A 144,179-nucleotide genomic window follows, 5' to 3' on the forward strand; every position below is an offset into this window, starting at 1 on the left:
CAGACAGAAGATGACCAAAGTGATTATGAAGATGGAAGTGTACCGAAAGAAGGAATTAAGAGATGTCGACCAAAGAAAAAGGCTATCGCATTGTCGGGATGCTCAGCGAAAATGAAACAACGAACCACCGGAAAACCAGCTGTCATTCGTTATCCTCGAGTATCAATTCATAGGGATAAAGAGCGTTACCATATGAACATGCTACGCCTATATCTGCCACACAGAAGAAAGCAAATCAAACCTGAATCATATGAAACGTATGAAAGTTATCACTTACAAGGTCGCGTAACCATTAATGGGGAAATCGTTTCAGTTCAAGAAATAGTGCAACACAACATGAAAGAATTCGAACCAGATAACGGTGCCCTAGATAATGCATGGGATGCACTCCAAGAAATACCCGACCTTCAAGATGCATGGAATGCTTTAAATCCACAAGGAGAACAACAACAGCAGGATGATAGATTGGAGCGTAATTTGTACGAGGATTCAGATGACGAGCTTGCTGAAATCGAAATTCCTGAATTACAGCAGCCGCAACAACAACGTCAAGATTTACCGAGGTGTGCAATAGAAACATGCCGTCCTGAAATTACAGAAGAACAAGCAGAATCTATGATGCGACAGTTGAACGACAAACAACGTCAACTATTTAACTATGTTACCAAGTGGTGCAATGACAAGGCCAGTGACCATACCATATCACCATTCCACATTTTTCTTACTGGAGGAGCTGGAACTGGGAAATCACATCTGATCAAGTGCATAACATATTATGCTAGAAAAACCTTTCTTCCAATGACAGAAAATGCTGAGGAAGTGACTGTTTTACTACTTGCCCACATGGGAACTGCCGCCTTTAATATATATGGCCAAACAATCTGCACTGGCTTAAAGATACCTCCCAGAGGATCACATCATTACACGCCTCTTGCAGAAGAATCTGTAAACACGTTGCGAATGAAGTATCGACACCTACAACTTGTTATCATTGATGAAATATCTATGGTGAGTGTACCACAGTTTGACTATATAAATGGTCGATTGCAACAGATCAAAGGTTGTTCAGACACCACTTACTTTGGCAATGTGTCAATTCTTGCAGTTGGAGATTTTTATCAATTACCGCCTATTTCTCCAAGAACACCATTGTGTCTTCCACGTGATGATATATTAATGGACCTCTGGAACCTATTCAATGTTGTTGAACTGACAGAAATTATGCGTCAAAAGATGATGTCGTCTTTGCTCAAATGCTGAACAGACTTCGCACAAGGAAACGAAATGAACCAATAAGCGATACTGATATGAAGTTACTTCAGTCACGTACAGTTTCCGGTAACCACGATAACGGACTATCCGCTCCCGATGACGCAATGCATCTATTTTATCGCAACGATGATGTCGATGACCATAATGAGAAAATGCTAGCTACCTTGAGTACACATATACATACGATACAAGCCATTGACATTGATCAAACAGGTGGGCGAATCATAAGAAGAAATGAGCAACCACATAAGACAACACGCAAAGATCGCAACACAACTTTGGCAGATGAACTGAAATTAGCAGTGGGTGCCCGAGTTATGCTGATATCGAACGTTGATGTGACTGACGGTCTGTGCAATGGAGTTTCTGGCGTATTTAAAGGTATCGAATTCTGCAACTCGACAAATATGCCAACTGTCGTATATGTCAAATTTGATAGTTCTCGTATTGGTGCCAAGGCAAGAACAACAGAATTCATCCCACCACACTATCAAGAATGTACTCCCATAAAGCCACGCAAGGAATCGTTTCAGTTGAAAGGAAAGACGTTTACCACAACCAGAGAACAGATACCGTTAAAACTTTCCTGGGCTGTAACCATTCACAAGATCCAAGGACAAACTACGGACAAAGCAGTAATATCAATGAAATACTTGCAGCAGGCAATGGCATACGTAGCACTTAGTCGAGTCACTCATCTTGATGGAATGTATCTGATGAATTTTGATGCCAGGAGAATCTATTGTGATGACACTGTTGCAACCAATATTGCCAAGATGTCGCAATGTGATCTTTCCGTAGCTAACCCTTTATTAGAAATAGACCACAACAACTATTTCATTATTGCACATCATAACATACAGAGCCTAAATCGCCATTTCGAAGATATGAAAAACAATAGCGAGTTCAGAAAAGCTCACGTCATTTGCTTATCTGAAACCTGGTTGACAAGTAGCAATAACCCTGAAACAATTGCAATTGATGGTTATTCATTGAATCAATCAATTCTGGTAGTGGAAGAGGGGTTGCCATCTATGTTCAAAACAGTGTGAAATACAATATATTACCATTGATAACTGAGCACTCCGATGTATTAGCGATAAGAACATCAGGAAGAACCAACTTGCTGATTGCAGCTATATACAAACCTGTTGCAACAAGCTCAAGAGTATTCAATGATGAAATGAATGAGATAACAGCCCAGATTGAAAATCTAGAAACAGATTTTAAAGTCCTTGTGGGAGACTTTAATCGAAACTTGATAAAAGAGCAAGTCCTGCCTGCATTCAGACAATACAATCAATTGATTGAAGACCCAACTACTACCAAAGGAACTCTTCTGGATCATATATATATCAAACCAACACCGCAGAACTACAGTGCTTCAGTATTGACTTCCTACTACAGTTACCATCATCCAACATTTGTTGCCATAAAGTATTAGGAACTTCACAGTCTTGATATTGAAGGATCCACATTGATTTCAGTCAACTCTAGTAACGGTAAATGAATAATTGAAATAATCATTTAGTGACACTCCAAATTGTATTATTTGCAATTCTATAGAAGACAATGAACACGTTCTCGTGGTACAAAATCAATCATTTTGGTTGAAATTCTCCAATTATATGTATCAATTCATGAAAACGCCTTTAATGTTGATGTATCACTGCATACAATTATTTTTGGATGGAATATCAATGATAAACTTAATATTTTAACCAATATTTCGATTGAATTTGCATCTTTTTCTATATACAAGTCAAAAATTAAAACAAAGAGACCAACAAGTTCCTATTGACAATTTACTTGTTACAGAATCAAATAAACTCAATGATATTATGAAGAACTCGACCAGAAAACTTAAGATATAATGATAAATGAAGTAGGCCTACAATAAAACGAATGTCAAACATGTTCGAATGTTATGTAATATACAAAGTGTAACTCCATCGTGGGTATATTTAATGGTATTGTTTAAAACTGAAAGTGTTTGTTACAATATATTTGAATTTATATTTGACCATTGTGATCAAAAACACTGAAAAGAGAAAAAATAATTACAATAATTAATGTGCAATATACTGTATACTAGTAATAATCAATATCTACATGTGCAATAATAGTGTAATGAACACTACAGCAAAAATCTTATATGCGAAATATAATCGACATTAATGTATTACATAATAAAATGTGACGTATTTTCATTTACAATGCTGTCCAATTTGTTATTTGTATTGAATTATTTTGCAATTATAAATTTGCCATCTTTTTATTATCATAGAGCTCAAAATAGGCTCGTCTGGTCCAGGAGAGCAGGTTTTACTGCTCTTACCGAAACGAGTCTTAAAACTACCGATCCTCAAAAAATTGAGGATCTGTGGTTAAAACCAGAATGCGGCAATCTGGATCACTGACGAGGAGCCACATTCGCATTCCCTGATTTGGCCCCCAAGTTCGGCACATTAAACAGGAACAGAATTTGTACAAGACATGGTACTTTTGATCCCATTAACGTCATTTCTTGCCTGGCGGCTGTACTCAGCGTCTGTTGGGTCACTTCCTGTTTTTAGCTAAATAACTTTAAGAATTTTTATCTCGACAACAAAACATAGTAGAATTTTTTAATTAAAATTGAAACAATGCATTTTGTCGGTGTACATAAGGGTTTTTTCCCATTGAGGTCAAAGGTCATTAAGGGGGTCAAAAGGTCAATCAAAAATTTAAAAAAATCAAAATCCATGTATAAGTTCCGATTAAGCTGAAATTCACCAGGAATATTTCTTATGACATCCTAAGCACAATGCAAGAGCAGTTGACCCCATCCGTAACCCAGGGGTCAAGTTATAGGGGTCAAATTGCGGCTTGTATTCAGCGTCTGTTGACTCTAGTTTTAATATGTCTTTTAGTATTACCAACAAAACACGGTATTGACATATTTATGACGTGGTAGGCCTATATCAAAAAGAGACACTTTGGGGCAGGTTATCAATTTTGAGTGTTTTACATACTTAGTATCTTAAATATAGAGATATTTTGCTCCACAACGCCGTTTTCCCCAATGAAATCGGACATTCCTAAGCGAAGATATTGAGGTATTGAAAAATGTCTGAAAAAAATACAAGATGCCAGTTATATTACAGTCTGAAACTATCAGACAATATTTTAAACATTAATAACATCACAAATTCGCAACAAACCCCAATTGTGAAAAAATTACCTCCGTGCAGAGTTGTGGCTATTTCTCCATTTACGATCCTGCCTAAAAAATGTCTCCTTTCGATATACCACATCACATTTATTCTTAATCTAAATTGGGTGTGAAATTCAACACCCTAGCAACTATTTTAGGTATACTGCATTTGACTTGAACTTCGTCACCCTCATAACCTATAATTGCCTAAGTCATTTTTTACAGTTTTGAGAAAAAAGCAAAAAAACTGAAAAATGACTTAGGCAATTTGGTGTAGGGTGACGACTTGGTTTTCAAATATGATACTTGTAGGTAATCGTTTGACTCACTCTTCCACGTCACGGGGGGTTGTCTGGGTGTAAATAGGCATACGGTATTATAATAAACGAACATTAAATGTGCTCCTAACAAAAATACCAACGCAGAGACTATTATGTCTAAAGGGGTATAGAAACCGAAGTTTAGTATGGAAAAATAAGCACTTTTGAAATAACATGGAAGAAAAAGGCATATTTTTGCCCTTTCAAAAACATGTGATATCATGGAAATGTAAACATTTCTTAAACTTTAAGGTAAATGGAAAAAATAAGCCCTTCTGAAAAATATATACCCCTGTTACTCTTAAGGGACCGTTCACAAACACTTGTATGATGCAAAAAAATTTTATCGCGAAAATTTTTCGGGGTCCCCCTTTACAGACCTCGAACATTTCAGGGCCCCCCTTTTTGACATGAAAATTATGGGTCAACCCCATATAGAAAAGCATATAAACTCAATTTTTCCAGGAAAATTTGTGGTCATTTTTTTCAGGCCCCCCCCCCCTTAGGAGGGTCACAAATGTTCAGGGCCCACCCCTTTTGCATCAGCCCCCCCCCTAACAAGTGTTTGTGAACGGTCCCTAACCATGCAGTCCTAACGCGAGTCCTATATAGCCAACCAACCAGTGAGCTTGCTATTTCACATTAATGCTCAAAAAGTCAAGCGCTTGAGTTTCAGCCCAACTTCGACATCTGAGGTCAATGAAACGCTAAAAGAACCGGAGTAAGTCGTGAGAACTTTGTTAAACTTTTTCGATAACCGGAGTAAAGTGATACATTTTGAGCCAGGCCTATATATTTCTGAGAAGCAACGATGCTTCGTAAAATAGCGTTGTTTATAGCAGTTTTTGGCCTTGTCCGATGCCAAGATTCGGATCGGTGCGGTCCTGGTGGTTGGTCAGAATTTGATGGTGGATGTTATCTTCATATTCGAGATCCAAAGTCCTGGAGGTCAGCGAGAAAGTTTTGCCAATCGTACGGATCAGATTTGACTAGTATTTCATCTCAAGAGGAGAACGATTTTGTGGCTGATTTAGCAAATGAAGAAGAAGCGTGGATCGGTATGAGTGATACGTGGCCGCAGGCTGGTACGATCATGGAAATAGGAGGTGAACCCCTTAAACTTACGGCAACATGGGCATGGTCTGATGGTACACCTTATGGCTACACGAACTGGGCACCGGAACAACCGAGTGGAGTGCAGGATTGCATACAGATAAATTACGATGGTAAAGGTTTGTGGGATGACCAAGACTTCTGGACCAAATTGAATTTTGTTTGCGAAAAACCAGTCCGAGTCCAGGACTTTAGGAGAGGCGCGAGGAGAGGAAACCGCGGAAACCGGATTTAAACTCATCTCAGTATTTATTGCAACGGAAATGTCCTTCCATTTACAGACTGAGGAAAAGGACCATGCAATATTCAAGAACTCACAATTGTACACTTAGTAAGCCTACAACATCTTTTCCCGAATCGATGCTCACCTGGTGTCGAAACATTTCAGTGTCGGACGCGTTTAACATGATGCCCATGGCAAAACAATGTTTGCTGCAAGACGTCGCGACGCGTCGTAAACCAGATGCGTCGTAGATAAAAGCTCCTTTTCTGAGCCGTATATCTTGATAGCATCCAGCAAAACTTTTACTCCAGAGGCATCTTGCATTATCACGTCCATGAACATTCTGCTGTCAATATAGAGAAGCAAACCATGAATAAATTGATTCTTTTGGATAGGGTGCAACTCTACTAGTCTTATTACAAGACTGCCCTACCCCAATCCTAAACCCTAACCATAAACTCCGTAAACGAGGACTGGGCTCAAGTCATTATTATTAACATTTTACACTAAAAATAGTTATTTATTTATTATTATTGTATACTAGCACACTAATTATTGTACATTGTAGGCATCCGCGGTGCATGTCCGGATCAACTTTCATAAGTCGTTTTAATTGCTCATTAGGCCTTAAAATAGTGGAATTTTTATTGTATTCTTTATTGTCATTTTGCCAAGCTTTGTTTTTGTAGTAATGTATGGAGAATTGTTACTTTAGTTCAAGTCCATTATAATTGCTATTTAAATCGGTGCATTAAAACATAGACCCTGATTAAAATGTCTCGGTTTATAATGCAGTATCAAAGAATGTGACTGTAAATGTAACACCCCAGCTAGCAACCCCGCTGATTGTTTTGGTAATTTAATATACCGTATTAGTTGAGGTTTGTCAAGTTTTGAGTTGCTACATACAATTCCTCAGATTTTTCTGTAATTCTGTAGTAATAAATTCAGTACTTTTCTATCAACCGATACCTGTAGTGCAGACTGCCGTTGGTTATCCTATTTCGGGCTAAAGAGGATGCAGAGGGCAATTTGGGGCAAAACAAATTCGAGGGCCCTGGGCCCGAGCCCATCTGGCCCAATGATAAATCAGGCCCTGTAATAACTTTCGTATAAACTTTTTAAGTTTGAACGTCACTAATTGAAACAATTTAAACAAAAATAGCGTCACACATTTATATCCTGCAAATGTGTGGTCGGGCGCTTTTACCTCCTCAAAATTCGTAAATCCAGATCCCGTTGGCTTAAAAAGTTGTATAGTATGTAAAAGAGTGCATCACTCAAGGTCCATATGCAGTGGCGGCAATAGAAACAAACGGGGGGGTAAGATGACAAAGTGAATTTCGGGGAGTGAAATCAACCAATTTTGCCCAAAATTACCACAAAAAGTTCTAATTTTCGTAATTGGTGGGTTTTTAATGGGTATGGGGGCATATTGGAAATAGTTCTGACTGGTGCATGGTTCCCCCGGCACCACCACTGTCCATCAGAGTGACCAATCTTTTCAGAGTGAAGTTGCACCTTGAAAAGAGAGTAGCCTAGTTTAGGGACGGTTCAATATTTACGCCAGGGGAGAGTGGACCCGGATTTTTAGGGTAACCCAAATTTTTGGGTGTCTTGAGAGGGAATCTTTTTTTTTACTTGAGCCATGAGGGGGAATGTTAAGTTTTAAATGGAGAAAATGGGGAAAAGGGGGAGGGGCCGAAAAATTTGAGACGGACCCGTAAGGGGAAATAAAACGCGAGTTTTGTTGTCGATTTTTTTGGTCAAAACCATCCTTCGTGGCGTAAATACTGAACGGTCCCTTATTTTGATACGAGTGAATTTCATTGTTCACTCCAAAAGGATTGGTCACTCATAATTAATAGCTCTTATAAGAAAGTATTCATACATTTGGGCCTGGACGATTAATTTGGGCCTATGACGTAATTTCTTATTAGGTTCATTTGCGTATTTGTATAATTGTTGTATTTACAATAAATTATAAAATAATAAACTTGTTCTTCTAGATTATTTTGAATATTTATTGTCTTATAATGTACAAGTTGATCAAAGTGTTCTTACTTAAAAAAAGATTAATAAAGCATATATAATATGAGTGTAGTCAATAACTGTTTATTATCACCATGATCGTGCACTTCTGGATAAAAGGTATAAGGAATTGAGCATAAACCTTCCTTGGGGTGTGTGTATAACAATTTTAAAAGGTGCGCTCAAACGCTCAGAGTTGTTAATGTTAATGACATCATAGGCCACGCCTCTTTTAGGGATAAAGAATCAAATTGCTGCGATCAAGTAGTAATGTAAGTATTATGTAACTCAAATTCTTCCTCAGGGTTTAAGAAATAAAACGGTCAATCATCAGATGTGTCTAGGCCTAATATGCTTCCGGGTGAGTTGCTCATCCGGACGATCGTAAAAATCATCAAAAATTAAGTTTTTGGTACCTTTGAATTTGTCATTGTCATAGATGTACTAATAAACATAGCCTGCTAGTGGTTCAGCCAAAAGCTGTGTATTTTTAAAGACAAAATAAGGCATTTAGGCCTAGGCCTACATGAATCTGTAATTTATATATTAACAGTAGGCCTAAATAAGCTACATGTATTTGAATGGGACATCAACTTCGCCAGTATAGTACCGTGCTGTTTCGTTTTTTGCCAAAGTTTTCATTACAAAAATACCAAGTGACAATTTAAACGACCTATCCTTCACTTTATAAACAATTTTATTGTATTTACACTTGCGCTGGGATCACTGAATGGGACTTTATCTTCTGGGTATTGATAAATTACCTGCTATCAGCAGTAGATAGTGGCATTGATAAACTACCGACCCACTTGTCGCCCACTGTCAGTGTTGCCAGACCTATGCTGTATTACGCATATTTGAGATTTCGTCAATACCGTATGCTCCGGGAGACGGGAGTATTATGAGCTTTAGGACTACTATATCACATCAGACCAGGGAGTGCAGTCAGTTCGTATAAGAGCCTGATGTGCGATAAGTAGGAGACAAACCATTACGATATGCTAAGGTCAGGAGTTACGGGGGTTAGGGTTAGGAGTTAGGGTTACTGGTTAAGGTTAGAGTTAGGGTTAGTGTAATGGTTATATAGGATTACTATATTCCCCTGAACCTAATTAGATTCGCGCCAGGGGTACAGTTAGTTTTCTTCTTCTTTTTTTTTTTTTTGGCGGGGGGGGCAAAATAAAATCTCTTCCTGGTCATGTGGGGGTGGGCAAAGACCAACAAAATATCCTGGCTTTGCTATCAATTTGGCTCATGATCGGGTTTTAGGGGAACTTTTCTCTTTCAGTTTTTGTCGGGAGAACTCTTCTTCATGTCCCTATGCTACCGACAGTCCCCCTTCTTACCATGTAGTTTAGCAATGCCATATCTATGGCGCAGGTAGTTTATTAATGCTCACATCTAGTACATGCTGGCATGATGCATCAAATAGTTTATCAATGCTCACATCTACTGATGCCATCAGGTAGATTATCAATACCCACATCTACTGCTAGAATCAGGTAGTTTCAGATCTACTGCTCATATCTACTGCTGGCATCAGGTATATCAATGATCCTTTGTCTATATACTGCTGACATCAGGTAGTTTTTCAATGCTCATATCAACTGCTGGCATTAGGTAGTTTTTCAATGCTCATATCAACTGCTGACATCAGGTAGTTTTTCAATGCTCATATCAACTGCTGACATCAGGTAGTTTTTCAATGCTCATATCAACTGCTGGCATTAGGTAGTTTATCAATGCCATATCTACTGCTGGCATCAGGTAGTTTTTCAATGCTCATATCAACTGCTGGCATTAGGTAGTTTTTCAATGCTCATATCAACTGCTGACATCAGGTAGTTTTTCAATGCTCATATCAACTGCTGGCATTAGGTAGTTTATCAATGCCATATCTACTGCTGGCATCAGGTAGTTTTTCAATGCTCATATCAAGGTAGTTTTTCAATGCTCATATCAACTGCTGACATCAGGTAGTTTTTCAATGCTCATATCAACTGCTGGCATTAGGTAGTTTATCAATGCCATATCTATATCTACTGCTCATATCAACTGCTGACATCAGGTAGTTTTTCAATGCTCATATCAACTGCTGGCATTAGGTAGTTTATCAATGCCATATCTACTGCTGGCATCAGGTAGTTTTTCAATGCTCATATCTACTGCTGGCATTAGGTAGTTAATCAGCTTTTATCAATGCTCGTATCTACTGATGGCATCAGGTATAGTTTATCAATGCCATATCTACTGCTGCTGGCATCAGGTAGTTTATCAATACTCCTAACTGCTGTTGGCATCAGGTAGTTTATCAGTAGGCCTACTCTTATCTACTGCTGGCATCAGCATGAGCAGGTACAAGGTAGTTTATCAATGCCACATCTGGCTACTGCTAGCAGGTAGTTTATCAATGCTCCTATCTACTGCTGGCATCAGGTAGTTTATCAATGCCACATCTACTGCTGGCATCAGGTAGTTTTTCAATGCTCATATCAACTGCTGGCATCAGGTAGTTTTTCAATGCTCATATCAACTGCTGGCATCAGGTATTTTAGTTTATCAATGCTCATATATTCTACTCTGCTAGCATCAGTCAGGTATGGATTATCAATAGCTATCAATGATCGGGTATTAGTTTATCAATGCTCATATCTACTGCTATCATTTTCTTCGGGGGGGGGGGGGGCGGGGAGTCCCAAATATAGGCCTACTGAGGGTCAATAAATGGGTCATACATTTTTGGAAAGAAACATAGGGGGGCTCATGAAATTTTTGATGACCAAAATGTAGGGAGTAACAAGATGACCACAGATAGTGTGTTTATTTGATTCAAAAAGACTGATTTCAATACCATGACTTTTACACTGTTTAGGGCGGGGTAGGCCTAAGGTGCCAGCTAGGGGCCTATCGGTGGGGTGGGGTTGGTGGTGGTGGTTGAGGGGGTAATACAAATTTTGTTGCCGACATAGGGGGTGTGGTCGCAATTTTATTAACGCCGACTTTTTGTAAATTTGGGACCCGGCCCCCTGGCCATCCTCCCCTTCCGAAGAAAACGATAGCCCCTAAATGCTCCCAGAACATTTTGATGTGACGAAATCTCATTCGGAACACTGCAAAACAGATCTGGCAACACTGACAGCTGGCGACAAGTGGAAAATGGACAAGCGGCTAGGGGACGCAGGGGTAACCTTGTCAATCAAATACTTCATCTATTGTGTTCAATACTTAATCCGATAAGTGATCGATGTATATCGATAAAAGTAGGATCAAGATCATGGAATTAAGCTACGGTGGCGCACTTTCATACTTTACGAGGTGATTCGGCCAGGTACCTGGATTCACTCAACAACAAGTTAAAATTTATTCTTTATGATTACGATTTAAAAAAACAATCATAAAAATATAAACAAAATAATGATAATATTATAAGAATATAATGTAAATAAGAAATATGAATTCGTAACGTTATACATTATAAATATCCGCACGAACAGCATGACTATAACTTGTCATAAAATGTAGGCCTAACTTGAATACAAATACCAATTCAATTTAGCAGAAAAATGTTATATTAAAATGCGCTTAATTGTGATTTTTTTATTTGGTTAAAACTAAGCACTTTAATAATTCTCAAATTGTTAATACAAATAGGAATGCGTCTTTTGAAAACTTTTAAAAAATATTTTAAAATTTTTTATGACCTTTATTTAACCCGACATTTAAAACGTTTTTACCAAAACCGAAACCCAATATAGGCCTAACCTGTTTAAAACGTTTTTGTGTTCTTATTTATTTGTATGTTTTTTAATGTTTGAGTGTTTTAATTATAAATGTATGTATTTTTCATAATGCTATTTTTAATGTAAATGTCATGCAATTCAGCCGTTGGCTGCTATGTGATTTCTAATAAAATTATAAAATATACAATATACAAAAACGTTTTGTGTTTGCCGGGATGGCCTTTCAGACCTTCACATTAAAATGTAAATTACTCGGCAGCTTTATGTTAATAAATGGTAAATGATTTAACATAAAAGTTATTATTATTATCATTATTTATAACTTGATTGTGATGATTTTTCATTATTGTTATTAATTTTTATTTCATTTCAAATTGTAATATTTTATAATTAGGCTATTTAACTTTTATTCCATGCAGATTTATGCGCACACGTTAAACTTAGTCATTTCGCACAGTGGTCCTCTGGGGATAATTGCCTATCGATTGGATTGATCGTGGATATAAACGTATTGGTGATGTCCTAAGCTTAACTTTGGTGGACAATAGAATAACGATTGATTGACAAGGTTACCCCTGCGTCCCCTAGTCGCTTGTGAAAATGGCACAGGTTTCATCTCCCGAAGACCATGAAGAAGAGATTATGCAGTATTATGTGGTGGATGGGGTTCGTTTGCCACCATTCTGTAGAGGAAAGATGGAAGAAATCATCAACTTTCCCGTGAGAGAAGATGATGTGTGGATTCTGTCCTATCCACGAGCAGGTAAATGAATCACTGGTTGAAATGGTGCAAAATTCGGAAGCTTTGTCAACATTTTCACATACCGTCTATAACCTCATTTAATTATTTTTTTCTCGTGTAAAGTCGTGTTCTATACTTCTGTGATTATGAAATGTATACAAGCAAGATACTTTTACATCGTTTACAATAGAATGATTATCATGCACTTGACGCGTATTTATATCATTTATCATAATATCGTTGATACCTTTTCGAATACCGATCGTCAGACAGTAAGACAGTCTAAAAGTCAGTTTCAGAGAAGAACAGCAGTCCCTTGCTCAGATTGACGCAAGCGTCCTGTTAATGAGCGACCTACGCAGAGCTATGTGTTCCCTTCAAGAGCGCTAAACTGCGCCGACCAACGTTTTGACGCGTAATCGGCCAATCAAATTATCGTTCTGTTATTATGATTTTCAGACCATTGAATCGGCCAATCAGAACCCCTCTTCCGTGTTTGCGCTCTGCACGCTCTCAAAATGTAAACAACTGCCGTTCTTCTCTGAAAAAAATTGTAAACTTGAAATTTGATCAGGCAAATTTGACACATATGCTAGTAATATGCAGGGGCGGATCCAGGAATTTTGAATAGAGGGGGCGCCGAGCCACCGCTGCTGCCATGGTGGCTCGGCGCCCACACAAAATCAGGCGCCGCTCTGCAAAAATACACAAAATCAGGCGCCGCTCTGCAAAAATACACAAAGTCAGTCGCCGCTCTGCAAAAATTAGAGGGGGTGAAAATGAAACTCAAAATTCCTATTTGATTTCAAGTTTTCAATAAGTTTTCAACACAGAAGAATGATTTTGTACATGTATGTAGCAGTGACTTTATTTGTGTACTATCAGGGTTCGATTTAGAAAATAAAATTTACATGCACAACTCTGGTTTTTTCCTCAAAATGGGCTGAATAACACAAAATTTTGCATGCACAGGCAAAATTCTACATGCACAGAGCCAAAGTTACATGCATTTGTGCATGTAAAACCCCTCTAAATCAAACCCTGTGTACTATTCCAACATTTGCAACAGGCATTGGATACGGTACGGACCGTACGGTACACAAAATGCTTGTGCCAAAGCCTGTCATACTGATACATGTACTGTACATAAAAAAAACATTCAACAAAAAAAAAATCATTCCGCATTAGGTTTTCAATTTCTCACAAGCTTTGAGACTCAGGATTTAATTAAAAGGTAGCCTTACCAAATTGTTAAAGGTCGCATGTCACAAATAGGTCACCCCAAAATGGAGGAGCCGTAACATGAAAATGCTTTCTTCCCACTTCAAGTTTAGTTTATTCTGAAAGTATGATACCTATTTTAGAAAGTTCGGTGTCATTTTGTAGATAATTATGTTCTTTGTCAAATGCAAAAAAACCCAAGTCAATTAGACAACTACTTTCAGATTTATACTTCAATATGTAAGATGTGTCAATGGAGGAGCTGGGGCGGGTGAGCCGGGGCGGGTGAGCCCCATACATGTAGGGTTGTACACAAAATTGTGAAAATATGGCAAACTTCAAACCTTTGTATCTTAAAAAGTACAACTAGCATGAACACCAAATTACACATATATCATCCTGGATTGTTAATCTACCTCATAGTAGATCAACTGCAACAAAAGATGTAACTAATTAATTGCCTAATTAAATACTAATTAAGACAGCTTTCCCTATATCTTACTGTACAAAGTGTGTACGTAATGCGCCGACATTTCTAAATGGCCTATCTCTTGCCCGAGTCACCCTGCTTATTCAAAAGTACACATTGTTTTAAGGAAATTTGATGAGGAATTCAATTATGCTATTAGTTTTAGTGCCAGACATGGAGGAAAAAAGTTTTGATTGATAATGTCATACAAATTGTAAAATTATTTTTTCAATTTTTTACCACCCTGTATGTGTAACGCAAGGGATACCAAACTCTTTCTTCCTAATTTGTTGGAAGGGCCCATACAATGTCTTTCTGAATCCATATTTATTTTGAGCTACATAGCTTTCAGAAAAAGAAAATATGGGGTTTACCATGACATGAAAGATGCTAATTTTGTTGATGTTCCACCCTGTATATTTCTTACCCACCCTGTATTATGATATTATACTTTGTTGATTTGGCATCCTTGTAATATAAGCTTTCCAGAAATGTATACTTTTAATGGTCTAAAGTGTATTCATTATAAGTTGTGTTGAAGTGAATCAAGATTGGTGATATTTTTATCATAAAACATTATGTTACACAAAAGATGACCAATTCATGACATGCGACCTAAAGCGCAAAAAAGCAAACTAAAACAGTACCAACTGACCAGCAGGGAAACTTTGAATGGATCTTAAAAAGATTCAAGTAGTGTACATAACCAACCAAGGAAAATAAATGTTAAAACTGTTTAATATGTACAACAACATCCAAAATTTAGTGTTAAAAAGACAAAACAACTGGCGTTTGGGAGCATTAAACATCCCTTTACAAGGTAAAAGCAAGTAGCACTAGTAGCTAGCACTGCAAGAGATTAAAAAAAATTTTACCTTGTAAAAGGGATGTTTTTATGCTCCCGAAACGTCGGTTGTTTTGTCTTTTTAACCCTAAATTTTGGATGTTGTTGTACATATTAAACAGTTTTTAACAAATTGTTAAAGCCAATTAAGCCATAATGTGTGATTTTCGTCAACTGAATTGAAAATACCCCTGGTGGGCGCTTATTGGGGCGTGGGCGCTTATTGGAACGAATACAATATTTAAAGTATTTCAGGCAAAAATCTGATCATGCAAAAAGTAACCCCCCAACCCCCCCCCCCAAAAAAAAACTGATTGAGTCCAGCCGTGAGCAAATCACACCTTGTTGCTTTTAAGTTTTGCATGACTCCTTGATATACCTTAAATTCATGTGAATGTAATTTTGTTTGAAACATTTCATAATTTGATTTTTCTAATTTGATATTTTCTCTGGCAGCTATTTATCAGATATGTTGACATGCATGCTTGTTCAATGTGACCATAGTGCTAGTGATCAGTATTGATGTTGTGTATGCCTATAGCTGCCGTGTGTACACCTGTTCCCGACTTGAAGATAGCATGTCCACTTAATTATGTTTAGCACCCAAGCAAAGAATTGATGAGTATGATGATGGTAACGACGTCTATAAGGTTTGTATGCTGTTTTGTTATTAGTAGTATAGCATGACTATTTGTGAATTTTGTCAGTATTTGCGTATTCCCTGACAATGACACGATCCGGTCCATAGAGTCCTAAAAAGGAGGCATTAAAATTGAGTTATTATAACCTTTACAAACTTTCACACTTAAAATCAGGCGCGTCAAATCGCTTGTCCAATAGCCGGGGCAATCAAATTTTTTTTGTCGGGCAACTAAAACTCTGAAGAGCTGTGCCCGATCGGGCAAGACTAAATTAAAACCAATTAAAGCTTGATGATGCAAAACAGAGTATTTCTGTCAAACCTGGCGTGTTCCAGAAGTAAAAAACAGTCAAAACCAAGTAGAATACTTCTTAAAACGGCCCTCAAATTTTTCCGATGCTACATGTAGCACTCATATCCATACCAGACATATATATGCTAATGAAATGACGTTACGTGACGTATTGGTAGTATACTATAGTTTAGCCAATTATAGAAACTGTTTCATGCACATATAATGAGTTTTTATGACATCAATGATGTCAGCTGGCCATGTATAATGCATGTACATCGAGATTGAGACGTGTTAGTGGTTGGCAAAATACTTAAATCGTCGTGACTTTACTGACAAAATTTCACATAAAATGCAAATTTTTTCCACAAGAAACAAACAGTATTGAATGCATATGAAATGTTTATTTTTATAGTGGTTTCATGAATACTCATTTATTTATCAACTTAACCGAGAAAGTATTGGCTTTCCGCAAGAATGAAACTGCCAAATTTGACGTACTTACAACTACAAGTTACATGCATGATGTGACTTTGCTGACAATTGTTGCTGGGAATATGGGTAATTTTTGGGCAACCAATTTTTGACTATTGCCTGCCTGATCAGGCAAGCTAAAAAATATAATTTGTCGCGGCCTGCTTAAAATACCAAAAGTCTAGCATACTTAGTTCTGATGTAATGAAGTTTTGGGATATCTAAAGACTGCACAAAAAGTAGCGCAGCTCATCCTTCTTTCTATGCAGAAATATTGTGGAAAAAGTTATTAGTTCTGAAGATAGGCATATTTATAACAGCTGCGTTACTTTTTGTGCAGACTTCATGTTCTTATGTAATTTAGGGCTCTTTCTGCCATCCTGCAGCTTTCCTGTGCTAGCCTTCTTTTGTTAAAATCCTGTGTGATTATAACACTGCAATTAGCCACTTCACTGACTTAAATTAGGAGCGTGCTTTCCTGACCGAGCTTTCCTAAGGCGCGTGCTTAGCGAGGGAATCCTGCCTTCTTTCTGTGTGAAAACGTGGTAGGGTATTTCAATATGAGCCCTTATTGTTTTTTACTCCAAATTTTTGCCTTTATCCATAGATTTAAAATCTATGCTTTATCTCAATTTCAAATTTGCTGCCTTTGGCCTCCATGGACCAGATCATGTCACAAATAAAACAAAACAAAACATGATTCTCTCTAAAAACAACTTTTTACTGCAGCTCATGCTCACCTCAAAAGTGCTGTTTGTTGACAATATTAACAATTTCATTGAAAATTCATGATATCTTGAATAAAAACAAGTAGAGTCAGCTAAGGCTGGCATTTTCGGTCGGGTAAACGGGTACCCGCCCGAGATTACATTACCCGGGTAGGAAATACCCTCCCCGGGTACCCGAAATTAAAAATATAAAAAAATTAGGTCTAGGTCCAGAGACACTACAAAACCGAAAAAATAAAAACTTAAATTTTTTTTTTTTTTCCAATTTAAGTACCAGTTACCCGCCTTGAAAATTGCTTGGCGGGTACCCGGTACAAAATTACCGAAAATGCCAGGCCTAGAGTCAGCGCTTGCATTCAGTACTCATCCAGCTGTTCTGTACAAACGCTTCAGACAAGCTCTTGGGCAAGTGTGCACAACATGGTCCAAGTGTAGGGTCCTTGGGCTATTCTATTTCAAATTCACACTACCCCTGAATCCCCTGTGGAATATGTATGTTCCACATGGGAGTATGAATTTCAAATTGAATTATGGCAATAGGCGGCTCGATTTGAATTTCATATCTCTGAGAATGATTCAACCTGAATCTCCCACAGAGGGAGGGTGAGTTTCAAATAAAGTTGGTTAATGTGCTAATAGTTTTAATTCTATTTGAAATTCATACACCCCATGAGGAAGATATTTTCAAAATCTCCCACAGGGACCCAAAGAAATGTGTACATGAGTTAATTCTTCATCTTGTACTTTTTTTTTTGTTAGTTTTTTTATTTCAATGTTCTGGTAAATGCTATTTGACAACAGAAAAACTATAGCATTTGAAACTGTAGCTCCTTCTTGTTTTTACACATGGTTTAACTTGAAATTCAGGGGTGTCAACATAAAAAACAGTCCACAACATAAAATCAACTTTTTGAAGGGATGTTAAATCAAACTCAGACAACATGGCTGTTAAATTTGGTAAATGTGCATGTACGCTATATTTGGTTGTTGAAATATTAGCTTTAAAGCAGCAAAATTGCCCAAGACAGCCTTTTTCTAAAGGGGCATATTGAGAATATGACTTGAATTTCATGTGAACTGCCTGTGTCTGGCAATCTGTACCAATCTGATTTTTGCATTGGATTTGCTATTTATAGCAATGAACTATTTTTCATCACAATTGGTAACAAATATTCGGAAATCTATCCAATATCATTGCAGTATAATGCTCTTGATCATACGGAAACCCAGTAGGTGTTTGCAGATTAGTTTCACTGAGTGGAAGATGACAGAAAGTTGCACAACATGGGTTATACTGCAACTTAAGGGGGTACTACACCCCTCGAAAAATTTGTGTCTATTTTTGCATTTTTCTCAAAAACTGATAACACACTGGTAACAAAAGTTATGTATTATAGGGGCAAGGAATCCAATTACTACACTGTAATTTCAGTGACCCAAGACAAGCGGTTCGTTATTTATGATAAGAAATAAGGTACTACTAGGATGTACCTCATTTCCTATCATATATACTGAACCGCTTGTCTTGAGTCACTGAAATTTCAGTGAAGTAATTGGATTCCTTGCCCCAATAATATACATAACTTTTATTACCAGTGTGTTATCATTTTTTGAGAAAAATGCAATAATGGTCACAAATTTACCACAGGGGTGTAGTACCCCCTTAATACATGTATTATCTTGATGGTACTCCCTGAAGGGAACCAATCTTGTTTTGTTTTATGCTTCAAATATTGTATTTACTCTAACGCCCCCTCTCTAATAAACGCCCACATAATTTTGTCCAACATGGTGACCAAAATGCAGACATTTTCATGCCATAGTATTTAACTTAAGCTTAATATAACTGACATTTGCTGGATGTCTGAATCACACAATTTTATGGACAAAACCTATTGTACATATTATCCTGTTTATTAACAAATTATAGTAAAATTTTCATCTGAAGAACTATTTTTGCATGAAAAACACACACAATTATGCAATTTCAGAGTGATAATGTTCTGTATTCTGATAAATCACTGTGAATAAACACTATTACATCAGCCAACATTTTCAAAATGGCCGACCTGGAAATTGTATTTCCCCCCATGGATGGATGGTTAAACAAATACCGATTTTTGCATTAAAATTTTTCACCCACCTCATCTGGAAAATGCAACACCCCAGGCATTCACAGGGTTCCTGTGGTCCTTGAAAGTCCTTGAAATTGAAAATTCCTTTTCAAGGCCTTGAAAGTCCTGGAAATTTGCACAAGGTCCTTGAAAATTTGAATTTTACCTAAAGTATAATTTTGACAAAATTTGGGGGAGTGGAGAGGAGCTGCTACTCTTGTTAATATGTGCTGCATGGAGAGCCGCATCATGATTTTTGTGTTGTGGTAAGTCCTTGAAAATCATGCTTTTGGACCTTGAAAGTCCTTGAAAAGTCCATGAATTTTAAAGGCTTCAAGGTGCAGGAACCCTGCATTCAATATAGAATAAAATACAGTATGCACTGAAACTCACTGCTGTCATACCCAAAAATGTGTGACAGATTCATAGCTTGCTTGAATGAGTGATGAGAGAGATCCTTGGCACAGATCCCACCACACTGTTTCTGAGTGAATGCACATTTTGCATCATTGCATGTACTTCAGAAAAAAAAAAAAAAAAAATACAGTGCTGATTTTGATTAATTTAAAATGGATTTTGTTTTGCATGGTGAAACAATCTCATTCTTTTAACATCCTTTTGATCTGACTAAGAATGAACAGTTTAATAATTAAATATTCAATTTTTTTTTTGAAAAGGTCCAAAAATATGCATATTTAGCGTGTCTTTTATGCTAGTACACAGTCACCCCCAAAGACAAGTGCAAAGACTTCTTATTTCAGTTTTTGTACATTTTTGTATACTTTATGATTTTTGATAAAGGTGAGCAATATCCGTTTAAAACTATTAAATAAAGACAAAGGGATGATAAGTGTTTCGACCCTAATGCTGAAATTTAACATTTATTCCCAGATAGGTAGAAGAGAAGTTTTTTTCATCTTGCAAAACCTAATAATATTTATAGTGCTGTATTTTTCTGACATGGGGAGTCTAGCTTAAACATTGGCATAGATTTTTCAGCTGATGATAAAAGCATTTTCATGTACTGGAGTCATTGACTCGTCATAAGGCAAAAAAAAAAATTGTTGTGTTGCCCTCAACCGTCCGGTCCTAAATCCTGAAAAATCAGGGTCGTAATTTCTTTTTTTTTTTTTGGAATGATGATTTTTACAGATTTGTTCAAAAAATCAATGTTTTTCACTTAAAATTAATATTATATTGAAAGACTAGTCTTTAATTGATGTCTAACAGGTATCCAGAAGTCAAAATTGACAAATGTCCCCTAATTGAAGAAGCATTATTTAATATTTGAGGGATTTTTAAAATCTGAAGGTTAAAAAAAAAGAAGAAAAAGAAAAGAAAAGAAATCCGACCGCCCGACCCAACTTTCCCATTTTTCCACTTGAGGACAACACAACAATATTTTTTTTTTGGCCTAAGGAATTGTGGGGGTTGGAAATGCTTCTCTTTCAGAGTTACTGACAATTTCTATTTATTTTCCCCAGTTATTTATTCAGTCTTTTTGTATGTCATAGTAGTTGCATTGAAAATGTACAAAAGTGTTTTTTTTGTATGGGAGTATAATAAACAGACAGAGTGAATGATGTGTCAATTAAGGAAGAGACACAGAGACTCAAATGTTGCTTATTGAGGGATCTGCTAAAATGGTTCAATTTTAAAACTAAACTTGCTCTATACTTGCCTCTTCCTGGTTAGTATAATAGCCCTGCACCCATTTTGTATTCCCATCTAGGAATTGGGTATATAATATGATATGTCCTCTGTATCCGATTTATTACGCCATCTGAACAATAATCGGTAGAGGAAGCAATGTGTCATGTGTTCAATGAACTACATTCCACAGAATGCGCTAATGTGTATCAGCTGAACTTGTTCATGTATATGCATACAGATATAGTGATGGTACTGTAGAGGTGGTATTTTCATAACAAATTTCATGAATAGAGGTTATATCGGGAATTTAACAACCCACAAATATGGAATTTTGTCATATGATATTAACATTGACAACTTGACATGGAATAAATTTTGCGAAAATATCAACATGCCAGAAGTCTTATCTGTTGGAAATTGTGAAAATGTATGTACGCGAAAAATAACCACTTATACAGTAACTAGTATGTAGGGCAGGCTTTCTCAATTTGATTCTGTGAAGTGCCACATTAAAAAATGAAATGACTTAAAGTACCACTGACCAATTTGAGCGTAGCGTTTCATGGGTGGGGTCCAGGGGCCCGCATTAGAGCCCCCTGGAAGCTTGAGGGTTTGGGCCATTGAAAGTGGTATCTCCTGGCATGTTTGTGTTCATGTAGCCGGGCTAAATGGTCCATAAAAAAGGTGTTAGTTTGATCTGGGTTTTGAGTACATTCCATTTTTTTCCCAGTTTTTTTCTTCAAATGTTTTTTTTTTTTTTGACTTTTTTTAAAAATCAAAGTGTGCCGCGCGTCACTCTGGAATCCGCGTGGTGTGCACCCCGCTATCTGTGGATGCCTGATGTAGGGATACAGAAGTATGTATAGGGAGAGTGTACAAACCAATATATAGATGAAGCCCCTTCCAGGATCATTATAGATAGCAAGGAAGGGGTTAGCTTTGTAACAAAAAGAAAAAGAATAGCATATTTATTGGGCTTCATCAATATTTTGTTTTTTCCCCTCAAGATGTCCAAATACATGTATCATATGAAATTTAGGAATTAAAGAAAAAGCCCTGCCAGTGCAGTTCTTCCGGGGCGAACCAAACCTGCCTGGTTCAGAGATGCCAATCTTCCGATTTAAATCGAATTCCGATTTTTTTGTATTTTTCCAAAAAAAATCAGATTTTCTAAAAATAAAAATAAAATTTTTTGTTTTTGTTTTTGTTTTGTTTTTTAATTTTCAAAAAATATTTGTGGCCAAAAAGCATGTTATAGGCCCTAAATTACTTGTTATTCAAGGTAGGAAACCATAGAAATACTGCTATTTAAAAAAAAAATTGCCAATTTTATTTTACAAAGTTGGATAAAGTTGTACATTTTGATTACTTTTGCTTCTATTGAACAGTCAGGAACACATTGAATTAGTATACATTGCTAGCTGTTCAGTAGAAGTAAAAGTAATTAAAATGTACAACTTTATCCAACTTTGTAAACATAAATTGGCAATTTTTTTTTAAGTAGCAGTATTTCTATGGTTTCCAACATTAAATAACAAGTAATTTAGGGCACATAAGTTGCTTTTTTGGCCAAAAATATTTTTTGAAAATTTAACAAAAAAATAGGGGGGCGGGTCAAAAATTTTATGAATCATCGTTTTTATATTGCGCATTATATATATCCATTTCAGCCATGTAGGCCATGTTATTAGGACAAAAAAATACTTTGGAGAATGTCTCTCATGTACAAAAGTATAGGAAACTGAACATTTAAAACCACTTTTTTGGGATGAAGGAAGCATTTTTTCAAAAAAGTCTAAAACAGGTTATGTTAAAAATGGCCTTTTGGGGTGCTAATTCTGCTAAAATTGCCTGGGCTTAGGTACCTAATTTGCATATTTTATGGTATAATTTTGAGAAAACAAGCCTTGAAGAATATTACATGTATAATAGATAGTCTTCAAGGCTGTTATCTAGGCTTGTTTTCTCAAAATAACCTTATTTTTTAATCCATTTGAATGTAATTTTACCCTCAGAAATGGTGTCTCCTGCAGTTTAAAATGTGTAGAAACCCTCTGGCTCGACCCCCACCGGGGCTTTGCCCCTGGACCGCACCAGGGGCCCTTAAGCGGGCACCTGGACCCCCGGCCGTGGGGGCGAGACTCCGGTCGCTTCGCTCCCGACGTTCGCAACTTTCAGTGTTTTTTTCAACACCCATTGGCATCTCTGCTGGTTATCAAATTAATCAGTGACAAGGTTATCTCTGAATTTGACAGATGCTAATTGATGCAATAACATTAAAACATCAGTTGATATCAACCATATTATGTTGTGTAAGATTACAAATAAACCTGCACTTTGTCAATTAATCTTTTCTGACATGCATCTTACTGCAGGTGTGTGGGTCACAGATCTGATCTTCCTGATCTTGGAAGGTGGAGATGTCAGCAAGGCGGATCTGAGCCTGGAGACTGTAGAAGACAATGTACCATTCCTGGAGGCACCAAGTCCTGGCCTGGAGACACTCAAGCATCTTCCATCTCCTAGATATATCAAGTCACATCTTCCTTATAATCTTCTACCAATCGAAGTACGAGAGAAGATGTGCAAGGTGAGTGTGCACACACCCCTACATACACACACCCCCTACCCACCCACCCCCACCCCCACACCCCTGTTTGTAAATACCTGCAAACGAGGACCTCATTCTGCATATGATTCTGCAATCCTATCTAACCGAGGACACACATACACAATTTCAATTGACACACCATAGTCCTACCCCACACACACTTCCTATCCAAGCATCCTGAACCCCCCCCCCCAAATGTGGACCACTTTTCAATGCATTTTTACGTTATTTGCGTTGTCCTGGTTATAACCAGCTCATCTTTACAAGTATGTGTTTTCAAAGTAAACCTTGAATGCCATCATTTATGCAAAACATGTTGTGGGTAAAACATTAATTAATAACTATCTACTGAAATAGCAAGTCCCAGTTGCATACATTAACATACTTTTTAACATTAGTGCGACGGTAATGTCAAACTTAAGTGGTAATAATTGAAAATGGTACCGGTTACTATCAACTTGATGTGTCTGTCTACATTGTACCTTACCTGTACCAGCATACTAATTACTAAAGCATTTTTCACCCTGATGTGGCAGTGGCAGCATCTTTAAGCGGTTGCGTGTGTACGCCAACGCTTTGAGCAGACACTAGCGATTTGTAGCTGCGCCCAATGAAATGCGCACTGACGTCACTGCCACTTCGGGGTAAAAAATGCTTTAAATATAATGTGCACAGGTTTCCATAAGTAGGTGGGATGTAATCGATTAAAAAGAGTTTGTCCATACTGCCTAAACAAAAATTATTGCAGGTCTAAAATTTGTGAGAAAATTATGAGCTTTTACCAGCACCTCCTGATAACAAAATCTGCATTGTGATGGGGGTAAAGTAGAGGAATGAGGCTGTCAGGCACCTTTAAAGAAGAGATTAATTTATGAGGGTTTGGTTTTTTCACAGACACAAAAAGTGTAATATCACAGAAATCACAAATCCAATTTTGATTGGGTTGCAAACATATTGTAGCCTTTGAAATGAAAGGTATTACTAGTAAATGAAAAATAAGAATTGGTTCTGTCCAACAGGGGACTCATCATCCTGACCTACTTGATCAGATTCAGACCACATGTAATAAATACACAGGAAAATATATATGGTAGTTTATTTATAGTAAAGTACGTAAGCAGACTCATCCCACCTAGATGAAACATAATACGCGCTTGTTAGGTCCAATATAACTTGCCTAATTAAAAATGATAGTGTGGTTATATTTTATTCATATTTTTTATGCCAGTCCCAGCTGATGGCCAATTAAATCTGATTCATCAACTTCATCAAGTGTAAATTTTCTCACTAAGTTCATATTTTAATTATTTTTGGACACAGTTCCAAACTGAAGCCAGGCTATATAGAACCTTAAAAAACTATGTAATGCATTTTTAATAATTAGAAATATTTTTCAAAAAGTAACTTATTATTGTACATTTGCCAAAATCGGGGAACTTTTGTGCTACGGTACCACTTTTGCTCAAAAGTCATCCTGGCTGTTTTCAGCACACATTCTGTTATGACTCAAACTCAATATAAACCACATCAATTTTGTGTGCCCTATTTTTGTATAATTAATTTATGTTGTGATGCGAAACCCATTACAGCACATAGACGTGCACAGCTCTACCAATGCGCTTGCTGGAAGCTCAATAATACATTTGAATTGTAAATGTGTCTGTCACAATCAATAGTGAACATGGCATACCTTTGGAATGATGTTGATTTTGTGAAGCTTGTAAACATAAGAATTACCATCTTTAATTAAGGTGGTACTACACCCCTTGATAAATTTGTGACTATTTTTGCATTTTCCTCAAAAAAATAATAACACACTGGTAACAAAAGTTATGTATATTATAGGAGCAAGGAATCCAGTTACTGCACTGGAATTTCAGTGACTCAAGACAAGCGGTATGTTATTTATGATAAGAAAAGAGGTACCTCTAGAATGTACCTCATTTCTTAACATATATATAATGAACCACTTGTCTTGAATCACTGAAATTTCAGTGAAGTAATTGGACTTGCCCCTATATTATACATAACTTTTGTATCAGTGTGTAGTTATTTTTTGAGAATAAATTAGTCAGAAAATATATCAGGGGGTGTAGTACCACCTTAACACAGTTTAATATCAGTCATTATGCGGAATAGATGGCTCAAATTTGCACAGAGAGTATTATGTTGTGCTTGTGATGAATTGAATGTGGCTAAAATTGACCTTATTTCCTGAGACAAATATGTGACGAGATCAAGCTATATAGATATTGATTTTGAGTAATAGAATTCCGCTTTCTTTGTATTTTATTGTTCTAGAACCATTAAAGTCCAATTTTAAAACAAGGATATTTTCAAGACTACATGTAGTGTACATAAAATGAAATTGAAAAATTTTTGGTTTATTTAACAAAAATGAAAAATTGAAAAACCATACAATGTAAGTGGAATGAATTCTTTTCTATGCAAGACTTTTCACAGGCTGCCCCCTTAGCCCCACTGGCTATGTCACTGGTTTTTAACTGCTTTTATGGGCCAATAAAAGAAATGCACTAGTAAAAACACATTCTGAAAGCATCGACATTATCTTTTGAGTTCAACCTTTTTTTCCTGAACTATGCCTGTAGAAATGGCGCCATTTTGGCTCTCAGTCAGACAGTTAAAAATTACATTTTGAAAAAATGAGGAAACTTCCCTAGACAAAAAGATCGCCTAATGGCGCATATGGGCTACCTTAACATATTTTAGGCATAAGATAAAGTGCCCATTTGTAAAATTCCCACCAGCAAATACGAGCACGGACCCTTAATTCTTATTGGGATTTTCAGATGAGGGAGCTCTCTGCTTGTGCATGAAATTTACCCTAAGGCAAGGGAGTCCATGTGCGCCAGGTGAATCTTTACATAACATTGATGTCAGTCACCTTACAACAGTATTTGATGTGACAGTTACCCAGGGGGGAGGGGTTCACTCCGTCTCCCATTGTGGCCTGTACACCATCCGCGATAATAAAAACGCATAAAAAGGGTAGTTTTTCGTGGGTAGGCACGATACACGCGTATTGTGTTTAGGGTGTCAAAAACATGAAAAATTGACAGAAAGGGTAGCAAAATTGCAATGTGCTAATAATAATGCAGAAAGGGTATGTAAATTGGACAAATGGAGAGATAAATATGAAAGTGGAAATGATCTTCAAAAAGCATGTGGTTTTAAGAAAATATCGCAGTTGCACAATTTTCCGTTCGGCTCATCCGGTGTCCATCCGGCCAATTGATTGAAGTTCATGATTTTAGCCATGGGGCCTGTGAGCCAATCCTTCTTTAGGGTATGAAATTTGATGCAAGGAATAAAATCCCTGTTTAGGGCACTTTTTACCTGATTAGGGTATCATTTTAGCCAAAGGTTAAATCCTTGTTTAGGGTGCTTTTCAAAGCTCATTATCGCGGATGGTGTACAGGCCACAATGGGAGTGACTCCCCTGGGGACAGTTATCATGAACAATGTTTGAAACCGGTAAAATTCTCATCTGAAATTAAAAAAAAACTTGCAGACCCACTGACTTTGAAAGCTCACTGCAACATATGAAGTTTTATTTTTGAAATAAAATTAATTTTTCGACCAAATGACCCTAAAGAAGGGGTCCGCAAATAGCGGCGCGCGCGCCACATGTGGCGCGCCGTGGCTTCCCGCCGTGGCAAACCCTTTCATCAAACTTTGCAGGAATATCTCCAATATTCTATATTTCAACATTAAACAATGCGATCTCCATGTTATCCTTGTAAAGACAGGCTAAAATAGTACAAAATGTTGCACCAAATGGCGTCATTTGCACCTCAAATTAAAAAAAAATCAATAGCTTCAGAGGGGGGGGGGTGTGTCCCCCCGCGACTTCGTAGCCATTGAGTGGCGCTTTGCAGTTTTCTTTTATTTCATGTGGCGCTTCAACAAATCTATTTGAGGAAGCCTGCCCTAAAAACCTTCTAATTTTATTGAAAACAAAACTGCTTATTTTATTTTTGCACTACAAATACTGCAGTACAGGGATTGTTTCAATCAGCATTACTTTAGCTAGCTCCATGGTAAGAGAAGCAGAAAATGACAACCACATGAACTCCCACAGATCATGACACCACCATGCCTACCACCTTTTGTTATGCCCCTTTTAATATCACGATGAAGATGCAGCATCTATCAGATTGATGACTTTCTCTATAATTAGATTATTACTAATTGACACCATCTAGATAAGTATATTAACAGATGTTGGCTGCATTCGCTAGCTCATGTGGCATCTGTGGGTAATTTTGTATTTAACAGTCTTATCTGTTCTGAATTTAGTGAATTTGTACCTGTTGTTTAAGAGCGTCTTTTGGCAGTTTTGTGTGGCAATAACATTGCGAAAGTGTGTGTGTATAGCAGTTCCCTTATCATCATTAACCGTAACACCCCATGGGCTTTTTGGTGATGGAAAGGGAATGAAGAAAGGAATAAAGAGAGAAAAGAAACAAAGAAGTTGTTTGCTCTGGGTGGGATCCCAAGCACTAGGTTGGCGACGCTTTGCCATGGGTCTTGGGCATCGCTGGCCAGCGAAACCGTGCCTATATATCACTTAGGGCGATTGTGTTATCACATCATGTGGGATGCACGCACGAACAGCGCATATATCAAGTAGTATTTTGTAATACCTGGGGGTGTTAGGGTTAAACCAGCCATGGCACCTTTGTCAATTTGTCTATCAGAGCAAACAGTTTTCTTCATTTTTTTTTTCAAAAAAGGGTTTTTCCGATGGCTTCACCAAGAATGTTTTCTGTAGGGGGAAATGAACAACTATAATCAGTGTACAAATTAAGGAAAAAAAATCAGGTTATCCAGCGGATAACCCGGTCATGAAATCTGGTCATCCGCCAGAGTTTTTGGTAATCCGTATATATCCGCCAAAATTGGGATTTAATAAAATATCATATAATCATAACTACTAATAACTTTTAAGTTATATTAGTAGTTATGATTATATGATATTTTATTTTATATTTTACTTAAAAGTACTCAAAATTAAAGAAAAGACACAAATCAATACAAAATCCAGTGTCATAAGATTCTAAATCTAAGTTTTTGGCTGATGTCAAAGCCTCATCATCATCACAGGCGCCACTATTGCGCCCACAAAGCCACAGTACTAGTTTGGACTGAAAGAAGGCCACACAGCGCACATGCACTCAAGCCTTAACTAATTATGTGGTGGTTTGAAACTTCAAAGCTTTGAGGAGTACGAAGACTAGAGAGAAATGAACAGCAATGTGATTTTTCGTAAGCTTAATAAAATATCGGGACTAAATCATTTTTATACTGCATGAAGGTGAAAAAAGTGTGGGTGTCCGACGGATAACCTGCAGTGAATTTCTGGTTATCCGTCGGCAAATCTGGTAGTCAGGACTACCGGATTACCACTTAATTTGTACACTGACTATAATAATAAGGTTGGAATATTCCTTTGATGTAGCTGTGTATTTCAAATACATTACCACAAAATATTTCTTAAAATATACTGTACTTGTTTCTTAAAGGAGGATTTCGTGATCCTAGCATCCTCTTTTTATGACATTTTTCAGTAGATTTCCACGAAAAAAGCTTATTTCCAAAATTTCAGTTGATTCCGATTTTGCGTTTGCGAGTTATGCATGATTATGTGTATTACACTGCTCCATAGACAATGTGTTGTAATTTCGTTCTGGTGCACCAGAACGAAATTCAAATTTAGCGATATTTTGCTAAACGAATTAATCTGCAAGAAATATTTGGTACATAAACATTATGTAGCCAGAGGTATCCAGTGGTGTAAAAATCTCAACTTTTTTTGGGAAAAGTGGGGGGGATGAGGCTGTGGATCACAAAATGCACCTTTAAAACATTGAAAGAAACAAATGACCTAATACACAATACAAGCTGTGTACTTTTTCCTCCCAAATACATAGAGCTGATAGCAATTCCGTAAACAATCAATATACAAGGCTGAGGACCTCAGGGATTTAACCATGTTGGGCTATTCCAATTGGCATCCATACACCCCCAGGACACCCCACAATGGAAGACATTACCATGATTACCGTAATCTTCCACACAGGGAGTGTGAATTTCAAATGGGAATACCTGATGGGGTGACTCCATTTGAAATCTACACCCCCTGTGTGGGAGATTAAGGTCATGTGTTCCATGGGGGGGTGGATTTCAAGTGGAATAGCGCATTGATTTGGTGCACCTTGTTGTCATCTATATAGTGCCACTATCCTATCAATAACTAGTCCGACGTGTAGGACCTTTTTTTCTTATTTCCCAGACAATATTCACCTCAGACTATGACCACTATCTCATATCTATGGCGCAAGAAAGACGAATCGCGAAAGTCCAGTGACCATCGCGGCCCGATTTTTTCGGGCGGCGTGGTCACTGGACTTTCGCGTTCAATCTTTCTTGAGCAATCAGAGCCTGAGCAGTGATAGTTGGTAACTGAGAAAAAAACCAGGTCCTATTCGTCGGACTATCAATAACTCAAGATACTTTAAGGCTAATGAGTGCCCCAGTTGTGCACTCTAATCAGTAATCACCGTTCTAATATTTTTACATCATGGCTGAAAAAGAATATATTATTGATAGAATTTGCAAGAATCACAAAATTGGGAGATTCAAATTTGACTGTCTTGATGTGTATGCCTTGGCAAACAACGTTAAACCATGGAAGGTGAAAAGTAGTAAAAATGGTTGGTCTCACAGACTGAGACAAAAAAATATAATATCTGTAAGTATTTTTGTCTCAGATCACAGATGCGGTATGGGATCACAGTCATAACAAAGTAGAAAATGACATATGTGGTGTACTTATTTATTCACAATGTATTTTGATGTGAATGGTGATGGTTATGCAGTTTCCCAAAATCTGCTGAAATTGTGATTGCCTCATTGATAATCACCTAGTGTATTGGACTTGTGCGCTCAGAATGTCATCTTCTTTCACAGATTTATTCATGAATTGTTCCAATATTCTGACAGAATTCTATTTTAGTATTTTCCGCAGAATTCAAAAATCCATTTCTTGTTTACAAAAGCTTAGACCATGAGTGGGGAAGGGCCAATTGATTGAAGGTAACATAGGGATATCATATTAAGGTTGGATTTGGAATATTTTTGTTAAAAACCATACCAGTGTAATACCTCTCATGCTAAGGATTCAGAAAAAGTATAGTTTGACCTACCTGTGATGCATTGTTCTCAAGTTACATAGCTAATAAGGTCAAATTTTGAAAAAGTGTTGTGATTTCAATGATACTGGTCTCAAAAATAAAAACAAGTGAGTTAAGGAATGTTTTTAATAAAATTCAAGTAACTTTGAAGGTTGACCCATTTGATTGTCCCTTCCCTACCCATGGCCTAAGCTTTCATGAATAAGGAGTGGATTTTTAATTCTACAGAAAATTCAGAATGAGATGGACCCTGTCAAAATTTTGGAACAAGACAATGAATAAATTAGTACTAACTGAGAACTAATTACATGCATGCTTTCACCATAGGCTACCTATGTTCACCATTGCTCATCCAAAAGATACAGATGTAGTAATATTATTGAAAACACTGAAATTAAAAATATTCAAAGACACACACACGCTAAATTTATATGCATATTTTGTGAAAATTCACATATATGGGACCACTTCAGTATATATGCCATTTGCTGGTTTTCCATTAGCATCAAGTTACATGGATGTAATGAAAATGATAATACCTTAATATTGTATGATACTTTGTCTCAAATTTGAGATGAGCTGTCACTGTGTAAGATATACGGCATATTTATTTTTGGTAAGCAATTGGTATTCCATGTTCCATGCTTAGTTCCTTCAATATGGTCTAAAATATATCAGTCCTTTTAGTAAAAATGAAATGAATTGAAGGTGGGTAACCTGATTGACAGCGTCATCCCCCACTTTTCCTCATCAAAATGCAGATTTTGGTATCAAAAGCTCATATTTGTCTCATTAACCCTAACACTGGACCCTGCTTTTTGGGATCGGAAGTCAAAGAAGATCCGAAAAAGTCAAGGAGAAGAAGAATTTTTGCCTTTGTCCCCCCGGGATTCGAACCTTTGACCCCTCGCATCACGGACCGGTAGCTACACGGGTTATTGCTGCCCGGCCAGCAATTCTGTGCGCATATAACACTTGGGGTGATTGCGTCATCGCAGACCCTGGGATTCATGCATGCGCAGATTTTTTCATCGTAAGATTTTGTAAGATTTTTGGGTGTTAGGGTTAACATATCAAAATTAGACATTCCAAATCGGCATATTTCTGGTGAAATCATCAAAAAACAGTCAAATTAGTCTCGACTGTGGTATACCACATTTAAGACTAATTCAACAGTTTTGTGATGATATCTTCGGAAATACACCGATTTGGAATGTCTGCTTTCAATATGTTAATGAGAAAAATATGATCTCTAATTTGATATCAATTTATTACATGATCATGATGATTATCATCAATAAAAACACTGTAGACTACCAGTATCATGCTGTAATTCCAGTAGAAATTAGTCACATTTACAATTACAAAGAACATTTACGTATTCTTTTTATATGAATGTTTGAAAGGGACAACATTTTATGTTAAATATGAAAGTTTTAAAGAATTTGATCAGGTCTCCTTTAAAAAATAAAACAGCAACCATATTGTGTTTATAGAGTGAACTGTCATTCAAGATTGAATGAAAATACTCTGAAGTAGCCTGTTTCTTTTGAAATCCATACACCCCCTGTGGAAGGCATGGTCTTAATCTCCCTCACAGGGGGTGTAGACTTCAAATGGATTCATCCGTTCATGTAACTCATTTTGAAATACATACTCCCTGTGGGACCGATTAAGGTCGTGTGTCTTCCATAGGGAGTGTATGGATTTCGACTGTAATAGCCCGTTATGCTACGAGTTGACAAAATTTGTCTGTCTCCTGTCAGCATTAGGAGTGTCTCCAAAAAGAGCTGACATTTCAACAAATGAATAAACAGAGCTATATGTATTCAAGAAAGAGGAGTTTTTTGATGAGAGATTTATGAGGCCGTGACTCAAAAGATAATGCTTTTAAAATGTGTTTTTAGTGCATTTCTTTTATTGGCCCATAAAAGCAGTTAAAAGCAGGGACGTATCCAAGGGGGGTCAAGGGGGTCAGCCTGTGAAAAGTCTTGCATTTTTCAATGTAAAAAAATAATTCATGCCACTTACATTGTACATACATGTACAGTTTTTTCCATTTTCATCTTAGACATTCCTTTTTAAAGCTCAATAATCATTTCTCAAAATAGTGCTTTTAAAATGTGTTTTTAGTGCATTTCTTTTATTGGCCCTTAAAAGGAGTTAAAAAGATATGTATTTCACATTGCCTTTTTCAATGTACAAAAATAAAATCATACTACTTAGGATTTTTCAATTTTCATCTTAGACAAACCTTTTTTTAAAAAGCTAAAAAAATAATTTCTCAAAATATTGCCTTTAAAGTGACTGTTTTTTAGTGCATTTCTTTTATTGGCCCATGAAAAGATACATGTCTATAATAATACAGTTCACGTTACGTTGCCCATGTCAATGTTGAAAAAAATTCATACCACTTGCAGTTTTCAGTTTTCATCTAGACAAACCTTTTTAAAAATAAAAGCTAAATAATTATTTCTCAACATATTACATGTCTCATGTTGTGGCGTATGAGAGATATTCTAATGTTCGTCTGTTAAATATATGCAAGCAGTGTCCGAAATAAGGAAAATATGGAGGTTGTCCCAAGGATAACTAAAGCATGAATTCTGCTTGTCCTCAAAACATTTTGGTTGTCCCCAAAATATATGTCATGTTTTTGAGTGCAATTTAGTGGTTGTCCAGGGGATAAGTACATATCTCAATATGGTTGTCCCCAGTGATTTTTGGACAAGAGGACAAGAGGATAAGTGCTTATTTCGAACACTGTATGCAAGTGTATGGGATTAAACTGTTGTATACTGACATATTAGCTTGTTTGGGATCTTAGTAGAATACATGTATGTTTAGAAATGATTGCCTACATTCCAAATGTCTCTACTATAGCGGGAATATTATTCTCTCAGTCAGGGTGTTTCTATCTATTGCACTTACCTATTTCTCATGCCTGTCAAAGGATTTTTGAGAAAAAACCCCCCAAAATTTACTTAATTTTTGTTATTGTGTGTTCTGTATGTATCAGGGTTCCCGTTAAGGTTTTAAAAATGTGCGTCCGTAATGACGCAAGTTTGCTGACGAGGTTGCAAAAGCGTCCAGACAGATTTTTGTGCGTCCATCTGAAATTCACGATTATGACGATACAAACATACCCCGGGTCTACACCTCATCAAATGTTGATTGTTAAAAAAAAATTAAAGTGCATTTTCGCTGTGACATTCCATCTCCATTCGCTATGGTAATTTTTCTCATTTCTGTGTCAGTTTTGTTTCGAAAGGTGGTCAAAAACAGGTGCAAAAACATGAGCAAAGTCTGTCAATCTGGAACAAATTTTCGATTCGTAATTTTACTTCGCATTTCTTTTTTTTTAAATTAACGTGCTGTTGATGCTACAAAGCTAAAACTAGTGCGCTGCCAAAAAAAAAAAAAAAAAGGGTTATCAATTGAATTTTGTCTTTAAATTTGCTTTTATTCATCGTAACAATAATACTAATAAAGGAAACCTAGATTATTTATGAGAAAATAAACTTAAAATATTAAAAATTGAATATTGTCAGGTTGTGATAAATAATTAAATAAACATTAACCGCACGTTAGCGGCACGTGTTCAGCTTGTAAACAAATCAATCGGGACTTCCCCAGGCCATCAAACAACGATCGTTAGGAAAGCACTATGATGCAAAAAGTGCACGATTTCCCGACGTTGCATTTACAAATATTGCAGAATTTACTTCAATTCTTAGCAGGTGGGTCAAAATTTTGGGGCTTTTATTATCTTAAAAATATAAAAGAATACAAATTTCTCATTTTTATCATCAATTAATGATAAAATTTCGAAGTTTTGTCTGCGTCCACAATGTTGTAAAATACTTGATTAGCCATGCGAACTTGCGTCCAAATTTGTAAAATATATGCGTCTGGACGCAATGACGCACACTAACGGGAAGCCTGGTATGTATATTGTCTTACCTATATGTCTTATACATTTTCTTATTGTTTTATACTTTTCATTGTTTTCACCTATGGCGTTGTCTTTTTTAAAGACATTTCTTGTTATACTTTTTCATTTTTTCACCTACAGGTTGTGTACCTGACAAGAAACCCTAAAGATGTCATGTGTTCCTTCTACGATTTCCATCGGACGGTCAGAATGGTCAACTACAAAGGGACGTTTGCCCAGTTTTTCTACCGATTCATCAACAATAAGTGTAAGTTTGATAGTACTGCTGCTTTAATGCAGTCAGAAAATATCTGTACAGAGTCTGTCCAGTCCCTCCCTATCTAAGGTAGGGGAAATAGTCTCCTTCACCCTCCTTCAAAAATGAAAACCACCAACAACACTCAGTCACTTTCACATCAATCCTAAAAAAATAAAGTTGGTGATTTAACGTGCGCTTCAATTAAGCATGACCTAGTTATCAGCACACTTCAACAATTATTCCGCTGCCATTAGGATATTTCAGAATCATTTTCGCTTCACCAAGTCCGCAACTGATGCGCAGGTACTCTCAGCGACTTAGATTATAATTACCCCCAGCAGCTCCCCATTTTACACCTGGGTGGAGGGAAGCAATTGGGAATTAAGCTATCTTGCTCAAGGACGCAACACACTGGCCGTGAGTAGTGGGGCTCGAACCCGCAACCTTTCGATTATGAAGCTTGTGTCCTAACCGTTAGGCCACAATGCGTCCCACAAATCCTAACAGCACTCATCCTCATGACTATCTCTCCCACATTTTTGATGCCCTTCCCAAATCGCCTCAGATGGGATGGTTGTGACAGGTAGCTTTGGAGAAAACTGAAGGAAATCATAAAATAGAATATCATAAAAAGGTAAAGTCATAAACCCATTTAAAAATGAAACACTAATATTTCTGTCTCTTCTTTGTCCGTCCTACAGTGGGATATGGTTCATATTTTGACCATGTAGTTCCATGGTGGAATCACAGACATGATAGTAATGTGTACTATCTGAAGTATGAAGATGTCAAAAAGGTAGGCATTTCATTTGTGACGATTTTGATCACACAGCAGAAAATAATGCTTTTTTCCCACACTTGCTTTTAAGTCACACATTATACCGATCTATATTTAGAGAATAAAGATATTGTTTTTACGCCAAAAATAATCATGTCGTCCATGTTGTATGAGACGATAAACATTCTTAAACACTTCGATTCAAATAAAAATATCATGTACATGTAGTACAAATTTTAATCAAGTTAAATCCTACATTTTACAAGGAATTACCTAGGGCTTAAAATTGATCAGTCCTGTTTTTGCTATGCGCCTCCGATTGGTTCAAATAGCGTCGATGCACACTTGCTGAACCGTGTCATATCACATGGGTAAGAACCAATAAGATTGTAGGAACGTTCTCAAATGTAATGCCGAATCCTTTACACCCAAATAAATGTGTCAGAGGCAGTAAAAATGTAAAAAAAGGGTGAGGCGCACTCGAAGACTGCACCTTACTGCCGAGGACACATTATTTGGGTGTAAAGGGTAAGGCAGCAATCTATATTTAAAATAGCGTATAAATTTGAAGAATAATTCATTTGAATTGTCATTAGGTATTTTATGAAATGAAAATCTTGGCACAATAAAATGAGGAAAACAGCAGTATTGACAAAGTTGAAACCCCATGAAATACATTGTAGTTAATTTCTCTACTTAAGTATAGAAATTACAATTTCATGTAAAATGTCTTATTTTGTTTTTAATACACGGCTTTCAGTTTACCAATAGCAGGCTATGTTAGCACATCTATGTTTGTGCCAAAATCTGGATTTTAATGATTTTTACGATCATCCAGATGAGCAAATCACTGAATGGGCCTTTAATAAAGCTTTAACCACTTCTACAAAAAGGTTTTTTTAAAAATTTAACTGGAGAGGTTTTTAGGGCTGTCCTGTATGTCAGATTTATTTTGTGCTTCAGGTTCAATTCACCAGCAAAGTGGTTACATAACTCCCTGGTAACTGGATCACACACCTTTTGGAAGTTACAGTATATGCCATAGACTTTGTGTTGCGATCATTTTGATCATGGGTTCAGGACTCAAAAGCGTGATCCAGTTCACATAGTGCTAATACAACATTCAAACCTATGTTCTATGTGAATTTGTTGCAGGATTTTATGTATGCTGTCCAACAACTGGGAGAATTTTTAGATCATCCGACTCCTCACGATACAATACAAGAAATTAAGGATTACTGGGACGATGAGCCGAACTACAATCGCAGAGGTAAAATATAGCCACATCATGTGTAGAATATTTAATGCATTTTCATTTTCGGTGTTTGGTTGTGAGAACAAAGTATGCTAAACTAGGAGACAGGGTTGCTTTTACACAGAGTACTCACTTGCCGTCAGTACAGAGAAACGGGGAGGGACTTCATACTGTTTGCTGACTATTGGTGGATCGTGTGAGCAGCCAGGCAATCAGCAACATTACATCATTCGCAGGCAGGATCACTTTTTCTACTTGTCTCCTTTAGTTGCGACGGCGAACCTGGTGAAAAATTATGTTTATTTATATAATTCCCGTCGATCATGCCACTGTTTTTCCATGTATTACATCATTACTTGCTGGATGCTTAAAGTACACAAAGTTTGTAAAAAGAATTGTGTTGGAGGACACAACACAGCCAGTGGATACTACACTGGGTTTCAGAGAAGAACGGCAGTCCCTTGCTCAGATTGACGTGAGAACCCTGTTAATGAGCGACATACGCAGAGCTTTGCATGTCCTTCAAAGGTGCCGCTCTGTGCCGACCAACAATTTGACGCATAATCAGGTAATCAGATTATCGATCTGTTGCTATGATTGTCAGACGATTGATTCAGCCAATGAGAACCCGCTTCCGTGTTTACACTCTGCATGCTCTCAAAATGTAAACAACTGCCGTTCTTCTGACAAAAACTGTAGTGTGCTACTCTGTCCTGCAACTATCTAATCTATTTTTATTTATTTATTTATTTTTCATTACAGAGGACCGTGTGGGCTTCTGGAAGTACTACTTCACCGTCCACATGAACGAGAAGTTTGACAAATTACTACCAGAGCGGATGTACGACACAGACTTGGAATTTGAATATGTGGCATCATGAAAGCGAACAATCAACGACAATGATAATGTATGACAATGTTATGTACCTTTTTATGCAAATACATTTAATGTGTGTCCATGACATATACCAATGTAGATCAAAGAAATTAGACTTTGTTTGAACTCCGACTAGCCCATAGCGTAATGCCATGGTAAACCTGCCGTATGGCTGTCATGCATTAGGACTAAAATAGTGTATCGTTGTTGGGCAGGAAAAACCTCCTATGTGTTTGTGGCCCCTGAACAGGTTTTAAAAAACAAAACTGCCGACCGGTTACATAGGAGGTTTTGCTTTAAACATGTTCAGGGGCCAATGACACCAGAGGTATTTCCTGCCCAACGACGGTGTATACCTCCCACACTTTACGGGTAAAAGACTGAGGCGTCTTTAAGCTTAAATGTTAAACTTTTTTGCGCATCGAGCATTAATATGCAGTATCAGCATATGTTACAAGCAGAACACAAAAAGCATGCAAGTAAAATTGGAAGTTTCCCTGGCACATGGGGAAATATTCTGGAGTCACACTATTTTGTCCTTTATTCGGCTATTCCAGTTGAAATCCATACACCCCCTATGGAAGACATGACCTTAATCACCCACACAGGGAGTGTGTATTTGAAATGGTGTTACTTGAATGGTTGAATCCATTTGAAATACACCCCCTGTATAGAAGATTAAGTTTGTGTCTTCCATAGGGGTGGATGGATTTCAACTGGAATAGCCCGCTAGCGACAGCATGGCAGAGTCCGGACGAATAAACAAGTCCAATTTCTTTGATGTAGACTCATTACAAATGTATAATGCAGATTTTGAATAGTGTGTAAATAGTACTGTAGAGACTTATTGTTTATAGATATATATAAATATATCCATATATTCTGTTACTAACTATATAATATGATTATATAAGCTGTTGTATAGTGTTAACCCCCTGAGCACTACCTGTTGATCTAACATTGTCTCTGATTGGTCAATTACATGATATCTTCATTTTAATCATCAATCAGAATGGAGCTTTGCAAATAATTCACCCTAATTTTTTTGTGTGGTGAAATTATTCTAACAATGTTGCTGATTGGTCCAATTCAAAATGAAAACTTCTTTTTGACCAATAGGCAGGTAGTTCTCATGGGGTTAAAGATCTATCTGTTCATGTACTTATCTATCTAGTAGTGCATATAATGCTGCAAGATGCTTACTTTATCCCGTATTCAAAACTTAATATATTATCATTAAACCCAGGACCACCAGTATGCTAGGTAGATGTGTATTTGTTTATGAGGTTGGCGTATTTGTATAGTATGTATGAGACCACTGATCATTTTCCAAGATGGTGCATTCCCAAAGATTTGATTCAACATTCATTCACACTCATTGTCTCATTTGCCTGTAAGCTTTAACTAAATTGTAAGATAACTGATTATTTGAACTGTAATATCAGACATAATTTGTATGAGCTAGAACTATTTGTACTTCTTGTAAGCAAGAAACAGACTTATAGTCTTAATTCTTACAAGAAGAATGTTTTGGTATTCTTGTTAAAGGGGCATTTCGTGATCCACAGCCTCATCCCCCACTTTTCTCAAAAAAAAGTTGAGATTTTTATATCACTGGAAACCTCTGGCTACATAATGTTTATGTACAAAATATTTCTTGCAGATTAATTCGTTTAGCAAAGATATCGTGAAATTTGAATTTCGTTCTGGTGCACCAGAACGAAATTACAACGCATTGTCTATGGAGCAGTGTAATACACATAATCATGCATAACTCATGAACGCATAAAATCGGAAGCAACTGAAATTTTGGGAATAGGTTTTTTCATGGATATCTAATGAAAAATGACATAAATAGAGGATGCTAGGATCACGAAATACTCCTTTAACAAGAAACAGTTATAATTGTACGAAAATTAAATCGCAGCATCCCTTGTTTGTAATTCATCAAAGATCAAGCATCAAGCAAGCTCGAACAACTTATTAAAAACTTTTAAGTGTACCATAATATATTGAGAAACATAGATGTATTAAATGCAAAGAGATTAGAACCAGAGCATACCAACTGTATAATGCTATGGTAAAGCCACCATAGAGATTATACCCAAAGAGTACCAACTCAAACTGCCAGACCATGGTAAATCTGCCATATTGGTTTGTCGCTTATGGGGGCAAAATAGTGTCACTCCTGCATTTTTCAGCTAAAGCCTGGAATGGTGCAATAATTAGCGTATTTAAGCTTAAGCATTACAATGGTTTGCCATTGCAGTGTTCAGCGCGCATTTTTGTCACACCGCGTTAAATGCAGAATGCAATCAACCACGCCCTGTGAATCGAAGTTTGCTGAGCGCATAACAAAATAATGAGGCGGTACACAATTGAGCAAACATGGCGGAGTCTGTACTCTTTGGTTCTACCTCGTTGAGTAAATGATAAGAGCTATTTATACAATGCTGCCATTAATCATACAAAAGTAATTGTTGTACATATACATTAGGAGAGTCATGTTGGGTGGAGTCATGTAAATGAATGAAGTTTTATATTTGTATTCAAAACCAAGTATTGTCACAAACAAAAATTTGATTCCCGTAGTGAACAGCCATCTTTAGCAATAAAGATTGAGATATAGTTAGACATCTTACACGTGTTCCTCTGTTGTGACAGACAGAGGCGACAATAATGCCGAGATGGAGAACAACAAGTGTAAAAAGTTCCAACTCATAACCCATGTCAAACTTGATTATCCCAACTCATTCCAAGTGCCATATCCAGTGACGTTGGCAACCATGGAATGCCAATCCATCCTGTTCTTTGCCAATCTCAACAACATGATGTTATCCACACCGATACTTTAAAGATATGTTGTCCTCTGGCCTCCTCTGTCTCTCCTTCCATTAATCTTCCCCGTAAGAAACAAACACTCCAGATCCTCATACAGTGGCCTAGGAAATCAACTTGCAATTTCCGGATCTTTTTCAGGAGCATCCATTGACTGCCAGCTCTATGTAATAATGTCTCATTTGTGGTGTGACTTGTACAGGGTTCCTCAACATTCGCCTGTGGCGATCGATTTTCCATTGCCTTTGAAACTAAACCAGCTCTCGCAACCATATTTCAGTATCGTTAGTACATAGCAAACCAGGACCCTGAGTCTTGTACTCATGGTGATATTCAAATTACAAAGGAGAGTGCTCATTCTTGAAAAAAATTGGGCTATTCAAGTTAAAATCCATGGAAGACATGACCTTTAAATCTTCCACACAGGGAGTGCATATTGCAAATGAAGTACCTCATTCAGGTAACCCCATTTGAAATTCACACTCCCTTGTTTGTTTGTTTATTTCTTCTTTATACTGGGTCCATATTCAGGGGAAAATTTAAGTATTTCCCTGTTCTTCCATATGGCCCTGTGTAGAAGATTAAGGTCATGTCTCCCATAGGGGTGTATTATGGATTGCATCTGGGATAACCCATTGGTTGAAACCCCTGGTGTATGTGGGTACTGAACATTATGATAAGAATTAGTTGGTGATGTTAAAATGAATGTTGACAATGGAGTAAGATGAGAGTGCTTGGTTTTCTTCTTGCAGCTGATTTATTGTTCATTTTACTTGTACTATTTGTCAGTAGTGATTATCTGGTGCCAAAATACTGCCAGGACAGGTGCATGGGAATGGGGGTTTTGGAGCATTGGTCTTCTTGTTTGCTACTTTATGACAGGCCCTCTCAACTGGCGGCGTGCATGCCACTTGTGGCGTTTGGAGTCAGTCGAAGTGGTGCACAGTAATTTTAATATTTTTTTCACATAAATCTTGAACAAAAAAGTGGTGAAAATACCCAATCTGGGCCTTTAAAAAACCTTAAAATCCAGGAGCTTCCAGGGGGGGCTGCCCCCTGGACCCCCGATAAAGCTTCACCACTGCAACGTATCCGTTATGCGCCCGCTCTAACTCACTAAGTCTTCAGGCTCCCTTAACAATGTTGGCACTTCATGATCACTGAAATTTTCCAGTTGGCACTTCAAATAAACTAGTTGAGAAGGCCTGCTTTATGATTTATGGTTCCTTGTTTTGTTTGATATTGGATCATATATGTTACACCAGTGGCATAGCCTGTGAGGGTACCAGGCTCACAGGCTGTTACTGTTAGTGCACTGACAGTCCATATTAACAGAATTGCAATATTAACAACATCTGCAATGTGCTTCTTCCATTTGATCTGTGGTTCTGAAAACCTTGCTATGCCACTGTGTTACACATCATTAATCTTGTGCCAAACCTGTAATAATTATACAAACAAAATTAAACAAGAACAAAAGAAGTGTTATAGAAGTGCAGATTTTTAATCCAACCTGCCTAGTAAATCATCCTACATGTATGTGTTATGAAATAAAATGATAAGTTTTGTCCATTTTGTCTTCAAATATATTATGTCTTTCCATTCTTACCATTATGATTTGTCTTTCAACGTTTATGCATTATATAATTTTCTTTTCTTACACTGACTGATCAGGGCCCACCTGTACCTTTAATGAAGTATTTCCCAGAATTGTCATGTCTTGAGCTTTGTTAGATATAGTTAGATATAAAACAGTTGATAAGACTTAAGCATAATGAGTTGGGGAGACGATGCAGATTTTTAAGTTATACCCTAGTAAAGTAATAGTTCCCAAGGCTAATTTGAAAATGTTCGTTCAGGCTTTTCCAGTTGAAATCCTTTTGAAATGGATTAAACTGGAATAGCCCATAGGCAAGTTATCAAAGAGAAGCTGAAGAACCATATTTGTGACCATCCACCACGATTGGGCTGTAGTATTGGCAGAGCATGTTTTGATATATGGCCCATTGATTTGAACCTCTCAGAAACAATTGAAAACAAAGGATTTCTTACCTTATTTACTGATTTCTTACTGCCTTGCAAACAAGCAACAAGGACATGTAATATATCATTGTAAAGCTTATTTTGTGGAAAATTTGCCTCCAATGTCTCATCAAAAACTGAAAATGTTGACAGTACAGCCTATTTTGTGATGGACGGTCACATTTTGTTGTAATTTGAAATTTGCTTTAAAAAAAAAAGTTCAAAAAATAATAAGTTGAGAAACGATGCATATTTTTTAGTTATACCCTAGTTCTCGTAAGGAACGCCAGACGCCATATGGGAACTCACTACTCAGTCATTATATTGTCGGCGTACCATTAATTAACCCTTTGTGTGTAATGTATTTCATCAAGCCTGTGTGATCCAAGTCCCAAAGTCAAGTGTACAAAATGATACAAAATAATGTGCAATAAAAAAATCATAGAGAACTATTCAAGCCAGTTTCCTTATGTTCTTTGATTATGAATGTGTGATTGATATGAAGAGCTTTGTTTCAAAACCGCTTACATCCACTTGAGCAATTTTGAGAAAACATCAATAAATCAAAAAAAGTACTGATATATGGGGTTTTTTCAATAAAAGCAGGTTTTGGTGTGATGCTTGGGTAGGATGAGGTTGAAAACCCCCTTATATCAGTAATTTTTTTAAATATTTTGATGTGTTCTTAAAATTGCTCAAGTGGATGTAAGGGGTTTTGCAACAAAGCTTTTCATATATGAAAGGTGAAAGTATTCATAGGTCAGCCTCAGCCGGGGGGCACTCAACACAAATGACCATATGGGTATGCTCCCCCGGAAAGACCCCCTTTTTGGATTTCGCAGCTCCGAAAGACCCCCTATATTTGATCAACATAGAGCTCGAAAGACCCTTGATTTTGATAATTCCAGCTCTAAAAGACCCCAAAATTGCTCATTTCTCATATATCTGGTTGTTTTCAGGTGATTTTCAACCAAAAAGCCCAAAAACACCCTTGATTTTGACTGTTTGCAGCTCCAAAACCCCCATTTTACTTGTTCACAGCCGGTTCGCAGCTCCCAAAGACCCCCCTTTTACCGGTACAGAGTCAGCTCCCAAAGACCCATCACCTCAAAATTCCGGGAGCATACCCATCAAATTTTTGATGTGCCCCCGGTCTCAGCCTTCATATTGCAGTCCCAATTTTTTGATATTTGGGTGTTGATTTTCTAAAAAGTATTGCAGGGCATTTTTTGGAATAGTTGGATGTTGATTTTCAAAAGAATATTCGTCTTGGGAGTTAATTTGGTACTTGGTGTCAGTATTAGTGTTTGCCACCTCAGTGGTGTAGCCAGGAGGGGGAAAAGGGCAGGCGCTTCAAATCATTCGGAAAAGGCAACTGTCAAGGGAGGACAGCAATCGGGGGGGGTAAGAGGGCCAAGACTTCTCACAGGGGCAGCTTCCTCTTACCCTTTGCCTCAAAACAATGCCTCTCAGTCGGCCTTCCCAGGTCTGAAAAAATTTCACTACGTTTTTATTTTGGCCACTCCACAATCCACATATGCATGATGTGAAATTGTGTACTGCAATTGTTTTGAGATCTTTTTCTTTTGGGTAGTGTTGTTTCAAACAATATTTACCTCCTAATTATACATAGTTGGTTTGATGTCATTTTTAATCCAATAACAATTAACTATAATTTTAATTATAATTTTTATATTTAAAAATATAAAGATGCTTTATGACTATAAATTGATTTTTCCCCAGTGAAATAAAATTTAAATGACCATTCAAAATAATATAAATCATTGCAGACATCGTAATAATAAATACAAAAGTATTTATTCACGGTTGAGACAACAAAATGTGTAAACAGTCAATAGTGTCATTATAACAATACAATAATATTTAATGAAGACGTGAAACAAGTCTACTAACTTCCCGACTAGTCGATTTTAACAGTAGGGGTATTTTGGAATTAATAATTATTTTAACAACATAAATCTATGTCAAAATAAATTGAAATTAAATATTTATGTATTATAATGATTTCAAAGATCATTTTCATGTAAAAATATTGCCTTTTTGAACATATTAAACTTGATTGTTTTAATTAAAACAAACTGTCCACCCCTACAATGCTTAATCGATGAAGCCATTTACTTGACAACTTCATGTGTGTTCACTTCCAATGCACCGATTAATTGATTATCGGCACTTAGCAACAGAAGTGTCATGGCGGCCTCCACTGACATTGAAAACTGATGCGGCCGCGGAGAACGTATAAATGTAAGATTTCGTGTTTATTGTACGTGTAAGATATTTAGAAAATTAAAGAATGTGTGCGATAGATTTTGTAGCTTTGATGTAAGTGTTTGATTTAAAGGTTACTCGGCAGATAGTGAACTTGCATGCTTAAGCTTACCTTGCTCGAGTCGTGCACGATTTCATGATTTGCATTCACTACACATATCACATGCTACATGTATGTAGTCACACGATTCGGTCGGGGTTCAATCTTTTGCACTTTATACCCACTTCTCACGTCTGTCAAAGGCACATGAAGGGGATACCTCGCGAAACGCCCTATGGTTTGTACTGGGCCTTTCAAAGTCAATTTTCTCGGCACAGAAAATACCAATTTGCTAGTTCGCAACTCAAACTTAATGCAAAACAGACACATCATTTAGGTATCCCAGGCAAACCTTAGTTAACACATTTACTCGTCAGCGAAATTCGCCGAGACCGGGGCCCAAACACAATGCATATTTACATAGAAATTTGAATTTTTTTCGAGGATAGGTCGGTGAAGGAAACCTACATAAATATGTTTTCTATACTTCACTTGACCCCAGACAGGGTCTAATTCTGCATAAAACCGGGCAACGTTATTTCTATAGATCTGCTGCGCATTCAAATTGCATTGTATTGCATCGTAATTTCATTTGTGTCTATGCTAATTATGTTTACACAACATGAACTCACGTGTTTTCAAGCAAATTCGCCGATAATAGGTGATCAAAAGCGATCGGAATGTTACAAAAGTACAGATCGCATTCAGCTAACTTCATATGAGATGATCTTTGGAAAAATACGGCATAATTTGTCTTGGTGTTTGCGGAATGCCATGCAGTAAAATATTAATACGTTGTGGCAATTAATGATTGACAACTAACAATCGGCGTGTCCTTCGTATCCTCCACTGTCAATTTCTTATCCACTCACTAATCCTCACAAAAGCTTTGTGTTGATTACGTAATGTGTGGAGGCAAATTGCAATAAGTACAATGAAATAATGAGTAAGGCGGGCTCCGAGGCGGGTTTCTTCTTCATCTTACGTAACAGTATTGTTCTCCAAAAAAACCCGGAAGCTTGTCGTTTGGAGCTCTAGCTGAAATACAGCAAGATAATGTAAGATAGTAAATGTAAACCTGTATTTTAGCTAGAGTATCTCGAGCTACTTGACCCAAATATATGATTTTTTATGGTGATAATCAAGTCGCACATGGAATTTTAAAGCTGCTATCGCCATGAGAAACACCATCTAGAAACACCCCTCAATGCCTTTTTTGGGAATTTTGCTAGCAGAATCTTTTTGATGAAAGTAAATCTTTGACAAGATGTAACTTTGTTACGGAAAGTGCTATGACAAAAATGTTTTCAGTTTTGGCTTTCTTTACTTTACTTTAATTTGATATGTAAAATGATGCAGTTTGATGGCAAATTTTAATTCACCTAGCATACCTAAAGGTTGCTCTTCAGATAGCGAAGTTGCATGCTTAAGCTTACTCGAGCTCGAGTCATGCACGATTTGCATTTACATGTTCAGTTCACAGTCACACGATTCGTTCGGGGTCCATCTATTGCACTTTGACTAATAATACCCACTTCTCTCGTAAAGGAGATATCCTCACGAAATCCCTATGGTTTGTACTGGGCCTTTCAGTTCAAGTCAATTTTCTCAGCACATAAAATACCAATTTGCCTTGCCCTTGGTCTGAAGTTGTGTTGGTATAAGTATTATTCAGATTTCCTTTTAATAATAATATAAATAATATTTATTTGTCATAAATTACAAACATGAAAAAAACACTAAAAGCAATTTAAATGACAATCCAGGAAAGAAGAAATAGACTAAACAGTCCAAACACAATGTGTTCTTCTTTCTGATATAAGTACATATAAAAATAATAATACACATTAATTAAAACATTTTTAGAAAAAGAGTGAAACACTATATAAGACATAACTTATGCACACAGGATGTATCAACAGTGCACAAGATAGGCAGCAAAATAAATTAATACACATGTGAACAAAATTATTACCTTAGAGTGGGCCTAACTCAGATTATAGTATACAACTATTGAGCTATGTAAGTTTCCAAAATAAAGGCAAAATGATAACTGACAAAAATATCAAAACAGAAATTGCAATGAAGGAGAAAAAAACCCCATTTTTAGACAAGTATACAATTACATGCATATGAAAAACATAATTACATCATAAAATGTTCTTTACACGTTGCCTTAAACAAGGTAAGGGAGGGCGCAGAGCGGACATCAGTGGGAAGTTCATTCCACAAAACGTGGAAAGGAAACAAAAACAGAGTTGAAAAAGGCATTGGTATGAGAACTACAGTGGAGATATCTAAGCTCTTTAACCTTAGAAGGCTTGAAAAATTGGCAAAAAGGAAGAAGAAGGACCATTTTACAAATTAAGCGTACTGCTAGCCGTCCAGCGCGTTTTAAAATTTTATTTTGCACATGGTCCAATGCACACGCTTGACGTCGCGCACGTATACGCGATGGTTAATTTGTAAAAAGGAATCTGAATAATACTTTATCACTATTTAAAGTTAATTTCCTTGCTAAAAAAATCGAACTTTTGGAACTGTTTCATGAAGGGGTATTTATTTTATGGCATGTTTTGTGATTTTCCCCATTGAATGCAATGGTAAGCAGGCCTTATTACTAACGGGATACCCGCACGACTAGCGGTAGACCCGCATTTTGACTTCGTGTGTGTCCCCCACTATTCGAGTAAATGAGAGCGGTTAGTAAATGAGCGTGTTTAGTAAACATGGACATGGTAAATCAGGATATCAGTGATATCTGCCGTTCCTCATTTCTATCTTTGAGACGTGTTGGCTGCATTCAATAAAGCAACATCATGTCTGGTTAATTCGATAATTTTTTCGCGGCTTGATTTCTGCAATTCCATCTTAGCCAGTATCACTGCTGAATGCTGATCAACTCAACCGTCTCCAACAAATTCAAAATTGTGCTGCCCGTCTTATTGTGAAGAAAAGAAAGCATGAGCATTACACCAATCCTGATCGAGCTTCACTGGCTGCCCATCAAATTTCACATCCAATTTAAACTTGCTGTTCTGGCTTTTCCTCAATTTGATGGCACTCTACCACCATACCTGTCATCTGTGCTTTGTACTTTTTATCAAACTTCTCGCTCCCTTCGATCACCTTCTGAAAAATTACTCAAAACTCCTCAGGATCAGCCGGTGAACGAACTTTCTCAATTTAAATGCCAGATTAAAACCCATCTCTTTCGTCAAGCTTTTATTCACAGAATTGCTTTTTTGTTTGTCTTTTTCATGTTTTTGCGTGCTCCGAGTTCTTCGGAAGATTTTGTGCCTTAAAGGTAGAGACTGACCGGTAGCTTCTGAATCGGGCCGATTATTAGCTTATCGGTAGTGATCTGCATCGGCCGATTTTTCCTTCATCCGCCGATGTAATGCACCGATCACCCAATATCATGAAAGTAATTGTTGAAGCTTCATTTATTGGTATATTTCTTCAAAATAAACTAGTTAAATCAAGCGAAATTTAGCAAAAGAACAAGCTTTGTAGGCGATAAACCTATAATCATACCGTTCAAGTCAGTGTGAGTTTTGCACACAGCCCGTAGCTCTCTCCAATCTGACATGCACGTGTTTAACCCGGAAGCACAGCACTGTGACCCGGAAGTAAGAACTACGTCAGCACTGTGACCCGGAAGTAAGAACTACGTAGTTCTTACTTCCGGGTCACAGTGCTGTGCTTCCGGGTTAAACACGTGCATGTCAGATTGGAGAGAGCTACGGGCCGTGTGCAAAACTCACACTGACTTGAACGTAAACACAATATTAAAATGGGGCGATCGATCGAATGATTCGACAGACTCGGACATCAGGGAAAAGGTAAATTGAACTGATAATAATCATGGTCAAATTAAGTATTTTAAATGAATACGGGAGTGTGTTTTTTGTGCTCAGAGCATACATAATTATATGGTAATACTTTGCGTATCGTACAAGTACCCTTTCAACATACGGGTGAAATTTACTCACAGCGATGGCAGCCATTGTTTACAATTGGGGAATTGGTGATCGGTGATCGAATCGGCAGATCAAAGAGGGAATTGATCGGTCAATCGGCCGATTCAGATAAGGACCTGATCGGTCAGACACTACTTAAAGGCCCATTCAGTGATTTGCTCATACGGACGATCGTAAGAATCATCAAAATTCAGATTTTGGTACCTTTATCATTGCCATAAATATGTAAACATAGCCTGCTAGTGGTTCAGCTGAAAGCTGTGTATTTAAGACAAAAATAAGGAATTTACATGGATCTGTAATTTAGATACTGACAGTATCTAAATTTTTTACACTTTCGCTGGGATCACTGAAGGGGTCTTTAAAAGAGCCATTTATTCTTATTATTTATACATGCAGTTGGCCTACCTACAAGCATACGAACTGTATGTTGCTTGACTGATGAATTCTTAAATTGTGAATATGCATACGTGGGTGTAATATTAGCACTTGAAACAGGTGACAGAAAAATTTTACAAAGCTAGCAGTGTTTCAGTTCAGTTGTGACTAGTGGCTAGCGATGTTGCTAGGCAGTCGCCTTGAAGTCAACCGGTTGTGATATTTAAGGATTTTGATATCTTTACACCTTTTATGAAAGACTTGTCCTTAATCTCACAGACAGGGGGTGTAAATTAATGGAGTCACCCATATGAGGGAGGCACTAGTAATAAGGAAGAAGGAAGAAGAATTAGGTAACCTATTTGAAATTCACCATCACTCATTGATTGGAATGTTAAGGTATAGTTTTCCATGGGGTGTATGGATTTCAACTGGAATAGTCCATTCATAGCTCTGCAAAAGGATACATCACCTTTACTTCACCAATTTTCATCAGTGGCATAGCCAGGGGGCATAAGGGGGGGGGGGAAGCTGCCCCCCTTGAGAAGTCTTGTCCCCCTCTTGCCACCTCCCTGTGAAGTCCTTATTTTGTAATTTTTAACCTATTTTTGACCATTTTCATATAGTTTGCACTCCACTGGAAATTTCCCTTGCCCCCCCCCTTGAAAAAATCTTGGCTATTCATTTACATAATTGTTATCAGTTAAGTTTTTTTATGATTACTGTGAAACTAATATAAATTTATGTTGACAAATATCTTTCAGATTTCCATTCAAGTCATAAGGGTTTGAAGCAACTGCTTGATATCACAGTGTAGTCTTCTACCTACCATCATGGCCAGCCAGTTGGGTCCTTTAAGACCAGCCTCTACAGGGGTGATGTTTGCCCCTCGAGAGATCCTGAAGACTCAGCAGAGTCTGAGACATTCTGCATCAGGATCTCTAAGATTACCAAAGACTTCCTTTGCACATGGACGGGAGAGTGCTGACGTTCCTAGAGGTGAGTTATATGTATATTAGAACTACAAAATAGTATTCAAACTTATAGGTGCCATTATAATGAATTTTTTTTTAATATAGGCCTATTTTTATCCCTCTTATCAGTTAATGGCATTTGACTCTTCCAGTTGAAATCCATGATCTTAATCATACAGATGGTGTACTGTAGTGCAGGGGTAGCATTAAGGCCCGAAAGTTGGGGGTTATTTTCTCGGGTTTTTCCACTCCCGAGCTTGCAGAAAGTCCAAATACATGGGGTGAAAATTGAATCTCGGGGGTGAAAAATATTTTGCAGTGTAGTCAGGGGTAGGAGTAAGGTCCAAAAGTAGAGGGTCAGAGTTCACCCCCGAGCTTGCACATTCCCAATATATGGAGGGTGTAAAATTAATATTTTTTTAATTTAGGGGGTCATTTACCCCCGATCGGGGGTTAACGCTACCCCTGCTGTAGTGTAGATTTCAAATGGAGTTGCGCCCAATCAGGTATTTCAATTTGAAATACATACACCCTGTGTAAAAGTTCAAGGTCATGTTTTCCATAGGGGTGTTTGGATTTCAACAGGAATAGCCCGGCCATTGATTCAGCATTGTAGGTGTTAGTCCGAATAATCAGAGCCAGAACAAAATATTAATTTCTGACATGATCGACTGATCGTGTTCTGGGTCTGAACTGTTTCCATTCGAAATATTGATGCCAAATTGGACAAAAGAAGCACATGGTCCTACTTCACAGTTTTTTAATCCCCTATTCATGTTGCTTGAATCACTCTATTGTGGACCATCCTTTTGATACTTGAGTATTTGGACAAGCGGAACAGTTTTGACAGGCCTTTTGTCTACCTCTCTGTTTGTAAACAAACAAGGAGGTTGAAATTGTCCTCCTCTGCGTATACGAAAGTCAGCGTAATAGTACGGCACTATAGGTAGGTGTATCCATGCCTGCAGTCAGTTAGTAGAACATAAAACTTGCCTTTCCAATGCAATGGTTGATGTCAAACACATGTATAGGACCTACTTGAAAGGTCCGTCCGCCCGTAGAACAGAGTTTCTTTTTTTCGTCGCCTAAGGGTAAACAATGTATTTTTTATCTTAGACAAAATGGATTGCAGGAGTCTTATTTTACCAGTTTTGCCATTTAACTAAAAACTGCACTTCAATACATTGACCTCATAGGAATTAAGTCAAGGAAGCCAATAATCACATTTGTAGGTCTTGCAGTTCTTGAGATAGGCCAATATTATATCAACGTGAAAGTTTTGGGTGTTGAAAGGAGGATCTTCTTTATATAGAACCCATACCAATCATCTTGTGTGTCAGCTTTATTGTCTCAATATTTGATTGCAAACACCACTAGATCATGCTCCTATTAAACACTCAATTTTTGCTTGAATTATTTATATTCACTGGTACGTTGGACGGGGCCTTTAATCCGCATTCAAATTGTTAATTAAAGTAAAATGAATGTATTATGATTTGTATCCACCTCTCTCTAAATGCCTGTTTAGCAACTACTTAATTATTAACTGATGTTTTGAATGGAAATTAATCAATCGCTACATGAGAGAGCACAGATACACCAACACTTGTTTGTTTAAATTATCTTTCTTTTCCAGCTGCCTCTGCAACTCCAACTCTAGGCATGAATACACCCAATGCTAATCTGAGTAGTATTGAAGTGGAACAGATTTTGAGGGAAAGTATTAGAAGAAAATACCATGACATTAAACAGGTGAGAGAACAGCTTGGATTATTTGTAATGTGAAGGCATGGTGGCCTAGGGCATGGTGGCTTAGCGGTACGGGCCCTGACTCATAATCAGAGGGTTGTGGGTTCGAGTCCTGGCGGTGCCATCATGTTGTACTCTTTATAGACAAGGCTTTCAACCTCTATTGTCTCTCCCCACTCGGGTATATAAATGGGTACCGGCTTATGCTGGGAAGATAAACAGACTTGTTGTGATGGAGGAGTGTGCCCCCCCCCCCCCACAACATTATTCATGGAGGAGTATGGGCCCAAGCCACTTCTAAAGAGAGATAGGCATTCTGACCTGTAAATTACAGGCATGAAACATTTAGGGCTGTGAAGATGCATTTGTAACACTTCGATTTAGGGGTATCAAAGTTCTGTCAAACAATATTTGTGCTAGTATCACTTTCCTCAAAATGGAGAAAATTGGTTTTGGTGTGCACATAATCCTCGCCCAAAATTGAAGAAAAAAATCACGATAATAAGCTAAGCCTGATTCATCTGGCATTATGAATATGTGTTAAATCTGTCTCTTCCCCTCCATCTCCTGTTAATGTATCCAGAAGTAATTGCAACAGGAAAGACATAATTCTCATGATGTGATGTGTAGTGACAGTCTGACAGATGATGCTGTGCATGGGGGTATTAATTATGGTATCATAATACTACAATGTAATGGCTGGAATTATATGGTATACTAGTATTAGTTGCAATTATTTTGACTTCAGGCACTGTATGGTATGAGACTATGAGTATGGGCTATGGTGAATGATATGATTAAAAGAAGGATCAAAAGAAGAAAAGCAAAAATATATAAAAATACAAAAAGGAGGAGAGAGAAGAAAAAAACCATCTCATACGTAATTATGCCCTAAAATAAGGCTATCTTTGTGAATATGTGAGTGTACATACTGCTTATAAAATTTTAATTTTATTGTAAAACTTACTGGTTCAAACATTCCTATCCTCTCCATTACAGGCATGCCAGAACTACGATATAGACCAGAGCATGACCATGACCAAAGGAGAGCTTAGACGTGTGTTAGACAACTACTGCCTTCCCCTGACGACAGATCAGTTTGATTCAATGATAATTAAGGTTCCCATCAATAACAATGGCACCATCAACTACTGTACTTTCCTGGATAGATTCGCTGGGACGGGAGACGGATCAAGGGAGTCATGGAAGATGGGATCAGGATATAAGTATGGGATGTTCCAGTACTTAATCCATACACCCCCTATGGAAGATGTGACTGTAAACTTCCACACAGGAGTGTGAATTTCAAATGGGGTGACCTGAATGGGTGACTCCATTTGAAATCTCGCCCCTGTGTGGAAGATTGTCATGTCTTCCACGGGGTGTATGGATTTCAACTAGAATATCCCTATGTAACTTTATTCAGGCCTTGCAGAAATTAAAAATTTCCACTTGCTTGTTAGGCAGGTCCATTTAGAAATCTACTACGCTCTACTTGATAATTTACTTGCCCTGTTTTTTGCACATATTTATTCACCTTAAGGGGGTACTACACCCCTGGCCAATTTTGTGCCTATTTTTGCATTTTTCTCAAAATTATAGCGCATTGGTGACAAGTAAGATATGTATATTATAGGGCAACGACTACAATTACTATACTGAAAATTCAGCAACTCAAGACAAGTAGTTATTGATTTATTGATCAAATATTGGTTTTCCCTCATTTTGACTGTAACTCCACAACTGTTGTCTGTGCTGAAATAAAATTTCCAGTGCAGTAGTTGTAGTCCTTGCCCCTATAATATACATATCTTACTTGTCACTAATGCGCTATAATTTTTGAGAAAAATTAAAAAATAGGCACAAAATTGGGCAGGGGTGTAGTACCCCCTTAAACCTATGATTAAAGTCATGATACGTTTGTCACCCAGACAAGGTGTAGCATGCAATGCGCTTTCATTTAAAATCAACACTACCCCTGTGGAAGATTTTTGAAATATCTTCCACAGGGGGAGTATGAATTTCAAATGGAATGAGCACATTAAACAGCTCCATTTGAATTTCCTACACCCTCTAAGAAAGATTCAACCTGAATCTTCCACAGAGGAGGCTGAGTTTCAAATGGAGCTGCCTAATGTGTTCATTCCATTTGAAATTCATACTCCCCTGTGGAAGATATTTCCAAAATCTTCCACAGAGGTAGTGTGGATTTTAAATGTAATAGCCCAATGTGTGGTATACATTCTTTTTGAGAGGCAGCCTGTAGTCCATGTAGGAATATCAATTTGCTTAAGGGGTGGGGTATGAACGTTTGGGCAGTATTTATTGTGGGACCTGAGAGCACATCAGACATATCGAATTGTATTCTGAATACGAAGAATGTCCTTCTGATATCAAATAATTTTGATTTTTTGAAATTCACAATGTAATACACATTTTATGGCAAATGATTAAAAATTGATATTTTTGATATGTAGGTGGGATGAAAAGCCGACGATCAATTGAAATTGCCCCTATAATATACATATCGTACTTGTCACCAATGCACTATAATTTTTGAGAAAAATGCAAAAATAGGCACAAAATTGGCCAGGGGTGTAGTACCCCCTTAAAGATGTGTTTTCATATATCATGTCTGCCCATTCATGGACTCAAATGCACTATAAACCAGTATTTTTATCTTTGTTGTACTTGGTTTTATATAATATCCACATTTAAGAACATATGTTAATTATTCTGAAGGTATGCTTTCCAACTATGAGAAGCAAAAAGTGAATTTAATAAAGAAATTTCTTTCTATTTGCTGTTAATTTGTTATATATTTATTGTCATACCATCAGATATAGCTACACCAAGTCACCACAAGACATGGGCATCGATGTCATAGAACGTCAACTAAGAGAGAAGATTTCAGCAAATAGTAAGAACTTTGTGAAGGCTTTGCACCTGTTTGATTACAACCGTGATGGAAGGATACAGAAGCATGAGATGAGGAAAGTGATTGAGAATTACGCTTTCAGGATGACAGACGAACAATACGACAGGTGAGTTAGTGTTAATAATTAAATCAGGATATCCTACACCAGGGGTACATAACAAGGCTGTGTCTTAGCCAAAGATCATGTGCAGTTATAACCTCATCCTCAATTTTCAATGTAAAACTGTTACTACTAATAAGTTTGAAGTATTTCTAGGAGTTATTACATGTTGTAAATTTTTTATCTGTTTTATCATTTTGCCATTAAAATTGCTCCATCTAAGATGTACTATACATTCGTAAGTATGATCTAATTGATCTTGTATTGATAGACTGGTATTAAAAGATATGAAATGGTGTAAAACATGATACGTGGTGCATCATTTTCATTTTATGATGCAAAAATATTTGAATTTTGTTGATGTGCAGTTTGTGAAACTGCATGATGTTCTTCAATCAGGTACACAATATGTTAAAGCATTATTTGTGGACATCATACATTAATGTGTAAGAATGAATATATACATCCATTAAAGGGGCCACCTTACTTGGTCAGTTCACCACAGGAACTGACTTACACCTGTTACTTTGATGACAGACAAAACAGAATTTACATGGAAACATTTCAACTTTGACTAATTACCTAAGGAACTTGATCCAAAAGTGAGATGACCTCTGTAATGATAACAATATGTGATGCAATCAAGCAAAATGAGTCTGATGTCGATCAAAATCAAAATTCAGTTTTCAATCTCATTATATGAGCCATTTTCAGAGCTTTTATTTTGCTAAAAACCCCATCATAATATTAGACGTATGGTTTCAGAGATATGGCCATTTTAGGGTTGCTCAGAACAATAAAATACAAAGGAAGTTGAATACTATTATTGATTATATCTCAAAATCAATATTCCTGACATCCGCCTCATTTTTCTTGATTGCATCACATAATGATTCAAAGCTTGATGGTCACTATAAAACTGATATTTTTCAGAAATTGGTTATGTAATTATTTTTTCTACAATTTTATTTCTGTTATAATTTTTTCTACAATTTTTTCTGCAATAATTATTTTACTGCTATTTTCCACAGATTATGGTCGAGGTATGACTTTCATCATAGTGGAATAGTCAACTACCAAGAATTTTTGCAGAAGTTGGGTGTCAATGTAACCAGGCATGATAAGAACTTTCCAGAGTCAACTAAATTAAGTGAGTTGGTAACTTCTACCATAAAAATAAAATATCCTGGGGCAGCAAGAGAGAACAATGCTGGTCACTGATTACTAGTCCCAGGTTAATGAAGAAATAAATAAAAAAAATGAAATAAACTAAATCATACAAAAAAATTAATACATGTAAAAAACTATTGAAGATGAGAAACTTGTTTTAGCACTTTCTTAGCCACAAGAACCATGAGACCTATGTAGTTGTGAGTGCATGTTTTTGTGTTCACGTAATGTTTTTCTTTTATAAAGCGATGAGCTTACGTAATGGTTCTATATAAGTCCCATTAAGTTAGTGAAAAATGAATCCTTGAGTCTTTAAGGATACATGATTTACCGACAAGTGACTCATTTCGGAATGCGATCATGAATTTTGAAGAAAAAAAAGTTTCCACAGGCTTCCTTTGATTACGCGTCTAGCGCTTTACCGCTCAGCCACGGTGGCAGTTGAGTGGAGGAGTGATGTAATGATAAATGATAAATCTCATAATGCCATCTTTAGCCTTTTGTTTACTAAAAAAGACGCGTTTTGTAAAGATAGATTAGCCGTTTTATGCATAAAGAGCACTAACGTTTGGGAAAGGTTTCAAACAAATAATAAAGACACTGATGTGATGATGAAATTGCATAAGTCGGGAGATATCTGCGTCGCAATGTTTTGTTTTGGTTTTAGGAATTTGACCTTAAAATTTACGACTTCATGACATTATCATTCGAAATCAACAAAAGATATTTCAACAGTATATGGCCCCATTCTTTCTCTAGAATGTTTTGTACATGTATGTGAAATAGCTTCAACATTGGTTCGCTGCATAATGGTAAAAACAGCCTTGACCTAAAAATGGCGAGAGGTATCATATTTACGGATTCAGGCTAAATTTAAAATTGATATAAAACGTTTGTTTTTTGATCGATTACAAAAATTAATTTTTATCATATAAAGAAATTGTGTCTGGCGTGAATTACACTACAGTTTTTATTCTTAGGGCTCTTTGATTCCTTTAAATAATTTTTTTAATGATAGAGTGACTCCCCTGGCCCTCTATAATTACGCACAAAAGATCGAGTCCCTTAACAGATTTAATCTTAGATACACATGTGTAATCAAAACAATCATTACACTCCTTCCAAGTCTCAGCAGGGTCATTATGTGATTGTTGATGCGCATGCTATATGTTCATTGAATGAGGTACTGATATTCTATATCATGATTCAATTAGCTAATCAGAATTGCATTAGACTGCCACCCTCATTGTTGATGACTGAAAAATTAAGCGTTAAAAATTGTCGGACTTTAGCAACAGATTCTGGTGATCTGAGACTGCCCAGTTGTGTCCAAATTTATCTTTTGACCGTATTTTTTATTGAACACATTTATTTAGAACTTCAAAGCATGATCCTGTCACCTTGATCTCTTATGTGAAATTTGTTAACACTTTACCATTTTGAATTGAAAGAAATACATATGGGCTATTCCATTTAAAATCCACACTACCCCTGTGGAAATTTTAGTTAAAGTCTTCCACAGAGGGAGTATGAGTTTTGAATACAACAGACAATTGGTTAACTTCCATTTGAAATACTCACTCCAGTTGTGGAAGATGTAGGTAAAGCCATATTACAGGGGAGTATGGGTTTCAAAATAATTAACCCTGACCAATTACATTTGAAAAACATACTCCCTCTATGGAAGATATTTCCAAAATCTTCCACAGGGGTAGTGTGGATTTGAAATGGAATGGCCCATTAATACACAGGCACCGATAGGTAGAGTGGTTATTCAGTCGTCACTACAAACATTACACAAATACATGCGCAGTGTAGACAACAAATGATTTAGTCTAGATCCCCCTTTTGTAAGTACACACTTCATTGGCAGAAGAGTAAAAGGACTCTTGGGTGAAGAATTTGGGACACACTGTCATAAATAGCTGTTTGAATTTCCTTTAAGGAAGCATAAGGCTGAGCAAACTGATTAAAGTAAATGTTTGCCTAATGGCGCCCCTGGGCTCCTTTGCCTTGGGGTAAATTTCATGTACAAATAGAGAGCTCCCTCCTCTAAAAATCCCAACAAGAATTAAGGGTACATGCCCTTATTTGCTGGTGGGATTTTTATGGAGGGCACTTTTAGTTTGTGTCTAAAATTCCAGTTATGTCAAGAGAGCCCATAGCGCCATTAGACGAACGTTTACGGTTTGTGACCATAGTGTTATATTTGTATATTAAAATGTGTAGAAGTACAAGGAACATATGTAGTGTAGCTTAGCAAAGTACTGCATGTATGTAGGGGTGTCTGTGTGTGTACATCTAACAACTTCTTTAAAACTTTGTTTGTGTAGAATCTCACACACAGCGTGTTAATGACCGGAGAAAACAAGTGGAACAAATGGCGGTAGTAAATCGTACTGATGATGCTGTCAGGGGACTGAATTATCAACAAATTGAAGCTGAACTTAGGAAACGAGTAAGTCTATAATTATTATTCTAATGTTAAATGAGTGAATGTTCTTAGTCATCCAGTAGTTTCAAACAGAGTTTTGGAATTGAATCTAATACTGGCAGTGGGTCAATTGCCTGATGAAGTCTGGTGGTTCCAGACGCAACGTAGCAAAAAGTTGCAAAAAAGTAAGTTGCAGTATTAGATTCAATTCCAAAACTCTATTATTCTAATGTGGTTACTATAGAAATGTATATTTTCTGGTATGGACTTGAAGTACCATGATTATGATAATAATTAAGTAAAAAGTTTTTGATATTTTTATTCTAATGTACACTTTGTTTCTCATATCAGAAAATATTAAACAAACAGCATGAAGTTGAACCATTTATGTTCTTGATCAGTAAACATGCAAACATGATTTATGATGCATATCTGCAAGACTTTTAAAGTAGTTTGATGTGATCATTTATTAATTTTTCTAACAATAAACATTAAATAATGTTGAATTCTAGACCTGGACAATGCCAACAGCTATCATACTAATACACATATATTTGAAAGCTATTTTTAAGTTAGATTTTTGATTCTATATCAAATTTTTCATCTTTTTCTGCTTTTTTGTGGTAATTTTTATTCTATAAACTGTAAATTTTGTGCTAATTGAGGGCGCTATTTACATATATTTTAAATTTGAATTAGCCAAATAATATGACTTATTCCTTACATTTCATGGCAAAAAGTTTTCTGAAAATTTCCTTGCCATTTGTTAGTATTTTTTCTGATGTTCTAATACCATTATACAAGTGTCTACTCCTTGTAAAGATGTAAACAAGATTTAAGATAAATAGCACCATCATTGTTCAACTTTTCTTAAAAATGACATAGTTTTACATTACATCAAACAACCGTGGCTGTCAATTGTCTTGCAAGTGTCGTTTTATAATTTAAAGAAGGTATAATTTCTAATAACATTTTAATTTTTCTTTATCGTTTTAGATGCGTGAAAACTATGTGAATATAAAGAAGGTGTTCTTGGCATTTGATGCTAAAAATGATGGTTATGTAACGCTAGAAGATCTGAAAAGTATCCTGAATAATTTTACGGTACCTATGTCAGATCAGCTCTTCTCTGAAGTCATGGACCAGTAAGTGCACAATGTTTTTGTTTTACTCTAGTTAGTAGTAGACTCCTAACCGGATGATCTTACCGTTTCCGATGTTGATTATGATACTTCTTGCACGCTTCCTCTGCATGTGACGCAGGGACTACGAGACATACCTGAGAGTCCCTGAAATGGACCCAGATGTCGCCAAGCGTCTGCTGCTCACGGCCAAGATGCGCGGATCCTACTCCCGAATTGGGAGGAGGAGCTGAAACTCATTGACAAGCGCTTGCGCTTTGATACAAGTCGAACATCTTGGCAGGCAAGTGGCGAAGGATCACAGGGCCACATCTGAGCTCTTCGTAAGGAGGCTGAGGTGCGCGGCAGACGCTTGGCGACATCTTAGGAGTCTATAAAACATTTCTGTTTTGGACTAGTTACTGATCATTGTTTGTTGATGAGTGTTGGTATTAGGAAGAAATACTGTGTTATCAAAACGGATATTCCACAAGCATTTGGTAGTTTACTGAACAGCATCTTATAGATGAGTTGACCTCAATGTTTATCAACAAAGGCAAGGGACCGGTATATCGATTTGCTTCAGTGAACCACATGCAACCACTACACTATTCAATAGCCTTATTGTGATGTGGCGGGGTTTTAAAAACACGAGCCCTGATCAAAATATGATGCGCGTGCATACTGCCGGGCAAAATACAATGAAAATTTTGATGATGCGTGCGCATACTCTCAGGCATTGACATCAGAAGTCAACTCATCTATCTCTGTACATTATAAAGGATTATGAGCTAGATCTTTTTGTGATTAATACTACATAAGCAGTGAGAGAAGAATAACACTCTTTTGCACTGATCAGTGTACAAGTCTAATTATTGACTTGAGAATCTTAGCAAATGAGGGGCCAGGTCCAGCTTTACTAAACATTACATCAAGAAATACAATATTTTCATGTGAATTTGATTTGAAAAGGCACTACAGGATGTTGATCAAAGAAGTACATTAATTGACATATGCAGGCCCGTATGCAGGATTTGGGGGGTGCTGATTTTGAAAAAGAGGACTTTTTTCCCAAGGGGGGTGATTTTGTGAAAAGTGGACTTTCTTTCCAAAATTTGGACCTTTTTGATGAAAACCTGTAAAACCTGATTTTTGAAACATTGGGACTTTTGGTACACTTTGGCAAATTTGGGGGGGCTGTTCGGCCACACCCTGCAGCCCCCCTGTGCATGGGCCTGGACATATGATGCCTCCCTTCATGTTTTTTTTTTATAGTTCTAATGATTGGCTGCATGCTCTTAGATTCAAATCAACTTTTCAAGCAGTTTCAACATTTTTTTCTTCTATTTGTAAAAGGTGTGACAACATAAATAAATAAATAGCTTGAGAAGAAAAAAGGTTGTACGCAAAAACCCTTTCAACATAAATGTTTTTAGTAAAATTAAAATTTTTAGTACATTTTGTTTTCAGTGTTGGCTTCAAAGCATCTCATAAGATTCCATGGGAACATTTTCTGGAGAAATTTCAAGAGCCAAGATTAGAGGGCAATGGTCAGACTATACCAATAAAGTGCAATCATAAGTAAGTATTCACAGCACGGGGGGTTGTGGGGGAGGGGTGCATGTGTGTATGGGGTTCATGTGTGTGGGGTGGGGGAGCGTGTATGTGTGTTTGTAAATACCTCCAAACGAGGACCTAAATATGGATACACACATCACAAACGAGGACACACCTCCGACCATGGACATCCTCGATCTGCTAGATATAACCAGGTCCACCTATAGGGGGTATAGGACGGGCCACGGTTGGAGAGGAAGCTGTCTGGTGTGTGGGGTAGGTCCACTGTGTGTCGATTGAAATCAGGTGTGTGGATCCTCGGTTAGATAGGATAATATCATTTACAGAATGAGGTCCTTGTTTGGAGGTATTTACAAGAAGGGGTGTGTTGGTAAATGCCTTCAACCAAGGAAGTTGACCAGAATACGAGTTTAAGGTCCTCGTTTGGAAAATCCTAGGTCCTTGTTTGCTTGTATGTGGGGTGCATAGTAATATGGTGGCAAATGAGGACAAATGCATGTTTTTCATATTTAAACCATGAACCTCTCTGCAATGGGGACCATCCTTGGTTCAAGGAGGTCTGCAAATTCATGTATAATGTATTTGTGAGATATGTCCTGTATCGTACGTTAGACATACTGTCCGCACTTGCTAGGTAAAATTTCATATTTATACACATGTACACCTTAAAAAATGGTGGAAAACATCCTCGGCATGTTAATTGAATACAAAAGTATTCGGCATCTAAATGAGGCTATAATTTATGACCTCATCAATAAGTCAATCTCAGTGAGTATGTCATTCAGTGAATTCTGAGTCAAGATCAAGATCATAGTCTTCTTCATCTCCATTCATTCTAAACTTGTACATTCCCATTTATTTATCACACAGGGTGAATCCAATCCGTGAAGCAGAAAACAGTATGCCGGCTAAGGAGATCTTAGAAATGCTTCATAAACATGTCAAAATATGTACCCGTCCATTAAACAGGCATTCCTTGCATTCGATGAGGTGAGTTGATCCAGAAATATTTATTGTGATATAGTGTGCCTCGGTTCAAGTTGAAAGTAACGCCATGTTGGATTTCGCAGTGGGTTTACTACTAGCAGTCAAGTTAGCTCAATCGATAAGGTGTTCAGCTATGGTGCGAGAGGTTGGGGGTTTGAACCCTGGTGGTGGCTTCGTATGTTCTTGCGGAAAATTGAGTTAGCTTGAAATTGCCCTGGACAAGGAACTTGTCTCGTTGTAACCCGTACGAAACTCGGGGAGCTGATCCTGGTTGCGAATGTCAATTTGTGGAATGTCTAGGGTGTGCGCTCTTGAAGCTGAAAAGTCCCTGAGTTGTTGTTAAATGGTTTATGGAATGATGTGGGGCCATAGTGGTCAGCGACAACCTGTAAAGTGTGCTGAGGCTTGTGGATCAACGTCTAGATGTTGTGCCTAGCACAAGGCCAAAAATCAACCCTTTTTCAACGTTTTTGGGGATGAGCATGCGTACCACTTTCGTATGCGAGTGACCCCCCGGGTGGATGTATTGTGTGATTCCTATTGTTTTCACTACAACCATTGTTTGTTGACTATACTCAGGAATGAAACTGAATGGGCTATTCCATTTAAAATCCACACTACCCCTGTGTAAGATTTTGGAAATAATGTTCCACAGGGGAGTATGTATTTTGATTGAATTAGCACATCAGGCAGTTCCATTTGATATTCATACACCCTCTAAGAAAGATTCAACCTAAATCTTTCACAGAGGGAGGGTGAGTTTCAAATGGATCTGCCTAATGTGTATTCCATTTGAAATACATACTCCCCCTGTAGAACATATTTCCAAAATCTTCCACAGGGGTAGTGTGGATTTTAAATGGAATAGCCCAAAGGACCCAATGTGTCATAGCAAAATTGTGTGTAATTTCACATGTCTGCTGCGTCCCATAACCAGGGGTCCCACTACACTGAGTTTTTGAGGTCTTTTAGCACAGTATAATCATAATGGACTCCATATTTTTATTTGAGACTAACATGTGAGAATTTGTGTCAAAAGACCCTCAAAAATTGTTTGGGACCCCATAATTTTCAAAATTTGCAGATTATGGGATCCAACGGGACTCCATAATATTTGGACCTCACAGGAACCCTGCCCATAACCTCCTGTAGTCGTATCGTCATGGTTAAATTGCAGAAATTGTGTTCTTTCTTATCATTTTCACATTTTGTTTTCATTTATATCTGACAGAATCGAGATGGGAGTGTCACTCGTAAAGAGTTACGCAAAATTTTGGAAAAGTTCACCTTTCGTATGAGCGATGAGGATTTTCACGAACTCTGTGCCAAGCTGGATCCAGATCATGTGAATTCTATAGATTATCATTCATTTTTAGATCTATTTGAAGAACGAGAAACAAAGGTATGCTTTGTTATTTATGCTTTTATCATTTGTAACCAAGGTTTGCTTTATTTTGAATCCAAAATATTAATATGATGCCTAACATAAAGTTGATAGTTGGGTGCAATATATGAAACCTATCATAAATTTGCAAGTCGTATGTTTTAACAATATCAAAATGTAAAGTCAACAGCTAAGATACAAAGCTTTATAATAACTCTATTTCCACTAGGGTTTCTTTACTATTGATACCATGTTCTGTAACATTACAGGAAGGACACAAGTGGTTAGACTCTGAGCATCGTTTTAACGATGTACCAGCTCCAGCCACACTAGCCTGGGACACCATAGAAGACATAGTAAGAGAGAAGATAGAAGAACAATGGAAACCAATTAGTAAAGCAATAGTAGCAGCTGACCCAGAAGGAACAGGTGCATTGTCTTATAGAGCACTCAAGAATATCATCGATAAATGTGTGGTGCCGTTGTCAGAAGATCACTTTGAAAAGTAAGTCTCGTTTCAAATACATTACATCACATGAAGGGGATGATGGCATTCAGAGCGCTTTACGAATAAAATACAATAGAAAAACAAGAAACATAATAGCTAAGCATAAGAGTTATGAAACAAGTATGTTTAAAAGATTAATGGAAGCACTTGACTGTGTTAGCTTTGGAAATTTGAGTTGGGAGATTGTTCCATGACCTAGGACTGCCACCGAAAAGGCTCTGTCTCCAGTACGGTGTCTTTGGACCTGAAAGTTGAGTCTGTGGCAAGAACAGGTGGCTACTGGTATGCCCCACCAGACAGTTGTTCATGTACTGGGGACAGAATCCAGTCAGTGACTGAATTGTAAACACAAAGGAGAGTTTTGAACTGCAAAGGGGTGATGTGACATGATTTTGGTTGTTGGTAAATCAGTTAAGCATGTTTGTTTTGAAGCTTTTGCAGACAATTCAGGTTACCTTTGTTTGATAGTAATAGCATTGAACAGAAGATTGCAGTAATTTAGATAAGAGATGATGAGAGATCTAACAATGTTAGCACATAACATCATTGTTAACATTATGGGGAATCAGTTATTGTAAAATAGTTATTGAAAAGTCCTTGAATTTGGAAAGGAGCTAGATATATGAACCCTGTAGGTACTTTTGGCCAGCATTTTTACCGGGACTTAATTATGTCACAAATCAGAAATTAAATGTAAGTCAAAAACAAAAATGTTGATATTTGTGGGTATTTTGCATTTGCAAATCTTGGTTCTTGAGAAATTTGAATTGAAAAATTTTAAATGTAGTGAAATAAAGTGGTTAATAGTTTTCTGTTGGGGAATGTAAGAGATAAGTCACTTATGATGTATTTAGAGAATAAACGATAGGAATTTTTATTTTGCCTATCCTCTACTGTGTGATAGGCGACAGGCAGGTCCAATATTTTGAGTAGTGGATGCCGGCGCAGCCGGTATCCACTACGATAAAAATATTGGACCTGCCTGTCGCCTATCATAGGTAGAGGATAGGCAAAATAAAATTTCCTATCGTTTATTCTCATTCTTAGTCAGTTAAATATTATTTTAATAACTGTAAACAAATTTTTAGAGCAAAAACAAAGTTACCGTCATAAAAACTCCCCTCATTATAAAATGAACGAAACTTGTTTACAACTTCACATATTCTGTTGCGCGTATTGCTAGCGCGTTTGCGTATTCCGCACTAGTCTGCGCATCCAGCGCGATACATACGCTGCAAGCACCTCTACACGCGTGTTACGCATTATCAAGACGCATGATGACGTGGGGTCGTCTACGGCCTGATAGACGGCACCCGAAATCATGCGATTGTCCAATCAGAAATGTGTCTACGAAGTAGACCACTCCCACTGACTAAGAATTTTAAATAAGAGGAATGGCATCATTTCTTAGACTGAAACATTCTTACTTCAAGAGCTGTTGGACAGAAGAACTGTCCCCCACTTACCTGATGTTATTAATGTACTCTTATGTTAACCTCTTCATTTTCAGGTTATGGAGTCAATGTCAGGAGACACCAGGTGGTAAAGTCATGATAGGAGAATTCCTTAGGAATCTAGGTGTAGATGTATCACCGGGAGATCTTGTTGGAACAAGTACAAGGATTCATGTGTTCAGTGATCTTGCAGAACAACAGCGACAGTTTGATTTGGACTCAAGGTAAAATTTCCAATTTATTCTATGATGTTTTCAAGTCAGGTATAGTCCAACCTCCCTTATCCAGACCTCTTTTATACAAATCTCTGTTATCCGGATGTTTGACCTTCACAGGAAAACCTGTTTTTAATGCTTTTCTGAATGCTTTAGAGTAAAACATTAAGGTGTTAAAACACCTAAAACACCCTAATGTTTTGCTCTAAAGCATTCAGAATGATGTCTATGTTGCATACATGTCACTCAAATACCATCTTTGTGTTATTACCCCATACTGAGTAATATTTTATTGTTACAATTTTGTTACTTGATCATTCAGTGGAGAATTACATAAACTGCTCCAAAAAAGAAACTTACCAGGTAAGAAATTTGTCTGTCAAATTCAAACGACAAATTGTGTTACACTAAATGGGATATGAGTGGAAGCAGTGTTAATTTACATGAATTTTGACACCTCATTTGTTGCAAACGGATGAGTATTTTTGAAGTTATGCTTATTTAACCGAACCTATCCACTGGAATGAAAGTTGCACTCATACCACTTGAGATGGTTGGCAGTATACAGGTGTAATCAGTGCTCTCCTCTTCTTCTTTGCATGACTAACTTTCCTATTGCTTCTTGTGAGGATGAAGAATGACCAAAGTTCAATGACAATTGTCCTTATTCAATCATCTGTGTGAATTCATTGGGGCAGACCTGCAACTTTCAAATTTGATAGTAGGCTTGTTCAAATGAGCATAACTTCAAAAGTTTTGATCTGTTTGCACAAATGAGGTGTCAAACTCAGCGTAAATGTACACCGCTTCCACTCATATGCTATTCAGTATAATACGATTTGTCGTTTGAACTTGACAGACGAATTTCTTACCTGGTAAGTTACTTTTTGGGACCAGTTTAGAATTCACTTATCCGGATTTTTCACTTATCCGGTCAATGCTTGGTCATCCCATCATGGCCAGATAAAAGAGGCTGGACTGTAGTATATTGGATCCTAGTCCCAAAAAATATCAAATATGTTATTTCCAACTTTGGTCACCTCATGTTGTTTCAAAGAACGTAATGTACATCTTTGCATCTTAATATTTAACTGATTCTGCACATTATTGTCTTGATTCTGTTTAGGCTCCAGCAAGTGCAGCACACTGCATTAGAAAGAACAGGTCAGATGAATGTGAATGAGGTTATAGTCAAGATCAAAGACAGAATGGCACAGAAATCTAGTAGTATCAGGGCGAACTTCTTACGATATTGCAAGGATCGGAGAGGACGGCTCACCTCAAAGGAATTCAGAAAGGTAGGGCAGTAGATGCAGTGGTGTAGCATGGGTCATCATATTGGGGGGGCACCGACCATGATGGGGGGGGCACCGGGTGTGATTGGGGGGCACAAGCCGCTTTTTCGCCATTTTCCAAATAAATTTGAGATCGATTGGGGGGCATGTGCCCCCCCTTCCACCCCGTGCCCTTATGACGCTACGCCACTGAGTAGATGTTTGTTCCTAGTTATTCCAAATTAAACTTTAAAAGCATGGTCAGGAAAAGAATCTATTCCGTTATAGAAATTTCAAATTACTCTGTAGACAAGTCATTGACTCAACCTTTTGACATGCTAAGCTTTTTAAGGGGCTCTGAAGGTTTCACAAAAAAATGAGAAAACATTTTGATAGATTGAATACCCGGGAGGGGGGGGTACTCCAACTTTGGAGGTGACGCGTATGTAGGGCTGTTAAGACCCCCTTTTTCAGCATCGCTGTTGCCCAAAGACCCCATATTTTTTTGCGAACACATGCGCTGTCACCAGAAGACCCCATATTTTTCCATTTGATCTGTCACCCAAAGACCCTTATTTTTTCAATTTGAACAGCAACTTTCATTTATCACTGATTTTGTTACTTATTTTGAAAAAACAAAGAAATTTGAAGCCATTTAGCACTAGAAATTTGATGTTCGAGGTTTCTGTGGCACTGTTTTGGCTCCCACCCAAAGGTTGCTTTAAAAAAGGTCATGTTCTCACCCTTGACCCCATATTTTTTACATTTTGCTCTCACCGAATGCCAAAAATCATGCTCTCACCCAATGACCCCATATTTTTTACTTTTTGCATTTTGCTCTCACCAAATGCCCCTTACTGCGAAAGTGCCAGCCCTACACTTATATCCATTTCATATTGAAGTGCCCCCCCCCCCCCGGATTGAATACTCAAAACAGCCCACTAAGCAGTAATTTAGAGACAAAATCTGTAATATTGAAAATAAGAGACACGTGACCTGTTCCCATCAAAAAGTTGCAAGTTGGTACTTTTGAGACCTTCCAATTGTTGAGTTGATGTTCTTTGTTTGAAGACACCTGTAGTCAGTCCTTTGTGAATGGGGGCATAAGATCTGTACTCTGCAATTCTGTCCCCATTCACAAAGGACATGTCAATACAGGTGTCTTCAAACCAAGAACATCAACTCAACAGTTGGAACGTCTCAAAAGTACCAACTTCCGACTTCATGCACATATTGGAGCACTATGTTAACCTTAAATCTGCTATGATGGAACTGCGTTGTGGAAATAAGTTCCGGATAAATAAGTTCCGGAACTTTAATATTACAAAATCATGAATGTTTACATAAAGGATGCTATATTATAAGCTGATCTATTTCAGATACTAATTAGTATTTGGACAAAATTTCCCGCCCGTGAAAACACTGTGTTCATGTTAAAATTGAGGATGCAATTTTTGTGAAATCTCACAATGCCTTTTATTTTACTTTTCAGGTTCTAATGAGTTTTGGCATGTACATGGCGGATGATCAATTCAATGAATTATGCAACCGTGTTGGGTTTACCCAAGGACCTCTCACCTACTCGGACTTTGTCCAGTCGTTTGAAGACTTGAGAGTCGGTGGCCCTGGAGCAGAGGTGGCGCATACACCCAATCATAGGCCTATTAGGCTAGAGGCTAAGGATATGAGTGCTGAGGAGGTGGAGGGAGTACTGAAGGATAAAATGAGACAAGGGTTTGGGGTGAGTTGAATTTGAGATTGTCTCACCTCAATGAGTTGGAAAGTTGGTAAAGATGCAATCAAGGAAAAATTAGTTGGCACACCTTGACAATATGTTGCAACTCTTCATTGCCGCTCTGAAGTACAATCCTTCCCCTTTCCCCTTCCCTCCCCATTCCCTCTCAATCAATGTTGGGGGGACTGGAGAGTCCATTGAAAAAAGTGCTTTCATATCAACATTGAATTGGGGGAGAAGGGTTTACATTTAGAATGCCAGAGTTGCCAACATTTTCTTGATGGTAGCTTTGGCCCATATCTGATGCTAGCTTTCAAAAACTTAGCCATGTTGGCTGTCGTAGAGGCAGTGCATTTACGCTGTTGCATTGACAGTATACAAACAAACCACGCTTCTACTTCTATGTTGAATTAGGTTAGCTCACAGGATTCAAAACTGCCACTGCGACATCCAACATGGCGTTACTTTCAACTTAGAGACAAGACACACTATAGGGCCTTACCATTTGCGCTAGCTTAACAGATCCCATAATTTCCTTTTAAGTGTCCGTTTTCTAAGCAATAATGGATATTTGATCTCTTGAATAGCATGTGTGTGTTTGGTGTTGTGTGGCAACATTTTATGTCTGACTTTCTTACCACAGAGCCTACGTGCAGCATTCTACAAGCTCGATGACGATCACAATGGTCTAGTCTCCCGCGAAGACTTCCGTCGTCTGCTAGATGGTCTGATGTTTGTCATGGCCGATGAAGAGTTTACCAAATTAATGGGAAGTCTCGCATCAATAAGAGAACTAAGCTGAATTATCATGAATTCCTGGAGAAGTTTGAGACTAGGGATAAGCCAGAGGGACACAAGTGGCTGGATTCTGATCACAGGTAATGCTGACGTCCCGATTTCTATGGGACAGGAAATTTCAAAAATCTATAAAAGTTGTCTAATTGTGCCTCCAAATCACAGGTTTGGCAACCCTAACTAGAGGGTGTCATGAACTCTATGTTTTGGATTGTAGTTATCCCACAGAGGAGTAAGATAAGACAGAGCGCGTACCACCAGTCAAAGTCTCCGCCTCATCCGATAATGAGGGCCGATTGTTCCATGAAATGCGACAGGCGAGACTGCTACGCAATTACCGCAGATTTTCATGGTCTATCGCGTAATCGCGAAAAGCACGCAACGCTATATTGCGATACGTGAAGGCATAGCGCTGGCGTGATTGTTAGACACTGCACGATCGAACAATCGGCCCTCATGAATATGCGAGAACTGGTAGCATACAATACACAGGGACTTTGACTGGTGGTACGCGCTCTGTCTTATCTTACTCCTCTGTGAGTTATCCCCCATGAGATACCAGAACTTTTGAATGACTAGTTTGTTTTTTAAACAGTAACCCTCATTCTAATTGTCTAATTGCTCAGGCTGATGACCTGAATTATGACTTAAAAGGCTTCAAATTGCCGTAAGGGTAGACTAGGTATTGTTGGTTGAAGCAGCCAAAAATTGATTTTCATGATCTAAATCCATATATTATTGAAAAATAACACTTTGATGTTTTGCAAAAGTTCATTCTACAAATCATATAGAATACAAAGTTCATTTTTCAAAACCAATAGGTTTTGAAAAATGTTCTTAATGCAAACCTGATGAATTTATTTACGGACCTACAAATCATATACTTTGAAAACTGATTTATTGTTGTTAATGAGTTATGTATGTTTTACAAAAGTGTTGGTGTTTTTTAGCCCTCTTTACAATATAACTCAAGAACCACAAGACCTACAAAAGTATATCTGTAATATTTGAATTCGCTTCGAAATGATCAATACAATTTTTGCCAAAGCTCACTACCATTCGCAAGATGTTGTTAACTACCAAATCCAACAGTTAAATTAGTTGCTATCCTTAAAGTAAAGGATAATATTATGGGATATACATGTATTCATAAGTAGAAAGGAGTGTTCTTGGTATTATAATGCTGAATATCAAATGCTTGGAAAAGTTAAAATGATAATACTAGTATATACTGTACCCTTATTGTTACTTAGATTTTAGCAGGTAGCACAATGCAGTACTATCAATACTTCCTCATCAATTTCAGATTCAACAAAACCATAGACCCTGCCCAGCTTGCAGCGGACCAAGTTCATGAAATCCTGGTAGCCAAATCACAGCGCCAATACCACGATTTGGCAAAAGCATTCCGTTCCATAGACAAGAACGGTAATGGAGTGATCACTAAGAAGGAGCTGAGAGATATGATGTACACATTTATGTTACCGATGACTAAACAGGAATTCCAGATTCTGTGGAGGAAGTAAGTTGGAATTGGGCTATTAACCCCATGAGAACTACCTACCGATTGGCCTAAATGTATATTGTGTACAGTTTTGAACCAATCAAGGAGGGTATTAATAAGTTCATCTGCAAATGCAAGTTTGACCATAAATAGTTTTAAAGCCGAATCATAATTGGCAATTGAAATGAGCATTTCAATTTATGAACCAATCAGAAATGCTGTTAGATGACCAGTAGTGTCCAGGGGGTTCAGATTTAAGAGAAGTCTTTCACAGAGGAGTATGTTTTTTAAATGGAATTGGCTCAGATTGCTTTTTTGAAATCCATACTCTCTCAACTGTATTATGACTTAACTTATAGTTTCCGAAACTCACTCTGTGGGTTTGGAGATGATGTATTTTTTGGTAGTGGGAGAGTCCATTATATCTAGAAAAAGGTGAGGTCATGCTCACAGATCAAGGGTCATCTTTCTTTCTTGGGCATTTGGGCTAGGCTCTCTTGAATTGTTGGAGGGAAGGTTGTCACTCCTTCCTTTACCTGAATGGAGATCTGTTTGAAATTTACACGCTCTGTGTGGGATATTAAAATCATGTCTTTAATAAGGGGTGTGTAGATTTCAACTGGAATACCCCAAATCTACAGTGTTAAAACCTTTTAATTTAAATGAAGTTAAGATGAGAGTCAAAGTGGCATTCGAGACAAACATTGATTTTCTACAGTGCAAAGAAGGTATCCAAATTTGTGGTGTTTTTATGTAGAAAATTTGAGCACAATTACTGATGCCTCTATTGCACTTGTTATTACCTTTTTCTTGACCAGGTATGATCCAGAGGGCAAAGGTTATATTGATCATCAACATTTCCTATTCATGATGGGTAAGGCCTTTGCACCTGGGGATGATATTGGCTTCAGTAAACGTATCGTAGATGATTCCTACAATTCATTGGCCGCACATCACCAGAATCAGATGCAAAAACAGTAAGTATTGTTTCTGGTTGCAAGTGCTTTGTTTATTATTATTATGCACTTTTGGCCTTCTTGTTGTCAAGAGAAGGCTGTAATTTGCATGAATAAGAATTAGGAATGAATAATAATCATCATCATCTATACCTGTTCCTCCTCTTCATCATCATCATCTTTATCCTCCTTCTCCTCCTCCTCCTCCTCCCCCTCCTCTTTCCTCCTCCCCTCCTCTCTTCCTCCTCCCCTCCTCTTCCATCACCAGCCTCTACTGTGTCCTTCATCATCATCTTTTTCTTCGTTCATTATTTGAAGTCTTCATAACGATTTTATCCTTGGCGGTACTGCCACCATCAATCTGCATACATGTACATCGTTCAGTGTTTACTTTTTCTCAATTATACTTATTCTTTCAATTCTCATATCTTTCTTACTCCTAACTGCATACTTGATGTAGGTCTGTACAAATGCTCACGTATGTATTTATTTTGTAATGAACTTAATATAATAAACTCTTCCATGTACAAAAACTTAATATCAAATCTATTCTCAAATATGGAGAGGTATACTTAATAATACTTATAATACAGTAAGCCAAAAAATGTAAGGTACCAGTTATGTTCACCCCTTGTATATCCTAAACAAAGACAGATATGTCATAATTGTAATCAGCAGCCAATAGCTGCATCTTTTAAGACCTCGTTTGGTGAAATTGTTCAAGAAATAAAGATATGACGATCCAAAAACCCAAGGAAGATGGCAATTTAAAAGTTGCAGTTTGCTCCATTACGTGCCCCATTGATTTGCACACAATGCATTCACGAAGAAGAGAACCAGCGCCGTACTTCCATTGATTAACATGTTAAAATTAGCGTTGTGCTTTCATTGATTAGAACACAAAAGTGCAACTTTTGATTTTGTTTCTTCACTATGTTTTAGACCACCGTTTCTTTAATTTTCAACCAATTTCAACAAATGAGGTCTTAAATCAGAGCTAACGAGTACAAGTATTAGCTGCTTGTTTTAATTTTGACACATTTTTCTTTATTTAGAATACACAGGGGTGAACACAACTGGTACCTTAATTTTTTGGCTTACTGTATTAAACATCTTTTTTAACAGTATAATTCTTTAAAGAAATTTGATATTTTATAATGAAAATTCATGTCTTGGAATTGGTGATCTTAACTGTATTTATTCACCCCATTTTGTCTATTGTATAGTAATAGGTATATTACAACTACCAGGTTAGTTAAGTGACCAATAAGTTGGATGTTTTTGCGGATATATTTATGTTTATAGATTAAAGCATTTCTCCATGTCACCCAGGCAACTTCTTTACCCCAACCCAGCAAAATACCACATAGTACCACACACCTGGATGCATTGGGACTATCCAGTTGAAATCCATACACCCCCTATGGAAGACATGACCTTCAGATTAAAATCTTCCACACAGAGAGTGTGAATTTCAAATGGGGTTACCTGAATGGGGGCCTCCATTTGAAATCTACACCCCCTGTTTTAGAGATTAAGGTCATGTCTTCCATAGGGGGCGTATGGATTTCAACTGGAATCGCCCATTGCCATACCTTCTCTCTTACAATGCAAACAGAGCTAGCTAGTATACGAATACCAAATGGTATTTAATTTTAGTATCATATTTTAGCAGCTTATTCCCTGTAGTGTCTTCTTCTCTGAAATTTTTATGTCCATGTTAACCATATTTTTTTATTTTAAAATGAGCATATCGTTGTTGGGCAGGAAAAACCTCCTATTGGCCATTGGCCCCTGAACATGTTTAAAGCAAAACCTCCTATGTAACCTGGTGACAGTTTTGTTTTAAACATGTTCAGGGGCCACAAGCACATAGGAGGTCTTTCCTGTCCAACGACGATGAAGAGTTCCGATGCACAAATTGATGCATCAATTATTCTCAATTTGAGGTATAGGCAAATATACCTAGTCAAATATTTATAATCACAGTTTCAAAAATTTACATTTACATTAGAATTTTTTTAAATAAGGTGTCAATTTAAAGTAATGCTGGTTTCATACTTTCCTGCCGCTTTGCCGCTATAAAGATGATTTTACTTTACTGTGCAGTCGCACAAGAAACACTAGCTGTGACCAGCGGCAAGCACTCTACATCTTTGCCGCAGTGGCAGCACTGTTGGGAGTTGAATTCAAATCAATTCGGAGCAGTGTCACTCTAACGTAAGAGAACAAAATACAATTTTCGAGTGGTGCTGAGCGGCAAGGCTTTCATGAGTCATGCCGCTGCCGCTCAGCGGTGTGCCGCTCCGCTTGTAGACAAGAGCAAGCTGCATGATGAAGCGTCACACTGCTTAGCGGAAAGCGGCAGAAAGTATGAAACCAGCATTAGCATTATATGGCAGATGTTGTGGTCTAAACGCATACAATCTGAAAAATGGTGTTTTATCAGCTTTTGTACCTGAAATCTTCATACAAGTAGACAAGTTGAAATTTATGATATCATTGTGAAAATTTATTCATTTGCAACTTTATTTGCATGTTTACTGCTTGCTAGAAAACAAATGCTACCCATTACTGAATAAGCTTTTTGTCCCCCTGGCTTGTTCCATTTTGGTTTGGTTTTTCATCTCTCCCAATATCTAGAATCTGTATTCCCGGTTCAAGCCTCATGTTCCAGCATTGTGGCGTGAGAACCACCTACGAGTTGATCATTTACATATATAATGTTGGCCTGAATCGGTGATCATAACACCATGTAATAATTTGTCCAGAGAAGTCAAAACCAAATTCTTACAAAAAGTCTAACAGTTTTATACTCATTTAGTACTGGCCCACTTTCTTCCCAACACTAATGTGCATTCCCGATGTTTAAAAGAAACTTAATTCTTCACCAGGTTTGATGTCACTTAATTTTTACTGCATGTTGCTTTAATAGGTCAAATTTAGCCCTGCCTAATCATGAAGGTCAAGTGGTCAAGGTTCAGGTCTTGTAAAAGCTGAAGTTCTGGGTTCATTTCCTGGACAGGATTAATTTTTGCTACTTGTGTCTCCTTTATTATTTGCAACAGCGAACTTGGTGGAGAATTATGTTTATTATATGTAATTCCTGTCAACCATGCTTCTGTTTTTCCCTGTTATTTATTTTTAATAAATTGCATTTGCCCAGGTATATCAAAAGGATACACTTGTCAGCTGCTAAAAGAGGCACATGTAGTAGCCAACAAGTGCATCCCTTTAATATGGATGTACACATGATTTCAAATAAATTAACAGTGAATATTGTTATTAACTCTTCTCTTTCTCAAGACTTGATATTACCCTGAAAACGGCCACCAATGCCAACTTCATCTCGGCTCTTCAGCTTGAGCAAGCCCTGAAGGATAAGATCCGAGATAGATATTCCACCTTCCAGGATGCCTTCAATCAATTAGATGCTAACAAGACCGGGTTCATAGGCCTCTCGGAGCTGCAGAAGGTTCTCATAGATCTCAATTTCCTGGTTGATGATGATACGTTCCATGCATTAATAGACAAGTAAGTCATGTGATAATGGGCTATTCCATTTAAAATCCTCACTACCCCTGTGGACGATTTTGGAAATATCTTCCACAGGGGGAGTATGAATTTTATATGGAATTAACACATTAGCAGCTCTATTTGAAACTCACCCTCCCTCAGGGGAAGATTCAGGTTGAATCTTTCTCAGAGGGTGTATGAAATTCAAATGGAGCTGCCTAATGTGCTCATTCCATCTGAAATTCATACTCCCCTATGGAAGATATTTCCAAAATCTTCCGCAGGGATAGTGAGGATTTTAAATGGAATAGCCCAATGTTTGACCAATCATGTAGATTGGACTGAGACAAGAATTGTAGGCCTCTTAAAGATGAGATATTGTCTATAATTATAGATCTCAACTTTCTGGTAGATTAATAAGTAAATAAGTTTTAAAGTTAAAAACTTTCTTAAAAATCTTTGTCTGTTTCAACATGTTGCTGATATTTTTGTGTTGAAAATATTGTGGCAGATTCTGCATTTTCATGTACTTGCTATTATATATTCAACAAGGTCCCTCAACACTGCCCTACCGCTCTTCCTGATTGTTGCGTAACAAGAGGTCACTCCAGGTCATGCGATGCTATGCAGGTGTAGATGTTATGATGATGTAATTCAATCAGCTAATCGGAACCCTGTACTGTGTTTACACTGTAAACAGTGCCAAATCGGAAAACTGCTGAAGGATCTCAAATACTATAGACACTTGATAAAATCGGTGTTTGCACCCCTCACTATCAAATAAGATCAATGTGTTGCCATCTACTGACTACCATATGTTGAGTCACTGAATGTGACCAAAAGTTAAGGTTAACATAAATAAATTATGAACCTCACCCACATATTTTTGATTTGACAAACTTGGAATTATGAGTACATTTTAATTTTGTAATTATCAAACTTGCACTTGAATGGTTAATTCGAATGGTTTTTAATCATTTGTAACATGTTGCAGCTGATACGAGAGTAACTGAATAAGAAATGCTAATAAATACAAATTTAATGTTTAATTTTCTTTATCACTAGAATCGGTTTGAATTCAGAGAATGGCACCTTGAATTACGAGAAGTTTCTTAAAGCGTTTGATGAAGGTCAAGAAGATAAATACAAGAAGCGTAACCATCCAGAAGTCCGACCAGAGACGTTCTCTCAGCTTGCACCTGATAAAGCCATGAAGAAACTACGGAAGATGGTTATGACTAATATCAATGTGTTGCAATCGGTGAGATTTGATTTTAATTTAAAGAAAATATTTAATATTTCATTAAAATGGGTCAGGTGGTAAAAAAATGTATTCCATTGACGGATGCGTGCATGACTTGGCTCTTCCATTTGAAATCTATACACCCCATATGGAAGACATCTTAAGATCTTAATCTCCCACACAGGGGGTGTAGATTTCAAATGGAGTCGCCCATTGAGGTAACCTTGTTTGAAATTTACACTCCTTGTGTGGAAGATTAAGGTCATGTCTTCCAACTGGAATAACCTATTTCTGTGGCTGATCCACCAATATTGTCAGTGCCATCACATCTAGAATTGCTGGCCTGAGGCTGTGTTCACATAGAAGTATACTGTATTCGCTATACGCTGTTCGATCAGGCGAGTATAGGTCAGTTTACCAATTTTAAAACTGAACCTTCATCTAATCAAATGCTTGTAACCTTACTTCTTGAGGTCACATTGTATTCAATGAGGTGTTATAATTTGCAGAATTAGATAGTGCTTCCACTGTACTATATGCAGGTATAAGGCCTTTTCGAATAGTGCCCTCTTATGTGACCCGGTACTATGAAATTACCTTGTTCGATTTAAGCTATACGCGTGCACCTGCAAAACGTGCACCGTATACCAGAATAGTATACTTCTATGTGAACTCAGCCTAAAAGAAATCCAACAGATTTTATAGGTTTAAAAATATTACACTGCCGGCCAAATTATCGGCTCTTTAAGAACTATATAGATTGGTTACAAATAGTTCTATATTGTGTATTGAGCCAATTAGAGATATGAGCTTAAACTTCCGCACAGGGAGTGTGAATTTCAAATGGGATTACCTGAATGGGTGATTCCATTTGAAATTTAGGGTGTATGGATTTCAACTGGAACAGCCGTTCAACATGAAATACTTCACAACTCTTTCCTAATTAGCACATAGAAACCAGAAATGATAAGACCATATATCTTATACTCGACGAATTAACCTCACAGATCTTCTTTAATCATCAACATTTTAATCCGATGTTTTCTTTTTTTCACATTTTAAGGCATTTGGAGCTTTTGATAAAGACAAAACAGGACGTGTTGCAGCGCCGGAATTCCGCAGAATAATAGACAGCTTTTGCTTTAAACTCACCGATAAACAATTCAAGCTCCTTATGTCAAAGGTCAAAGTTCATTCAGACTTGACTATATCGTACCCAGCATTCCTGGATGAATTTTCAGCCAATGAGCATGAGGTAAGTGATTTGATTGGTTACGGGTTGCAATCACTGTGGATAAAGGTTATGTGCATCTTATTCTTGAGTTTGCAGATGTTGCCTGGCACTTATCGTTAACAACAAATCAAACAAAGTCACCTGAGGGCAGGGATTCACCTCATATGCCGAGGCGGTGCAAGCTTGCGAACTTGAGCATCTGTCAGATAGAAGATTATTTCTGTGATTTTTTAATGTTAGCCAAAGGGTCTGCCAACTCAGACAGTTCAAAAGATCTTCTCTCTACATCCAGAGATGGAGCTTATGGTCATATCCTTCACAATGCGCCCAGCTGCATTTCAGGACATTCCGCTTCCAAAACAGTCCTAAACTCTACTTTGTGAACTTGCTAAACATGAAGTGTTTTTTAAGCTTGTTATATCCTGCTTACACAATAGTGTGCAATCGTTATATAAGAGTTATGCAAGAGTCCACACCCACTCCCCCATGGGGCTGCCTCTGGTCGAATACAACCATTACAAAATCACATTTTATGGTGAATCTAAACATTAATTATCTTAAGATGAAATCATCTTAAATGATGTACATCACAAAATATACAACTTCCATATTTTACCAGATGGCCGAGACATGGATGGAATCAATTCAGAGAGCAGAGAAACCTTCATCACCAGATCCTATCACCATGGATGACATCCACCAGGTGTTGAAGGAACTTGTCACTGGTAGACGGACCAGGTTTACTGATGCCTTCGCTGCTGTTGACTATGCTAATATAGGGGTGTTGTCAAAGGAAGATTTTAGGATAGTGTTGAATGAAGTGGCTTTCAGGATGTCCTATGAACAGGTTAGTATAATACCGGGTGTCCCCAAAAAAGGTTACATGTAGATATTTTTAAATAGTATAAGTTAATGTTAACCAATATAAATGTCCTTTTCATGATATACACTATGTACCCTCTACCGTAACTTTTATTGCCAGTTAGTACTAAATAAATAATAAGGATTGAGCTATTGTGAATTTTGTTCATTTTGAACAATTCCAAGTAAAAACGTAGTTGTTTTACTCACGTTTTTAGTGACGTTTCACCACTACACTAGTGGCTTCTTCAGACTGGCAACTCATCACATCTGACTGCTTGCTTTTATAGGCAACAGGAAGCACCGTAGAGGGCGTGATGAGTTGGTCAAAGATGTTGTTGAGTGAGTAGGCCCCTTTGGTATCCGGCTCAAAGAGCACCAAAAAGAGGTGGAGAAATTTGAATCAAAACCATTCACTCGAGCAAAACGCCATTCATCTGTCACAGACATTCACAAATCTGCCATCACTGATCATGTAGCCTCTACAAATCACTCCATCAATTGGGAGGACTCAAAAGTGATTGATCGTGAAGCAGACAAGACCACCAGGTGGCTGAAAGAAGCCATCTGGATCCGCCGAAAAAAGGACAAGACACTCTAAACAAGGACGAGGGGCCTACTCACTCAACAACATCTTTGACCAACTCATCACGCCCTCTCACGGTGCTTCCTGTTGCCTATAAAAGCAAGCAGTCAGATGTGATGAGTTGCCAGTCTGAAGAAGCCACTAGTGTAGTGGTGAAACGTCACTAAAAACGTGAGTAAAACAACTACGTTTTTACTTGGAATTGTTCAAAATGAACAAAATTCACAGTTTATATCAACATTCCTAATGAACTTGTTCAAAGATAGGATTGAGCTATGTTTCATTTAGCAGAAGTTGATAATTTTTTTTTTTATCTTTGACTTTTATTATAATGTTTGTGATGAAGATGAAACTGAGAGATCTTGGGATTCGTGTAGCCTCATGTGTACTAATGTCATGGGAAATACACGATATTATGTTTTGGTACAATGTCCAGGCTAAACAAGTGTAGGAATTAACAGCAGTTGTCTATATGTAGGAAATGCTGTCAGGTTGGTGCTCCAAGCCTCAAAACCCATACCCACTTCTAAGGGTAATTTTGCAGGAAAAGGATACCCTTGTCTAAGGATTTTTTTTCAAATGTAGACCCATGTCTAAGGGTTTCTAACCCGAGATTTGAAACACAACATTTCACTTAAAAGAATCAAGCCTATCCATGGCTAAAGATTTCTCATGAAAAACTGACCCATCGGAACGGCACGTCCCCGTATGCCTGACATTTGTGATTAGACCCCCCCCCCCCCCGGAGCAAACCTCCTGCTTGAACCTTTGTTCCATTCCTATTTTGTAAATCAACAGTTTCAAAACTTGTGGGAAACACTGGAGGTCAATGAATTTGGCAATATTGACTACCAAGCATTTTTAGACAAATACACCCATCCAAACCAGAATCAAAATGCTGCAATGAATGGTTACGGTTCACCCATGGAGATCAGAGCTACGTCTGTGATGTCAAGCAGACCTGCTACAATGGCGTCTGGACGACCACGCACAATGGCATCGGGAAGATCTGGTTCACGATTGGTAAGTAGAGAATTCTGAAGCTTATACATAAAGAATAAACCTGGGATCCCAGTTTTATTCACCGTGTTCACCAATCGAAATGTAAGTGGTGGTTGTCTTGTACATGCATGAATCATTGGCATGTAATCTGTGCGTATACCGTTATTCGTCTCTTTAAGGTGGAGTCTAGAGTAGGGTGACCTCTTTGTTTTGATTATTATTAAATGATCAAAACAAGAATTTAAAAATTTCCAGTATCTTTTGTATTTTTTCATTTTGCAATTTACAAGCTATCAAACCCATATGTCACAATCTCATGGAGGTCTTTAGGTGGAGAAGTTGAAAACTGATGATTAGCCATGCCTTTAATACTATCAGTGTGTTTTTGAAGAGCAGTAGACTTTTTGTGAAACACAATTGAGACTTGTTCTCACAAATTGCAGGGGAAGTTACCAGGGAAGAGAGGAGGTATGGTTCATTGAACATGCCAGAAAACAATAGAAAACAAAAGAATTCTGCTTTGAAATATTGACTTTAGAATATGAAGTGAGGGAGCAACCCTGATCATTTTAAAGCTTATGATCCAGAGATTAAGAGTCTGTCCATAACTCAAAATTAAAGATTTACAACTTTACTCTCATTTTGTGGGAACAGGTTTCAATTACTTATTCACCAGGAACTAAATTTGGACATTAATTAAATGGAACAGTAGCATGATTTTGTTGTTTTTATGCATTCTGAAGTATTATTTTTATCTTTTTTCACAGTCTGGTATCCATTCATCTATGGGTCGACGCCTACTAACCCCTCTAGTCAATGCAGAGAATGCCGAACAGAGGCTTAAACATAAGGTGGCCAAGCATTGGAAGGATATACAGAAATGGTGTCGGCTTCATGATATGGATAACACTGGAGAAGTAGATGCAAGGGACTTTGGAGGTTTGTACTAGTCTTCATTATCAGGGTGTCTCAAAAAAGTCTCTTTAACTTAAGGGATGGGGTATGAAAGTTTGGACAGTATTTATTGTGGGACATTAGAGCACATCAGACATATCGAATTGCATTCCGAATACGATATTTTGACTTCTGATATCAAATAATTTTGATTTTTTGAAATTCGCAATGTAATACACATTTTATGGCAAATGATTAAAATTGATATTTTTGATATTTGACAGTACTCTAAGTAAACTCTATAAATCTGATGATTTATACTTAAAGTGTATGTAGGTGGGATGAAAAGCCGACGATCAATTGAAAATTTTGATTTTTCAGTATTGAAGATATGGATTTTTTCCCCAAAACACCAAAAAAATTAGGTCTTTTTGGGGAAAAATTCCATATCTTCAATATGAAAGGTCAACATTTTCAATTGATCATCGGCTTTTCCTCCCAGCTACATACACTTTAAGAATATATCATTAGATTTATAAAAATTTACTTCGAGGACTGTTATATATCAAAAATGTGAAAAATATCAAATTTTAATAATTTGTCATAAAATTTGTATTATATCGTGAATTTCAAAAATGAAAATTATTTGATATCAGAAAGACATTCTTCGTATTCAGAATGCAATTCGATATGTCTGATGTGCTCTCATGTCCCACAAAAAATACTGTTGAAACGCTCATTCCAGATCCCTTAAGAAAAGAGAAGGACATTCTGTGGCTTTATATTATTTGACAAAATCTGTGAAAACAAGTACAGGTTGTATTTAATGTAACACAAGTATTGGGCTGTTCCATTTAAAAGCCACACTACCCCTGTGGAAGATTTTGGAAATATCTTCCACAAGGGGAGTGTGAATTTCAAATGGAATGAACACATTAGGCAGCTCCATTTGAATTTCATACACCCTCTGAGAAAGATTCATCCTGAATCTGCCACAGAGGGAGGGAGTTTCAATTGTTCATTCCATCTGAAATTCATACTCCCCCTGAGGAAGATATTTCCAAAATCTTCCACAGGGGGAAGTGTGGATTTTAAATGGAATAGCCCATTATTTTTCCCATCAACAGGGATTAGGCAATGCCTTCAGTAATAACAAAAAGCGTAATGATTATAGTGCATAAGCTCACAAACTTCAGCACACTTAATAGTAATTATCTGACCACTGTGGTCCAAGACATAGAATGTATAGGATAGTCAAGATGTGTAACTGTGATAAAGTCGATATTCTCCCAAGAATTTGTTTAAAACTTATGAGACAAATATAAATGATATATGTTGTTTTCGTCATTGATATCATTAAATTTTACATCATGAGTATGATGATAATCAAATGTCAGTTTTATTTATTGTTGTTATTTTGTTTATTTGTTTGTTTGTCTTATAGATATAATCCAGCAATTAAACATTGCAATACCAGATGATGAATTCTGGCAGTTGATGACAAAGTACGATCTGAATGAAAATGGAAGGTGAGTGATTCCATTTAAAATCACACTACCCCTGTGGAAGATTTAGTTAAAGTCTTCCACAGAGGGAGTATGAGTTTCGAATAGAATAGACAATTGGGAAACTTCCATTTGAAATACTCACTCCAGTTGTGGAAGATATAGGTAAAGCCATAATAAAAGGGGAGTATGAGTTTCAAAATGATTAACCCTGACCAGAGGATGTTTAAAGACATTCCCACAACCCAATGGGGTTTTTCTGACCTTGTATGTCTGGCTTTTGTACACATGTGGTACAGTTGATCATACCTTGCATTGGAATTGTGTGCAAATATCTGGTGTTTTCATCCTATTATTTAACATTCAAAACATCGAGACTTATGAATAAAATTAATGCAGTGGGACAATATGAATGTTTCCTGTGAGAAAATCAAATATCAGTCATAAGTCTCAACTATTAGCTCGTTGGCTGCCGTTTTAAAATGACCATTTTGTGTGTGTGGCAATGGGGACTTTGCCTTTAAAATTAGGTTATATTGATCAAATTTCCCAATCATAGTGCATTGTAGGAATGCCTTTAAGCCTCCTCTGAACCCTGACCAATTGCATTTGAAAAACATACTCTCCCTGTGGATGATATTTCCAAAATCTTCAACAGGGGTAGTGTGGATTTCAACTGGAATAGTCCATATTAATACCATTGTAATATTTGAATGCTTTAAGGGCTGGGGTATGAGCGTTTGGACAGTATTTATTTTGGGACATTAGAGCACATCAGACATATCGAATTGCATTCTGAATACGAAGAATGTCATTCTGATATCAAATAATTTTGATTTTTGAAATTTGCATTTAATACACATTTTATGGCAAATCATTAAAATTGATATTTTTGATATTTAACAGTACTTGAAGTAAACTTTATAAATCTGATGATTTATACTTAAAGTGTATGTAGGTGGGATGAAATGCGACGATCAATTGAAAATTTTGACCTTTCAGTATTGAAGATATGGATTTTTTTCCCCAAAACACCAAAAAAAATTAGGTCTTTTGGGAAAAAATCCATATCTTCAATATGAAAGGTCAACATTTTCAATTGATCGTCGGCTTTTTCTTCCCAGCTACATACACTTTGAGAATATATCATTAGATTTATATAATTTACCGAGGACTGTTATATATCAAAAATTTGAAAAATATCAAATTTTTATAATTTGTCATAAAATTTGTATTATATTGTGATTTTCAAAAAATGAAAATTATTTGATATCAGAAAGACATGCTTCGTATTCAGAATGCAATTCGATAAGTCTGAGGTGCTCTCATGTCTCACAAAAAATACTGTCGAAACGCAATAAACGCTCATTTTAGATCCCTTAAGAGAGTTTTCACAAAGTGATTAAAGCAATAATGTGTGATTTGCATAAAGAATAGATTCTTATTTAAATATTTGTTTTTACTGATCACATTATCCCCTTTTAATTTTGAGCCAAACAAATGAGGTATAACGAAGAAAATTACGATTTCACTCCAACGCCTACAATGCGTGTACTACGCTCGCCGATCGTATTACATGTAACTGCACGGAGCATCGCGCTCGACGTGTGTACATACAAGCTGACATCCACGGTACACGTTAGCAAACACTCGATCGTTGAACTCTGAATAAAACCGGGTCGACACGGTTTTAATACAAAAAGTTACATTTTACTGTTATTAAAGCACTTCAGGCTTAGTCTTTTACATGGTATTTTAGTACTCCACTGGGAATTATAACTATGCAAGAAGTAGAAATCCGAGTAAAATTGAGGGCGTCGCAGTGAAGCAATCATACATTATGGCTTTAAGTGCTAAATATTATCCACTGTATTCCCTAATGAATACAGTTGCCTTGTGTACCTCGTGAATATATCAGTTCGGGGACACTCGTAATTCACGGACGTCTCTGATTTCAAAGATGGGTTAGTGATTTCACATACGGGGGTCTGTGATATCACATACGTCGAGCTTTGTTGACAGCTGGGCACTCTATGCAGCACATCGGAACAAAGCTGAGTGTATTAGAATAAGCTTACCTGTGCAAAAATGATATCTGTCTGTGCAAATTCTGACAAATAGTCCTTTTAGATTGCAATGGCCAAAATCAAATGTTTTGAAGTAAAAAAATCCCAAGAGTACACATTTACATGCTAAATTAACCTTCATTATGGGCTAAAATTGTCTGAAACTAAAAATTTTTCTTGCGCTTCGCATGCAAATATCCAGATAAGATCGGAACATAATATGCTCATCTCCTCTAAATTGCAATGCTTCCACCGCCACTATCGATCTTATAGTAGGTCCCGTATTTATAAACCAACACTTCCTCCGGTGAGTTTGGGGGCCCCAAATTTTGGCCTGGCTCAGGGCCTCCAATAGGTAAATCCAGCTCCTGCCCCTTGGCTTCGTGGGAGAGTAGTGTTTCAACATTGAATGATTCACACACACAAAACAAATGTTGGATTCAAGTAAAAAACACATCACTTGGAAATTCCTGGGTTTTTCTCAATGAGAATTATAAGCTGCCACATAACTAACTGCAATTTCCTTTGATTTTATCCAGGTTTTCCTACCTAGAGTTCCTGAAGCACTTTGTCCTAAATCTTCAGCAGCAGCAGCAGCAGCAGAATCATGGGACTATCCTTGAAGAAGGTGGTGAAGCTGATAGATTGCCACTCACAAGACCCAAGATACACAGCTCAAAAATGATGGTAAGCAGAGCTTTAGCCGGGGAAAGGGCAAGGGGAAGCTGTCCCCATGATATGTCTTCCCCCCTCCGTGGGATGCTGGCCACAATGATATATTAGATTTTTAGCCTTTTCGGTACTTGTTAACCCATTTTTTTTTTTTGTTTTCCCCCTTGAAAAGATGCCTTTCCCCCTGTGCCCCAAGGCCACCTATTTTAAAAAAATCTTGGCTATGCCACTGATAGTAAGTAGGAATTAATCCCATGAGAACTACCTGCCGATTGGCCAAAATGAATATTGTGTCCAATTTTGAACCAATCAAGGAGGGTATTAATAAGATCATCTGCAAATGGCCCATTCCATGTCAACTCCAGGGATGTGCACCGCAGCACCTCTTCAATTTTTTTCTTTTTCTGTGTGGTGGTAGATATTGATGAGAAAGTAAAATCCTGAAAAATTGAGCTTCATACTCCATTTCGTTTTCCGTGGCATCAATTTGAAATTTAGGGGTCAGCGTAAAAATGTGTACATAAAGCGATGTTGTGAGGTCATAAATGTACAACTCTATGGAAGGCTAACCCTTTAAAACTGTTGAAGTATCGAGATCCTGGGGTAATATTTGGTGTAGAATCAATCAAATCTGGTATCAGGACATATCTTCAACATACCTGAAAAGATATAGGGCCCTCAAATTGTCTCCACACCAGGACCAACTTTCAGGGGGTCAGAACTCCAAAAGTAAAAAAAGTGGTTTTGTCCATGGGTAATATCTCAGCTAAATGTATTCTAATATGCTCAATATTGATAAGAGTAATGTCCTACCAAAGGGCTCTGACTGGCAAAAAATTGACGCTAAAATTATTTTTTACTTTTGGAGTTCCCCCCCAAAGTTGGCAATCCTGGTTGGACGGTTGCATTTTGAGGGCCCTATATCTTTTAGAGTAAAGGAGTTACAAGTTTTCTGATAGCAGATTTGAATTCTACACCAAAAGTACCCCAGGATACACTTTTCAAAGTTTTAAAGGGCCTTTATACATTTATGGACCTCCAAAAATGTTTCAAGGCTATGGCTACATTTTTTACGCTGACCCCCTCAATTTCAAATTGATACCACGGGAAAACGAAATGGAGTATGAAGCTCAAATTTTCAGGATTTTACTTTCTCATCAATATCTACCACCACACAGAAAAAGAAAAAATTGAAGAGGTGCTATGTGCACATCCCTGAGTTGACATGGAATGGGCCAAATGCAAGTTTGCACCATATAGTTTAAAGCCTAGTCATAATTGGCAATTGAAATGAGCATTTATAAACCTAGCTATAGGTCAAATATCTTATTCTCAATCATGAGAGGCTATACCTTCTGTGTACTGTTGCGTCAGCGCACTTTTGGTGGAACAACATGATTGCGTGACCTAAGATTGTGATTGGTCAATTCTCAAAAGATGTGCTTGATCCGTGTGTCTTACATATGCTTGACGCAAATATCGGTGCATACCCAAGTTGGCTCTCATGATCGAGAATTAGATATTTTACCTGCCACTGTTCCTTGTAAATATTTCAATTTTGTGCAAAACTATAATAAATAAAAATAATGGCAGGAAAATTCCGTGGTATGTCAATGAAAAAACAAGGTTGACTACATAATGTGTGTTTATAATCTCCTCCAAACTGAGACAAATGTATATAATATATGATAAGCCTACATTCCAACTGGGGACCTCGAGGAACCAGGGACTGTCCCCATTTTATAAATAAGTGCAAATAAAGTAAAGAGTGCGTCCGCTATTGGTAACATCCCCAATTGATAGGGTAAATGTTGTAAATATTGTGTATAATTTGTGTAACATCCCCGGTTACCTTGTGAAATTCAGGAAGTAACATTCCCGTTTGCATAGTCCTTAACAATGTCCCTGTATTTTTGTCATTTCCACCAGATCATGCCTGGTAGTCCAAGTTCAAACATGGTAGAAGCTATGCTCGTGTAAAAGATGCGCCACCAACAACTGGAAGAAAATGAGACGAGTATTCCGTAGCATCGACCCCACAGCACAAGGTGCCATCACGTCCCTCCAGTTCCGTGGTGTACTACGTCAGTTCAACATCAACCTCACGGAGGAGGAGTTCTTTCATCTCATGACATACTACGACAAGACCCTCGAGGGGAAGGTATCATATAATGACTTCCTGAGAGCATTTCTTAATTGAGTCGGCTTCTCCTTATCTGGTTGTAGTCTTGTCTGATCATAGTATTGCCAGTTTTCACTGCCAGTGCCTGGATATTGGGATGTGGCAGTAGCTCTCAAGTAGCCCAATTTTGGGTGCATTTTAGGAGTCAACTGCTAATAGTTAGTCAACTTCTGCTAGTAGCAAATAATCATCATTGATCGCTATGAGCCTGATTTCCAAAATGTGGGTGCTTTTTAGTGGCAAACTGCTTGAAATCACCCCAATTGGGCGCAGTTTCAAGTAGCTAGCTGACGCTCAAAGCGCTGGCGTAAAAACGCACACATTTAATGACACCGCATAGGCGTGCGAGCGAAACAGCTGCCTCAATGCGTTGACGTCACTGCCACATCAGGGTGAAAAATATTATAGCAGCAAGTTCTCATCATTATATTGAACACTCTTGAAAAATGTACTTGGAAAGTTCAAAATCCTTTCATATGATAAAAAGATTTTTTTCTGGTACACTAAAAGCAAATTATCGATGTGGGCCAAAAATTAACCAAAATAATGCAAAAATGGCCACTGTGGCATGATAAGCCTAATTTGAGCAATTTGTGACCTGTACCAAGTGAGCTTCGAGTAGCCCATTTTGGTGACTAAAACACACTGTTGGCAACACTGTTCTGATAGTAACAGCTTGGATTACCGCAAGATATCCATGTTACTTATCTTGAAAAGTGGATGTGTTGTGTGGTCACACCAACAGGATTTTCCTTCATACCTGCTAGGTATGATATACTTTGTTCAGTTTATAATTGGCAAAGACTCATGACCTTGTGGATTGATTTAAAATCATATGAATGATATGCATGTAGTTAGACGCAGCACCTACGCTTAGTTGCGCTTTGTGAAAAGCGTGTCTACATGTATGTGAACTTTATTGATGCGTGCAGTAACAAAAAGCGAATAATTTTCGCCAGTTATTAGCCAAACACAAGGTATAGTATGATACTGACTTGTAATTATGATGTGTTTTCAATCAGGCTATCACTTTACCGTACCATTAGAGAAAGTAACATGGCTTTGATATGTCTGCAGTGGAGCCAAATAGTCATCTCAAAAGTCACTGGACCAATGGCCAGGCATGTTTGTACTTGTTGTGCTTGAAAGTATGATACTTGTGATTTCAATGAAGCTGTCAGTTGACCATAGTGTAAAAACACAATAATCTAGCTTTGAAGTTTCAGTGACTGGGGGAGGTAGTCATCCCAAGAGTCTGTGCACCAAAGGCCAGGCATGTTTGTATTTGTTGTGCATGCTTAGTAGTTATGCTGTGATTTCAATCAATCAAGCTATTATAATGACAACATAGTAAATAAATAGTGGCTGCGAAGGTTTGAAAAATATTTGGTGTCAAACCACATAATTTATTTGCATAGCAAAAATATTACACAAATTTTTGGTCATAGACCTTTGTCAAGTGTCGGAAAACAAAGGAAGAAATGAGCAAAGAAACGTGCGAGGAGTCACGCAAACGTGCGAGAAAACGAAAAGTGCAACATGCGATGCCTAGCCAAACACAAATGAGGGAGATGTGCAAAAGGTCATTATCAAAATTACTGGAAAGAATGAAGGAAAGAAAGAAAGAAGGAAATTGAAAGAAAAGAAAAGAGAAGAGAGAGAAACAAAAGGGAAAAAAAGGAAAAGAAAAGAAAAGCAAAGATAAAAGAGAAGAGAAGGAAAAAAAGAAGAGAGAAAATGAAAAGAAAGGAAAAAGAAAGAAAAGAAAGTATAAAGAAAAGAAAAGAAGTTGAATTTTATTTCCTTTTTTTTTTTTTATTTTAACAAAAAATGTTGCTGAAAATCTGTGATAATATTAATGTTTAGTTTCAGTTTGCTTCCGATCGAATTGGCAACTTCAAAAATGTATTACATACAGCTTAAACGTAACATGAATACTTCAAATCCATGAAATTGCAGTAGTGTAGGATGAAATGCCATTTCAGTACTATTCTGTAGGCCCTACTATAACCTACATGGGGGTGTGATAGAATTGCATTTGGGATATAATGCAATACCCCCAAATTGGCATTGTTGAATTATAAAAAATAAAATAAAAAACCACACACCGCATTATATTTTCAATTCCCATGGGACATGAGACAAATCAATTTTTCTGTGTGGCCTAATAGAACAAGATTACTGCACAGTGGCTGGATGAAGGAGCAATGTAAGACACATACCGTATTCATTCCAATAAGCGCCCATACCCCAATAAGTGTCCACCTGGGGTATTTCAATTTGCTAAAAGGTACCATTTAATGTTGAAGTGACGGATAGATGTCGATACAGTGAAATAGCTGGAGGACTGCAAGTCCTGTGTAAACTTGCAATGCATTTTCTATATTACAAAAGCTACTAGAACTCTCAGGACCTTTTTATGATGACATACGTAAATTCATCCCTAATAAACGCCCCTTGTGAAATTAGCTAAACCAAGTAAAAAATAAGCGCCCATCCAAAGTGACTTTGTTAAGCGCCCTGGGCGCTTATTGGAATGAATACGGTACATGTAATTGTGCATTACTCGCAAACGGAATCAACTGAAATTTTAGAAATATAAGCTTTTCGCGGATATTTCCAGAAATATGCCATAAAAAAAGATTTCCAGGATCACAAAATACCCCTTTAATGTTGCAAAAGGACACTTAACACTGGATAAACCTATAACCAAAAGTTCACACATGTCAAGTGCTGAGATAATTGGTTTTCTTCTCTCTAAGTTATTAATAGTTTTTTTTTCTTTTTCCATTACTATTTTCCAAGATTACAATTGTAAATTGCATGTCTAATAAAGCACTGTAATACCAAGACAGATGCTGTGCTTTATCAGCTGGTTATTGCACTTATCGGTTATCCAATTTTGTAAATTACATGCATTAAGATTGCTACAGCGGTTGAATTTGAAACCTCTGAAAGTACTTTGAAGAATTTTGCTTGAAACTGAAGATGTAAGACTGTAAAAGGCATTGTTACGATGCTTTGAATTGTTTGTTTGATGTACTTTGTACAGGTTGTATCAGAAACAGGGTATTCCACTTGAAACTCATACTCCCCCTGTGGAAGACCTGACCTTTATCTCTTACACAGGTAGTATGAATTTCAAATGGGGTTTCTTATTCAGATTACTATTACATACTCCCTGTGTGAAAGATTAAGGTCACATGGCGGTGTATGGATTTCAACTGGAATAGATCGGTAACCATTAACTGCTACACATAATTTTGTATGTATGTAACTGCTATATCCAAATACATTTAGATCCCTGATTTGTAAGCTCAATAAAGTTATAAAAATGTCCTTTAAAGGCCCATTCAGTGATTTGCTCATCCGGACGATCGTAAAAATCATCTAAATTCAGATTTTGGCACCTTTGTTATTACATAGATGTGCTAACATAGCCTGCGAATGGTTCAGCCGAAAGCCGTGTATTTAAGACAAAATAAGACATTTTACACAAATCTGTAATTTATATACTGACAGTATCTAAATTAGGGGCTTCAACTTTGTCAGTACTGCTGCTTTCTTTGGTTTTTGCCCAATTTGGCATTTCAAAAATACCAAATGACAATTTGAATGACTTAATTTATAAATAATTTTAATTATGTTACTCTTGCGCTTGGATCACTGAATGGGTCTTTAACTATAAACTTTGATCATATTGCATTTGAAAAGGCAGGAATTTTAATAGACATCAGAAATGTATTGGTACCGATCATGTGATACAGGTTGTAGAAGTTTTAACCCCCTGGACACTACTGTTATCTAACAGCATTTCTGATTGGTTGATAACTTAAAATGCTCGTTTCAATTGCCAATTATGACTAGGCTTTAAACTATTTATGGTCAGACTTGCATTTACAGATCTTATTAATACCCTCCTTGATTGGTTCAAACTTGGACACAATATTCATTTTGACCAATCGGAAGGTAGTTCTCATGGGGTTAAGTATATGTCTAAGAGGTTTGACAAGAAAGGCTGGAGTCCAACTAGCCTTGTGCGTGATGCTGTTGTACATCCCCCATATTGAATTATCACACATAGGGTCCAAATAGTGAATCTCAAGCAATTATCTGCAAAGGCTTGAAATCAAAAAACAATAACTGGACATGTCTCAAATCTTGAGCATTGCAAATGTTTGGTCATACTGGACTTGTGTTACCGCCACAATGCATCATGAGCAGAACACAAACATGCTCAAAGTTTGCTGGGTGCATGGTGAAATAATCTGATACACTGATCTAAAATTGGATCAATTGAGCCCATATTTTATTGGTCGAGCTATGAGTTTTAAATAATAGACGAGATGTAGCCAAGTCCAATATTTTAAAACTCATAGCGAGGCCAATAAATATTGGGCGTAAAGCATCCAATTTTATCATTATTATGTGTTGGATTCAATATTTTCACACAGTTGGATTCATCAAAACTTAATAATGTACATAATTATGCCCTCCATTTTATATTGATTTAATTTGAATTTAAATTTTATACCAGAAATATAACTACTCTTTTTGAACACTCCTAAACTTGAAATAAACTTGAACTCTTTCATAGCCACTAGACCATAAAGTTCATAGCTACTAGACTATAAACTCCTCTTGTGTATGACACGCTCTTCCATATTTCTCTTACTGGCATTACTGAGTATAAATATTAAAAGCAATGAACAGAGAAGTGATATAAAAATATTATACTTATAACAGATGTGTATAAATATAGGACAAGTTTCAAATTTTGTTTTAAAAATTCCAAAAATTCAGAAATGTAAATTTTCATGACCATATTTGGAATCAACATGAAAAATGCATTAAAATGAGTACAAACAAGCCTAGTATATGATCAGTAGCTCTTCTCTTAAAACAGCTGCTTTGTGAAAATATCTCAAAACTTGGGACTTTTTAATGTTGAAGCCTGAATGGCTAGTATATGCAGAGCACTAAACCACTACTAGCTAATAATGCAGACTATAGATTTATAGTACCAGGAATTATACTGGTTTTATGGGGGGAATTGAAGTTTAACAAATTGCCAAGAATAAAGGTTTGATTTTTTTTCTACTAAAATGCCTGTAGTTAATCAAATTGCAGTAATAAATCTTGTTGGTACTACATTAAGTATCAAAACGTGTCATTGGTAAAGCATGAGTCGGAGGAAAGTGAACCTTTGAACTCTTATTTGCTTACATTGGGCTATTCCACTTGAAATTCACACTACCCCTGTGGAAGATTTTGGAAATATCTTCCACAGAGGGAGTATGAATTTCAAATGGAATAAATATGTTAGCAGCTCCGTTTGAAACTCACTCTCCCTCAGGGGAAGATTGAGGTTGAATTTTTCTCAGAGGGTGTATGAAATTCAAACGGAGCTGCCTAATATGTGCATTCCATTTGAAATTTATGCTCCCCCTGTAGCAGATATTTCCAAAATCTTCCACAGAGGTAGTGTGGATTTTAAATGGAATGGCCCATTGCTCTTTCCACATTATATGAGTGATGAGTGGGAGAAAATCTAGTCGGCTGTATGCCCACTCTGTACCAGCTTAGGTTTTATTATCATTATCATCGTCATTATTATTATTTGTCAAATATTTGACAAAATCATCAAAATCGTTTCCTTGTCTTTGTCGCTCCATTTTACTACATCTTGAAAGAGCTAGAGAGAGTGAAATAGAGAGAGGGGGACCCAACATCATGTTAAGCTTAAGGCGATGAAAAAAAAATCATATTTACTGGATAAACAGATCGACTTTTCAAGTAGGATCGGTGTTTGGGATTTTTTTTTCTGGAGGCTAAAATGACCCTAAAATACCACCAAAAGCTTGAAAATCTGGCAAAAAATTATTTTTTTGTCAAACATATTTTGAAAATATTCTGACTTTCAACAAAATTTCAGTCGAAATCAATCAATTTTGCCACAAAAAAAATGGATGATCTTACATGATTGTAGCAAAATTTAAAAAAAATTCTCAAAACGCAACATCCATGTCAGTCGGACCAGTACAACAGGTTTTGCATTGCCTAATAAGTATTATTATGTTTCTTTTGTATAATTGTATCATGAAAGTATTATTATATATCAAATTTATTAATTTCTTCAAATGTTCTTTCTTGTCATAATTAGTTGTGACTTAACATTCTATACTATTACACATTCCATTTCAAAAATACAATGCACAAGTTGACTTTCTCAAATATTTCTTGATTTTTCTAATCTATTTATGCAATGTAGATATATCATTATTTTACAAAAATGCCTTGATCTATGTATATTGGGCTATTCCATTTAAAATCCACACTACCCCTGTGGAAGATTTTGGAAATATCTTCCACAGGGGGAGTATGAATTTCAAATGGAATTAACACATTTGGCAGCTCCATTTGAAACTCACCCTTTCTCTGTGGAAGAGTCAGGTTGAATCTTTCTCAGAGGGTGTATGAAATTCTAGTGGAGCTGCCTAATGTGTTCATTCTATTTGAAATTCATACTCCCTCTGTGGAAGATATTTCCAAAATCTTCCACAGGGGTGTGGATTTTAAATGGAATAGCCCATTGGATGTAATTTTCCACTTGAAATCCATACACCCCCTATGGAAGACATGACCTTATAATATCCCACACAGGGAGTGTGAATTCCAAATAGGGTTACCTGAATGGGTGACTCCATTTGAAATCTACACCCCCTGTGTGAGAGATTAATGTCATGTCTTACATAGGGGGTATATGGATTTCAGCTGGAATAGCCCGTTCTACTGTGCTTTCTATGATATTACACATTCCATTTCGAAAGTCAATGCACTTTTCTCATATATTTCTTGATTTTTCTAATCTATTTATGCAATGTAGATATAACATTATTGTATACAATTGTACAAAAATCGCTGTAATCTGTATATAGGATGTAATTACTGTATCTATATGTATACACAAAAAGGATAATTTTGTAACTGTAATAGTTAAAATGTAAATGAGCAGTTTTTCTTTTGTACATTTGATATTGATTTGAAAATTTAAAAAATACCATAGAAAAATGGCTTGTTGCACCCCAATCAGACCAGGTGCACCCAATTATGACTGGTGCCCCCCCTAGGATGATTCACGCTATGCCACTGCTTTGATATCCTAAAATGCACACAAAATGTTACAAATTGACCCAAAATCAACAATGTTTGTTTTCAATTGGAAAAACAAGTAGGAAGTGAGTCTGATTATGGAGCTGTAATAGCTGATGGGAGGATATGAATCCTTGTATTTCCTAGACTTAAGGTTAGCAACTATTTTAAACTGTTGCAAATTGGTGAGCTTTGGCAAAAATTGCATTGAACATTTCATAGCGAGTGTGTAGAAGAATTCAAATATCACAGATATAGTTTTTGTAGGTCCTGTGGTTCTTGAGTTATGTTGTAAAGAGGGCGGAAACAACAACACTTTTGTCAAACATAAATAACTCTTTCACAACAATAAATTAAGCAAGTTTTCAAAGTAAATGATTTGTAGAATGAACTTTTGCAAAACATTAAAGTGTTATTTTTCAATAATATATTGATTTAGATAATTAAAATCGATTTTTTTTTTGGCTGCTTCGACCAACAATACCTGGTCTACCCTTAAAGCTCAATATTTTAACTGTATTAGCTCGCAACTAGAGTGTTTACTGTGGCCCACCTATAAACACACACAAGTGTGGGCACAAGAGCAGTCATCAGCTTAGGATAGACTTTGAAACCTGGCTTATTGCTAAATTGGATGAACTCCATCTTGGCTTGTCTGTTATATGTATTGGAAAGTAGTATCTTGCTTGTATAATATCCAATATGTGCTTTCGAACTTTTGCATCTATTTTTCTTATGCAGTATTAAGTAAGCCTGTATAAAATTGTATAAAAAAAAGGAATTTGTTTATTCCAGTAATTTTGTAAATTGGGAAATTTCTATGCAATGCAATCCAATATGACTTACGAAAAAATGTGATTTATTTCTGTTCATAGTACTATCCTACTATGTGTACTTCCATGGTGTGAGTGAAGAGTTTCTGGGACATTCCATAAAAATCTATAAATTAAAGTTTATGATGCTTCTCTAATCAAAATTTAGTGCATTGAGCTTTTGGTATTTTCATCATAAATAGTTGCTAAAAAAAGTCAGGCCTCAAAATAAGCCAGAATTTCTGAGGGCCATTTGGGCCCTTGATCTTAAATGTTTGAGGGCCCTCACAAATTTTTGTAGGCCCGAATTTGGGCCATTGCTTTTAAACTATGAATCCCATAAAAAAGTGAGAAAAATGGTTAATTTTTTGCGGGCCTTTTGGGCCTGCCAGATGTATCTTTTGCTGGCCCTCACTGATTTTCGAGGGCCCACCATATTTCGAGGCCTGTAAAACTGTATGTAAGAGGGTGAAGTGGTGAAGGTGTGTCGGTGGGTGCGGATGTATGTGCATGTTATTGTTGAAAGTTGCTTTGAAGAAGTTGCCAGAAACAATGTATATTAAAATGCATCTTTCAAAATTACAATGTAGATATTTTGTAATATAATTATTTTCTCAAATCCGTCCATATTGTATCCATGTATAAATATAGAATATGATGTGGGATACTGTTGATGTCAGATGCAAATATTGTATGCAACTTCATGTTAATATCATGATTGATTTATTTTGCTCTAAATTGTAAAGCTTCATTTCTTTCAACAAGATTATTAATAAAAAATTTCTTCCAAAGTGTGATAGTGCAGAAATGTGGAAATTGTAGTCCTGTGTTTTTTCTTTATCTATGCCCGTGGAACGGTGGCATAGATATTGTCTTTGTTCTGTTTAGTCTTCTCCTTCTCCTTCTTCTTCTTCTTCTTCTTCTTCTCAAGATCACTTTCTGCACTCCTCTAGCTCAAGAACCATAGTAGCCTCGGGGCCCAAACTTGGTATAGTGATGACCCGTGACCCCTAGCATCATCCTAGGGTACCCCGACCCCAGAGTTCAAAGGTCACGGGCTACAGGGGGCAATATGTGTAAAATTTCAAACAGCTCTAGCTCAAGAACTACAGCGCCCTTAGGGTTCATACTTAGTATAATGATGACCCATGACCCCTAGAAGTAACTCGTGGTATCCCGACCCCAGAGGTCAAAGGTCATGGGCTACAGGGGGCAATATGTGTAAAATTTCAAACAGCTCTAGCTCAAGAACTACAGCGCCCTCATGCTTCATATTTGGCAAAATGATGGCCCATGACCCCTAGATGTAACATAATTGTAGGCACCACCCCAGAGGTCTAAGTTCATAGGCTAAATGAAGGAATATGTATACCACTATATACAGGAATACTCTTTCCATCATCACCATTCTACGTAACGCAACAGGAGTTCGCGACTTCCTGTAAAATCCGGTCACAATTCGGGTCACAATTATTAGTTCGATTTGAACCCCAACCAACTCGACCCGCAGTCAATTGGTCTTATGCCAATTCGGCCACATACCAATTCGGCCACATTCCAATTCGGTCCCAAACCAAAGCTCACACTGATGAATATGGTCTGGGATATCGGGGGAGCAGGGTTAAGTCGTGTCAGTGTGGGTAAAGTGTGTATGGTGAGTTAAAATGAAACAGATCTAATGTTTCATCCTTGGTTCTCAAGTACTACTATTATAAGGCGTTAGGACTGCATGAGGATGTCAACATGATCAAGGGGTGTTATGGTAGTTAAAAGGGGTGGGCTAACAGGTGTTATGGTTAGTTAGTAAGGGTGTCGGGGTTGGTGAAGGGGTGTCAGGGTGGGGTTAGGTGGGTGAAGGGGTATCATGGTGGGTGAAGGGTTGTCATGGCTGATCAAGGGGTGTGATGGTGGGTCAAAGGGTTTTATGGTGGTCTAGGAATCACTAATTGCAGGTACTTTATATTTTGAGGGATATATTTATGCAATGGTTAAGCAATAACATATAGGGCCTACGTCACTTATAGTATGTCAATGTTAGTTATTGATAAAACTAAAGGTGAAGGTGAAGGGGTGTCAATGTCAAGTGTGTGTGAAGGAGTGTCAGGTGGATGAGGGGTGAATGGGGAGAGGGCATGTGCTCCATGGTTGAAGGCATACGGGTATGTGCCACCGTTATGAGGTACTTTTTCAGTGATTTATGTATATCGATAGTTTGTTTTTCAGTGGAGACCAACGCATAGCGATGAGCAGCGGCGGATGCCAATAATGAACCACTCCATCGGCTTGACCAAAGCAGGGATATGATCCCAGTCTACCAGTGTTTTTGGAATGTAGGAGTTAAAAAATCATTTTTTCAGAGTACAAATTTCCCTTTCTCTTCTTCCCTTTCCTTTTCTCTTCAATCCTTCCCCATTTCTCTTCTTTCCTTTTTTTCAGGCTTCTCCCTTAATTCCCCCTTCTCCCTTTTCCTCTTTCTTTCCTTTTCTCTTCTCCTTCCCTCTTTTTTCTCCTTCCCTCTTTTCATCACCTTCCCTATTTTTTGCTCTACTTCCCAGGGGGGGGGGGGCAGCTTGGCCCCCCACTGGCGGCAAGCGGTAGAAACATAGATTAATTAAACACATAGATATGTGCTGTGCCCTCTAAGCGTGTACTCGAATTCAGCTGACGCGCGCCGGTACAGCGTTCAGAGCTAGCTGGTGACATCGCTCATCTTACGCGTGAAGTTTAATTTTTTTTTGTTTAGGCCTACGCTTACATGGGACCAATTGACTGTGGGTCGAGTTGGTTTAGGCCGGATTCAAATCGATATCGCATTCTGACATGTGAGTATTCTTGTGACAGTTCGTCATTTATTTTAATGAATATTACTGAATTTTAGTGAATTAATTGATAATGTTATATTTGAAAAACATTACGGCGTATTGTAGATGATATTAAATAAGTTTAATGTAGCTTGAACGTTGTTAAATGCATTAAAATGTACGATTTTACTTCCCGATTCACCCATGCATATTTATTGCATTGGCCATTGAATGCGTGGTGATCACTGGGGCACTGCTGACTGCATCATCATCGATTCATCATGCATGCATGCATTGCAATGATGATTGTCACGGCGGTACATGCATGTAATGATGTATGCACGTATGTATAGACACAGTCTGGGATGTAGATCATAATACGTTGTATTGCATTTACCCCCTGTGCGCGATTAATTTTTTCGTACATCATATTTTGTAACGCATACGGTACATGTAAAATTTAGACAATAATAACTGCGCACCATCTATTTTGAGGTCATTGACTGTGTGAAATCGGAGGGTTTTGTTTTGGGCTGAGGTATTTTCCCGAGGGAGCGGTAGGCCTACACACCGACATTGCCTGGCTAATAATTATTTGGTGCAGCAGAGACACTAAAATGAATAGGCCCCTACACGGGATCGATACACATGAATTGCTGTGCACGATATTGACAGGGGTAGCATTAACCCCCGATGGGGGTAAATTAAAAAAATATTAATTTTTCACCCTCTATATTGGGAATATGTGCAAGCTCAGGGGTGAACTCTGACCCTCTACTTTTGGACCTTATGGGGGCCTACTCCTACCCCTGACTACACTGCAAAATATTTTTCACCCCCGAGATTGAATTTTCACCCCATGTATTTGGATTTTCTGCAAGCTCGGGAGTGAAAAACACAAGAAAACAACCCCTGACTTTCAGGCCTTAATGCTACCCCTGTTTTGATATCAGAAGAAAATCTTCGGATACCGGGTTAGAAAATGATGAATATCTCCCGTAAATGATTTCGTCTCAAGAAACCAGATCTGGTCTCATACACTTGAAAACACGTGTTGAACAGATATGATACTGATAGTCGTTAGTTTGCGCTTTGAGAAACGGCCGTGAGTCTTGAACTCAAAATCTGACCAAAATCGCTAATTTTATATTGCGTGGGTCCTGGACTACAGCGCAGGCTATAATCTGCACTCACTATTCCAGTGTAGGCAGTATGACCATTGACCGCAATGTCGTATACAAGCTTACTCACACAGCGAGAAATCAATTACCCGGCTATTGTCAGTAGCCTTAGTCAGGTCACTTGGCTAATTATATGCGTCTCATATTAAGGTCGGAAAAAAATGACCTTTCGTGGCTGTGGATTCAACCTACCATGGCGATTTCTACCATGGAGATATCGGGGCGATGACACTGTGCGGTAGCTCCCGTGGAAAAATACAGAGGCCCAAAACAAAACCCGACAATTTCACACAATAACCACAAAATAGATGGTACAAATTAGTTATTATTGTCATTCATTACCGTCGTGACTTTAGTAATATCAACAATAATGATGAATGAACAAAAAGTACAACTCCACCTTCACTTATTTATAAAATCAATTATAATTGTGAAATAATTAAATGCCCGGTCTAGTCAAAACAAATCAATAGTTGTTTGTAATAGTTCAAACCAAATAAAGAAAATAAAAGATAATTAATAATTAATAATTAAAAGTCACCTTGTCCCTTTCTCAAAATCTTGAACAGGAAACTAATAATCAAGTGCGAAGGGCCTTAAATGAACAGTTGATATTTCAGAAAATCTTATTTTTTCAGTGAGTTTTGCTTTATTCCGTGTTTATCAAATACGGAAAAAAAATCAAAATTCACAAATATGATGTACGAAAAAAATAATTGCCCCCGGGCGTTTATCACAAGTTGCATTGTGATGTCAGTGATCTGATGATAGCCCAAATTAAGTCCGATTCAGACTCCACATCGCCCTGCATGCCCTGCGAGGATGTGAAATTACAACGTAGGCACAATCAGGTGGTGGCCGCATTGCATTCTCTAAATTCAGTAAATTTTCATCGTCAACCGTGTAATTGAATGGGATTATTTTGACATTTTAAAACGCTTGAAATATCACAAACAAATAGGCCTATGTTGATAAATAATATACAAGCTAAAACCGTTGGGGTTCGATAATGAACCCCACAAAACTAACCGACTATATATTGGAAAATGCCATACAGCCGGGCGGTTTCACAAATTGCCAGCTCGATCATGTCATCCGCCGCCTGGGCACAATCAAACTTCTAACAAAATTCAACTCCATCTTGGACCGAAATTTACACTGCGCTGAGCTCGTAAAAACGTGGCTCAGATTTCAATTTTTATAGCATCGCATCACGCTGCAATGTGGAGTCTGAATCGGACTTGAGACATCATGACCCTAGGCTCTAAAGAAGATGTCAGTGGGAATATTTTGGTCAACGGACATTTGAAGGCTATTAATGTGTCGGTGATCCCAGGGTGGTGAAAATGGTGATTGTGGTGATTATAATTTATATGACAATCTAAATCATGAAAGTGTTATATGTATGTACTTAGGTCTGTTCATATGGAGTACATGTACAACAGTACATTTTTCATTACTTCTGTGGTCTAGGGCCAGTGTGCAAATTAAGAAAAAACAATCAGGTCATCCAGCAGATGAACAGGTCATGAAATCTGGTCATCCACCAACATCCGTATTATTATTTAAAATTTAAAATTTTAATTTTTGGCAAGTTAAATTAGAACTTAGCAATTAAAAACACATTTTGTTAAAAATCAACCATGAATGATCCTAGCAATTAGCTCTAGGTCAAGTAACACTCCAACAGAAAAAATATTAAATTTTTTTTATAGAAAGTATGGGATTCTAACGGATAACCTGCAGTGAATTGCTGGTCGTCCACCAGCAAATCTGGGCTTCAGGATGACCACTTAATTTGTACACTGTCTAGTGTCTAGGGTATGTGCTTGTCAGCAAGGTCTGAATTTCAGCGATAATCCAATGATCGATTCTCCCAAAGATTCATGCGGGATTCTTGTAAATAGATTTGTGTGACTCTTAGTTTTAACGCTGCACTTTGCGTTGCGTTCCCCATATCACATTTTGATGTTCAATGTAAGGTCCACGCATTTTCAAGTACATGTACTAGTATTTAACTTAATTGCAATGACGCAAAGCAGTATTTTGCAGTATAATGTAGTGCGGTACTTGTGGAGTCTTCAAAAAAATTTGAACGTTGATGTGCCATGCTGACTTTCCCTCTACTTTTGCTGTTTTTGCTACATGTACCCATCAGTATACCAATTTTCAACAAAAAGCACCAAAAGATTTGCCATAATTGCCAAAAATGCACCCAATTGGGTGAAAACCCACCCATCGATAAAAATTGGTCCCCCAAAACCGTGGCACATCCCTGTAGGCCAATAGACCTTTTTATATCAAAGTTTTCCAAAGTGATGACCCCGTTTTTAAAAATGGGTCATCATACACGCAGTTCTGGTGTTGAATTTGAGCTTGATTGGATCCATTTTTGTTGATTGTATTTTTGTCTACTACCCCTGTGGTTTTGATTTTACTAGTGCAGTACAGTGAACACCATTCTGGTTTACATACATGTACTGCATTAGTTTTTATACTGTCTTTGTCTTGTTCAATAAGAAATAATAAAATGAAGTAAAACATGAGTGAATGTGTGAGTTACTTTTTCCTTTCAGCCTTCATGGTAAGTATTCAAACACAATAAGTACAATGTATATGGAATGGATACATGTCCATTTTAAAGATTTTATGTGCATGAATTTTTTCCATGATTTAAAATGATGTATGCACTTTTCTTTTTAAAATTTGAACAATTGTTTCAAAGTCACAGTCATTTAACAAACAAAAAAATCTTGTTGTTCATGTCATATGTACCTAGCTCAAATTATTCACATACGTTGATATACAGGATGCTGCAAATATTATATGGGATGGACAAATTATATTTTGTTTCAAAAAGTAGAAAATGATATTCCACTCAAGATTTTTTTACTATGTTACAATAAAAACTTTTTTAGATGTGCCACAAACATTTTAGGCTTTCAAAAAAAAAGCAAATTTGTAATAAGGAGTTATGTTACAATGTATATGACCGGTACACACGGTTTTCAAACAAATTGCAGTCCAAACTCGGCCAAGATCCAATGTGATGATGACATGATTCAATTAGCCAATCAGAATCCCACTTCTGTTTTTACGTAGCGCCAGTTCGGCAGACTGCTGAAGTACCTTGCTAAATATTATAGAGCCTATTGATAGACAAATAAACTACAGACGATCACCAACTGGCAAAGTCCCAGCATCATCAGTTAATGAGCAGATCTACAAAAAAACCAGTAAATCCTTCAAGAAACCAGACTAGTCTATTTTTATGGAACACACTTGTATGTTGAAAGAATAGCCCCAATATCTTACTGCATAATTTTTATAGTTTGCCGACATGTTACTTATATAAAACTTAGTAAAGCTGGTAAAAATCAGTTTCTATATTGTGGAATGCAAAATTGTAATTTCTTCAAATAATTTCTTCATACAGAATGCCATCTAAAGAGCAGAAGAAGAGGCAAGCGAGAAAGAAGAGGTATGAGGAGGAGAAGGCTGAGAAGCAGCAGGTAAGTCATAAGGCCTTATGTGTTCAACTTCATTCCATTTGAAATTCATACTCCACCTGTCTTACACACGGGTAGTGTCCAGGTCTGAGAAATACATTGTACAATGTACATAATACATTTTGTCAGGGAATGTAAGAAACAAGAAAAAATAAAGAAAAGTATTATACATGCAAATAGCAGCTACATGTAGCATAAAATTTTCCCTTTTGTGTCCATATCTGTGGGATTTGGGTTGGGAAAAAATCTGGGGATTAAGGATGTGGCCACAGCAGAGTAACATGAGGAAATAATTTTGAATTTCTGGAAGAATAAACAAATATCCAAGATGAATTGTATGTTATCATGTATGAAGACAGTAATTGGACATAATTATGTTGATATGCTACTGAGATTTGTGGGTTCTATTGAAAGACAAAATGAATCAAACTCTAAATTGCCTACATTTTTTTGTATGTTTTCCAAATTAAATATCATACTAATTATGTGCAATTCTCTTTTCTATTTCTTTCACATGTCAACCTCTGGATAACCCCTGGATATCTACACGTAACCAAACTTGTCTGTGTGTTTAACTTGGTGCGGAACATACAACTACTCATGTCAACCTTTGATGTTGAATAACCAACCCTGTCTGCATGACATGCTTGATGTTAAACCCATGACTCCTGGATATCTGCACGTAACCAAACTTGTCTTTGTGATCTATTTGGTGCGGAACATTCTACCTTTGATGCTGAACAATCAACCCTATCTCCACGGCATGCTTGATGTTAAACCCGTGACTTCGCTTCCATTCCCTTCCATTATATTACATTCCCTTCCCTTCCTTCCATTCCATTTCATTCCCTTGCCCTCCCTTGCATTCCCTTCCATTTCACTCCCTTCCATTCCATTCCATTTGCTTCCATTCCCTCTCATCCCTTCCCCATTCCTTTCATTCCCTCCCTCCCTCCATTCTATTCCATTTCATTCCATTCCAATCCATTCCCTTCTCTTCCCTTTTCTTCACTTCATTTTACTTTTATTCCTTTCCCTTCCCTACCATTCTATTTTACTCCATTCCTTTCCCTTCCATTCCCACTCATTCACATCCCCTTTCCTTCCATTCCCATCCATTCCCTTCCATTCTCCCTGCCTGCCGTTCCTTCCCATCCGTTCCATGCCCTTCCATGTCACTCCCTTTTCCCTTCCGTTCCTTTCCCTTCCATTTGCTTACATTCCCTCTCATTTCCCCATTCCCTTCCATTCCCTCCCTCCATTCTGTCCCATTTTATTCCCTTATCTTTCCTTTCCTTTCCTTTCCTTTCCTTTCCTTCCATTTCATTCCCTTCAATTCAATTCCCTTCTCTTCCTATCCCATTCTTTCCATTACACTCCATTTCCTCTCCTCTCCTCTCCTCTTATTATTTTCTCTTATCCTGCCTTCCCCTCTGTCTACTCCCTTGTTCTGCTCTCCTCTGCTTTCTTCTTGATGTCAAACCCAACGTCCTTTCTATTTCATTCCCCTCCCATCCCATCTTCTCACATTCTCCTCTCTTCTCTTCCTCTACTTATCTCTCCCCTCCCCTTACCTCCTATACTCTCTAATGCTCTTATCCCTTTTCCTCACCTCCTCTCCTCTCCTTTCACTTCTCTTCTCTCTGTCTTCTCGTCTCCCCCCTACCTCCTCTCCTCTCCTCTGGCATTTCTACTTCCTCTCTGCTTTCTCCTGGCATTTCTACTTTTGCCACCATTCATTCCACCTGCTGCTCACGCAACAGGGTCTTCCGTCATGTCTTCATAGGGTACTAATCCCCCTGGCGAGGCATGTCCTACTACATGTTGCGTGGCATGTAGTCTCGAAAATGTCGAAAATCAAAGTCTTACATCAAACCAAGAACATGCAAGTGACGAGAGAAGTACAGACTGTGAACCAGTTACTGAGACATTGCATCAAGCAACTGCTATGACCACTGCAGAATTATGTCCACCTGTGAATGATAGTACAGTTCATGAAAGTGCCGATGAAATTGTAAGTCAAAATACATCTCAACATGAATCTAATCAAACTAAGATCAGTGTATGTAGCAATCAGAATTCGTCAACCATTCCACAGACTCGATCCACACCTGCTTCATATGATTCAAATAGCAGCAATGATAATGATCAGCCAGGGTGTTCTTTTTTGGTACAAAGATGATACTCACAAAGCAAAAGTTCAAGCTAGAAATAAGAAATACTATGCTAAAATCAAAGAAAGTGCATGTGCTAAGAAGAAAGCTACCTATGCCATAGATAAACCCAACATACTGAACCAAAGGTCAGACCACTATGTAAGGAATAAGGATGTTGTATTAAGCAAAAGAGCAGACCACTATGCAAGGAACAGGAATGTCGTATTGAATCAAAGAGCAGATCAATATTCAAGGAACAGGAATGTTGTATTGAATCAAAGAGCAGACCACTATTCAAGGAACAGGAATAACGTATTGAATCAAAGAGCAGACCACTATTCAAGGAACAGGAATGTCGTATTGAATCAAAGAGCAGACCACTATTCAAGGAACAGGAATGTCGTATTGAATCAAAGAGCAGACCACTATTCAAGGAACAGGAATGTCTTATTGAATCAAAGAGCAGATCACTATGTAAAGAATAGGAATCTTGTATTGAAGCAAAAGAGAGAACAGTATGCAAAGAATAGAGCTTATCTTTTGATGAAACAAAACAAAAGGTATCTTGAAAATAAATCGTCAATATTGATGAGAAAGAAACTGCACTATGCAAGGCACAGAGCTTTACTACTTATTAAAAGAAGTATCAATTACATGAGAAACAAAAGTCAGATTTTGAACAAAAGGAAAGCAACCTATAATCAAGATCCTCAAAGAAGAATTAGACAGATCCAACAGGCAACATCTTCCGCAAATCTTCTAAAAGTGACATCGATAAAGTTATCACAAAATTCAAGACAGAAATACAAAGAGAGAAACCCATACACAACTGCATTATATGCAATCGCTTATTCTTCCGAGACCAAGTTGTTCAGTTCAATAAATTGAAGTACAGCAAGCCTAGACTCCTAGCAGCTATGCCAGTAGCCACTGATTATGATAATTTGCCAACTATTGCATGGATTTGCAAAACCTGTCATAACAACATAAAGGATCATAAAGTACCAACATTGTCACAGGCCAACAAGCTAGAACTGTGCCCACAGCCTCCAGAACTGTCAGAATTGAACATTCTCGAAAGACACTTGATAGCACCTGTCATTCCTTTCATGAAACTTGTTCCTCTGTACAAAGGTTGTCAAAAGGTATTCATGGCCAAGTTGTGTGTGTAAAAGCAGATGTTCAAAGTACAGCTGAAGCATTGCCACGTCTTCCTACTGATGATAGCATTGTTCGAGTGAAATTGAAACGTGCATTGAAGTACAAAGGTCATGTCATGTACAAACAAGTGTGTCCTAGCAAGATAAGAAGTGCTCTTGATGTCCTCAAGCAAATAAATCCAGTGTTTAAAGACATTGAAGTAAATACTGAACAACTAGATGCACAATCCATAATGATCCTATTGTTGCTGATGAACATGTTGATCAAAGTACTGAATCAGAACCTGAAGATATTGAAACAGAGCTAGCTCATAGTTCCAATTTGACAGATGAACAAGACCTAGTTGAAACTGTAAACAACATAGACAACTCAAAACAGCCTCCTTGTGATAATGAGAATGATGCTACTAATGCTAACAAATCTGATCCTGTTAATGCTAGTGAACACACTGACCAATACCAAGATACTGATGTGGAAACCATTTCAGAACAACTATCTGATACAGCTAACTCTGATATTGAATCTGATCATGAAGTTCATGCTGATGATGAGCCAAATCCTTCTGAAATTCCAAATGACAACACAGAAACAAACCAAGATGGTGATGATGATGATATTACTAATACATCTGCCCCACTCATGTCATTCTTGCAGCCAGTTGACTTAGCACAATATCTTGCAGATCACTGTGATGATTCTATACTTAGTCTTGCACCTGCAGAAGGCAATAGACCAGTCAATGTTCTCAATGTAGAAGCAGAAGCATTCCCAGCTCAATTTCCTGATGCCAAGAATACAAACACTGAACAAAGAGACATAAAAGTTTCCCCAAGCAGATATTTCAATGCAAGACTCTTTTCTTCTGATAGTCGTTTTGCTAGTGACCCACAGTACATTTTCTTTGCCCAGTATGCAACCGAAGTGAACATGATAACTTCCCAGATATCAATTGCCATGAGACAAGGACATACCAAAACTCCTGATGGAAAACCTGTCACACCTGAAATACTTGCAGACAAAGAACAAGTCAAACAAATGATTGAGAGAGATTCAGGATTTCGATATTTGAGACAGATAAGAGGAACACCATCATACTGGGATGCAACACTCAAAGATTTATTTGCAATGATTCGTCAAATTGGTATTCCAACATGGTTTCTAACGTTTAGTGCTGCTGACCGTAGATGGATAGAAATTGATAATGCAATTCTTGAACAGCAAGGCAAGCCACCACTTACACCTGAAGAGCACAAAGACATGAACTGGGAAACCCATTGTGAACACATATATTCAAACACAGTAACCCCAACTAGAATGTTTGAGCACAGAGTGAAAAAGTATATCAAAGATGTCATTAAATCACCGGCCACATTCCAATTCGGTCCCAAACCAAAGCTCACACTGATGAATATGGTCTGGGATATCGGGGGAGCAGGGTTAAGTCGTGTCAGTGTGGGTAAAGTGTGTATGGTGAGTTAAAAATGAAACAGATCTAATGTTTCATCCTTGGTTCTCAAGTACTACTATTATAAGGCGTTAGGACTGCATGAGGATGTCAACATGATCAAGGGGTGTTATGGTAGTTAAAAGGGGTGGGTTAACAGGTGTTATGGTTAGTTAGTAAGGGTGTCGGGGTTGGTGAAGGGGTGTCAGGGTGGGGTTAGGTGGGTGAAGGGGTATCATGGTGGGTGAAGGGTTGTCATGGCTGATCAAGGGGTGTGATGGTGGGTCAAAGGGTTTTATGGTGGTCTAGGAATCACTAATTGCAGGTACTTTATATTTTGAGGGATATATTTATGCAATGGTTAAGCAATAACATATAGGGCCTACGTCACTTATAGTATGTCAATGTTAGTTATTGATAAAACTAAAGGTGAAGGTGAAGGGGTGTCAATGTCAAGGTGTGTGAAGGAGTGTCAGGTGGATGAGGGGGTGAATGGGGAGAGGGGCATGTGCTCCATGGTTGAAGGCATACGGGTATGTGCCACCGTTATGAGGTACTTTTTCAGTGATTTATGTATATCGATAGTTTGTTTTTCAGTGGAGACCAACGCAAGCGATGAGCAGCGGCGGATGCCAATAATGAACCACTCCATCGGCTTGACCAAAGCAGGGATATGATCCCAGTCTACCAGTGTTTTTGGAATGTAGGAGTTAAAAATCATTTTTTCAGAGTACAAATTTCCCTTTCTCTTCTTCCCTTTCCTTTTCTCTTCAATCCTTCCCCATTTCTCTTCTTTCCTTTTTTTCAGGCTTCTCCCTTAATTCCCCCTTCTCCCTTTTCCTCTTTCTTTCCCTTTTTCTCTTCTCCCTTCCCTCTTTTTTTCTCCTTCCCCTCTTTTCATCACCTTCCCTATTTTTTGCTCTACTTCCCAGGGGGGCAGCTTGGCCCCCACTGGCGGCAAGCAGTAGAAACATAGATTAATTAAACACATAGATATGTGCTGTGCCCTCTAAGCGTGTACTCGAATTCAGCTGGCGCGCTACCGGTACAGCGTTCAGAGCTAGCTGGTGACATCGCTCATCTTACGCGTGAAGTTTAATTTTTTTTTGTTTAGGCCTACGCTTACATGGGACCAATTGACTGTGGGTCGAGTTGGTTTAGGCCGGATTCAAATCGATATCGCATTCTGACATGTGAGTATTCTTGTGACAGTTCGTCATTTATTTTAATGAATATTACTGAATTTTAGTGAATTAATTGATAATGTTATATTTGAAAAACATTACGGCGTATTGTAGATGATATTAAATAAGTTTAATGTAGCTTGAACGTTGTTAAATGCATTAAAATGTACGATTTTACTTCCCGATTCACCCATGCATATTTATTGCATTGGCCATTGAATGCGTGGTGATCACTGGGGCACTGCTGACTGCATCATCATCGATTCATCATGCATGCATGCATTGCAATGATGATTGTCACGGCGGTACATGCATGTAATGATGTATGCACGTATGTATAGACACAGTCTGGGATGTAGATCATAATACGTTGTATTGCATTTACCCCCTGTGCGCGATTAATTTTTTCGTACATCATATTTTGTAACGCATACGGTACATGTAAAATTTAGACAATAATAACTGCGCACCATCTATTTTGAGGTCATTGACTGTGTGAAATCGGAGGGTTTTGTTTTGGGCTGAGGTATTTTCCCGAGGGAGCGGTAGGCCTACACACCGACATTGCCTGGCTAATAATTATTTGGTGCAGCAGAGACACTAAAATGAATAGGCCCCTACACGGGATCGATACACATGAATTGCTGTGCACGATATTGACAGGGGTAGCATTAACCCCCGATGGGGGTAAATTAAAAAAATATTAATTTTTCACCCTCTATATTGGGAATATGTGCAAGCTCAGGGGTGAACTCTGACTGAATTTTAGTGAATTAATTGATAATGTTATATTTGAAAAACATTACGGCGTATTGTAGATGATATTAAATAAGTTTAATGTAGCTTGAACGTTGTTAAATGCATTAAAATGTACGATTTTACTTCCCGATTCACCCATGCATATTTATTGCATTGGCCATTGAATGCGTGGTGATCACTGGGGCACTGCTGACTGCATCATCATCGATTCATCATGCATGCATGCATTGCAATGATGATTGTCACGGCGGTACATGCATGTAATGATGTATGCACGTATGTATAGACACAGTCTGGGATGTAGATCATAATACGTTGTATTGCATTTACCCCCTGTGCGCGATTAATTTTTTCGTACATCATATTTTGTAACGCATACGGTACATGTAAAATTTAGACAATAATAACTGCGCACCATCTATTTTGAGGTCATTGACTGTGTGAAATCGGAGGGTTTTGTTTTGGGCTGAGGTATTTTCCCGAGGGAGCGGTAGGCCTACACACCGACATTGCCTGGCTAATAATTATTTGGTGCAGCAGAGACACTAAAATGAATAGGCCCCTACACGGGATCGATACACATGAATTGCTGTGCACGATATTGACAGGGTAGCATTAACCCCGATGGGGTAAATTAAAAAATATTAATTTTTCACCCTCTATATTGGGAATATGTGCAAGCTCAGGGGTGAACTCTGACCCTCTACTTTTGGACCTTATGGGGGCCTACTCCTACCCCTGACTACACTGCAAAATATTTTTCACCCCGAGATTGAATTTTCACCCCATGTATTTGGATTTTCTGCAAGCTCGGGAGTGAAAACACAAGAAAACAACCCCTGACTTTCAGGCCTTAATGCTACCCCTGTTTTGATATCAGAAGAAAATCTTCGGATACCGGGTTAGAAAATGATGAATATCTCCCGTAAATGATTTCGTCTCAAGAAACCAGATCTGGTCTCATACACTTGAAAACACGTGTTGAACAGATATGATACTGATAGTCGTTAGTTTGCGCTTTGAGAAACGGCCGTGAGTCTTGAACTCAAAATCTGACCAAAATCGCTAATTTTATATTGCGTGGGTCCTGGACTACAGCGCGCAGGCTATAATCTGCACTCACTATTCCAGTGTAGGCAGTATGACCATTGACCGCAATGTCGTATACAAGCTTACTCACACAGCGAGAAATCAATTACCCCGGCTATTGTCAGTAGCCTTAGTCAGGTCACTTGGCTAATTATATGCGTCTCATATTAAGGTCGGAAAAAAATGACCTTTCGTGGCTGTGGATTCAACCTACCATGGCGATTTCTACCATGGAGATATCGGGGCGATGACACTGTGCGGTAGCTCCCGTGGAAAAATACAGAGGCCCAAAACAAAACCCGACAATTTCACACAATAACCACAAAATAGATGGTACAAATTAGTTATTATTGTCATTCATTACCGTCGTGACTTTAGTAATATCAACAATAATGATGAATGAACAAAAAGTACAACTCCACCTTCACTTATTTATAAAATCAATTATAATTGTGAAATAATTAAATGCCCGGTCTAGTCAAAACAAATCAATAGTTGTTTGTAATAGTTCAAACCAAATAAAGAAAATAAAAGATAATTAATAATTAATAATTAAAAGTCACCTTGTCCCTTTCTCAAAATCTTGAACAGGAAACTAATAATCAAGTGCGAAGGGCCTTAAATGAACAGTTGATATTTCAGAAAATCTTATTTTTTCAGTGAGTTTTGCTTTATTCCGTGTTTATCAAATACGGAAAAAAAATCAAAATTCACAAATATGATGTACGAAAAAAATAATTGCCCCCGGGCGTTTATCACAAGTTGCATTGTGATGTCAGTGATCTGATGATAGCCCGAAATTAAGTCCGATTCAGACTCCACATCGCCCTGCATGCCCTGCGAGGATGTGAAATTACAACGTAGGCACAATCAGGTGGTGGCCGCATTGCATTCTCTAAATTCAGTAAATTTTCATCGTCAACCGTGTAATTGAATGGGATTATTTTGACATTTTAAAACGCTTGAAATATCACAAACAAATAGGCCTATGTTGATAAATAATATACAAGCTAAAACCGTTGGGGTTCGATAATGAACCCCACAAAACTAACCGACTATATATTGGAAAATGCCATACAGCCGGGCGGTTTCACAAATTGCCAGCTCGATCATGTCATCCGCCGCCTGGGCACAATCAAACTTCTAACAAAATTCAACTCCATCTTGGACCGAAATTTACACTGCGCTGAGCTCGTAAAAACGTGGCTCAGATTTCAATTTTTATAGCATCGCATCACGCTGCAATGTGGAGTCTGAATCGGACTTGAGACATCATGACCCTAGGCTCTAAAGAAGATGTCAGTGGGAATATTTTGGTCAACGGACATTTGAAGGCTATTAATGTGTCGGTGATCCCAGGGTGGTGAAAATGGTGATTGTGGTGATTATAATTTATATGACAATCTAAATCATGAAAGTGTTATATGTATGTACTTAGGTCTGTTCATATGGAGTACATGTACAACAGTACATTTTTCATTACTTCTGTGGTCTAGGGCCAGTGTGCAAATTAAGAAAAAACAATCAGGTCATCCAGCAGATGAACAGGTCATGAAATCTGGTCATCCACCAACATCCGTATTATTATTTAAAATTTAAAATTTTAATTTTTGGCAAGTTAAATTAGAACTTAGCAATTAAAAACACATTTTGTTAAAAATCAACCATGAATGATCCTAGCAATTAGCTCTAGGTCAAGTAACACTCCAACAGAAAAAATATTAAATTTTTTTATAGAAAGTATGGGATTCTAACGGATAACCTGCAGTGAATTGCTGGTCGTCCACCAGCAAATCTGGGCTTCAGGATGACCACTTAATTTGTACACTGTCTAGTGTCTAGGGTATGTGCTTGTCAGCAAGGTCTGAATTTCAGCGATAATCCAATGATCGATTCTCCCAAAGATTCATGCGGGGATTCTTGTAAATAGATTTGTGTGACTCTTAGTTTTAACGCTGCACTTTGCGTTGCGTTCCCCATATCACATTTTGATGTTCAATGTAAGGTCCACGCATTTTCAAGTACATGTACTAGTATTTAACTTAATTGCAATGACGCAAAGCAGTATTTTGCAGTATAATGTAGTGCGGTACTTGTGGAGTCTTCAAAAAAATTTGAACGTTGATGTGCCATGCTGACTTTCCCTCTACTTTTGCTGTTTTTGCTACATGTACCCATCAGTATACCAATTTTCAACAAAAAGCACCAAAAGATTTGCCATAATTGCCAAAAATGCACCCAATTGGGTGAAAACCCACCCATCGATAAAAATTGGTCCCCCAAAACCGTGGCACATCCCTGTAGGCCAATAGACCTTTTTATATCAAAGTTTTCCAAAGTGATGACCCAGTTTTTAAAAATGGGTCATCATACGCAGTTCTGGTGTTGAATTTGAGCTTGATTGGATCCATTTTTGTTGATTGTATTTTTGTCTACTACCCCTGTGGTTTTGGATTTTTACTAGTGCAGTACAGTGAACACCATTCTGGTTTACATACATGTACTGCATTAGTTTTTATACTGTCTTTGTCTTGTTCAATAAGAAATAATAAAATGAAGTAAAACATGAGTGAATGTGTGAGTTACTTTTTCTTTTCAGCCTTCATGGTAAGTATTCAAACACAATAAGTACAATGTATATGGAATGGATACATGTCCATTTTAAAGATTTTATGTGCATGAATTTTTTCCATGATTTAAAATGATGTATGCACTTTTCTTTTTAAAATTTGAACAATTGTTTCAAAGTCACAGTCATTTAACAAACAAAAAAATCTTGTTGTTCATGTCATATGTACCTAGCTCAAATTATTCACATACGTTGATATACAGGATGCTGCAAATATTATATGGGATGGACAAATTATATTTTGTTTCAAAAAGTAGAAAATGATATTCCACTCAAGATTTTTTTACTATGTTACAATAAAAACTTTTTTAGATGTGCCACAAACATTTTAGGCTTTCAAAAAAAAAGCAAATTTGTAATAAGGAGTTATGTTACAATGTATATGACCGGTACACACGGTTTTCAAACAAATTGCAGTCCAAACTCGGCCAAGATCCAATGTGATGATGACATGATTCAATTAGCCAATCAGAATCCCACTTCTGTTTTTACGTAGCGCCAGTTCGGCAGACTGCTGAAGTACCTTGCTAAATATTATAGAGCCTATTGATAGACAAATAAACTACAGACGATCACCAACTGGCAAAGTCCCAGCATCATCAGTTAATGAGCAGATCTACAAAAAAACCAGTAAATCCTTCAAGAAACCAGACTAGTCTATTTTTATGGAACACACTTGTATGTTGAAAGAATAGCCCCAATATCTTACTGCATAATTTTTATAGTTTGCCGACATGTTACTTATATAAAACTTAGTAAAGCTGGTAAAAATCAGTTTCTATATTGTGGAATGCAAAATTGTAATTTCTTCAAATAATTTCTTCATACAGAATGCCATCTAAAGAGCAGAAGAAGAGGCAAGCGAGAAAGAAGAGGTATGAGGAGGAGAAGGCTGAGAAGCAGCAGGTAAGTCATAAGGCCTTATGTGTTCAACTTCATTCCATTTGAAATTCATACTCCACCTGTCTTACACACGGGTAGTGTCCAGGTCTGAGAAATACATTGTACAATGTACATAATACATTTTGTCAGGGAATGTAAGAAACAAGAAAAAATAAAGAAAAGTATTATACATGCAAATAGCAGCTACATGTAGCATAAAATTTTCCTTTTGTGTCCATATCTGTGGGATTTGGGTTGGGAGAAAATCTGGGGATTAAGGATGTGGCCACAGCAGAGTAACATGAGGAAATAATTTTGAATTTCTGGAAGAATAAACAAATATCCAAGATGAATTGTATGTTATCATGTATGAAGACAGTAATTGGACATAATTATGTTGATATGCTACTGAGATTTGTGGGTTCTATTGAAAGACAAAATGAATCAAACTCTAAATTGCCTACATTTTTTTTGTATGTTTTCCAAATTAAATATCATACTAATTATGTGCAATTCTCTTTTCTATTTCTTTCACATGTCAACCTCTGGATAACCCCTGGATATCTACACGTAACCAAACTTGTCTGTGTGTTTAACTTGGTGCGGAACATACAACTACTCATGTCAACCTTTGATGTTGAATAACCAACCCTGTCTGCATGACATGCTTGATGTTAAACCCATGACTCCTGGATATCTGCACGTAACCAAACTTGTCTTTGTGATCTATTTGGTGCGGAACATTCTACCTTTGATGCTGAACAATCAACCCTATCTCCACGGCATGCTTGATGTTAAACCCGTGACTTCGCTTCCATTCCCTTCCATTATATTACATTCCTTCCCTTCCTTCCATTCCATTTCATTCCCTTGCCCTCCCTTGCATTCCCTTCCATTTCACTCCCTTCCATTCCATTCCATTTGCTCCCATTCCCTCTCATCCCTTCCCCATTCCTTTCATTCCCTCCCTCCTCCATTCTATTCCATTTCATTCCATTCCAATCCATTCCCTTCTCTTCCCTTTTCTTCACTTCATTTTACTTTTATTCCTTTCCCTTCCCTACCATTCTATTTTCCTCCATTCCTTCCCCTTCCATTCCCACTCATTCACATCCCCTTTCCTTCCATTCCCATCCATTCCCTTCCATTCTCCCTGCCTGCCGTTCCTTCCCATCCGTTCCATGCCCTTCCATGTCACTCCCTTTTCCCTTCCGTTCCTTTCCCTTCCATTTGCTTACATTCCCTCTCATTTCCCCTTTCCCTTCCATTCCCTCCCTCCATTCTGTCCCATTTTATTCCCTTATCTTTCCTTTCCTTTCCTTTCCTTTCCTTTCCTTCCATTTCATTCCCTTCAATTCAATTCCCTTCTCTTCCTATCCCATTCTTTCCATTACACTCCATTTCCTCTCCTCTCCTCTCCTCTTATTATTTTCTCTCTTATCCTGCCTTCCCCCTCTGTCTACTCCCTTGTTCTGCTCTCCTCTGCTTTCTTCTTGATGTCAAACCCAACGTCCTTTCTATTTCATTCCCCTCCCATCCCATCTTCTCACATTCTCCTCTCTTCTCTTCCTCTACTTATCTCTCCCCTCCCCTTACCTCCTATACTCTCTAATGCTCTTATCCCTTTTCCTCACCTCCTCTCCTCTCCTTTCACTTCTCTTCTCTCTGTCTTCTCGTCTCCCCCCTACCTCCTCTCCTCTCCTCTGGCATTTCTACTTCCTCTCTGCTTTCTCCTGGCATTTCTACTTTTGCCACCATTCATTCCACCTGCTGCTCACGCAACAGGGTCTTCCGTCATGTCTTCATAGGGGTACTAATCCCCCTGGCGAGGCATGTCCTACTACATGTTGCGTGGCATGTAGTCTCGAAAATGTCGAAAATCAAAGTCTTACATCAAACCAAGAACATGCAAGTGACGAGAGAAGTACAGACTGTGAACCAGTTACTGAGACATTGCATCAAGCAACTGCTATGACCACTGCAGAATTATGTCCACCTGTGAATGATAGTACAGTTCATGAAAGTGCCGATGAAATTGTAAGTCAAAATACATCTCAACATGAATCTAATCAAACTAAGATCAGTGTATGTAGCAATCAGAATTCGTCAACCATTCCACAGACTCGATCCACACCTGCTTCATATGATTCAAATAGCAGCAATGATAATGATCAGCCAGGGTGTTCTTTTTGGTACAAAGATGATACTCACAAAGCAAAAGTTCAAGCTAGAAATAAGAAATACTATGCTAAAATCAAAGAAAGTGCATGTGCTAAGAAGAAAGCTACCTATGCCATAGATAAACGCAACATACTGAACCAAAGGTCAGACCACTATGTAAGGAATAAGGATGTTGTATTAAGCAAAAGAGCAGACCACTATGCAAGGAACAGGAATGTCGTATTGAATCAAAGAGCAGATCAATATTCAAGGAACAGGAATGTTGTATTGAATCAAAGAGCAGACCACTATTCAAGGAACAGGAATAACGTATTGAATCAAAGAGCAGACCACTATTCAAGTAACAGGAATGTCGTATTGAATCAAAGAGCAGACCACTATTCAAGGAACAGGAATGTCGTATTGAATCAAAGAGCAGACCACTATTCAAGGAACAGGAATGTCTTATTGAATCAAAGAGCAGATCACTATGTAAAGAATAGGAATCTTGTATTGAAGCAAAAGAGAGAACAGTATGCAAAGAATAGAGCTTATCTTTTGATGAAACAAAACAAAAGGTATCTTGAAAATAAATCGTCAATATTGATGAGAAAGAAACTGCACTATGCAAGGCACAGAGCTTTACTACTTATTAAAAGAAGTATCAATTACATGAGAAACAAAAGTCAGATTTTGAACAAAAGGAAAGCAACCTATAATCAAGATCCTCAAAGAAGAATTAGACAGATCCAACAGGCAACATCTTCCCGCAAATCTTCTAAAAGTGACATCGATAAAGTTATCACAAAATTCAAGACAGAAATACAAAGAGAGAAACCCATACACAACTGCATTATATGCAATCGCTTATTCTTCCGAGACCAAGTTGTTCAGTTCAATAAATTGAAGTACAGCAAGCCTAGACTCCTAGCAGCTATGCCAGTAGCCACTGATTATGATAATTTGCCAACTATTGCATGGATTTGCAAAACCTGTCATAACAACATAAAGGATCATAAAGTACCAACATTGTCACAGGCCAACAAGCTAGAACTGTGCCCACAGCCTCCAGAACTGTCAGAATTGAACATTCTCGAAAGACACTTGATAGCACCTGTCATTCCTTTCATGAAACTTGTTCCTCTGTACAAAGGTTGTCAAAAAGGTATTCATGGCCAAGTTGTGTGTGTAAAAGCAGATGTTCAAAGTACAGCTGAAGCATTGCCACGTCTTCCTACTGATGATAGCATTGTTCGAGTGAAATTGAAACGTGCATTGAAGTACAAAGGTCATGTCATGTACAAACAAGTGTGTCCTAGCAAGATAAGAAGTGCTCTTGATGTCCTCAAGCAAATAAATCCAGTGTTTAAAGACATTGAAGTAAATACTGAACAACTAGATGCAATCCATAATGATCCTATTGTTGCTGATGAACATGTTGATCAAAGTACTGAATCAGAACCTGAAGATATTGAAACAGAGCTAGCTCATAGTTCCAATTTGACAGATGAACAAGACCTAGTTGAAACTGTAAACAACATAGACAACTCAAAACAGCCTCCTTGTGATAATGAGAATGATGCTACTAATGCTAACAACAAATCTGATCCTGTTAATGCTAGTGAACACACTGACCAATACCAAGATACTGATGTGGAAACCATTTCAGAACAACTATCTGATACAGCTAACTCTGATATTGAATCTGATCATGAAGTTCATGCTGATGATGAGCCAAATCCTTCTGAAATTCCAAATGACAACACAGAAACAAACCAAGATGGTGATGATGATGATATTACTAATACATCTGCCCCACTCATGTCATTCTTGCAGCCAGTTGACTTAGCACAATATCTTGCAGATCACTGTGATGATTCTATACTTAGTCTTGCACCTGCAGAAGGCAATAGACCAGTCAATGTTCTCAATGTAGAAGCAGAAGCATTCCCAGCTCAATTTCCTGATGCCAAGAATACAAACACTGAACAAAGAGACATAAAAGTTTCCCCAAGCAGATATTTCAATGCAAGACTCTTTTCTTCTGATAGTCGTTTTGCTAGTGACCCACAGTACATTTTCTTTGCCCAGTATGCAACCGAAGTGAACATGATAACTTCCCAGATATCAATTGCCATGAGACAAGGACATACCAAAACTCCTGATGGAAAACCTGTCACACCTGAAATACTTGCAGACAAAGAACAAGTCAAACAAATGATTGAGAGAGATTCAGGATTTCGATATTTGAGACAGATAAGAGGAACACCATCATACTGGGATGCAACACTCAAAGATTTATTTGCAATGATTCGTCAAATTGGTATTCCAACATGGTTTCTAACGTTTAGTGCTGCTGACCGTAGATGGATAGAAATTGATAATGCAATTCTTGAACAGCAAGGCAAGCCACCACTTACACTTGAAGAGCACAAAGACATGAACTGGGAAACCCATTGTGAACACATATATTCAAACACAGTAACCCCAACTAGAATGTTTGAGCACAGAGTGAAAAAGTATATCAAAGATGTCATTAAATCACCTGCTGAACCTATTGGCAAAGTTGTTGACTATTTCTATCGCACAGAATTCCAACAGAGAGGTTGGCCTCATATTCATATGCTAGTTTGGATAGAAGATGCTCCTGATGTATATGATGTATCAGATTGTGATATTGTTGAATTTGTTGACAAATATGTATCATGTGAACTACCATCTGAAGACGATGATCCAGAACTCCATGAAATTGTCAAATCATGTCAAATGCATAGCAAGAATCACACCAAATCTTGTCGCAAAACAGGCAAAACATGTCGCTTCAACTTTCCCAAACCACCTTCAGAACGAACTTTCATAGCCAGAAACTTAGATACATATGATGATTCAGATGATGATGAAAGTGATGATGACACTCCTGATGAATTCCATGTACTTGATGAACAAGGTGAGGCAGATGCACAAAATGAAGCTACAAATGTTATCGAGAAAATACATGATTCTCTAACTGATCCAGATACAGAAATATCAGATAATACTACTGTTACTGAAATATTTGATGCTGCAAATGTTTCACAAGGAGACCTAGAAATGGCACTTATCACACTCGCATCACGATCCACAATCTATCTGAAAAGAAAACCTGCAGAAGTGTTGATCAATAACTACAATCCTCACCTGATACGTGCTTGGAATGGCAATATGGACATTCAACTTGTACTTGATGCTTATAGTTGTATCAAATATATTATGTCATATTTAACCAAATGTGAACGTCAAGTAGGTGATCTGTTGAGAAATGCACAGAAAGAAGCTAGACAAGACAATAGTGATGCTGTTACAGAGCTCAGAAAAATTGGAAATGTCTATCTGCACAGTCGAGAGTTGAGTGTTATGGAAAGTATATACAGAGTATGTAGCATGCACTTGAAAGATTGTACAAGAGATGTAGTGTTTGTACAGACAGATCCAGATGGTCAGAGAATATCACTACCATTATCTTTGATGCAAAACAAAGACCCCACAGATCAAGTATGGATGACAAATTTGCTTGAAAAGTACTATGGCAGACCAGATATACCCAAATTCAGTAACATGTGCTTAGCAACATTCGTATCGAAGTTCCGCTTTACATCCAAAACTGTAAACAGAGCTACAACTGATGAATCTGATGATGAAGAAAGTTCAAGACGTACAAGCCAGAGCTATGATCTTGAATATCTTGGTAGAGATCTTGGGAATGCAAAAGAACGTGTAGGCAAACCTGCCATCATACGCTATCCAAAGATAAAGCTTGAAAAAGATCCAGAAAAGTACTACATGAACATCTTACGTATGTACTTGCCACACAGTCACATTGAGCTCAAACCAGAAGATTTTGACAGTTTTGCATTGTACTATCATACTGGGTATGTCAGAACACAAGATGATGTAAAGTCAGTTAAAGAGATAGTGAAAGACAACATGAAACAGTATGAGCCTATCAATGACAAAATAGATACTGCATGGGATCAAATGCAAAATGCAAATCTCGAAGATGCATGGGCAGCACTAGCACCACAAGCTGAACAAGAACGACTTGATGGTCTTGAAGACAAAATCATGTTGAGCAATGAATCTGATGATGATTTCAATGAAATTGAAATTCCTGAACTGCAAGCAAATACATCCAAGAAGTGCAATGAAAACTTGTATCGATCACCAGTTGAAACTATAAGATCAGTTCCTTCAGATGACCAAGTTGCAACAATGATCAGAGCTCTCAATGATAAACAGTTACAGCTTTTCAAGTATGTTCACCCATGGTGTATGAAAAAATGAACGGCGAAAATCCAGAACCTTTCAGAATATTTCTCACTGGTGGAGCTGGCACAGGCAAATCTCATGTAACAAGATGTATCAGATATCATGCAGAGAAAATCTTTGACACCTTGCGTGAAACTGAACAAGAAAAAACAGTACTAGTTGTTGCACACACTGGCACAGCTGCTTTCAATGTTGAAGGAGAAACAATTTGTTCTGCTCTGAATATCAGTATACATGCAACTAAAGATTACAAGCCATTAAGAGAAGAGTCACTCAATACCATGCGTACAAAGTTGAAACACCTGCAGTTATTAATTATAGACGAAATCTCAATGGTTAGCAAAAAGCAGTTGCAATATATTCATGGTAGACTACAGCAAATAAAGCGAGCTTCTGATCGTTCATTCTTTGGGAATATTCCAGTACTCGTTGTTGGAGATTTCTATCAAATCCCACCGATCAATCCAAGCACTCCACTGTGTGTTCCAGATGAGAATCCATTGAACATGTTGAATGATATGTGGACTGACAACTTCCAAATTTGTGATCTCACACAAATCATGCGTCAGCAAGATGATCTTGAATTTGCTCAGCTACTCAATCGCTTACGTGTACGAAAACGACATGATGCTATGAATCGTTCTGATGAGGAAAAGCTTATATCACGAACTGTTGGTTCCAGAACAGATCTGATACCACCAAAGGAAGCACTTCATATCTATGCAACCAATGTAGATGTTGACAATCATAACCAAGCTATGCTACAATCTCTACCAAGTCAAAAAATCATTATTCTTGCTCTTGATATGAAACAAACTGGAGGACAAAGTCAAATCAGAAAAGTCCCATACAAGTCTGAAGAAATTGGCAAAACAGTGCTACAATCTCAACTATCCTTGGCAGTTGAAGCTAGAGTAATGCTGACAACAAATCTAGATGTACCTGATGGTCTTTGCAATGGAGTCACTGGCACAATCAAATCTATCCTACCTAATGATGATGCAAACAGTCAACCAAGTGCAATCTATGTACAATTTGATAATGCAAAATGTGGTGCAAATGCAAGGCAAAAAAGTCCACTACCAAATGAATATGCTAACTGTGTTGTCATAAAACCACATCAAGAAAGCATTGAAATCCAAGATGAAAATGGACATCAAACTAGAACACGTAAGCAATATCCATTGAAACTAGCCTGGGCAATTACTATGCACAAAGTTCAAGGACAGACAACAGAACAAGCCGTAGTCTCGTTGAAAGGAACCAGAGCATGTATGGCCTATGTAGCAATTAGTCGTGTCACACATCTTAGTGGTCTGTATCTGAAAAACTATGATGCAAAGAGAATCTTCTGTAATGAAAAGGTTCACCAGTACGTATCAGAGATGTTACCATGTGATCTTTCAGTTGCTAACCGGATTCTGCATACAAATCAGAGAGAGCATTTCATTATTGTCCATCACAATGTACAAAGTCTTGCCAAACACATTGATGATATCAAAAGTGACTTTGAAATTAGCAAAGCTCATGTAATAGCTCTATCAGAAACATGGCTCAGTACTGTTCATGACAAAACTAACTATGAAATACCAGGATATCAACTTGTTGCTATGACAAAACCACCTGAGCAAGCTAGAGGCAGAGGTACAGCAATGTATGTTCATGAGAGTGTTCCATTTACTGCACTACCACTTGAAGTAGATGAATGTGATATTCTTGCAATAAGAACCAATGGCATCCCATCTATGGTTATCATGACAGTATACAAACCAGTTAGTACAAGCATTACTGTGCTTTCCAATGTGCTGAACAACTTGTGCACCCAGATAGAGATTCTAGATGTTGATTATGTTGTTATTCTTGGTGATTTTAATCATGATCTTCTCAAGAAACCACCAATTGATGCACTACAGAGATATCACCAATTGATAACCTCTCCTACCACTGCTAAAGGAACTCTTCTTGATCATGTTTACATCAAGCCAATCCCTGCAGAATATCAGGCATCAGTATTAGCCTCACATTTCAGCTACCATGAGCCAATTTCCCTCTCTGTTAAATTGTAGATTTTGAAATCAAATGTACCAAATCAAATGCATTATATCATGTAATCCATTGATATGTGTTATTCTCTATCTTTATGATGTAACTATGAAATGTGGCTAACTTATCAATTATATTTATATCAAATTTGCTACACAGATCAACGATATTGAAGAATAATTCGAATAATTCAGAAAAACATCGATAAACACTTGAAAAATGTAAGTGGCCATAGAACAAACCAAGATCTACAGTACCAAATATGCATCAGATTGCAACCATCATAGCAGACTTGAATCTCCAAGCACAACATTAAGGTAATAAGCTTTAGTGCCAAGCAAATGTCAACAATTGTTATACTGAGTATTGAGCCAAACCCAAAGGAAACTTTAGTGTAGCACAATGCAAAAGTTAAAGTTAGTTTTAAACTTAAGACAAGCAAATCTGAATTGTTATGCTGTGTATTGAGTCAAACCCTAGATAGACTGTTAAGCATTGCACAATGCAAAACTTAAACAGTTTTAGAACTTAGTGGCAAACACATTTCAACACTTGTTATGTTGAGTATTCAAGGTAACCTCAAGGAAATTGTTAAGTATAGCACAATACAAAAGTTAGTTGATCTCAAAGCTTAGTGGCAAACAAATTTCAACAATTATACATGTACTTCCAAGTCCTGAGCAAGCAATAGCAAGCAAATTTGGACAATTATAATGCCAAGTGCTGAGTTTAAATACAAGCACACTATTAAGCATAGCACAATGCCAAAGTTAAAGAATGTGTTAAACCTTTTATATAGCCAAGCAAATTTCAACAATAATTATACGGAGTAAAAAGGAAAATGTTATAAAGATAGCACAATTACAAAGTTGAAGAAAGATTAGTAGTGGCAAGCAAACAAATAATAAACTCGGTATTGAGGCAAAGCACAAGAAACCTGTAAACTGTAAAGCATATAGCATAATGACAAACTTAACAGTTTATTGTTAACAAAATATCAATCACAGTTGCTAAATGAATATTCACCAACATTTTAATGCCAAGCCCAGTTTTACACAGCTTGTTACCTCAATGCTATTTGGCTGAATTAAACATGTTTAGCAGAATGTTACAGTAAATTATACGCTTCTGCTTCAAATTCATGTGAACAGTAAAATACTAACTTCATACCAAACCTCTTACAACCACATTCTTAGGAGAAGGTAAGTGTCTTGTTTATTAATTTTTATCCCCGTCACTCCGGGCCGTATTATATAACAGGCGCATGCCTGGGTAGGGAAGAAGCAGTGTTACCAAAATTTGCATCACTCCCTCATGTAGCTATGGTCTCCTGTTCTTTTCCGTTTAAATGCATTTCTATATGAGGGTAGCTATTGAAGAACATTGTTGTCTCATCAAAGCCAATTTAATTCAACATTTCTTTAAGGCTTAGTGCCAAGCAAACAGAATATCAAGCTTATTTCAATATAGAATACTAGTGTTAGAAAATGTCCGGTGTATTTTGATATAACATTAGTATGCTAACTTTCTACAATGTCAATTTTTATTTCTGTACAGAATGTGAACAGACGGAAAGCCTATGGAGAATATGAACAGAATATGAAACCTATTTGTTCAATGAACCAACTAATATGATGCAAAACACAAGTAGACGAAGTCTCCAAACACCAATGCACAATGTCACACCTGTCATTAGAAAGAAATGAACTCTGTGAATTGAAAAATCCTGGAGTCATCAATGCCAGTATACATTAAAGATGCGCTGCAGCATTTCAGGGGTACTACGTGTACAAGTGTGCATCACCAACTAGTTTCCCTTTTTCACAGCGTAAGTAATAGTATATGGTCTTTCATTTTTTATCCATCTAGCCTTAGCCATAAGGGGGATTACAATTATTCCTTATATATGTCTGTGTCCATGTTCATCAAATTCATTAGGGTAGTAGTCATCTGATTTCAAGTAACTCCCTGGGGGATTACTTGTGGGATACGAACTGCTCTATTTCGAGGCTTGAGACCCAGAAAGCCTCAACTCTCAATCACCTGTTCCCACAAAATGAACATAAAGTCGCCAGGGCACTATAGAAGATGCAGTCCATTAACAATGACAACATTCAATAGAAAACATAAGAGATTGTGGAGGAAATATTCATTTTTGAAGACCAAAGCAAGGAGCCAACTTTATGCTCATTTTGCGAGAGCTGAGTGAGTTACGGCTTTCTGGTTCTGAACTGATGATTTCTTACTGAAAAGTAATTCAAATGCTCAAATAGACTCAATTTGCTCACCATTACTATTTGGGACTGTTCAATATTTACAGCAAGGAGGATTGGGAGTTTTGAGAAAAAAATGACAAACAAGTCCCCCCTCGCATCCCTGGACATGTTTTGGATTATCCCCTTGTTTTCTTTCAAAAAATAGGATTCTCCCACTTCTTCCTCTGCATTGTCTAAATATTTATGGTACATTGTACTGCTGTATATTAAAGTGGCATTTAAAAAAACCTTTGCAGTGAGATATATTTGCAATTCTCATTTTCACAATTACTCAGTTTTGCCTTATACTGTCACTTGCAATACATTATTACATAATATTCATGAGGTGCTTTGCGGATGGAATTCAGCAAAAATAAAACCCTCACAAAAATGATCACTTCTACAGATATTCCACTCAAATAGGACTAAATATCTCATTTATAATTTTTTGATTTACCTTTTTTTTGCCACAGACAACCTTGCAAGAGAGACCTTCCACTTTCACTGCTGACATCAGAGACTTTGAACCTAACCAGTTCCGGACAGGCTATTATGTATTTGCAATGGCAGACAAAATGGCTAGTTTACAAATTACAGCTGAGGACACCTGTAACAACCTACAATTTGACTTCAGTCATCGCATCACTTAACTCTGATAATATGTTCGTAATTGACATGACTGATATGTTGGTAACTCACTTTTGGAAGCATTTATGTTCATATCCTAAACACTTTTTGGATATCAGAATTACTGTTACACTTATTTGGAATGAACATTTAGGAAATATTGTTTTATATTTTTAGGCTTTGTAGAAGCAAAATAAGAACTTTCGACCACTTGCCTAGCATCATGCTAGTGAGCCATTAACCACTCACCTTTCAAATCTAGACGGCAAGGCCTGTTCTTCTAGTTTAACTCCAAGCCCTACATTTGTGGCGGGTAGTAATGTAGAGTGCGTGTCCTCATGTAAATATCTTGGTAATATGATTGACACATTTAACATTAACTGGGCTTAACCTATGCCTTTTAATTGGCATACATGTATTGACTATTTGATCAAAAGAATAAATTGCAGAGAAATTTGCAAAAGTTGATACGGACAATTTGATAGAACAGGAAGCTGGAAGTATCTTTGGCGTGTCATGGTGGGACTTTAAGCTGTCTATACTTATCTATTGAATAAGAAGCTGACTGCTGTGATGGATGACTCGGTTCAGTCACTCCACGATCATTCGCTTGTCCTTCACTGTGACTAACTGATATCTCTTCTCATATCTCTTCAGGCTGTCAGACTTCATAAATGTTATTAGTACTACTAAATGTAATGGATATAGATCTTCATCTTTAATACTGCTGTGTTAGTATGTATTTGACGAGCTTGTTTCCAAACGATGTTTAATTCCACAACCACATGTTTCTCATTTACTTCTGTGATACAGTCATAATTACTTTGACAAGTTTGACATTAGCAACAATGAGTTGCACCATCAGCAAGCCATTATTTACCACAACAATGCTGCTTAACAATATGCAGACTATTGTTCTCATTTGGGAACCAAAGGCCTCACACAGTATTGTTATTGTCCATCCATCCACTGTTTTCTTTGTAATGGTGCATCCAACTGAAATTACTATACATGTATAGCATCACAGCCCATTGCAATATCACACAAGTATACCAGAAACATGTGTTTGTCGACTTAACATGGTTTCGAACCAAGCTCTTCATTTATGTATGTACTAATTTGTTTTATATAAGCACTCATGCATGTGTGAAATTTGCCTTGTGCATCTAGTTAAAGCCATGTGTGATTTGCTCCACAGCGACGCCATCATTTTTTCTTGTATTTTTACTTTTTGCATGATTTAATGCCCAGTGGTGTATTAAAATACCACATGAAAGACTAAGCCTAAAGTGTGTTAATTACAGTAAAAGTTAAGTTTTATCTTAAACCCAGACAGAGATCTATGGTTTTATTTTTATTATTTTATTCTTATTTTTATTTATGGCAAATCACACATTATTGCTTTGAAAATTACTTGACTTGGCCTACACAACAGTTAAATGCTCCATGTGGAACTGAAAAAAGAATAAAAAACCATTTTCTGTTTTCCCCCTACAATAAAAAATATTTCTGTGACATATTTATCTTAATTTTATAGACTCGGGAGTTTGTTTTTCTTGAAGGAAGAGTCCAACTCCCTCTAAACTCAAGTTCACACATTATTCTCCCAGTTGTGCTACATGAATTGGCTGTCTGTTGTCTGATATTTGGCCAATAATGCTTATCAATAGAAAACTTGTAAACTTCAATCGGTTTCATCACATCAATTTCATAGTATTTGAATATATATGAAAGTAGCAGGGCCAGCGATTAAAGTCTTTGACTCTAGTGCAAGATGCGGGTCCCCAGTTCAATTCTGAGGATGTATATCAACAAATACAAAATTATGTCGGCTCTCTCTCCATTGCTGCATTTGAATTCAGGGCAGATTCAGTGGATGACAAAGACCTCACAGCCAGTTCTGATCAAGGTAATGCCTAACTGTCTTTACAGCCTATTGACTGGCCACCATGGACGAACACCATGTCACATTAAATGATTCACTCAGAATAAATAAAGAATAAACAGTTGTATCCAAGATTGGAAATCACCAATCTCATACATATGTTTTATTAATAAATGTTTTCCTGAAATTTGATGTGAACATAATATTGTATGTGGAGTTATTATGGTTTTATAGATGTGTTTCCAAGAGAAAACCATTTAGAATAATTATGTACTTTTTTGTACTTTTCCATGTATCTTTGTTCTCCTTTACTCTGTTATATGCATTGAAGCCTGGCATAATGCACTTAAAACAGACCCCTTTATAAATATTGCTTGATTTATTTGATTGACTAAAGTTAACTTTTTATTTCATTCAGTACATATCCATTTGCATATTTTCACCTAAATTTATTTAACTATATTATCTAAATGCCACACTTACCAAGCTTAATTTTAATAGCCTTAATCTTGATAGCCTAATACAGTATAACACCTAATATTGCATATTTAAGTATTAAAGACAACAAAGTAAAATACTATATATTTTCAGCAATAACTGCAATACAAAATCATATCAAATTATAACAACCCAAACTTTAAAAACCCGTATAAAAGGAAAACTAATGATTGTGAATTTTCAACAAATAATTTTAAACAATCCACGAGTACAAGAATGAAAAGGGAATAAAAGAATGTAATTTTATCAAATATGTGATGATATAAAAACTTGAATAAAATACTATTTATTAAACTACAATAGAATATATAATAGTTGAGTCAATTATTTTGTTGTAAATGGTATGTTATACTTCAGAGCTCCCTCAGTATGACCATATAAATGTAAAATTCTTCAAATATACAACCATACAACCATACTTGTTTTTTTAATACAAGTAGGACCTATCCGGTACAAAACGTTATTTTAAAAATGGGGGGGGTCATTCGGTACAAACAAAATGAAAAGAGGAGTCATTGGATATAACATTTTAAAAAAATGGTACATTGAAATCTTGAAAAAAAAATGGACCAAAACCCTATTCTTGTTCCAAATTTCTAATACAAATTTGCTAAAATAAGAAAATTTGAAAGTTTCCGCATTGCTTTGTAGCATTTTGATGATGCAGTTCTATAAATAACGGGGTCATTGGGTAGCCGCGACCAAAACAGAGCGGTCATTGGCTATACCACCTAAAAAAAGAGGGGGGGGAGGGTTATCGGGTATGACTTTTTTTTTTTTTTTAATGCGTTCATCGGGTATAGTCGACTTCAAAAGAAGGGGCCTATTAACAACCACATACCGTCACTTCACTTCTAAAGTTGAGTCCCTCCGGGATAGTGGGCACAAATTCATTATTTCAATTGTTCCAGTATAACTTTCAAACATGTTAATTTAATCCTCTACCCTTCACGCAAACTTCCCAATTAATGCTTAAATAAGCACATAGGCCATTTCAAATATAGAACCTCCGAAAGATCCCACAACTTTACCATAACACCTCTATAACAGTGTATATATTGGCTTGTATTTGCGTAAAACGTACGTCTTCACGTACACTAGAAATGTGTCCCCATTTTGATTTTGCTATCTTTAACCACCTTCAACAGTTGACATAATTATAGCAGTTCAAGTGATATTTGAATTCACACTCGCTATAACTGAACAATACAGTTTTTGGCAAAGCTCAGTAGCATTCGCAAGATCCTCTGAACTATCAAATCGCAACAGTTTAAAATAGTTAACAACCTTAAGGTATGTTACGGTGGCCTATGATCGGTTTATAAAAAAAAAGGCGCAGTAATTTATAGCGCAATACGCACAGATACAACGCCTAGATGTTCATCCATAAGTCTGAGCACACTTTACAAGGTAATTTATAAGGTAGTAACATGATGCTCACCAATTTTCCGATTCCACACTTTTTTAAATTTCGGATACTATGAAAATACATCGATCCTATATCATAATTAACGTGTTCGTAGCGATCGCTTACTGCCTAAGCATGACGACCACGTTTATATTGTATTGTTCAGTAAGCGAGCAATTTTTAATCGGTTGAAATCTTACATACCGATATAATTATGTTCGATAACATCCTACAAACAAAAGCAGACTTAGAATCCAAACAAAACAAAATCTCATATACATCACAGATCTTTTAGGTTTATTCCTTCATCTCTCTGGAAATAGTCAAATCACGTATAAATATATTGTTTTAACATATCAGTTCGACGATGACAAAAACCCTGTTCTACGACCCAACGAATCTATCAAGTAAAATCAAGCGATCGCGTATTTTATTTCTTTCTCCTTTTTAGCAAGTAACTCTCAAAATCAACAAAATCTGTAAATAAACTTTTCAGTCAAAATTTATCTTTTTGCCTACACAGCTGATTTATATGCATCAGCAATTTTCGTCAAAACAGTCAATCCAATTTTAGCTAAATAACGGCTCATTTTACAACAATAAACCCCAAAACTAAAAAAATCTGGATTCACTGTGCCCGTAGGCCTACATCTTGATGTTTTTTCAACACCTTTTTGTATACAAGAAATAAATATACTGCAAACATTAATTTAATTTCACCAACATGTAAATCGCAGATACAAAAAATGATCATATTCATATTTACTATAATAGGCCCCTACCTAAAACATTTATAGTGAATATTTTCCTTCACGTTTTTTCACAAACAGAAATAAATATAGGGCCTACATTTCTAAAACTATTTTCAGTCTCTAAATAGATTCATCAGGTTTATTGGTAAACATAGGTCTAAATAATTTCCGCAGATAATTTCATTCATACAAAACCAAAATTTAACTTACTATCGACGGTTTTAGATTTGGATCAGGAGAAGAGGACTCAAATGTTATGAACAGAGAGAGACAGCGAGGGGCCTACTTTCTTAGTCACATGTATGATCCTCTCTTGGCTTATAAAACACCCTCGTCGGCGGCCAGGATACATCCAACCGCAAGTAAGGATCCACAACCATCATTCCGATTATTATGATGATGCCAACCAACCATCACCATAATCATGCCAAACCAAAATAGTAAATTACATTTTACTTTTGTACAAATGAATTCATTTATAATATTTTCACTCTATTTAAAATAAATACCGCAAAACCAAATAATCAAACTTTCCAAACTTGTATATAATATCACATTTTTATTTTTTACAAAACTACAGAAAAATAATACAATGCAAGAACTAAGAAAGCTAAATATTATACAATCACTATACCCTGATAACAAAGAAAATTAACATACATTTGTATCAACATTATCTAAATTGTTATTTATGACCCAACAAAATATTCGTAAATATGGTTAATAACAATAATCATACAAACATTTATTAGAATCATAATCATATAACAACAATTAAAACTAAATTTTAAAACCCCAAAATAATTTCTATGATCTACCACACCTCCTTAAGGAGTCTTGCGTAGTATTTTTTGTAGGACCTGAAAGAACATCACACATCATAAATTACTTTTTGAACACGAGGAATGGCATATTATTAAAAATTGAAATTTTTGACATTTAACAGACCTCAAACTAAACTTTATAAATATAATGATATGTACGTATATAGCTCGGATGAAAAGTTTCGACCTTTCATATTGAAGATATAAATTTTCCCCAAAAGACCTATTTTTTTTGGTCTTTTGGGAAAAAATCTATATCTTCAATACCAAAGGTCCAATATTTGTTTCATATATTGAACGACATGTCATCCCAGCTACATACACTCTAAGGATATATCACTGCATTGATACAATTTACTTCGAGGACTGTTAAATTTCCAAAATATCAATTTTTAATCATTTGCCATTAAAATTATTTGATATCAGAAAAACATTCCTCATTTTCAAAGTGCAATTCGATATGTCTGATGTGCTTTCAGGTCACACAAAAAATACGCCAAAACATCGCTACCCGAACCCTTAACCAATGTTAACAAAAACAAAAAAATAGTTTCAAACAGTTCTAAAAGTTTTCTCTTGACTACTCCTTTTTACTCAGTATACTGATTGTTTGTCTCAACTTACATTCTTATTTCATTATTTTTGGCAGATTTGAACAAATTACATATGATTTCAGACCAAATTTGGCAAATTAGCATATCTAATCTACATCAAACAATGTCAAATAACATATAACGCATGTAATTATTGAGTTAGAACCAACATCACTGTATTCATTCATTTGTAACTCATACAATCATTGTTGCACGCTCTACCACATAACACTTACAAAACCATCAAACTTCAGCTTAACCATTTAGGCCTATATACTTACACTACTCATCTTTCTTGACTTACAAATAAATTCTGACTGGTATCAAAACACTAGTACACCCTACATGCCCTACGCCTTAGGGCAGACTTTTAAAATACATTTCAGTCGCTTTTTAGTGCTTTCTTGGTGGTTTCCGGACAAAGCCATAATGTGAGACAGAGAGTTGAAAGCCGCGGCGTCATTGTCAAAATCTACAACCAGATCTCATCATTAGATAGAGTAATAATTCATAATTGTGACACCCAAAGAAAATACGTCTTATCGACATTAAATGATCCTTTCTTAATTGCAGGAATTTGTTACAAACTGCCTTTCCGCAGATTTTTTATACGAACAAGTTGCTTCCTGCATCATATAGTTGATCAGATGCATAGGGTGCTTTAAAGGTCAGGTCTATAGCAAAAACAAGTTTATTTCTATTCGAAGAGAATAATTATTACATTACAAGTTGACACTTGTTGCAATTTTTTTTTGCGTATTTCTCCTGAAAAAGGAGAAAGTGTGTGGGTAAAGCTCAGCCTCGTACGTGTTCTTCCCCCGTTTGAAGCGTACGTGTTCTCCCCCGTTTGACTGATGACGTAGGTAAATGAAGCGGACACTTTATCGTGCTCTCATCATACAATCACAATCACTTTGACAAGTTTGACATTAGCAACAATGAGTTGTACTATCACTTACCATAACAATGCTGCATAACAATATGCACGCTATTGTTCTCTTTCGGGAACAAAGCACACACAGTAATTGTTACTATACGTTGCTTTGTAATATTTCATCAAACTGAAACTATAGCATTGCAATATCTGTCGCGTTCAAATGAACTCACCGCTTAAGGGCAGAGTAATGGGAGAGAACGTGGACCTTTTCGAGCATAATTATTTTTGAATTGTATGTCTAAAGTATATAAAACTATACATTTTTGGAAAGGAGACAATGACTAACAGGTGCATCTCATCGGACCAATAGGCCTATTTTAAAGACATGATTAACATACCCGTTTGCGTTCACATTTCTCCCGATTGAATTGACGGCCTACATCCAGACACTACTAAAATTTCGGGGTATTTTTGGGTCCTCCCATGAGGTTGCAGGACAGGGTTTGGAAGAGGCGAACGATGGGTTTTCAGATTATAGGTTCCGAAGTAAGCGTCACAGCTACAAAACAGAGTTGATAGTTGTGTCTTAATCATTGAGAGACATATATCGTATAGGTCAGGACAAGTATTATAGGTAACGGGCGTTGGGTAATTAGAGATATGCCTATCACGAGAACCGCCCAACCCGAGAACCGCGAAATCTAGTGGTGTATATTTTTGTTTAAAACAAATATTTTGAAAAAATGAGAAAACCTTCCCTAGACTTTGATTGGCTCTAAACGATAGTGCAAAAAGTTTACCTTTATCTTTCATATTTTTCGAGTTATCTTGTCACAAAAATAGTACAATATTGTCAAAAATGAACTCTGAGAAATCGACGTTTTAGTAAAAAAATGTCAAATTTATGTACAAAACGTCCTTGTATTTTTAAACGGCAAGACTTCCACGCTTGTAAAAGCTGTATCTGGTGCGTGGTCTAAATATGCATCTTTTTGCACCAATGAATCTATAATGTCTGCTTTTAGTGCGCCCAAATCCAAAATAATTAAAAAATCTAAGTGGCTTTTTCACTGTAAAATTTTGTTTTGTTTACATCACATTTGCTGGCGTTAACAACATACCGAATGCGCCTTGACTGCGTTGGACATACGCGCAGAGTTGCGCCGCGTCACGCGACGCGAATCGCGCGCGTAATCACAATATTTCGCATTCGCGCATTTCGGACTCATTATTTCCCGCCAATTTACTACGCTGTCTTGAGCCATGTGACTTTTTAGAGTTCAAAAGAGTGAAATAAACTCAAGCAAAAATACGAATAAATATTAGCAAGTTATATTTTATCAGTTTCAATTGAAAGAATACATCTTAGTGTTGATAAATATCAAGAAATCTCAAATTCGAGGGTGAACGAATATGTCTTCCATTAGGCCCTACTCTGGCCTTAAGTTGGTTTTTGCGGAATGTCAATTTTAAACGTCTTATTTTCTCAAAAAGGAGTCATTTTCATTGTCCTCATAATATTAGCTTGCCAATGATATGATGTTATTTTTGCTATAGACCTGCCCTTTAAAAGAAACCTCTCCATTTTGATTTTGTGTATAACTTTTTATTCGGGTGATGTTTAAAATTTCTTAGGAAACCAGCTTATTTAATGCGGCATTTACCACTGACTCATTCAACTTTTGTCATCTGCAATACCTTGTTACTATTTCTATCATAGATTATAACAAACTGGTTGATGAGGAGCTCCTCTTCTAAGCTTCCGTCGGCTCTAGCATAAAGTTCCCCTAACCACGGCAATGTATCACTGCAGAGAACGAGGGGAATAATATCCCCCTCATTCTTGAACTCTGTCTTGATATCTACTCTTCTTTTGTTCCTTAGCTGAGCTTTTTTGCAATCCGGGCATTTCACTATCTTGCACTCTTTGTCATCTGGCCATGTTTTAGCACACGAAATGCATTCCAATTTCCCGACAATTCCCACGGTCAAGAAATTTCCTGCAAAATAGAACAAAAACATTTCACATTATATCGTAATTACCAAAAACAAACTAACATTTTACAATGGATCCACACTACCCCTATGGGAAACTTTTGAAATATCTGCTACAAGAGCAGTATGGATTTCAAATGGACTGTAGCTGCATTTGAATTTCATACACCCTCTCAGAAAGATTCAACATAAATCTTATAGGGACAGTGAGTTTCAAATGGTGCTGCTAAGTTTCAAATGGTACTGCTAACATAGTCAGATTTATCATTAGGCTAGATAGGCCCGACCCAGGACCCCACCCAAACTTGCCCTGTCCATGTTCTTTTTTTAGCCCGAAAACACCATCTTTTAAACCAACATATGATAAACTTGCACAATTTTATGCGCTTCGCGTGCATAGCAAAATTCCCCTACATTTTGACCTAAAACAGTCTGGAATTGAATTTTTTCGCACGCTCAAATGTGACAAAATATGCTTGTCTCCCTCTAAATTATGCTTCCCCGACACTGTCGATCTTATATAATATAGTATAGGCCCCTATTTCAAAGCAAAACTTGGCCACTTGAGTTCACATGTCTTTCTCACGCTTTCTTTGTTTGTTTTATTTCTTCTTTAACCTGGGACACTCAATCAGTTAAAAACACAATTAATCATCTGTTCTTGCTTGAGGTCCAGGGAGTTGTTGGCCCCGAAATGTTCGCCTGCCCGGGGCGTAAACAGGTAAATCCAGCCATAGCTGCTAATAAGTTTTGTCTATTTTGTACTGTAAAATTGGATAAATAGCTATTTCTGATTGTTAATGATGTGAAATTTTGGGCGCTCCCATCATTACAGTACAATATCAACCCATTTTTAACTTTGCCAACACCAAATGACCCCCTTTTTCTGAGCCCTAGTTTCGTACGCTGGTACGCACAGATTCATCACTTTCATATTTGAGTGCCCCCCCCGGGCCTCAGTCAGCCACCTTTCCACAGTGGTTTTTTTTTAAACCTGAGACACACAAAATTGCATTCTCAATACAAGGATGCTCCTTCCTTCTGATCATAATCATTATATTTTTTTTCAAAGTCACGATATAATACAAATTAAACGGCAAATTATTCAAATTTTACATTTTTCACACTTCACAGTTCTCAAATCTAATAGGCCTAGCCTATTCCAGAAAATACATGCAGACGCCCTATAGAGCAGTTTCGATTTTGGTACCTTTTGTCCCCCCCAAGAAAAAGAAAAAAGCACAGTAATTTAAACTGCGTTATATCATTATTTTTATTAGAAATTCTCATAATTTATTTGTTCGTTTTTACCCATACCTCACCTGTACAGTAAAATATCCTATTAAAATCTATCTTTTTTTCAGTTACTATTATTATCTTCATAACCCAGACGACTCGCATCTAAAGACGGTTCAAATGTCAGATGATCAAGACGTCTATCTTCCCATTCACATTATTATAATTTATCTTTAACAAACCTTTAAACAAATCATTAATTAAATAACAAATTGTAAACATATTTTACTTACCCTTTACTTTTACTCTTGTATCCAAGATTTTGGCATCGATTTCTATTGGGGTCATTTTGCGCTTGGAAGCTAGAAACTTTGTATCCACTGTGCATGTAAGCGATAATTCGCCATTGTACATCCGACAGGTAACATTCTTCATCACATAAGTAGCACCTTTCACCACAGGTAACTGTATATAAAAATATTTAAATAAATAAAAAAAGACAAATATTATAATCATATTCACATAATACACTGCACTTTCATCAATATATAACTAACTCTGTCACAAACAAAAATTCCATTTAGTCATGGTCAGTGAGCACATAATCTCACCCACTAAGTAATGGGCCTTGCAATGGAAATTTCATCGTGTAAGCCCACCTTTAGGTAAAACATCTTAAATTTTAAAAACACCGTCAGGTCATTGACCAGGTAGCATTTACTATAGTAACTGGTGAAGAAAATCAATCACTGTAGAAGTTAGCTATCAATGGTATCGATTGCGCCATACGTCATACTTTAGTAACTTATTCACGCATGGTTTGTAACCAATTGACTTTATGTTGTGATCATTTAATATCGTGGTTCTGATCACAGAGAACACTGAAGCAGTTGACCTAGAAACAATCGATTTTGACGTCCCACTACATGCAGTACAACGGTGAATGAAGACGAGACAATAAACTTTATATATATGGGCAATTCCAAGCGTTGCGGAATGATGCAAACTGCCTTCGTACGAATTTCTTTTTGATGCAGCAGCCAAATATGTATTAACAGCATAAGGTGAATAGCATAATGTTAAAGTATTTTTGATAAGTGAATGATTAAGGTAGGAGAAACTTTTCCAAACCACCCTAATTTCCTAATTTGCATATGCAAAGTTCGCGTTGCGGAATGATGCGCACGGGAGCAGTCTTTTTTGCACTAAAACATTTTTAACAAACTCTGTGAGTTTAGTAATCTGAGATATTAAATTTGCCACTTAATGTAAAGCTTAGGATGTAAACTGACAATTGTCAGTATCGATTAAAAAAAAAATTGGGCATCGTCTCTTTATGCCAAATTTGCCGACACTAGGTCACGTTGCGGAATGATGCAAGGAGCGTTGCGGAATGATGCTGTGTGTAAAATCACATAGAAAATGAAAAGCAGTCCATGTTTGAAAATAAAAATAAATATATCAATAAATTTGAGTAAATTGTGTTTTATATACTTAGCTACTTATGTTAGCTGGCAAATATCAATATTTATCCAAAAATATTTATCACCGATTTTTTTTAATCCGATAACTTGTGTTGCATGGTCACATTTTGAAACTAAAATTATGTCAACATTCTGCTAGTCTAAAATTCTTGGAAGTGAAATTTAGCACTGGATGTTAGCCATAGAATGTAACATAACAACTATCACCATCTATCAAGAAATAATCATCACTGTTTTTATTTTATCGTAAATTTAAAGAAAAAATCCTTGCAATCCATGAATCCTTATGGCGTTGCGGAATGATGCAGGGGGTTTTGTGGAGAAATGTCACTGACAATGGTTCAGGAAATGCTGAAACATCAATTATGTAAAGATAGTTCTGTGCAATGCATTTCAGAAAGTTTTAACCCAAAATTGTGAATATTTTTTTCAAACGGGCACATTATGAATTATGCATCATTCCGCAACGTTGCGGAATTATGCAACTTTAATTGGTCGTTACCGCCGCAAATTAGACTTTTTGATAATTATTTTGTTTCATTGGATAGGGATGAATAAATTTGCTTTGCATTCTAGTTTCAATGAAAATCAACCTTATTTTAAAATTGCAGTGGTAATAAATGATACTTTTGCGTTGCGGAATGATGCTTTTAATCGTAAAATTGGTACTCAAACAATGCTGACGAAGCTACACGTTATAAAATTTGAAAATTTCTGGTGTTTATATTTTGAGCTAGTTATAAACTTTATATTCACATGCATAATTTGTTTCCAAAATTTTACAGTACAGAGCAGTTGCTGTGTTTTTAGTTTTGCTGCTTTTACCAGTCAAGAATATGCAAATTTATGCGAATTAGGATGTTTTTCTAACAATGGACACCATTTCCTCCTAAAAAAGTACGTTTTCAGAAAATATCGCTTTTTAGCTACAATATGAGACCAAAATCACATAATTGACTTGATTTTTAAATTTTGACAATTTGGGCGAGGTTGCTTGGAATTGACCATATATCAATATCAACTGCACTTTATAGTCCTACAATTTTAACTTTAAAATCTACTAATATTGTTAAAACACACAACAGTGGAATTTTTCAATTTGTTCAGTATTATAAAGCATGATCATAATATTATGCGCTAGTGTGTGTTTCCTAGGCGTGTTTATGTTATCTTAGATATAGGCCTACATGTAATTCATTTGTAAAATACTGAACTTGGTATTTTGTAATGGTGTCATCTTGTATAATTATGATTCATATTTAACTTCATATTAGTGCACTTTCTAAAAACAAAATTAAGCAATTTTGTTATTTTCATCCATAATTCTTTCAAATACCATATCCGCCTCAATCCTAATAAATGCCACTTTCTTTCAAATAACACATTCAATTCTTATCAAAAAGAAAATCCTTAAATCCATACAGCCCACATCGCATCTAATTTTCTCCCCTCATTTTACTGCCATCCCTCCCATCAAAAATATACGGTACTTATTTTAGGGGCAAACAAGAGTAAATATTGGCACATCACAATAATTGACGTTATGCCCCTTTTTTCTGTCATGCAAAATCGAACTAAATTATAAAACTTATTTGTCAAATACAAATTTACATAGACTTCCCCTAAACTTTTATACACAACTTACCCGGTACTAAAAAATATTTTTACAACAGTAAAATTTAGTCAATTAGTTGTAACTAATATCAACTTTTTTTTTATTGCTTTTTAAAGCAGTCGAATATAACAGTTTAACAGAAACCTATGTAAATTTGAAATCCTCGTATCTCAAAAAAAAAAAAATAATCTGACACGTAATCCCAAACTCACCTTGTCTCCAATTGTAGTCCACACTTTTAATGTGATAGATTCCTCAGTATCAGCCAATATGATTGGTGTTAAATCTTTCACCTCTCCGGTGTGCACCTTCTGTTGACGAGTCTCCCCAACGGCCATCACTTTCACCTATATCAAACAAATATATCAATTATTATAACTTCTTTCTATCTCTTTTAACATATTTTCAAGCACAATCCTATATAGACGAATCCAACGAGCCAAGTCATGGTCAGGATTTCGTCGACCATCTTTGCGTCCCCGCAACACCAAAAAGCCGCTTAAAATCGATGTTAGATTCTTTTGTGTTGTACACTGTCACCATTCTTTTGTCTACGTGTAACACGTGTGATAGAATGCAGTTTAAAATTCCCTCCAAAGCCGCATTATGTCACATTTTAGGTAAGATTGAGCCGACGGAGACCCAACTTTGGCAGCCATTAAGGGGGTACTACACCCATTGATTTTTTTTTTTTTTTTTTGCATTTTTTTACATTTTGTGAAGAAATTACTAAAAAAAAATTAGACAAAGTGGTATGCAAAATGAAGGGGCAAATCTTCTCGTTTTATTGGTGGCATTGGTATCAACATAGCTTACATGCTTTTGAAAGTAGAAGCCAAAAGGTAGTACATCACTGATTATTTAAATTCACTTCATTTTGGAAAGCTTGCTATCAACGGATTTCGTTAAAATTTTGGATATGTGTTGCTAACACGTTAGGGAAATAAAGTTGATATGTAAAATGGGAATAAGTGGTTCCGCAATATAATACACATTTTATGACAAATGATTAAAAATTAATATTTTTGATATTTAACAGTACTCGAAGTAAACTTTATAAATCTGATGATTTATACTTGAAAGTAATATGTAGGTGGGATGAAAAGCCGACGATCAATTGAACATTTTGACCTTTCGTATTGAAGATATAGATTTTTTTCCCAAAACACCAAAAAACAGCACTTTTTGGTAAAAAAATGCATATTTTCAATATGAAAGGTCAAAATTTTCAATTGATCGTCGGCTTTTCCTCCCAGCTCCATACACTTTAAGAATATAGCACCTTTCTTTTGCAAATTTCACAAAATCATTGCAAAGAACATGTTAGAATAACGAAATAATCCTTTAAATTATAATTTTTTTCCATCTTAATTGCCGACTACTTGATTGTTTCACTCTTTTTCATTTAAGGATGATATTTTTCTTGTTTCAGTTCTTTCTTTTGTACTATATTCCTTCTAGCTCACCATAGTCCATATATTTATTATTATTTTAAACAAATTCAATCAAATAAAAATTATTAAAGACAAAAAAAATAAAACATCTACCATCGTTTAAAACAGGGTCGATTTAGAAAATAAAATTTACATGCATAACTCCCGAATTTTTCTACAAAATAGGCTGAATAACACAAAATTGTGCATACACAGGCAAAATTCTACATGCACAGACCCAAAATTACATGCATTTCGCATGTAAAACCCCTCTAAATCCAGCCCTGGTATAAAACTCGCTTTATTTATTAAAAACTGAAAATTAATTTAATATATACTTCACTTCATACTTACATCCTTCAAATCAATCTGTTCCGTTGGTACGGATGTAACGGTAACTGCATCTTTGAGTTCTTTAATACTAAAGCTCGCATTGCTGATACCTTTAAACTGAAAGCCAAGGTTCTTTTTTATCACATTTGTCCTACTGCCCAAAATAATTGTCCCATCCTCGTCGGAAACCTGGCATCGTGTGACGCATATCCCTTGATTGCTTTTCATGACATCCTTTAAAAAAACACACAAAACAAACACTTGTCATTCGTGCCTACAAAGTCTAAAATCGTAATGTCAACATTTTACATTTTGATAAATTAATAAAGATCAGACAAATAATCTTTCAAATGACAATAGTGTATCACATATATTTTTCAAAATATAAAACAATTTCCTAAAAGTTCGTTCCAAGTATAATGTCAATTCTGATATCCATTTTTTTTTGACAATTTTACTTATAAATATTTAGTTCACTAAATATTGCTTAATAACCTAGTTCAAGGCCCTCTAAGATTTTCCCGAACATTTCCCCCTCAAATTAATTAACACTCGAATCCCATTCGATTGCACTAGCCAGATCAATAACTGAGACCTACAAACTATAGCTAATGATAATATTAACATATTTGCCAATGATGAAACCAAACTCAGCTTCAGCCTACTCGTATTATAGTTATACTCGTACGTAGGCATAATGTTCTCAATCTTGAAACCAAGTACAAATATCATAATACTATAATAGCTAACCATATTCCTGAAACATTTATCAAATCAATGAAACGCACTTTTCTTTGTTTCTAACTTGCTCGAATACAAAGATCACCATTAACAAAATATTGTTTTTGTTTGTTTACCCAGGTTGGTCCGTGACGGACACATAATCCATGGAAAACCATGGACTGTTCCATGCTCATGCAAATGCGCAAGCCTGGATAGTAAGAAAGGAAACTGGAATTCCAATCTCCGACCCCGATGCAATGGTTATATATAATTAAGAATTTGATACACCTAATATTTCCTTAGAAAATACAGTATCTACTAACCACCCAAAACAAAACAAACAAACAAAAAACAACAACATATAATATTTACAGGAAACTGAAACTCAACAGCAACATTCAGTTTGTTTTATTTAATGCAGTGCAATTCAGTAAACCCACAATAATTTGAATAACGGATATTAGGCCCGGGAGTATATAAAACGGGGACCCCGAAAACGGGGACCCCAAAAACGGGGACCCCGAAAACGGGGACCCCCTAAAATCACCCCATAAAGCTACTGACAAATTTCTAGGGGTCCCGTTTTTCAACTTTGGGGTCCCCGTTTTACAGATTGACCCAGCGTAATCTGTAAAACGGGGACCCCAAAAACGGGGACCCCTATTTTTTCACGCTATTTGAGGACTGATGAGTCTCCAAATCTCGACAAAATATTCTTCATGGATATACTAATATTACAAATGTAATTTATGAAAGTAGTAAGCACTTCTTATATAATGGTCCAATATACAAATTTTGGGGTCCCCGTTTTAGGGTCCCCGTTTTACAGATTGACCTAGGGTAATCTGTAAAACGGGGACCCCAAAAACGGGGACCCCTAAAATCACCCCATAAAGCTTCTGACAAATTTCTAGGGGTCCCCGTTTTCAGGGTCCCGTTTTCAGATTGACCCAGGGTAATCTGGAAAACGGGGACCCCAAAAACGGGGACCCCTATTTTTTCACTCTATTTTAGGACTGATGAGTCTCCAAATCTCGACAAAATATTCTTCATGGATATACTAATATTACAAATGTAATTTATGAAAGTAGTAAGCACTTCTTATATAATGGTCCAATATACAAAATTTTGGGGTCCCCGTTTTTAGGGTCCCCGTTTTACAGATTGACCTAGGGTAATCTGTAAAACAGGGACCAAAAACGGGGACCCCTTAAAATCACCCCATAAAGCTTCTGACAAATTTCTAGGGGTCCCCGTTTTGGGGTCCCCGTTTTACAGATTGACCCAGGGTAATCTGTAAAACGGGGACCCCAAAAACGGGGACCCCTATTTTTTCACTCTATTTTAGGACTGATGAGTCTCCAAATCTCGACAAAATATTCTTCATGGATATACTAATATTACAAATGTAATTTATGAAAGTAGTAAGCACTTCTTATATAATGGTCCAATATACAAAATTTTGGGGTCCCCGTTTTAGGGTCCCCGTTTTACAGATTGACCTAGGGTAATCTGTAAAACGGGGACCAAAAACGGGGACCCCTTAAAATCACCCCATAAAGCTTCTGACAAATTTCTAGGGGGTCCCCGTTTTCAGGGTCCCCGTTTTACAGATTGACCCAGGGTAATCTGTAAAACGGGGACCCCAAAAACGGGGACCCCTATTTTTCACTCTATTTTAGGACTGATGAGTCTCCAAATCTCGACAAAATATTCTTCATGGATATACTAATATTACAAATGTAATTTATGAAAGTAGTAAGCACTTCTTATATAATGGTCCAATATACAACATTTTGGGGTCCCCGTTTTTAGGGTCCCCGTTTTACAGATTGACCTAGGGTAATCTGTAAAACGGGGACCCCAAAACGGGGACCCCTAAAATCACCCCATAAAGCTTTTGACAAATTTCTAAGGGGTCCCCGTTTTCAGGGTCCCCGTTTTACAGATTGACCCAGGGTAATCTGTAAAACGGGGACCCCAAAAACGGGGACCCCTATTTTTTCACTCTATTTTAGGACTGATGAGTCTCCAAATCTCGACAAAATATTCTTCATGGATATACTAATATTACAAATGTAATTTATGAAAGTAGTAAGCACTTCTTATATAATGGTCCAATATACAAAATTTTGGGGTCCCCGTTTTTAGGGTCCCCGTTTTACAGATTGACCTAGGGTAATC

General features: G+C 37.0%; 6 protein-coding genes across 6 annotated transcripts; 5 read left to right on the plus strand and 1 right to left on the minus strand.

Moving 5' to 3' along the window:
- The first annotated feature begins 1,376 nt into the window (after window positions 1-1,376).
- Window positions 1,377-2,324, plus strand: LOC140166698 (ATP-dependent DNA helicase PIF1-like). The gene has a single exon (XM_072190197.1). It carries the CDS (start codon window positions 1,377-1,379, stop codon window positions 2,322-2,324), a length of 948 nt encoding a protein of 315 aa, XP_072046298.1.
- A 3,275-nt stretch (window positions 2,325-5,599) lies between these two features.
- Window positions 5,600-6,136, plus strand: LOC140166699 (snaclec agglucetin subunit beta-2-like). Its single transcript, XM_072190198.1, has one exon. The coding sequence runs from the start codon at window positions 5,600-5,602 to the stop codon at window positions 6,134-6,136; it is 537 nt and encodes a 178-aa protein (XP_072046299.1).
- Window positions 6,137-12,495: 6,359 nt separating this feature from the next.
- Window positions 12,496-39,744, plus strand: LOC140165929 (sulfotransferase 4A1-like). Its single transcript, XM_072189271.1, has 6 exons — window positions 12,496-12,658; window positions 23,448-23,662; window positions 34,976-35,102; window positions 35,795-35,889; window positions 37,027-37,141; window positions 37,889-39,744. The coding sequence occupies exons 1-6, from the start codon at window positions 12,496-12,498 to the stop codon at window positions 38,005-38,007; spliced, it is 834 nt and encodes a 277-aa protein (XP_072045372.1). The 3' UTR covers window positions 38,008-39,744.
- Window positions 39,745-45,054: 5,310 nt separating this feature from the next.
- On the plus strand, window positions 45,055-89,423 carry LOC140165930 (EF-hand calcium-binding domain-containing protein 6-like). Its single transcript, XM_072189272.1, is given in 30 exon segments — window positions 45,055-45,128; window positions 50,318-50,552; window positions 52,164-52,279; window positions 53,276-53,502; window positions 55,117-55,320; window positions 56,346-56,464; window positions 58,818-58,942; window positions 59,915-60,063; window positions 61,510-61,620; window positions 62,488-62,558; window positions 62,561-62,607; window positions 63,836-64,006; window positions 64,258-64,493; window positions 66,007-66,174; window positions 67,292-67,463; window positions 68,932-69,180; window positions 69,818-69,950; window positions 69,953-70,052; window positions 71,276-71,491; window positions 72,292-72,450; window positions 75,736-75,963; window positions 77,011-77,206; window positions 78,252-78,443; window positions 79,042-79,269; window positions 80,668-80,892; window positions 81,639-81,810; window positions 83,210-83,294; window positions 85,876-86,023; window positions 87,938-87,981; window positions 87,983-89,423. Coding segments are annotated over 29 exon segments (4,683 nt in total). The 5' UTR covers window positions 45,055-45,128; window positions 50,318-50,386; the 3' UTR covers window positions 88,209-89,423.
- Window positions 89,424-109,579: 20,156 nt separating this feature from the next.
- On the plus strand, window positions 109,580-127,691 carry LOC140165931 (uncharacterized). Its single transcript, XM_072189273.1, has 5 exons — window positions 109,580-109,599; window positions 114,898-114,973; window positions 116,735-116,986; window positions 125,015-125,285; window positions 126,186-127,691. Exons 2-4 carry the CDS (start codon window positions 114,899-114,901, stop codon window positions 125,090-125,092), a joined length of 405 nt encoding a protein of 134 aa, XP_072045374.1. The 5' UTR covers window positions 109,580-109,599; window position 114,898; the 3' UTR covers window positions 125,093-125,285; window positions 126,186-127,691.
- Window positions 127,692-134,635: 6,944 nt separating this feature from the next.
- Window positions 134,636-139,847, minus strand: LOC140165337 (uncharacterized). Its single transcript, XM_072188668.1, has 3 exons — window positions 139,719-139,847; window positions 136,701-136,872; window positions 134,636-135,176 (listed from the first exon to the last, which is right to left on the minus strand). The coding sequence occupies exons 1-3, from the start codon at window positions 139,842-139,844 to the stop codon at window positions 134,848-134,850; spliced, it is 627 nt and encodes a 208-aa protein (XP_072044769.1). The 5' UTR covers window positions 139,845-139,847; the 3' UTR covers window positions 134,636-134,847.
- Between the last annotated feature and the right edge of the window lie 4,332 nt (window positions 139,848-144,179).

The sequence above is a fragment of the Amphiura filiformis genome, chromosome 12, assembly GCF_039555335.1.
Source record: "Amphiura filiformis chromosome 12, Afil_fr2py, whole genome shotgun sequence".
NCBI classification, from domain to species: domain Eukaryota; kingdom Metazoa; phylum Echinodermata; class Ophiuroidea; order Amphilepidida; family Amphiuridae; genus Amphiura; species Amphiura filiformis.

Coding starts and splice junctions, on each gene's coding strand:
- LOC140166698 (XM_072190197.1), top strand. CDS start 1,377: ATGCATCTATTTTATCGCAACGATGATGTCGATGACCATAATGAGAAA.
- LOC140166699 (XM_072190198.1), top strand. CDS start 5,600: ATGCTTCGTAAAATAGCGTTGTTTATAGCAGTTTTTGGCCTTGTCCGA.
- LOC140165929 (XM_072189271.1), top strand. CDS start 12,496: ATGGCACAGGTTTCATCTCCCGAAGACCATGAAGAAGAGATTATGCAG. Junction 12,659..23,447: donor TCTGTCCTATCCACGAGCAG/GTAAATGAATCA, acceptor ATCTTACTGCAG/GTGTGTGGGTCACAGATCTG. Junction 37,142..37,888: donor GCCGAACTACAATCGCAGAG/GTAAAATATAGC, acceptor TTTTCATTACAG/AGGACCGTGTGGGCTTCTGG.
- LOC140165931 (XM_072189273.1), top strand. CDS start 114,899: ATGCCATCTAAAGAGCAGAAGAAGAGGCAAGCGAGAAAGAAGAGGTAT. Junction 114,974..116,734: donor AGAAGGCTGAGAAGCAGCAG/GTAAGTCATAAG, acceptor CTCACGCAACAG/GGTCTTCCGTCATGTCTTCA. Junction 116,987..125,014: donor ATGAAAGTGCCGATGAAATT/GTAAGTCAAAAT, acceptor ATTTCTGTACAG/AATGTGAACAGACGGAAAGC.
- LOC140165337 (XM_072188668.1), bottom strand. CDS start 139,844: ATGGCCGTTGGGGAGACTCGTCAACAGAAGGTGCACACCGGAGAGGTG. Junction 136,873..139,718: donor GGACTACAATTGGAGACAAG/GTGAGTTTGGGA, acceptor TTTTATATACAG/TTACCTGTGGTGAAAGGTGC. Junction 135,177..136,700: donor TACAAGAGTAAAAGTAAAGG/GTAAGTAAAATA, acceptor TCTATTTTGCAG/GAAATTTCTTGACCGTGGGA.